Genomic DNA, 143,479 nt, shown 5'->3' with positions numbered 1-143,479 from the left:
TATGAACTACACATGATATAATCCGTAGATTTTTTCGCTAAGACTTGCTGCATTTGACTGCATATTCCAAAAACAGAAGACATGATGCAATCCTCCAATATGCAGATTTAATATTGCTTGTACTTGTTGGCTTTGTCATATTTCAAAACACACCTGGAGTCACTTATTTGAAATCACATACATGTGATGCAATTAAGAGTAATCTAGCAATAATTTCTATGTTGCTTACGGCTTCGTTGTTGTTGTTGTAGCAACAATTTCTATGGCCTAAATAATATCAAGTCCAGATTGGAAGCAGCATGATTAAGCATAAATACAAAAAGAAAAGACAGAATCTATTTTTCTTACTTGGTCTAAATAGCAATCATTACAACTCAGAACCTCAACAGGTAGTTTATCTACCTTGTCCAATCCACCATGCATCAACTTTAGCCTTTGGTTGTTTGAGTGGACTCAAAAAAATTAGTGACTTAAAATAGACATAGAGTGCTTTGCGTTTGCTTCTCACCTCTTTGTATACCTTTAAAATGTTAACATCCTTGTTCCACAGAATATGCAGTCTCATATTAATTTGAGCCATTTTTACTCCATGTCTAAGGCATAAAATTAAAACCAACTAGTGGTTTCAATATGATGATTATTAACTTGAAATTGACAAGTACTTAAGAACATTTCATTCCCTAAATGATAAAACTTCCGTAAGTTAATAAATGTAAAATCAATAACTTTTTTTTGTCTCGGCATCTAAAGCTAAGCATTTCTTGTTGTAGTTAACTAATTGGCATTTCTGGTATCAATTAAACAGCACTACAAAAATTAATCTAGTTTACTAGATTGCTCACCACTAGATCCAAATGTTCATCAACCATGGGAATCATAAACCTTCTAAGTTATGTAATGACAAATTCAATCTGCTCCATAAGAGTAGTATCAGTACTCCTAGGAAGTCCTAAACAAGCTAGTATAGTAGTTTGGGATATTCAAAAAAGATAGGGAGATAATGGAGGTTATGGAACCAAATCTGAATCAAGAAACAGGTTCTAAAACAAACTCCTAATCAAAATACAACTTTTCTGAGCTTGAATATGCCCATCCATATGGACTGGGTCGACACCATATGGACAATCCAAGTGGACGACATGAGAAGCCCTTGTTTGGGGCCTATTTAGTTTTGTGGGGGAACAAAGACTCCAAGTACACCAGGCAACTGCAACAATGGTTATTTTCACTCCTGGAAAAGATTTGCACTAACTTGCAATGTATTTTTATACATTTAAAGACTTCCGTACTAGTTTAGAATTCTAATTATATTAAAAGATCTCAGCACTGGTAGCCCTGCAGATCTAAGCCCTCAAACACTCATCCTTGAAGAACTATCATTTCTTCGCTTTTATGCTAGGTAAAGTTAGATTAGTTAGTAGTAAACTTAGTTGACAATTTGTGGGAAGCTTCTTTTCCACCTTCAATTGGAGAAGCACACATTGTGGAGTCAATACTCTTCGAAATTTTAAAGTCTTTGTTACTTTATGCTCAATACCTACTTGATTTAACACTAACTAACACTGACTATCCAATGTCAGATTTTGACATACATAAGCAAGGTCATGTTTAACAATCACAATTTGACATAAGTTTACGTGCATATGAAATAATGAAAAATAAATTACTTAATAATTTGAAGAAATGGTGACAATGTGTAATTCAACAAACTAACGATAAGATCAAGAGATTTAGCAATATAAAGCAGTTGTCTCGAAATAATCAAAAGAAAACCAACAGGGTTATTTATGGAAACAACAAAATCATCAACCAAAAAGTAAGAGAAAGAATTTACTTCAAGCAGTGCTCTGATGGCTAATTTCACTGTCTCCTGCCCGGAAGTCTCCTTGTAATTCTTCTCCAGAAACTCCCGCATCGAGTTGGAGTTCCTCCCGGTGGCGTTGGCCTTCCAGGCTGAGAAGGTCCCCGAAGGGTCGGTCTGGTAGAGCGCGGGCACGCCGCTGTAGGGGTCGAAGCCGACGATGAGCGTGGAGAGGCCGAAGGGCCGAACACCACCGCTCTGGGTGTACTTCTGCTGCAGGCCGGCGATGTAGCGGGTGATGTACTCGACCGTGACCGGGTCCTCCACGGTAAGGCGGTGGCTCTGGCACTCGATGCGGGCGCGGTTGATGAGGACGCGGGCGTCGGCCTTGAGGCCCGCGCACGCCAACGCGATGTGCGTGTCCAGGCTCACGATCTTGCGCACCGATCTGAAACAAAGATCAAGAAGGAAATGATCACAGGAGCCCTAACAAAATCGGGGATCACGTGGAGGATACCAAAAGGAAGACGGAGTACCGGGAGTCCTGGAGCTTGGGGGTGGACTTCTTCTCGACGCCGAGGACGATAGTGTCGGTGCCGCGAACGCCGACGGCAGCGTTGCCCTTGCGGACGGCCTCGAGGGCGTACTCCACCTGGAAGAGGTGGCCGTCGGGGGAGAAGACGGTGATCGCGCGGTCATAGCGGGCCATCTGTTTGGTACCGTGCTTTGTTGCGACAACAAAGAGCAGAAAAAAGGATCAGAAGACACAGAGGGTTTACTTGGGGAAGAAGAAGGGGCACCAGGGCTCTCGGCCCAGTAATATAATTATAATCTCACGGAAGCAATAAACGAGCATATAACATAACGGATGCTTATAACAAACTACAATAATAATTGCTGTGAAATATATGAATAAAAGAAGGATAAAAAAAGTAAATTTCTAAAAAAATATTATTTATAACCCTTTACTATTTATAATTTTATTTTATTTTTTTAATATTTCAATACTCTTTTTATAAATAAATATAAATACGTACTGGGTCAAATAACATTGAGCAACGTAAAAACTAGGGGAGCATAATCGATAGTAGAGAAAGTGGGCTAAGAGAGCCTTAACAATAAGGAGTGCGAGCTTGGAAGCGACGATCAACAAGGAGCAGTAAAATCAAAACTAATGGAGCTATAAATAGTAAATTATTATTATTATTAAGGGGTTATAAATAGTAAATGGTTGTCAATGGTAAAAATAATTTTAAATATTAAACTCTAAAAATATCTCTTATTTTTATTTTTCTTTTTTAGGTTAGCGTTTCTTTTTCTATTTATTTTCACAAAGCACTCCTTATTTCCTAAAAGATAAGACTACTCCTTGCCTTTGCATCGTTCATAGTTATCATTGTCTTTGTCACACTACTCGCTACCTTCGCTACCACCCCATTGTCCCACCTCTGCTCTCTTGCTCTACCATCTCTATCCCTTATTCGTTGCTATTATGGATTCAATGGCGTATAGATGCTCGTAGACCTCCTTCTCGAGGGAGTTAAAGACATGGGATTGATCAGTGGGATGGGGAGCCAGTTAGGGTGGTGGTAATCGAGGCTGCAAGTAGGCCTTGCATTGGGACCGTCAAGGTGGATAGAGAAGGTTACCTATGCCAAGTGCCAACGCAAGTCATGGTGGCGATCACGAACATCATAGACTACTATAGCAATAACGGGAGGGACATCAATCGATCGATGGTGCACTCGGACTAACGGGTGTAGGTGAGGGGCTTGTTGTCGGTGGCACAATAGGTGATAATAAAAATTCTTGAATCTTAGATTTTGATAATAAAATTAATTAATAAATTTAATATATAAAATGCTTCAATTATGAACTTAAACCACCAATGGACAATGTTAAGCCAGAGAATCGAAGATTGTCTTATTAAAAATTAGATGTCCGATGGGAGGATTGGTCGACGTATTGAAGGATTAAACGATGTGTCGAACAATATACCAAAAGAGTAGATATCTTGTTGGAAGAAGTGGTTGCTGATTTAAAACCTTTTTTGAAGATAATTTGAGTTGCATTTGTGCTTTAATTGAACTAAATTTATCATATATCAAGTTAAGATCAAATTGGGTTGAATTCAAACGGAGTTATAAGGTTCTCTTATGAGCCTTAACAAGTATTGTAAAAGGTTCGAAGAAAGATTAATAATGAAAATCAATAGAATTACTATAAATAGATTTGGTCTCTTATTCATACTTATTTCTTGATTTGTAATTTCTTGAAGTTTACAATAATATTAATTCATGCCTTTCGTCTCTTATTCATACTTATTTCTTGATTTATAATTTTTTGAAGTTTACGATAACATTAATTCACGGCTTTCGTCTCTTGGTCTCTTATTCATACTTATTTCTTGATTTGTAATTTCTTGAAGTTTACAATAACATTCATGCCTCTCTTAGTGTTATATCATTCTAAACAAAGATCTCACGCCTCTCTTAGTGTTATATCTGATGAGGGTGATAATTATGGTAAGACTCGTGTGACATCAGCTGACGCCCCACGTCCCTGTCGAGCTGACAGCACCTGGCAAACATGGGCCGAAACGCCAATCGAGGCTCATTAACGACTTCTCAGGCTCTATCCCTCACGCCACGCCAACGACGATGTCAGACGCCATCCGAGGTACGATCCTGCTCCCTACGGGCAGGCACATCAGGTAACACTAAACTCCCCTATAAATACCCTCGCGTTCTAAATAAACAGGGGGCGAAGAACAACAGAAAACACCGACAAACACCCTTGCCGGAGGAAACGACGACCCACCTCCACGACCGAACTAACCGAGCTAGTGACCTCAGCAGTCCCGAGGAACCCCCTTTGGAGATCCCCCGTCATCCGGACCCGAACCGAGCCATGTTAGCCCCGAGGCCACGGCTCAAGGTAGTTTACACAAACATTTTGGCGCTAGAGGAAGGGCCCTGAATGTCGAGGGATCGCCAGACCAACTCAGTCGAACCCGTAGCCGAGGGGTCGCACCCAGTCGGGGCTCCGGGGGAACATTCCCCGCGGGCGGGTCTTTGCAACGAACACCCCGCCACAACTTCAGAGCGTTACTGGCGGATATTCAACGACCCGGGTTTGTCGCCGCCCGACGCCCCCTCTACCGAACCGTCGCCAGTCTCGTCCGAGGCCTTTCTCGACCTCACCCATCAAGTCCAAGCTCTGACCGGTATGGTGCAGTCCATCATTCCACTCGTCTCTCGAATGCTGCACCCGTCGGCCGCTGAACCGGTGTTACAACAGGAGCCACTCGTTAAGGCTCATGCGTAGCCCCTGGAGCTTCCCGCTTTGCCTCGGGTCCCGTCGTCCCCACTCGGGGATCGAGTGACGGCAGACCAAAGAGGCCATGCGGAACCCGAGGCCCTTTCTTCGGCCTCGACGGGCTCCCTGCGAGCCCAGTTGCTCCTCGTCAGTCAGCGGCTTGACGAGGTGCAGAAGGAGGTCTGCAGGTCAAGAGGTGAGCTTGGAGAGGACGTACATCAGGGATCCTCATTCGTCCCTGAAATATGAGATTAGATAGTCCCACAGAACTTTCGTTTCCCCTCTCTGGACACATACGATGGCTCCACCAACCCAGCGGACTATGTAGCCACCTTCCACGCCCAAATGGCGCTGTATGGAACCTCTGACGCTCTGATGTGCAGGGCATTCCCCACAACTCTGAGAGGACCAGCCCGCACGTGTTACAGCGGCCTGAGGACCGGGACGATCGCCTCATTCGACCAGCTTGCCAGAGACTTTGAGCTCAACTTCCTGGCCAGCGCACGGCCGAAACCGTCCGTTGCATTGCTTCTCGAACTACACCAAAAGGAGGACGAGTCCCTCTCCCACGAGTCCCTCTCCCACAGTACCTGAGATACTTCAGCGGGCGAACCAGTTCGTCGCGGCTGAGGCTTGGATGGCCAAAAAGCGGGAAGAGCACACGAGGGTCAGGCCGGTGCCGGCTCGCGGGCAGTAGCCTGCCGCGACTAGGCGCAGGCTGGACCGATCTGACCCGCCAGCTCTGAGGCCTCCTCTGCCCCCTCTGGGCGCGTCCCGAACGGAGATATTTCTCCAAATAAAGGAGAGAGGGTTGCTCAGGTTCCCGTCCCGATGAAAAACCCGCGAGAGCTCGCCGACCAGTCCAAGTATTGTCGCTTTCACAGGCAAAGTGGGCATGACACCGAAGACTGCCGCGAACTGAAACGGCAGATCAAGGAGCTTGTCTGCAGGGGTCACCTTAGTCGGTACATACGACAGAACAGGGAGCCCTCACCTCGCCCGGAGGGCCCCGTGGAGCGCCACATCGATGTCATCACTGGAGGACCGGCGACTGGGGGAACCAGTATGTCCGGGAGGAAGGCATACGCCCGTTCTGCCAGGACCGACGCTCCCCAACGCGGCCCCGACCCCAAGGTCGCATTCCCTCCCGAGGACGTCAAGCGACCGGAGCATGACGATGCGCTGGTAATAATGGCTCGAATCGCTAACGCCCAGGTGAGGAGAATCATGATCGACACGGGGAGCTCAACCGACGTGCTCTATCTGGATGCCTTCTAGAAGTTGGGGTTAACCAAAGAATCCCTGAAGCCTATCTGCTCGGCGCTCACGGGATTCACCGACGATTCGATCTTACCATTGGGGACTGTTACCTTGCCCCTGACTTTGGGAGCGCCGCCCAAAACAAAGACGGTGATGTCCGCCTTCTTGGTAGTGGACCTTCCTACTGCCTACAACGCCATCCTTGGCCGCCCCACCCTCAACAAAATCAGAGCTGTAGTCTCCACCTATCATCAGACGGTGAAGTTTCCTACCCACGCCGGGACAAGGGAAGTTTGGGGAAGCCCCCAAGAGTCCAGACGATGCTACCTGACGGCGGTTTTGCTGCACAAAAGGGCGAATATCGACCAACCTCTAGAGGACCCGAGAGAAAAGAAGCGGTCGACGCCACACCCGGAGCCGACGGTGCCCACTTGTGAAGTGCCATTGATGAAGGATCGCCCGGATCGGATGGTCCAGGTCGGGTCGGAACTCCCCGAGCAAGAACGGGAGCAGCTCGTCGGTTTCTTGCAGGAGAACGCCGATGTCTTCGCCTGGTCGTCATCCGACATGACGGGTGTCGACCCAAAGACCGCCCAGCATCACCTGAATATATCACCCGATGCCCGGCTAGTAAAACAGAAACCATGACGCCAAGCCCCTGATTGGCAACTCGCCGTCCGCGAAGAGATGGAGCGACTCTTAGCGGCTGGCTTCATCGAGGAAGTCAAGTACCCGCGATGGCTGTCTAATGTAGTGCTGGTAAAAAAATCTAATGGGAGCTGGAGGATGTGCGTTGACTATACCAGTCTCAATCGTGCATGCCCAAAAGACTGCTATCCCCTCCCAAGGATCGATCAGCTGGTCGACGCAACTGCCGGGCACGCCCGCTTGTCGTTCATGGATGCCTTCTTCGGCTACAACCAGATCAGAATGACGCCCGAGAACCAAGAGCACACGGCTTTCATCATCGATCTAGGGGTGTATTTCTATAAAGTCATGCCGTTCGGGCTCAAAAACACAGGCACTACCTATCAGAGTGCCGTGAACAAAATGTTTGCCACATAAATCGGGCGAAACGTCGAAGTCTATGTTGACAACATGATCGTGAAAAGTCGCATGGCAGCAGACCACTTGACCGACTTGGCCGAGACATTCTCTACACTCCGGAGGTATGGTCTACGACTAAACCCGGCGAAGTGCATTTTTGGCGTCAGCTCGGGTAGGTTCCTCGGATTCATCGTGCATGAAAGAGTCGACGTGAATCCGGAAAAAGTTCAGGAGGTCATCAACATGCAGGCCCCTCGGACAGTCAAGGACTTGCAGCGACTAAACGGAAGGCTTGCTGCCTTATCCCAATTTCTATCCTGGTCTGGTGATCGTTGCCTCCCCTTCTTCCGGGCGTTGAAGAACCCAAAGGACTTCCGGTGGACGGTGCAGTGTGAAGAGACTTTTGGACAAGTCAAGCGGCACTTGGCCAACCTCCCCCACCTTGCCTCAATTACTCTCAAGGAAAAGCTTAGCATTTACTTAGCCGCCTGCCAGCACGCGGTCAACTCCGTCCTAACCAAAGAGGCTTATGGGGAACAACTACCGGTCTACTACATCAGCCATGTCCTAAACGGGCCCGAGGAGCGGTATCCGCTAATCGAGAAGCTCGCTTTGGCGCTCGTGCTAGCGTCCCGAAAGCTACGACCTTACTTTCAGGCTCACCCGATCGAGGTAATCACTGACCAGTCGCTCCGGCAGGTTCTATCTAAGTTTGATGTAGCAGGACGGCTCCTCAAGTGGTCGGTAGAACTCAGAGAATTCGACATACATTATGTACCGAGGACTGCTATCAAAGCCCAGTCCGTGGCCGACTTCATCGCGGAACTAGTTCAAGACGAAATTGGAAGCTCCGAACAGTCAGAGGAGGCATGAGACCTGCACGTGGACGGCTCGGCTACCTCCAGCAGCGCGGGCACAGGGTTGGTACTCTCGACCCCCGACGGACGCTCGTTCGAACGCTCCTTCTGCTTCGGGTTCCGGGCAACCAACAATGAAGCCGAGTACGAGGCGCTCCTGGCAGGACTCAAGCTGGCCCTTGGAATGCAGGTGGACGCCATCCACGTCTTCACTGACTCACAGCTCGTGGCCGAGCCACTCAGCGGCGGATACGAGGCCAGGGAACCGACCATGGCAAAGTACTTAGCGGAGGTAAAAAGCTTAGCCTCCAATTTCTCCCACTTTACGATATCCAGGGTGTCGAGGAGCCAAAATGAACGAGCCGACGAGTTGGCGAAGATGGCCTCAGGACCATACCACGGAAACCACTCCGAGGTTAAAGAGCTCCCATTCCGTGCCATCTCGATTTCGGCTATAACTCCTACCGAGGCGCGCGCCACGTGGGTACAGGAGATGCTGCTCTTCAAACGCGACGGGATTCTTCCCGACGACGAGGCCGCAGCGCGGCGCATTCGCCGAACGCAGGCATGGTATTCCGAGGTGAACAGACGGCTCTACAAGCGATCCTTCTAACAACCTCTGCTGTGGTGCCTCGAGCCTGATGAAGCGCAGGCGGTCCTGACCGAGGTCCACGAGGGGATCTGCGGGGAGCATATTGCTAGTCGGACCTTGGCCTACAAAATCCTTCGTCAATGATACTACTAGCCCACCATGTCCCGAGATGCAAGAACCTACGTGCAGCGGTGTGGCCCCTGCCAGAGGCACGCCCGAACGCCCCAGCAGCCTGCGGTCCCCCTATCCCCCATCGACTGTGCGTGGCCGTTCGTGCAATGGGGATTGGACTTCCTCGGTCCTTTCCCACCGGCCTCGGGGCAACGGTGATACATCGTCGTGGGCGTAGATTACTTCACCAAATGGGCAGAAGCCGAGCCACTAATAATGATCACGGAGCGGCAAGTGGAGAAATTCTTCTGGAAAAACAACGTGACTCGGTTCGGCTTGCCCGAAGCCATCATCACGGACAACGGATCCCAGTTCACCAATGCTCGGTTCCAGGAGTTCTGTGCGAACTATGGGATTCAGCTGAGGTTCAGCTCTGTGGCCCATCCCCAGACGAATGGGTTGGCCGAAGTAACTAACCGATCTATTCTGGACGGACTCAGGAGGAGAGTATCATCGGCACAATCAGCTTGGGCGGATGAGCTCCCCAGTATCCTATGGTCCCTGCAGACCACCCCCAAGACCGCACTCGGAGAGTCCCCTTACAGCCTCTCGTTTGGGACCGGGGCTATCTTGCACCCCGAGATGGTTTTCCCTACCCTGAGGACGGCAAGTTACAATGAACGGGTATCGGCCCAGGGACTGCGAGCCGGTCTCGATCTACTCGAGGAGCGGCGTACTAACGCACACCTGAAAGACCTCTCTTATAAAAGGGTCGTTGCTAGAATCTATAACCGCAGGGTACGGCCTCGACCAATTAAGCTGGGTGACTTGGTCTTACGCAAGGCCGAAGTTAGCAACCCGACCCGAGCACGTGGTAAGTTAGCACCCAATTGGGAAGGCCCTTATCGGGTGATCGAAGTTGTTAGGGTCGGCACGTACCGACTCGCGACGATGTAGGGCCACGCTTTGCCAAGGACTTGGAACTCGCAAAATCTCAAAAAGTTCTTTCCGTACTGCGATGAACAGAGACTTAGCAAAAGTCAGAATTGTATTACGACATTAGATGACACATCACATCAGTGATCAACAAACAACAAGCTAGGAAAAAAGACTACTGATGAGGGTGAAAATAGCTATATTATTTTTCGGCAAGCGCATTACATCAGTGATCAACACCCGAACAACAAAACAAAAAAGAAAAATAAAAAAATGCCTACATTCATTCCTTAGGAGCGTCGGGACTGTCGTCAAATGGGACTTCATCCGGCATATCGACGCTCATGTCCTTGGGAAAGGAGTCGAAAGGATCCTTCGCGACCTCCAGGCCAGGGTGCCGCGCCTTGAAGCGGGCAAGGGCACTCCGATACCCGTATTCGTTCGAGACTCGCCCAGTCCGAACAAGGCCAAGCTGAAAGGCCGAGGAATCTTTGTAGTTCTCGATCAATTTCTTGTCCTTCTCCAGCCTTTGACGGATCTCGATGGCAAGGTCCTCGAAAGCCCCCCGCACCTCGGCGCGCGCCTCCTCCAGCCGTCGGATCAGCTCGACCGACTCCCCCCTTGCAGAATGGGCTTCGGCCACATACGCCTTCAGATGTGTCTGAAGCTCCTTATTTCTCTTCTCGGACGCCTTGAGCTCGGATCGGAGGCGCGTCGCCTCCGCATCCAGGTCCGAGGCGCGTTACTCAGCTGCCACGACCGCCTCAGGAGCCGCCCCGACGTGGACCTCCTCCACCTGCTTCTGGAGCTCGGCGTTGTAGTCACTCAGGATATCAATGACCTGCCCCACGTCGCGAACGCGGTCTATCAGCGCCATGGCATAATGATTGCCCTGCAGATAAACAAGTTAAGACAAAAACTATCCGAGCACATGAAATCGAACCGGTGGAATGACACTTACCCACAGCAGCGACTTGGCAGACCTGCCAAGAAGGACTCGGAGGGCAGAGTATACAGGTCCCGAGCTATGTCGGGATGGAGCCCTTTGTGGACAAACCCGGCCGCAGAATCCCCATCGGCCCACACCCGGCTGCCTCGGGTGAGGCCTCCCAACGGGCCATCAGCAGGTCGGAGGTCTCGCCCTGCGGGAGGTCACCCATCGCCCGCATCTGGTAGGGCTCATCCTCCCCCCCCCGGTCGGAAGGCGGCAAAGTTCGCGGATGGAGGGCTCTCGAGGAGCCTTCCCTGCCGCCTCCCTACTGGAGCCGGCTTCTCCTCGCCCGAGGCTCCTCCCGTCGCGGCCGGTCAGTGCGGCGACGGCCCCCACTGGCTGAGCCGCAGCTTCCCCAGAGGCTTGGTTAGCTGACTAGATAATCCCTAAAAGAAACCCTAAAACTACCCCTTAGGGCATACCTCGAGGCATCGGGCTAAGACCCACCTCGACCAACCACTACTTAGACATACTCCGGATGGCTCTTGAGGCTAGAAGGATTTCTTTAAGCCTCCAGAGCTCTCGGCGCTCCACGTCGTCCAAAGCCGGGGCGGTGTTGTCTATCACATGCGTCGCCCACTGGAGCCCAAACCCCTAGTCCTCCGAACGACTGACGAAAAAGAAGTGCCCCTTCCATCCCTTATTACTGGAAGGAGCCCCGCTCACTCGGAAGCCCGCTCGGGTGGACAGATAGTAGCCCCCCGACCCCTTAGAAAGATGAAAGCAAGAAAGGAAGAGGGATCAGGTTGGGGTGATGTTGGCATAGTGGTACTCTCCCAAGAGCGCCAAGAGTTGGGTGCCATCTGAGACGGGGAGATGCGCCACCATGAGATGCAAGAGGGTATGATGGGGTGCAAGGGGAGGCGTAGCCCGGCCTCAAAAGCATCAAGGGTGAGGGCGAAACCCTTGGGAATCGGATCGTACGCCCGTTGGCTGGGCTCAAGAGCAAGAAGGACAAATTCCTCCGGGATGCCGTAGAGATCCCAGAGCCGACTGAGCGACGACTCGCTCACGGTGGAGTCGAGGTCGTGTGGCCATATCAGGGACTCAAGGGCCCAAGCCACCTTTTTGTCGGATGACGAGTTAGGACTCGATCCAGTCGCCTTTTTCCCGACTTTGTTGAATCTCGGATTTTGATGATGAAGTCAATTGTCATTTGTTATCTAATCTATATGTTGAGATAAGTGTGCAGGATTAACTACGATGAAAGTGAGACATGCAGCAGGAGTTGCGCCGGAGTCAAGACATTGATCATGTTGGGAGTTCGAGAGTTCGACGGAAGCTCGGACAGTCGTCGGAGGTTCTGCAGGAACAAATCCGAGAAGTCCATAAGCTTGCCAAAGAAGCTCGTCGGAACTCGCCAAGTGAATCGTCGCAAGTCCAGGAGTTTGCCGGAAGTCCGCAGGAGCATCATCGAGGGTTCATCGGATGATCGACGGAAGTTCGCCGAAAGCTCGTCGGAAGAAGCGATTGACGCACCGGAGCAAGCTGCAGTAAATGTCTTAGGAAAAATCGTAGTTAGCACATTGATTAAGTTGGAAATGGGAGGTGATCCCATTAACTTAATCTTGGGGCAATTGGGCCCCTGAAAAACCCAAATCGGGCCGAATGGATCAACCCATTCGGACCCTGATTTCTGCCAGGCGGTTGAACCGCCCAAGGCAGGAGGTTGCACCGCCTGGGCTTAGTCTCCGAGCGAGACTGGGAGGTGCAACTGCCCCAGCTAGGCGGTGGCACCGCCTGGGGCTCAGTCTCCGAGCGAGATTGGGCGGTGCAACCTCCCTTGACAGGAGGTAGCACCGCCTGAGCTCAGTCTTCGAGCTCTGCCAGGCGGTGCAACCGCCTCAGTCAGGAGGTGCAACCGCCTGAGCTCGATCTTCGAGCTCTGTCAGGAGGTGCAACCGCCCCTGACAGGAGGTAGCACTGCCCAGAGGCTCAGTCTTCGAGCTCTGCCAAGCGGTGCAACTGCTCCATTCAGGAGGTGCAACCGCCTGATCCCGGAATTCCGGGAATTGACAGTTTTGAGCTCCAAATTTGAACTGGGTTGGGGCCTATAAATACCCCACCCATTCAGCACTGAAAGGCAGTAACTTAACACCGAAATCTTGATTCTTTTCTATGATTCTTAGAGCTCAAAATTGTTGTAAAGGCCAAAAGTTCTTCTCCCTCTGTTCTTCCAAGTTCTAAGTTGTAAAGAGAGGAGAGAAAATTTCTGTAAGGGTTGTCTCCTAAGCCCGTCAAAAGGAGTGAAACTGTAAAAGGGTGGTTGGCTTTCGCCTATTGAAGGAAGGCCTCTAGTTGACGTCGGTGACCTCGTCGGTGGAGGAAGCCAAAAGTGGAGTAGGTCAAGATTGACCGAACCACTCTAAATCTCGGTTTGCATTTACTTTGAGCATATTATCTTTACTGCAAACCTCCTCTGAAGCTTACTGCTTTCTGCGCATATACAATCGGGTTTCAAGCCTTTCACTTTCCAAATCAGCATTTAGACGTAAATCTACTTTTTCGTATGATCATCATATTTCAGATTGCGTTTGCGTTTTTAGCTCTACCATAACTGCAAACTGCCTTTATACTCTTGCTTAAACTGCATCTTGCCTAATCAAGTGATTTATGAATCAACATTTAGACGTAAATCAGTTTCTTTGTACGAACGTCGTATTTCAGTTTGCGCCTATATTCTGGTTTTCATCATAGCTGCAAACTGCCTTCATAGATTGACTTTAACATTATCTTGCTTAAAATCGGCTTTCACACAGAAATCATTTTTATCGTTCGAACGCAGTTTCGTTTTAATCGCAGAAAGTTTTCCGCTGCACTAATTCACCCCCCCCCCCCTCTTAGTGCTCTTGATCCTAACAATTGGTATCAGAGCGGGGTTAACTCTCTAACGGATTAAAACCCAAGAGAGATTGCATACGCCGGAAACCAAGAGGGTCATTCTATTACACGTCCACCCATGTTCAATGGGACGGACTACACCTATTGGAAGACCCGAATGAGGATCTTTCTTATTTCTATGGATTTTGAACTTTGGAATCTTGTCGAAAACGGATTTTCGAAGTCTTCTCTTCCAATGATCGATTGGAATGAATTGGAGAAGAAGGCTTTCGCTCTTAATGCAAAGGCTATGAATGCCTTATTTTATGCACTTGATAAAAACGAGTTTAACCGTGTTTCAAATTGTGAAACTGCATTTGATATTTGGCACACACTCGAAGTGACTCACGAAGGCACAAGTAGAGTGAAAGAGTCAAAAATCAATCTTCTGTTACATTCTTTCGAACTTTTTCGGATGAAACCGAGTGAAACCATTGGCGACATGTTTACCCGTTTCACGGATGTCGTCAACGGTCTAAAAGGACTCGGAAAAAGTTTTTCGGATTTTGAGCTCATAAATAAGATTCTAAGATCCCTTCCTAAGAGTTGGGATCCTAAAGTCACTGCTATTCAAGAGGCAAAAGATCTACGCAATTTCCCTCTTGAAGAACTAATCGGGTCATTAATGACCTACGAGATGACTTGTAAAGCTCATGAAAAGCAAGAAGACATCCTTCCAAAGAACAGGAAGGATATGACACTTAAAACTTCAGAAGGCCACTTGAGAGAAAACTCAAGTGATGAGGACTGTGATGATGACTTGGCACTTCTAACAAGAAAATTTAAAAAATTCTTTAAAAGAAACAAGTTTAAGAATGACGCAAAAAATAAACTTGAACCCAAGAAGGACCAAGTTATTTGCTATGAATGCAAAAAGCCGGAACACTACAAGAGTGATTGTCCCCAAGTCAAAAAGAGAACTTCAAAGAAGAAGGCGCTCAAAGCAACACGGGATGACTCGAGCGCGTCCGAAGAAGGAGTCCAACACCGAGCAAGTTGCTCATTACGCCATAATGGCCATCGGAGATGAGGTAACAAATTTAATAGATGTAGATTTATCATTTGATGAATTATTAAATGCATTCCATGACTTATTTGATGAATGCAAGATTATTAATAGAAAATACAAATTGCTTAAAAAGGAGCATGATAGTCTTACTTATAATTTTGATAAGTTAAAAACTAAATATCATGATAGTTTAAATTCATACATCAAATGCCATGATCTAGAAACTCTCCAAAAGGAAAACTTGCTACTTAAGGACACCTTGAAGAAATTCGAGGTTGGTAGCAAGTCATTGAACATGATCCTTGCAAACAAGGGTCACGTTCCCAAAAGAAGTGGAATTGGATTTGTAAGAAGTTCTCACCAAAATCCAACCACCTTCATAAAAGGCCTCATCTTATATGTTCGACACCAAAACAAATGCAACTTTTGTTGTAAATTTGGACACAAGACGCATTATTGTCCATTCAAGAAAATTAGTCCAAACAAATTGATTTGGGTTCCTAAAGGAACCATGATAAATTCTATGCAACATGATAGACAATGTAGATCTATTTGTGAGGCACCCAAAAGCAAATGTGTACCTAAATATCATCCTTTCTTGTAGAAAACTAAACCATCGTAAGCTATGAGCAAGAGATGGTACCTTGATAGTGGATGCTTAAGGCATATGACCGGAGATCCATCTCAATTCTCTAAGCTCACTAGCATAGACGAAGGCTATGTCACCTTCGGAGACAACAACAAGGGTAAAATCATTGGCAAAGGAACCATAGGTAACAAATCCAACTTCTTAATTGAAGATGTTTTGTTAGTTGAAGGTTTAAAACATAACCTCTTGAGCATTAGTCAATTATGTGATAAAGGATATATTGTCAGATTTGAATCTAATGCTTGCATCATTGAAAAACCACACAAAAACATATCTATGATTGCATTGAAACAAAATAACATATACACTATTGACATCAATGATTTGTGTAATGAAATGTATTTTTCTGTTTTGAATGAGGATGCTTGGATATGGCATAGAAGATTAGGTCATGCTAGCATGAAACTAATCACTCAAATATCATCTAAAGAACTTGTAAGAGGAATTCCTCATATCAAGTTCATCAAAGATAATGTATGTGATGCTTGCCAATTAGGTAAACAAATTAAGGGTAGTTTCAAATCTAAGAATCAAATAAGCACCTCTAGGCCCTTACAATTGATCCATATGGACTTGTTCGGACCAATCTCCACATCAAGCCTAGGAGGTAACAAATACGCCTTCATCATTGTGGATGACTATAGCAGATATACATGGACTTACTTCTTAAAACAGAAAAGTGAATGCCTTAGATATTTTACCAAGTTTTGTAAACTTGTTCGGAATGAGAAAGGTTCTATGATTTCGTCAATTAGAAGTGATCATGGTGGTGAATTTCAAAACCATGATTTCCAGGAATTTTGTGAACTCAATGGATACAACCACAATTTCTCTACTCCTAGAAATCCTCAACAAAATGGAGTAGTAGAAAGAAAAAATCAAAATTTACAAGAAATGGCAAGAACCATGTTAAATGAACACAATCTACCCAAATATTTTTGGGTCGAAGCCGTAAATACTGCATGCTATATTTTGAATAGAGTTCTAGTAAGACCCCTACTAACCAAAACTCCCTATGAGTTATGGAACAACAAAAAACCCAATGTTTCATATTTTAAAGTCTTTGGGTGTAAGTGTTTTTATCTTGAATGAAAAGGATAACTTAGGAAAATTTGATGCTAAATCCGATGAAGGAATCTTTCTTGGTTATTCTTCGGTTTCTAAAGCCTTTCGTATCTTCAATAAAAGAACTTTAATTATCGAAGAATCCATTCATGTTATTTTCAATAAGATTTCTGAAATTAGGAAAAATGATTTTGATGATGATGTTAATTTTGATTCCTTGAATTTAAATGAAACCCCTTCTCCAACTAGCAACTTGGATGCATCCACTTCCGAAACAACCTTACCCAAGGATTGGAAGTATGTAGATGCTCATCCCAAGGAGCTAATCTTAGGAGACACGTCAAAGGGGGTTCAAACACGATCTTCTCTTAAAAATTTTTGTGTGAACGCCGCCTTTCTCTCCCAAATTGAACCCAAATGTGTTGACGAAGCCATGAAAGATGATTCATGGATTATCGCAATGCAAGATGAATTGAATCAATTTGAGAGAAATGAGGTGTGGAAGCTTGTTCCTAGGCCAAATGACCATTTAGTTATTGGTACTAAATGGGTCTTCAGAAACAAGCAAGATGAAAATGGTATTGTGGTTAGAAACAAGGCTAGATTAGTGGCCAAAGGTTTCAACCAAGAAGAAGGTATCGATTACGAAGAAACCTTCGCTCCTGTGGCTCGATTGGAAGCCATAAGGATGCTCCTTGCCTACGCTAGTAGTAATAATTTTAAGTTGTTTCAAATGGATGTTAAAAGCACTTTTCTAAATGGCTTTATTTCCGAAGAAGTTTATGTTGAACAACCTCCTGGATTTAAAAATAATAGCCTCCCTAATCATATGTTTAGATTAACTAAAGCTCTCTATGGTTTAAAACAAGCCCCAAGGGCTTGGTATGAGAGTCTTAGTTCTTTTCTTATCGAAAATAATTTCACAAAAGGCAAGGTTGATACTACATTGTTCATCAAGAATTTTGAAAATAATTTTCTCATTGTTCAGATTTATGTTGATGATATTATCTTTGGCTCTACGAATGAATCTCTTTGTGAATCTTTTGCTAAAACTATGAGTCTTGAATTCGAAATAAGCTTAATGGGAGAATTAACATTCTTCTTAGGCTTACAAATCAAACAACTAAGCAATAGCATCTTTATTAGTCAAACTAAATATGCTATGAATTTATTAAAAAGGTTTAATATGAACAACTCAAAGGCTATTAACACTCCTATGAGCATCTCCACTAAGTTAGAAATTGATGAAAGTGGAGAAAACTTCGATCAAAAAACTTATAGGGGTATGATAGGAAGTTTACTTCACCTCACTACAACCAAACCAGACATCATGTTCAGTGTAGAACTTTGTGCTAGATTTCAATCAAACCCTAAGATATCTCATCTCAAAGCAGTTAAAAGAATACTTAGATATCTTAATGGTACCACAAATCTAGGATTATGGTACCCAAAATCAGAGAATTTTGAGTTAATTGCTTATGCTGATGCGGACTTTGCTGGCTGTAGACTAGATAGAAAAAGCACATCAGGATCATGTCAATTTTTAGGACATGCCCTTGTTTCTTGGTCATCTAGGAAACAAAACTTGGTTGCACTATCAACAACTGAAGCTGAATATATTGCAGCAAGTGCATGCTGTGCACAAGTTGTATGGATGAAAAACACCTTAAAAGATTACAAAGTTAATCTTAAAAATATTCCCATTAAATGTGATAACACAAGTGCAATATGCTTAACTAAGAATCCTATACAACACTCAAGAACAAAACATATTGATATTAGACATCACTTTATACGAGATCATGTTACTAATCATGACGTAACCATAGAGTTCATTGATACTAAACATCAACTAGCTGACATTTTTACAAAACCTCTAAGTGAAGAACAATTTGATTTCATAAGAAGAGAATTAGGAATGTTGATGTATCCGAATAGATAAACTAGTTAAAATTATTTTTCGGACTTTATTGAACGATCAAAACACTTGATTGCCATTACATAACATGTGTTGAAATGTTTTGTCTTCATGATTGTATTTGAAAATCTGTAGCATAGTCTTGTCTGAATGCATGAAAGTATTCATCTCATTTTCGGATTCGCTTAACAGTTGGAATGCTAAAAATCAAACTTTCTCATACACTCTTAAGAAAAATATTTTTTTTGAAATGGATTTGATGAAATAATTCCTGCTTATGAATTCCATCTTGAAATATGGATGATAGTATTTTTACTTGCAAAAAGCTGTTTCAAACACATATCTTGACTCAAAGTGAACTCACAAATAGCTGGAATCACAAATGGCTTTCCTCCTTCATGCACAAACGATTATAACAAGAGAAAAGGAAGAAGTATTCAAAGCAATCTACGTATCATGTCTTCCTTTATATGCTTGATAACTTGCTTATATTGTTCTCCTGGTATCACATCTACCATGCTTTTTGTTGATGACAAAGGGGGAGAAATATATGAATTGATGCTATAAACACTGATGCTATGATTATGCCATGCTTGCATCACCAAGAGATATATGAACTGATACCATGCATTAAATTGCATTTTGCCTTGAGTTGATATCTTACCATGTGAAGAAATGCAACACTTGCTAAAATATTTGAAATGAGTACATCATGTAATGATATCAAAATCTTACTTCACAGCTTTACATGTTGATATCTTACAATATGATGAATTGCTACAATTACCATCATTCAAAATTGTTATGTAAAACTTGAAAATGAATATCAAGCCTTGACATCATCTTCAGAGAGATACATCATGATGGGAATCATGATGGGAGTATTGATAAGTTCAAATGAGAGATCCATTATCAATTGATTGTCATCATCAAAAAAGGGGAGATTGTTGAATCTCGGATTTTGATAATGAAGTCAATTGTCATTTGTTATCTAATCTATATGTTGAGATAAGTGTGCAGGATTAACTACGATGAAAGTGAGACATGCAGCAGGAGTTGCGCCGGAGTCAAGACATTGATCATGTTGGGAGTTCGAGAGTTCGACGGAAGCTCGGACAGTCGTCGAAGGTTCTGCAGGAACAAATTCGAGAAGTCCATAAGCTTGCCAAAGAAGCTCGTCGGAACTCGCCAAGTGAATCGTCGCAAGTCCAGGAGTTTGCCGGAAGTCCGCAGGAGCATCACCGAGGGTTCTTCGGATGTTCGACGGAAGCTCGCCGGAAGAAGCGATTGACGCACCGAAGCAAGCTGCAGTAAATGTCTTAGGAAAAATCGTAGTTAGCACATTGATTAAGTTGGAAATGGGAGGTGATCCCATTAACTTAATCTTGGGGCAATTGGGCCCCTAAAAAACCCAAATCGGGCCGAATGGATCAACCCATTCGGACCCTGATTTCTGCCAGGCGGTTGAACCGCCCAAGGCAGGAGGTTGCACCGCTTGGGCTCAGTCTCCGAGCGAGACTGGGAGGTGCAACCGCCCCAACCAGGCGGTGGCACCGCCTGGGGCTCAGTCTCCGAGCGAGACTGGGCGGTGCAACCTCCCCTGACAGGAGGTGGCACCGCCTGAACTCAGTCTTCGAGCTCTGCCAGGCGGTGCAACCGCCTCAGTCAGGAGGTGCAACCGCTTGAGCTCGGTCTTCGAGCTCTGTCAGGAGGTGCAACCGCCCCTGACAGGAGGTAGCACCGCCCAGAGGCTCAGTCTTCGAGCTCTGCCAGGCGGTGCAACCGCTCCAGTCAGGAGGTGCAACCGCCTGATCCCGGAATTCCGGAAATTCACATTTTTGAGCTCCAAATTTGAACTGGGTTGGGGCCTATAAATACCCTACCCATTCAGCACTGAAAGGCAGTAACTTAACACCGAAATCTTGATTCTTTTCTGTGATTCTTAGAGCTCAAAATTGTTGTAAAGGCCAAAAGTTCTTCTCCCTCTGTTCTTCCAAGTTCTAAGTTGTAAAGAGAGGAGAGAAAATTTCTGTAAGGGTTGTCTCCTAAGCCCGTCAAAAGGAGTGAAACTGTAAAAGGGTGGTTGGCATTCACCTATTGAAGGAAGGCCTCTAATTGACGTCGGTAACCTCGTCGGTGGAGGAAGCCAAAAGTGGAGTAGGTCAAGATTGACCGAACCACTCTAAATCTCAGTTTGCATTTACTTTGAGCATATTATCTTTATTGCAAACCTCCTCTGAAGCTTACTGCTTTCTGCGCATATACGATCGGGTTTCAAGCCTTTCACTTTCCAAATCAGCGTTTAAACGTAAATCTGCTTTTTCGTACGATCATCATATTTCATATTGCGTTTGCGTTTTTAGCTCTACCATAACTGCAAACTGCCTTTATACTCTTGCTTAAACTGCATCTTGCCTAATCAAGTGATTTATGAATCAGCATTTAGACGTAAATCAGTTTCTTCGTACGAATGTCGTATTTCAGTTTGCGCCTATATTATGGTTTTCATCATAGCTGCAAACTGCTTTCATAGATTGACTTTAACATCATCTTGCTTAGAATCGGCTTTCACACAGAAATCGTTTTTATCGTTCGAACGCAGTTTCGTTTTAATCGCAGAAAGTTTTCCGCTACACTAATTCACCCCCCCTCCCCTCTTAGTGCTCTTGATCCTAACAGACTTTAACCAAAGAAGAAGATGAAGAGGAAGAGGAAGAAGACACCATCTTTACTGACCTTTAGTGAGAGAAGAGGAACGATCGACGCGAAACGATGTAGTCCGAAGCAGCAGAATAGAAACGAGTGAGGAGACCTTCTGGGGACTAACTACACACTACTTATAAACAAAATCCCGCCAAAAACAGCGACCTTTCCTGAAGCATGTCGCGTCGGGATGACCAAACGTCATTCCACCATAAATGTGGCTTGACAGGGCGGCCAACGGGTGCGCTACGCGTGGCAAACAGCGGGCTTGAAGCGCCGATCTTCTCGAAAACTGGCGATTCGCGAAAAGGTTCGTCCTTTGGACTCCCAGGCAGACCAAAGGCCACCCGGCCACCCTCGCCTCCCGCAGCACACCCTGCAGATCCGATCAAAGTAGCTCCTCGGCCGCAGCCGCCTGCGTCGTGCTCCTCGGTTTCATACCGCCCGAGACCACACCTGCGTGGCTTGCCCGCCTGCGTCGTGCTCCTCAGCCTCATGCTGCCCGGGACCACACCTGCATGGCTTGCCCGCTTGCGTTGTGCTCCTCGGCCTCATGTTGCCCGGGACCGCACCTGCGCGGCTTGCCCGCTTGCATCATGCTTCTCGGCCTCATGCTGCCCGGGACCACACCTACGCGGCTTGTCCTGCCTCCGTCGTGCTCCTCGGCCTCATGCTGCCCGAAGACCACACTCGCGCAGCCTGCTCCTGCACGGCCTGCCCGCCTGAGGGGCCTACCACCCCTACGACCGAGCCCAACTTGACCTACGAGTCATACTTCGGGGTTCCTCGGACCACCCACTACTCAGTGCCACCACTACGCATCCAACCCTCATCAATTGCCAAGCTCCACGATTCCCACGCCCTTGGCGACGAACCGGCCTCCGCCCGACAGAGATAGTTCCTTAAAACCGAAGCCATGCCTCAGACCCCCCTTACGGCAACCGACGCATAGCTTCCTTTGGGGGGGAGTATGATGAGGGTGATAATTATGGTAAGACTCGCGTGACATCAGCTGATGCCCCACGTCCCTGTCGAGCTTATAGCACCTGGCAAACATGGGCCGAAACGTCAACCGAGGCCCATTAACGACTGCTCAGGCTCTATCCCTCACGCCATGCTAACGGCGATGTCAGACGCCATCCGAGGTACGATCCTGCTCCCTGCGGGCAGACACATCAGGTAACACTAAACTCCCCTATAAATACCCTCGCGTTCTAAATAAGCAGGGGGCGGAGAACAACAGAAAACACCGACAAACACCCTACGACCTTGAACTAACTTGATCATCGGAGGGGTCGAGTCAAGCACCCCGACCCGACCTGTGTGTAGGAACAAAGACGAGGTGATTCTCTCCGGACGCACCAGGCGAGGAGCTCCTTCCCGGAGGAAACAACGACCCACCTCCACGACCGAACTGACCGAGCCGACGACCTCAGCAGTCCCGAGGAACCCCCTTTGGAGATCCCCCGTCATCCGGACCCGAACCGAGCTGCGTCGACCCCGAGGCCACGGCTCAAGGTAGTTTACACAAACAGAGGGTATGTCGATAACGATAGTGAGAAAGAGGAAGAGATGAGGGGAGATAAGAGGAGGGAAGCAAAAGGCAATAGAGCCTTCAGTAATTTTATTTTTTACGAAATAAAAAATATTACGTGCGAATAAACGATAAATGAAAAGCTGAAAGGGCAAAAAGCGAATAATTTTTTTTAGAATTTACCCATAAAAATATCAAACAAAAAAGTACGGAATGGTGAAGAGATTCAACTGGCATATCTTTAGGGTAATACATTTCGTCAAACACTTGGGCGTAATTCCGTCTTCACCCGCACTGGCAAGCCTCCCTTCATCCTCATCGTCATCGCCAGCTGGTGTCTCCCCCTCTCGGCCGCCAACTCCACATCGAACCTCTCTAAGATGCAGGCTGCCAACGCCTTCATCTGGATGTAGGCCATGTCCTTCCCCAAGCACGTCCTCGGCCCCGTGTGGAACACCGGGTATAATGCTGGGCTTTTTGGCTGGAACACCCCCTCATCTAGCCATCGCTCAGGCCTGAACTGCCCGCCGTCCGGTCCCCATATCGCCTCCCTTCTCCCCATAGCATACGCGTTGTACATCACCAACCATCCCCTTCCCACTCGTACGCCGTCCGGCAGCTCGTCCGCCTCTCGGCACTCCCTCACCACAAGCGGCACCGGCGGGTACAGTCGCAGCGACTCGGATATGGCCGCATGCAGGTAGTTCATGTCCCTCAGTTCCTCCAGCGTGAACGACTCCTCGCCGATGTTTCCTTCTCGTTGTCGAGATCGGATCTGTTTGACTTCATCCCTTATCTTGTCCACCACGTCGGGCCGTGAGGAGAGGGCCCAGAAGAACCAGGTGAGCGCCGAGGGCGTGGTGTCGCGCCCGGCTAGCACGAAGCTGATGAGGATGTCGCGAAGGTACTCGTCGGAATTGGCGCTTCCCAATGCAAATCGAGAGAGGAAGTCATGGCCGCCACTCTGCCGGTCTCTACTCGACCGCACGCATCGGTCAACAAATCCGTGGACGATCTCCATCGACTCCCGCAGCTGCCGCTCAGTTCCGATGTCGAGCCACTTCTTGATCCTCCAAACGAGCGTGAACGGCTGCATCGCCCGATCAACGCTGAGGCGCGTGGCCTCGTCGAACGCGTGGAAGAACCGCTCCCCCTCCTCGCTTCCACCCCCGAGGCATCTGGGGTCCTCCCCGAACACCAGACTGCAGATGTTGTCGAACGCGAAGCGTTCAAGCACGTCCTGGAGGTCCAACACCTCGCCGCCACGACTGGCTTCCGCCAAACAAGGAAGCAGCCGGCCGAGGAGCTCGTGGCGCACCTTGTCGAGTACGAAGGCGCGGAGGGACCTGGTGTTGAACTCGTAGCTGGCGGCCTTGCGCTGGAGGCGCCACTCCTCGCCGTTGGTGTTGAGGATGCCACCGCCGAGGCAATCGCGGATCGTCGAGATGATGGCCTCGCTCTTAGGGTAGTTGGCGAAGCGAGTCTTGGCGACGTGCTCCACGTTGGCGGGGTTGGCGGTGAAGACGAAGGGGGCGACGGTGACCGTGGGGGTGGGAGAGGCCAGGATGAGCTCCGTGGACCAGTCCAGCATGCGGCGGCTGTTCTTGACGAGATGGGGAATATTACCTACGACGGGGTAGCTCCCGAGGGGGGTGAACTTGCCCGGATTACTACTGTGTCGGGAGCATCGGGGCTTGAAGAAGAGAAGAAGGGCGGAGAAAAGGAGCGAGAAGAAGAGGACAAGGGACAAAAAACAGAGCTCCATTTTGCCAACTGCGTTGCCCACCCTCCTCAGTCCTTACCGAGGAGATTGTTGGCGTGTTGGCGACGGTGTTCAAGCTGCCGCCCTAAAACAATGAGAGAATTGTTGAGGCGGGGAGAGGACAGAACTGGAAAACCAAAAACTTTGTAATTGATATGTGATTTGGACTTTTTTGGATGTTCCTGTATGTCTTGGAAAACAAATCATAGAGGATGTGTGTGCAACGGATTTTTTACACTTCAGTTAGATCATATGTTACGTTATTATCAAATCATACAGAAATCATAATATGTTATTTTCAAACTTTTTTTAAAGAAAAATAAAAACGATCTACAACCAATACGGGTTCCCACCTCACCTGTGGGTTTCAGATCCGATCATGTGCGCTTCAGTCTGTAGATGCAGTCAACACAGAACGGATCAAAGTTGGAATGCATGATGCGCATGCTGAATTTATTATGTGATGTTTGGTTGGCACTGTCGGTAACTTCTTCTAATGGTCGGACGCAGGGAGCGACATGGTTTAGGGATCCATCACTTGTCATCGCACTTCCCATCCCAAGCGGCTACATGCACTGTTCTTTAAGCTTCTAAGATGCAAGAAGAAAATTTGTTGACATAATCTCAGTTGAAGTTCTACTGAACCCTGCGCTGCGCATCGTAGAAAGCGAACACCAGTAGGTCTAACCAGTCATTTCATCAAACACCCTCAATCGCCTTCACCCTCACGGGCAGGCCTCCCTCCATTCTCATGGTGAACGTCAGCAGGTGACGCGGCTGCCTCCTCTCCTCCGCCACCTCCACGTCAAACCTCTCCAAGATGCCGGCCACCAGCGCCTTCATCTGGATGTAGGCCATGTCCTTGCCCAGGCACATCCGCGGCCCCGCGTGGAACACCGGGAACACGAACGGGCTCTTCGGCCGGAACACTCCCTCCTCGTCCAGCCACCTCTCTGGCCTGAACTCACCGCAGTCCGCTCCCCACACTCCTTCCCGCCTCGCTATGGCGTAGGCGTTGTACATCACCGTCCATCCCTTCCGCACCCGCGCCCCGTCCGGCGTCTCGTCCTCCTCCGCGCTCACGCGCGGGAGCAGCGGCACCGGCGGGTACAGCCGCAGCGACTCCGATATTGCAGCGTGGACGTAGGCCATCTCCCTCAGCTCCTCCAGAGTGAACGCCGCTGCCTCATCACCGTCGTTTCCCGGTTGCCGCCGAGACCGGATGCGCTTGACCTCTTCCCTTATTCTGTTCACCACGTCGGGTCGCGAGGAGAGGAGCCAGAAGAACCAAGTGAGCGCCGAGGGCGTCGTGTCGCGCCCGGCGAGCACGAAGCTGATGAGGATGTCGCGGACGTACTCGTCCGAGTTGGCGCCGTCAGCCGCGAACCGGTAGAGGAAGTCGCTTCCCATGTCGCTCTTGATCGGTGTTGATCTTCTCGCTTTCACGGCCTTCTCGATGACGTCGTGGACGATCGACATCGATTCGCGGAGACACCTCTCCGCACCGACGCCCAGCCATTTCTGCAGCTTCCACATCCAGGCAAATGGCCAGTTCATCCTCTCGATGCTGAGGTGCGCGGCCCGGTCGAACGCGTGGAAGAACCGCTCCCCCTCCTCGCTGCCGCCTCCGAGGCACTTGGGGTCCATCCCGAACACCAAACTGCATATGTTGTCGAAGGCGAACCGCTCGAGCACGTCCTGAAGGTCGACGACGTCGCCGCTCCGGCTAGCCCTGTTCAGGAGGGGGAGCAGCCGGCCAACGAGCTCGCGGCGGGCCTTGTCGAGGACGAAGGCGCGGAGGGACCTGGTGTTGAACTCAAAGCTGGCAGTCTTGCGCTGCGACTTCCAATCGGCGCCGTTGGAGTTGAAGATGCCGCGGCCGAGGAAGTCGTGCAGGGTGGCGACGTCAGCGTCGCCCTTGGGGTAGTTGCCGAAGTTGGCCTTGGTGACGTGCTCGACGTTGGCGGAGCTGGCGGTGAAGACGAAGGGGGCAACGGTGACGGTGGCGGTGGGGGAGGCGGCGACGAGCTCCGTCACCCATTCCAGGAGGCGGTGCCGGTTCTTGACGAAGTGAGGGAGGTTCCCGACGAGGGGGTAGCTCCGTAAGAGGGTCAAGTCCGCGGGCTCGGGAGGACGCAAGCGTCGCCTGCAGAAGAAGAGGAGGGAAGAAAAGAAGAGAACGAAGAGGGCGGCCACGGAGCAGACGTCCATTTCCAGCACCATAATTGAGTCGCCTTTGGTTGTCATCGCAGGCCTTACTAGAAAGAAGAGAAGCGCGCAGGATAACACAGAAGTCGCGTGACTACGGCTTCGGCAAGTGCGCCAATTTAGTGCACAGCCGGAATCCACCGTCTCCAGTCACATGCGTCAGTTCAGGGTTCTATTTAATGATAGAGTCGCCTTTGGTTGTCACCGCTCGCCATACTCCAGAGAAGATAAGCGCATCGGATAACTCAGACGTCACGTGACTACAGCTTGTGCGCACTAAGCTATTGTACCGTGTTCGCGGGAATCCACCGTCTCCGGAGACATTGGTGATGATGCGTCAGTTAACGGTTCTATTTAATGGTGTCTCGATCTGAGGGCAACAACTCCCTCAAACCCTTCAAACAAGTCCGTCTATGAACTGCACGTTAGCAGTGGGCAAAGCCGCAAAGGTACTTCGTTAACTAGGCGTAAAAGGTGTCTCAATTGCAAACCCAATCTTAGTCTTCGAGTGAAAGACGTTTTACAGTTATACACATCGAGGAAAGTAGTGTTGTCGTTCAATCATATTTATGGATATAAAAAATTATTTCTGAATTAAGAATTGATGAGACGTTAAAAATATAATGTTTCAAGATCGATCATTTTGCCCGATTTGGTAGTTTTCATGATTCTTTATTATTGTTATCAATAATTTTTTTATCATGCTAACGTAAAATTGTGCTGCCATCACGGATGATAAGGTAGAAGCGGTGCATTTGGAACATCATACAAACTAAGTGATTTTGTAAGAAAGTCTATAAGTTGATTAAAAATATAGACATGAGATACATATAATTATTTCTGATAACTTGATTTTTGACGAAGTGAAATTAGATTATTATATTTTATATGAAAGTAAAATATCAAATTTGAGTATAAATAGGTGGTATGGATATTGTCGTAATATATTATCGGAATAGGTTGAAAAGTGATATCAGGTTGATAATCTAGTTGAACTCTAGGGACAATGACATAATACTCAATTTTCATAGTGACTATTTTTTGTTTGTTGGATCTTTTGATAGAGTTTGCTTTGATAAAGATAATGTATACCAATATGAATATTTTATCGTTAGTATTGTCTATCCGATCATAATAAATGTATGAAGATGAAAGGATAATTATTTTTAAAAATAAAAATCAAGAGTCCCTTTAAGATATTATACAATATACCTGGTATAAACGAGTAGTGAAAGGATCAATGCATGGACTATAATAATTTATTGACTATAAATAAAATGTTTAGACTAATAAGAGGTAAGTAGGAACCAAGTACTTATTGATACTATATGAAATTCATTGTAGGACTAATATCTTATAATTTAAATGACTTAGTGGAGGAGAGTATGGTAGCTCTCTTTCTTATTTTACATGTTGGTTCTTGGTAATACATCTAAAATGTACTTATTTTGAGAGAGAAAAAGGTAATGAATGTGAATACAACCTCTACATCAAGAAAATAACTTAGTAGCCATAGATCCTTAATATAGAATTTATTTATCAGTTGCTTAAGGAATTATTTGATCTCAATAGAGTTATCTGTCATTGAGTTAATCCATATAAACCAATAAGTATATAATATCTCTCTTGTCATCATAGCTATTAGATTTAAAATTGACAAAATCGATAGACATTAAAAATGTACCAAGTTCATTGTACCAAGCTCTTGCAGCTTGATTAAGTCTATAAATAATTTTTAAGAGTTTGTATACATAACTAAGACATTGAGGATGAATGAAGCCAAATATTGTTGTATAAAAACATCATCCGTCAAGATTTTTTGTAAGAAAATATTATTAACATTTAACAATCATAAGTGTCAACCTTTAGTCGTAACCAAACATAGGATAAATCGAATTATCGTTGGTGAAACTTTTTATTTACCAAATGTGCTTAGTATCTGGTAATAGATTCATCAGTGTTTTACTTTATATGAAAGATCTACTTATATCTAATAATATTTTGTATGGATTAAATGACACAAAATTTTATGCAACATTACGAAGTTAGACATCATGTTCTTTATACATGGCCTAACGTCAATAAGAGGATTTTTAAACTTGAGTGATTTTTGTGGGTTTGGTAGGCTAGTATTTATGGTAGTGTAGAGATCAAAGATCTATTATAGTTTAATAATATTATTTTTAAAGCATATTAATATGTGATGTTCATGATTAGGTTATGTTTGTGACATGAGAGTCGGTGATAAGTTAGTGATACAAACTTGCTGACACATGATGGTGTTACTTAATTAAGAAGAAGACAAATAACATATCTTATTATATTGAGGGTGTAACTATAAATATTGGTGATGCATAATGATCGAGTGAAGGCATGTGATAATGTGAAATCAGAACAATAATAGAATAGGGATTTGGAGGAGTGCTAATAATTGAGTCATGGGACATAGAATTGACAAGATATTATCTCGAGAGAGTTTGTTTTATTCCCCTTTGAACTTAGTGATGGATGGCAATGGTGGCTCTCACCATGTAAGGAGTAAGATTTTAGAAGGAAAAATTAGATTCAATGAATATGACATGATGTGATATAAAGATCTTATTAATTTAAGGATCACAATATTAAAAAGCATGATACTCAAGAGAATACCCAATGAAGACAACCTAGATCTCAATTCTAACTTATGTGAAGTATAGGATAGAATCAAGGTTGCACAAATAATCAAATACTCTTAGTCTATAAAAACTATAAGATTTGTGAGACAATCCTTTAAATGGTGATCGGAGTTATATGTTCATGGTCATACATGATAGGATAGATTGAAAAGATGTTAACCATAAGACGAGTGTCATTTATACTTGATGGAGGAGAGTGAGATTAGTTTTAACCAAGTATCGGTGTTTTTGTTGATGAAACTAACAAGTTGGGGCATGTTTGATGATGACTTGATATATTATATACTGCATATTAAAAGGTAAGATATTAAAGTTTGATATTTACCTCTTCCATCAGGGTGGACTATTTTAACTTCATATTTATGTTTATATTTATATTTGAGATAGTATAATTATATACATTTGATGAAATAATCCATAAAAATAACATAAATTTAAAGTTGTCAAAGGAAAGTATTAAGGTAGAATCTTAGATATTAGTGTAAATAACCTAAAGTGGTTCGAAGTAAGATATAGAAGATATTTCAAAAGGTAATTTGTGGCTTTTATTACTACGATACGAGTCACAATGAGCAAATTTTATAGAATATAACAAGATGTTAACGCATTAAATGGAGGATAATGGATGGCCAAATTGATGATGCTATACATCAATTGGGGTAGAAATTGAAACAATGACAATTGGTTGGACAATTTATGAAGCTGTTAACGATAATCACTTGTAGATATTGTTTTTATTCTAAGAAAGGATACCCCCATGCTTATCACAAGAAACAAGTTAGGAATAAACCTAATAAAAGTATTATTTTGTTTAGAAATTTGAGAGACAAATATAAGAATCTTTTTTAATGTGGGGTGGATATAAAATATCATCAAGTTTAAAAGCAACCGGGTGTAAATTAGTGTGTGTGAAGAATTTTATTGCTATCTCTATCGATGATATCTTTATTACCACCATAGTTAGCATGGATGAATAAATTTTATAAATTAAAGATAATACGATGTGAAGTGCGATGATCCAATTGCCATGATGAGTAGTCAGATTGTTCGTGATCTTTGCTTGATATTAGTTGGGTGTGATGTTGAGCTTTTGTCGAGATTAATATAATTTTATTATAAGTCTAATTTTATTAGACAGTTGACATATAATTCTTTGTAAATTATTGTTGTTAGGATATCATGACTCACGATAGTTGTCTTGAATTGTTTGGGTTAAAGTTGTCATTGGTAGTATATCATAGGATGGTGACTCTATGAGTTACTACAGGAGATGTCTTGTTTGGCTCTATGAAAAATTCTTATATCTTGATTGTCTTTATCTTTAAAATTTTAGTTGAGCAGTCCTTAAAATATATATTAATGATATGTTAAAAATAAATCCATCATTTCTTATCTGATATGCTGCTTCCAATGATTTTCTATTACTGCTGTCAATGATTCTCTATCATTGGAAAGCATGTGCTTAGTTGATATGATTATGAATTTGATGTTGTGATAAACGTGCAATCGATCTGCTTTGTATTAAGAACAGTAAATCTCTGCTTTGTATTAAGAACAGTAAATCTCTGGTTCAATCAATCAGAGAAAGCTCAAGTTTTTGTGAAGCTCAAATTTCTATAGGCAACCAAGTGAAGCGAAAGGGTTAAGACCGGATTTGGTTAAGTGATGACTTCAAAGGCACATTAACAAGGTTTACACGAGCAATGTGGTGGTGTAGCCTTAGCCCTCAAGAACCACAAACTCCTACTTCTCTTGCAGCAACAGCATGGGGTGGCAAGGAAGCAAAAGCGGCTGATTTCTTCATCCCATCGGTGCTTTGGTATCTCTCCTGTGTCGACGATGACAACCTTCTTCCTCGGCTTCCCATTGTATGTATGTTCCTGCTCCTCCATCAGTTGCAAAGAACGTATCCGTACCTTGAATAACCCTTCCAAAGGCAACATGCTCCCCATCTAGCACAAATGAAACTTTAGATATTTGAACTTAAACCACTCAATATTGGCACTATTACATGATGTGAAATTGAAGTGGTCCTTACCAGCTAGCCTTAACTGTGGTGATGAAGAACGGGGATCCATTGGTATCAGGCCCCCCTGTTCACCATTGAAACAATTCCTGGAAGGGCAAAACAAGCTAGTAAGATGTCTTGCATGTGCCGAACAGTACCATTAGATAATTAATCACTATAGTTAACTGTGTAAATGAATCAATAAGTTTTGTACAAGAACAAACTTCTTTTCCGAACATATTCTAACAATAAGTTGTCTACATTGATTCTTTCCCATATTAACAATTAGCTTTTGTAAGGGAAAATCCAAGGGGTATTGTCCAGTTAATTTTGCATTAAATAGAAACTTCAAGAACATTACAATCATGTATATGGAAAACCTAAATTTCACTTATTGCCAGCCCCCAGGTCACTAGAATTTAGAAATATAACTTAGGACAACATATGAAATGGAAATCCAAACCTGCACGTGAATGCTTTATGGTGAAGTTCTCATCAGGAAAGGTGCCACCATGATAGATTCACTGCTCCTGCCATTACTGTTAGTGATATCGCCACCTTGTATCATAAAACCGGAAACTACGCGATGAAATTTTGTACCCTTGTAGTGATAATTTCTTACACCAATTCTGTTGCCCTTTTTACCTGCTACCAAATCATACGTGCTATACAATTGTTAGAATGTACATGTTTGATAAAAGATGAACAAAATCAAATAACAACACAGGAATAGCTACTGATGCAAGTGCAAATACCTCTGTGCAGAGAGCTTTAAAATTTTCTGCACTATCCACTAGAAAAAAAGAAATGTGTTAGCTGACATATCGGGAACAAGATATGGTAAAAATACCAAACTGGAGGACATGTTCATATCCAAAGTTCTCTTTTCGTGTGTAATTAAGAACATTATAGTCCATACTCAAAAAAATAATTATAACACTTCCAGTAACAATCAACATTAACAGGTATATCCAAAATTTGGGAATTTCAACCAATCCTCCATATATTCAAAAAGTTGGAAAGGTATAGTTCTCAAAACCTTCCCACAGCATCTCTTGAAAGTTCCACACTATTCTTGTACTGTACACTTGTTTCCACCCAACTGGTGCATATATGCTAAGTGGTTGCATTTGTAGCTTACTAAAAGACTCAAAACAACATCTAGGGAGCAGACAAATACATGTTCATGTACCAATCACTTTAAGCAAACAATCAGCCATAGTATACCGATGTCCCATATACAATTTTCCAAAGTTCAAAAGAATGGCAGCTTTGTGTCTAAAGTGAAAAGCCCAAGAATCATGACAAACTAGGAGTTAAACATACCAACAATTTTTGGCGCTACTTCTCCATAGAGTCCAATAACAATCCTACCTGCATAAGATCACAATAAGTTCTGAACATAATGATACTATTTTTATCTTCAGCTGGAATTTATAAATTCAAAAAAGTTAACTATGATTGTGTATCATTGGATTAGGCAGCAAAAATGTCACATAATTTTAACAACCAAAATTGAAGAAGTCCGTGCACATGGCATCGTTGATATTTTCATGATGTCTAAAAAGAACAGGATATGTTCTATCAAAAAAAAAAAAAAAAACAAAAACAAAACTTAGTTACTTCAATACAAACTACTTCATAAAACTAAGCAAAAAAAGGAATCATCATTCACCAGAGGTTTACCCCATCTTCAGCTAAATAAAGTGGTTATCTCAAACCCAATCTCTAATTTTAATACTATCTGTGTAATCACCGATGATTATATCTCCCTTAACATAATTAATTACCATAAATAATGTGTTGCTATATTTAAATTATTAACTTCCTTGTTTATGTAGTATGTTAAAGAAATGATTAAAATTGATTTTTTTAATCATATGGACAAGTTAAAAATTTTGTCAATCAATTAAATTATTAATTTATTTATTTTCTAACGAGAGATGTGATTTTTAGAAAGTAAATAGTTCAAATTCCATTATTGTGTGTGAACATAAGAAATAAATATTACAATTCTATCTTTGTGTGTGAAAGTAAAATAAAAATAAAAAAAATAAATTATTTTTACCTTTAGGGGAGAGCTCATATTCTCCAATAAAAAGGGAGTTCCCTCAAAATTAAATTATAATAATATTTTAATTTTAAAATATTATTAATAAATAATGATCATTAAATTGTATGTTAGAATGATTATTTAATTTAATAATAGTTCTAATTCATTTAATTAGACATATTTATGTTTCAAGAACTTATATATAAATTGTTATTATTTAATTAGTTTTAAATTTTAGAATCATGAAAATGATTATTGATTTTCTCCTATTTTTAGATTAAATTGATGATATTAATGTGATTGTTACCACGTAGTATATATGATTATGCTATGTGGTCCACGTTGGAAGTACAACATGTGAAGGGAGCTATGGATCCATCACAATGCAGAGCCACTAATAGATATAGTTTAGTAAGTCATACATCAAGCATGGTCCCTCAGAATATTTTATCAAACTACTTCTTGAATGCATGCATGAATGAATAGATAAATATAAATGAATAATCATAGTTGACTATGTATCTCTATTGAGGGCAAATAAGGTGATTTCCTAAGGAGACTACCAGGTCGTCAAACATGACAGTTAGACGGTTCCTCCATCCACTGTTGGGATAAATATGTCCTCAGTTGGGTAGATGAAAGATACCACTTCATCTATCGTTGGGAGTGCGAGATAAGTTCTCTCTATCTGTTGTTGAGAGGAATCTATCCAGTAGAGTACACCTCTCTATCGCTGTTGGGAGAGTGCACTATTGGCTGTGATGTACGCCTTTGTTATATAACTGTTATGTATGTCATCGAGATGTGTTGTATATGACCGATACATGATTTTGTTTACTGCATAAGAATTATCATTGTTTTTCTGACACATGAGTTTTATAATAAACTGATATGTTATCATTTCATATTAAATTATTAACATTTGTATATGTTTCACGACTATTGAAGATTATTTTTATGATTTTTCAAAAGTTTTTACTATGTGTGATTGTTGATGTGTTTTTATCCAATATTTATTTTCAAAATACCCTACTACTTTGTAATAGATCTGAAACTTAAATGAAGATACTTTTTCGTCACTTGTGCCCCTACTAAGAAAATATAGTTTTTTTTTAATTAAAAAATATTTAGTGTTGTAAAAATAAAGATTTGAATTCAAAGGAAAAAAAGAATTGTAAATTATGAACTATGAAATGATAGTTTATTTTTTATAAATATGGGATGTGACAGTTTGACATCCAGTACATAAAAAATCCTAAAACATTCACGCTAAGATGCAAATGAATTTATTGTTCAATTAGAAGGAAGATTTCACAAAGCCTTACATAATAGAATCACAAAATTTTCATGTCATAGCAGCTTTATTTTACTTACAATAAGAACTCTCTTCAGAAGTTCTATTAGCACCAAAACAGAACTCAAATAAACTAATTAGTCAAAAACTTAAAGTTCATTAATAAGAACCACCATTTTAATAGAATGCAAAAAAACTAATTAGAATGCCATAATATAATTTCAGTAATTTATACTTATATAGGTCTGTTTAGAGGATAAAGTAAACTGTGATTTATAAACTTCAAAATCACAAAAAAGATGAGAAATACTGTCTACTTATCAAACATAACCCAAGTTCTTATATCCTGCATCATATTTCTGAAAATATTGATAACTACATGGAACATTTAGTTGACACTATTGGGTGCTTAAATGAACCTGATACTTGCATCACATGCAGCACCATAATATTCACCACAAATCCATGAAAATAATAGTAACTCAGGCAATCATATCAATTGACACTAGTACTAAGCCATTTAAAACATTTAATGTATATTTTAACAAAAGGACAAAAGCAAAGGTCTTTCTCAAAAAGTTTTACCATACCTAAGACATGAAATCAAGATGCATAACTTAGATTTTGGCATATAATTACACAGACTTAAAACAAGTGAGCTTTAATTCTTTCAGCACAGCAGAATTATCATCTAATGACAACACTATATTTGATGCTAATGAACCTTTTCCCAGGCTACAAGGCTACCAGCACCGATATTTGACTAATACAATTGGACAATAGGTTTGAACCAGAAGAGTTGACATTATTATTCCATCCACCAAGTCAAAAAGTTAAAAGATGGATGGTTCATTCCAGAGCAAAGAATATAATAGCAGTACTACATTTGATACTATTTTCTACAATAATAGTAACAATTATTATATAGTCAACTATACGGAATGCCTCTCACGCTCCTTATAACCAATATACTGAATTTAAAGTCTGTTGTTGTAAAGTCTTACAATGATCACGCCAATTTAGGTTGGAAATCCAACTCGATATGCAACCTCTCACACTCCTTATAACCAATATACTGAATTTCAAGTCTGTTGTTGTAAAGTCTTACAATGATCACGCCAATTTAGGTTGGAAATCCAACTTGATATGCAATGCAAAGGTGAAGGCAAAGTTGGCCACATGATTGGCATTCTATCAAATTTTTCCATGTTTCCACTTTCAGTTTGTTCTATCAATGGTGGACATGGCCAAATATTCCATGACAGATCCCAATATGACCATGTCTAATTAGAATTATAAATATTCTAGACATAAGGCCTTCAACTAATCCACTTCATCTTCATCTTTCTATGTTGCACTTGTCATTACATATATTATGCTTGTCACCATAGACTAACAAACCCAAAAATGTCGACAAAGAAGAAAAGCAAGAGAACACACAAAAGGTCCATCTGCATAGGCCAGTGGAAATTGCTTAAATCAAAGGGACAAGAAAGTGAAGAAGGATAATTTGTTCAATTGTCAAGTTCAAACAAACGTTTTAAATAACCACAGAACAGTGTCATGTCTGTTTTATGTCAATCCGCTAAAACTGAAATGTGCTAGTGATCTCACCAACTTTTAAGCAGTGTTTGAAAACAGCACCGTGTAAATTAGATCAAATAAAAGGAATTACTGAAGTGAAAAGACTACTGTCAGGTGATGCCAAAAGGATATTAGGTCGCGTTAGACGTCAGGCTTCCAGTTATAATCTCATAGCAATTTTCCTTTTTTCTGATAAGATTCACTAAGTATATTAGAAATTAAGCAGCAATCTTCACGATAACCCAAATCATTGGTCAAATTCACCACCAAGATCAAGAATTATGACAGAGCGCATGTCCAGGTATCAAGTTCAAGTGAAATCGAAAACAAAACTTAGCAGAGAAAACACATAATTCAAGATCCTAAAGGGGAATAAAAGGCAAGGAGGGCAGTGGAGCCGAAAGAGACGGAGGAACGGCTTAGACCTCCTTGTGAACGACGGAGAAGACGAGAAGAACGACGGCGAGGGCGAGGAGCGCGACGAGGACCCTCCGCTTCATCTTGCACGGCCTCGAATAGTGTGCGCGGATCCACCTGCCGTCTCTGTAACCCTCGTTGCTTCCAGTTATTTCCTCGATCCCTCACTTGCCGCCGCCACCACTGCGCCAAGTCTCCGTTGGTAGCTCTCCTTGTTCTTCGTGAGCTCGAGAGGCATAAAAAATGAAATGTACCCAAAATTTGTGCTTTTTTGTGGGTGAACTTACAATAATATCCCTTTGAGATCAATTATATTTCAAATGTCCATCTAAATCTAAGTTAGACATGTCATTTAGATTTAATTATCTTGACCATTAGAATAGAGATATGAAAATTCTACTTAGCATTAGTATCTTAAAATGATACACTTAAGAAACTCTAGTTGATATAAGTGTGTCTGAAGCTTCCTGCCATCAACTTTCTCATCCCTTAGATTCTAGGGACATTTTTTCATTTTCTATATTAAGGTTCATATTTTTATTCTTTTTAGTCTCACATATTAATGATACTATTTTTCTTTTTTAATCAAAACATCAGCCAAAATGATCTCAGATACTTTTTACTCTCTCTCTCTCTCTCTCTCTACGGCATCATAATCCCCTTGCCGCTGCTCTCAGCCTCTCGACTTAGAATTTTCTTACTCCTCGGTTCTTCAAGAAGAAATTAAGCAGATCTGCTTGTGAATTGCGGTCAATTTTCTTCAAGTTTTTAATGTGAAAGAGATTCTACGTTGGGCGCGGAATCCCTGTTAGAGTCTGCGGTTGCTTTTCCGAGATTCTTGTCGCAACATGAATGGAAATCGACAAGATATCATCCAGTCGTAAGAGTCAATACTAGATTTAAGATACGTATCGTATCTAATATATCTTAAAAATTCTAAATATTTACATTTTACAAAGAGGAAAAAAAATCAGCATAAAACATATTATCCAACTATGGAGATCGGATATCTCATACTTATTCTATCCAATCCGCTTCTGCCAAGCTACCAGCACTGGTCTGTCTCCCACATCCGACGTGGACTTGAGGAGTAGAACGGCCCCGGGGGCCGCCGCCCCACGGTCGCGGACGCCATCGACGACGCGGCCGCTGCCATTACCCTGCGGTCGTACTCTGCGCGCTTCTCCGGGTCGGTGAGCGTGGCGTAGGCGGCATGGACCCGAATGAACTCGTCCGCGGGCGCGGCCCTGCTAGCCGCGGCCACGTCTGGGTGGCACACCCGCGCAAGCCGCCGGTACGCCGCCTTGACCTCCCCGACCGTGGCGCTCGCAGGGATCCCGAGCACGTCGTAGAGCGTCGCTGCAGCTGCCGGCGGTGGCACCGCAGTCGTTGCGCAGCGGGGCCAGAGTAGGCGACGGCTAGGACGGGAAGATGAGGAGGACGACGACGAAGACGGGAGGGAGGGGCTCCGGATGCGAAGCGTGGGGAAAGCGAGGGTGGACGACGATATCATGGGCACACAAGGCGAGAATAAGTTGTTCGAGGTGAGGTTAAGTGGGATGTCAATCGAAAACTTCCGAACGAATTGATATATAGAGGTGTTGAAAACCATGGGAATCCGAATTGAAGTGGAGAGCTTATCCGCATTTACGGCGAGCTGAGTCAGCGACAGCGTGGGATTGGGTACGGCTGTCGGCAGTTCGAAGGCTGACACGGCTACAGCCAAAGGTGTGGAAGTCACGGGACGTGGGGAAGAAACGGTGAAGCGGGTGGACCTGCGAGGGATGGACAACGTAGGAATGGATAACGTTGACGGGGTGGCGTTGTTGAGGGTTGACGACCATTTGGTGGCGACAACGGAAGGAGGGCCAGCGAAGCAGAAGAGGATCGTGTCGTCATGTCCCTCGTCATGGTTACGGGGACGAAACGTAGCATTGATCAGTGCTCATAAACTATATTATTGAACGGAAACCGAATAAGCTATTTATATAAAAGGGCTGTAGAGGCACATTGGTTTGATAATTATATTCAAAACATCAAGTCCTATCAAGAAACAGTAATGTGCGCAATGCTTCGCAATGTTTCTTTTCAGACCAACGGCATAGTACAACAGGAAAAAGCTAACTAACAATCTAACAATCGGATGTTTCAAAAAGGAAAGTCCAACCCAAGATCCACCATTATGTATCCCATAGGCGCTCACATTAACAATCCATCTCTAACCACTTTAAAGAAAGAAAATCTTGCTACGCATGAAAATGACTACTTCATAACTTAGGATGCCACAAAGCAGGCCTCTCATGAGAGAAGAGGCATTGAAGTATTGAGAAGACGATAGATTCGTCGTGTGTTAATTCAAACTGATATGTGCAGAGGGTCACACTACGCCAGAAGGAAGCCGTAGCACAAGTTGACCACCAACAAGACTGCAGGAGAAATATAAGATGATGCAAAAGCAGAATTAGAGACTGAAAATTAAATCGCATACAAAAATCTACAACGAGAAAAGCTGTATTACCTCTTCACATAATAGTAACAAAAATCAGCTAGGATGAAAGTTTGCACAATTTCAGCAAGGAGAACCATTGATGGCCACAAACCATAGCCCAAAGCTGTCAACAAGCGTCCTTGAGTATCTAGGACCTGTAAATGAATCATTTGTTTGCTTTAAGACATGTTAACTGTTAGAGTACAACTGGCAAAGAAGCTAGCTTTTTTTTTTCTTTTTTTTTTAATGGAACTAATTGTCAAAGGCTTCTTTTGCCTGACTCATCAAACGGCCTATCCCTTTCATCTCATACTAGATTTTAAATAACTAAGCAAATCTACATGGTAACATATGCAAGGGTCTCCAGATAATTCATCTTTGAGATGTTTACATCTACATAAATCCCTCCAAAATAGTTATTCATGTTCTTGTTGTTTATTTCACAAACTTAAGTTTTTTTCCCAGTTGCTTAAAGAACATTTATGTTCTTCCTTTTTTTCATCAAAACCCTTTGAATTTTAGGAGAGAGATTCCAAGTGAAAATTGTCTAAGCAACTCGAAGGCAACACTAATGAAACTTATTTCAGACTACATTAACTATAAACCTGAAAATAGCAGATAACTCAAACAATATACACATAGATCTAGGCATTTTAGGACATATATATGGAAAAAAAGGCCCATATTTAACTCATACCAACTTAGCTGCATGAGAAACAAGGCACAAATGGCACATGGATCATCGTAATCACGATTTCATGAGAAACAGAACAGCATATCAAACTTGACTAAAGTTAACTGTATGAACAAAATGTTGTATAGATTTTTATTAATTAATATTGCCCTTTAGCTGAAAGTCTAAATACTGATAGTATAATTAGAAACAGGACCAGCACATCAAACTTGACCAAAGTAAACTGTCTGAGCATGATGTTGTATGGATTTTCATTTATTAAATATTTCCCTTTAGCTGAAAGTGTAAATACTGATAGTTTTATGGAAAAAAGACTAGGGTTACACAGAGAGAATAACACAATAATAACAAAAGTGTTCTTACTATTTCATTATATGATTATTTGATCTGATTCAGTTACAAGTAGGGATAAATTATATAACAAAAATAATAAATAAAAGAAATGTGATGTTCACACAATGTTTTGCCTAGTCGAGTATGACAATTTGTTGCTGAGGCAACACTAGTAAACAAGAGGGAGAAGAGACGATGGGGAGAACCAATGATCCTCTTGCTTGTTCTTTCTATTTTCAGCTACATCTACCACCAGATTGACACATCCAAAAACCACGAAAACCATGTCTCACCTCCAACCAGTTACAAATTCCGAGCACAACCTCCATCCAAGTTGCCTTGACAACCCATTTTATCAAGACTGAGATGTTCAACAAGGTCCCTAGACTTCTTGTTACCTTCTTTCATAACCAGATACACATGGTAGAATGTTGTATGAAGGCAAACCTTGTAACCACAATATGGCACTAAGGTCTCAAAGAGCAACAAGACTTTACTATCTTATGAATTTAAGCAACATAATAAGAGGACAACAAAAGAGACAATTTATTAGTGTATGAATCCATGTTTCCCAATAAATAAATAGTCTTGCAAGCTAGGAGTTCCTTCCCTTCATTTTTTTTTACCTCTATAATGCTAAACAAATAGTATATTATCATCCTATGATCATGATTATGTTTAAGAAAATTACTGTTGAACATACATGGGTGATAATTAGTAACATGAATCACATGAAGCCTGTCAGAATTTAAGTATGAATAACATTACTGTAAAACAAGTTTCACAACAAACCAAACCTGAAGGACCCAGTGAGCACAACTCAGAAATCTTGCAACCCCAAGAGCAAAAACATAGTGAGCTGTGAATGGTTCTACAATCTGCAAAGCATGTTTTCTGATACAGTAAGAATATATCGATTCAAAGATGTACAAGGTTCTCAGATCTCAAGTTGTACCTTTGTGTTTTGCATCAAACGTAGCTGTGGCAACACTGAAACAGCTTCCAAATAAACACAAAAGGCCCAACAAATCCTATTGAAGATATTATGTGAGGTTGAAGGATGAACTGCAAGGGCTAACAAAGCACAAGGCACCACCTATAATCACATAATGGAAGCAGAACTCAATCAAGTTATAATCTTATAAATCAAAACCATACCGACAGCTGGTCAGTACACCAATACGGACAAGTAAGGCGAACCATGGTATTTTAAACCCAACCTTTTTACATAGCATTTAGCTTAAAAGATGTTAGGAAGAAAAGCCACATGTATAATTTTCGCTTAAGATGAATCTTCTGAATTTTGATCACATGTCATGATTTAACATTCTACTAACAAGTGACTCCATTAATCAAAAGGCTCTACAGAAGACAGTTCCTTGCAACCTAAATAGGCTAGCCTAGATCTTTAATTTGACCACTCAACACGTGGGTGAGTCTACTAATGTCACCATACTAAAGTAGCCCATGTTAAATCACATCCAAATCAAACCTACGGAGATTGAACCCAAGTCAAGACCAAACTGAGTGCTGAAGAGAAGTACTAGTTCCACTTGGACTAAAGAGGAGTCCTATTAGGAGTGTTTTATGTCTTTAAAATTCCTAATATGTTTTAGTATAGGTATGGCTAGATATTTTTATAGTTAAACAGTCAATTTCTGAGAGTACTAAGATCCTCTTTGAGAAGATATGAGACTGAATTTTCTTGTGTGCATGTAAGCTCTAGTTTAGTCTCATATTGCATAAACATAAGAAAGAGCAAAGGTCAAAAGTTATAAATAAAGGTTTTGTAGGGTCTCTAGGCATCAAAATTTAGCTTATCAAATTTCTCTCTCCATTGTTCTTTTCTAGCCCTTCTCATTACTTCTTTATCCTCTATATTCTCTCAGAAATGTCCTTATTTCATCAAAGAAAGAATGCACTCAATAGAAGGTATGAAATTATAACACCATATAATAGTGTTCATATTTACCCGAAGAAAATATTATAGTGCTTATAAGCATGTTTTCTTATACAAACCAATTGAAATTGAAGAAAAAGCAATTGAAGAACAAATTCATCAATCATATACAAACTATCCAAGTAAAATAAAATTATAGCTTTAATTTAGAGTACTTATTGGACACAAAAGAGATATCTTACCACATAATATATAGCAAAGTTGTCCTTATCCTCCATGTAACTTGACTTCAGTTTAAATCTAATCATGTAAATGACCCAAAGGGTAGTAGCAAGTGTGGCGGTATCTAGCACAGTGTGTATATCATATTCCATAACAAAGCTGCAATACATTCTGACAGCTAAAAACAAAGCTGTTAAGTCCTGGGACTTCAACGAAAGGCCTGCAATGTAGTCATTGTAGTAAATAACGTGAAATATAAAGCCACAAAAAAGAAAGTGATAATTTAATCCATTTAAGTACAGTAAGAAGAAATAAGAAACAGCTTCACATTTACATAATACATATATATCTTGATTAACCTTAAAACAATCAACTATTTGAAGATGCATGTGAATAAACTACAAAGTTAGAAAGTTCTGTTTTTCAGACAGTATTTGATGCCCTGAAAGAGGATCTTCCAAATTCCAAGAAAAAAAAAATCAAAGTTAATTTACTTTGAAATGCACAACGGACTCCCAAGACACAAGCAACACAATTTCCTATACAATTAAAGGCAAAGAACCAAAATAATATAGAGCACTTGCATCAGACAACTCAGTTCGACTTCTTATAAATATTTCACAATTCTGTCTTCTCATATGCCCTTTAAATGATGGAATAACAACAATGATAGAACAAGAGTCCATGGGAAAACATAAATCTTACAATAAAAGATTGATAAACTCAAATCATATAAATCAAAAGTAGGCTTTTTAAAATCAGTCATAGGCAGATATGTTTTTACTCATATTCCCATGCTTCAGTTAGACCGAGAAAAGTTGCTCTAGACTCATCATCAACCACCCACAGTCTTTCTTTCATCTTCTTACTAAATTAGGTTAGTCCTTATGCAATATACGCAATAAGATTATGAGTCATCATAGAACACAAGCACCTAAACATTACACAAGGTGCCTGTTTACTCAAACTTTATATCCTGAAGGAAAAGGCACCAGCACAAGCAAATAAATCTGGTACCTATAGTTTGACTCTGATAGTTGTAATTTCATTAGTCTGAATCAGATCTTTATAATACAAAAAACCATGACTCTTTAGATGTCATCTCTGAAGTTCCCACCTACTGTTTGTTGACATTTTACAAACTTAGCTACTTTGATCCAGAAATTATTAACTGGAATTACCTTGTTATTTAGATGCATATCTGTAGTCGAATTCATTTGATTCTCACGGATTTCAGTTGGTGATCAGCGAAGAAATCATCTGTTACCTCACGAACCATATTCTGTATGTTTAGTAATTTCTGCCCCCAAAACTTTTCAACTTTGCAATCAACTAATAGTTCTGTGCTATCGACAGTGTCAAAAAAGTCTCCCTTGAACTTCCATATCAAAACCCAAATGTTAACAATCAATCTAAATAAGATGAACTCTTAACTAAATCAGAACCCTCAACGAAAAATCAAATCCTCCCTCAGCCCATATGTTCCATCAGAAGGGAAGGGCAAATATCTTTCTGTTCATCATATATAGGGCATCTGTAACTTGAATCTAAAAATTTTCAGAATCCGCCTTCTCACTGCTCCATCCAAAAACAAATCAAGCACACAATAGCAAAACAAGATACGAATTTATCAGATTCAATGACTTGAAAGCCAATTTCTTGCATCCATAACAGATCAAAATAAAACAACAAAAGAAATGGGAAGACAAGGCAGGCACCGGCACAGGTCCTCTCCTTGGTAAGCTTGTAGATGAGGACGGAGATTCCAATGGCGTGAACAGCCTCAGCCGCAACGAAGAGGTTGTCGTGGTCGTGGACGATGAATCGGAGGAATACGAGGGCTGCCATGCCCGCCACCACGCCCAGGAACGCCTTCACCTTTGACGGCTGCCGCCTCACCCATGCCGCCACCGCGTAGATCGGCCGTCTGCCCCCTCTCATCCCGACGCTTCGCTCACGGCGATCCTTCCCTTCTCCGAATCCAAGAAGCGAAGAGCGTAGAGAAAAAGAAGACCTTAAACTTCGTTTTGGTTCCCAAGCACTGCTGGGTGGCTAAAACACGTTACGGTATTTATAAGACCAAAAAGCACACTCTTCATACACGTTGAGGTCGCACTTGCGTGTCGTAAGCGGGTCCCGCAGACCCCTTGGTAGCCCTATCACAAGGACGGTAGTTATTCGAGTAAAGGGAACAGGTAAGAAAACAAATTCATATTACACTCCGACCATCGATATCGGATTCTATTTATAGACTCCGAATCCGAACTTGGTCTACGATGCAATAGCAGTAGGAACATGGAAAGTGATGCGTTGCTTTCATCGATATCGACTCTGTTTTGGTGGCATTTGTGAGTGCCTACAGCACTGCTGTCATCTGTCGACTTAAAAGTACTCCTCAAAGCTATCTATCTTTTTGTTTCTCTTGGCCATGGAGACAGATCAGTGCATTCTTCTTTGAAGAGTGGATCCAAGGTTGAAGAAGATCTCACAGCTAATCTTTATCAATGGTTGGTCCCAAAACTTGAGCTGCGGAGAGACTCCACATGAAGAAGAAGGAAGTCTCTGGATCATTTTGTATCAACATGCCGTCAGATTTATCAACTCAAAATTGAGCCTGATGTCACTCTTAACACTTCCTTTGTCAGGATTAACTTCTCAAAACTGAGTTGACTTTAAGATTTTTCTGTTCATTTGTCTACAGTACCATTTTATACAAGTCCAATTACATTTTAGATGAGCAATATGGCAGTGGATAACATTTAATCATTTTAAATACAATGCTCCCAATGTAGCAAAGGAATTAATGCATCCAACATTTCAACTGCAAAGGAATTAATTTATCCATTAAAGATCAAGGTGGAAGACAGAAGAAGAGACAAATGCTTATAAAGGATTTTATGCTTGAATAAGAATGCCTTTCTTGGAGTTTCCTTTGTCTGGAAATTCCCTTTTCTCTGAACGCCTATGCAGAAGCAAACAGAAACATAAATGATATAAAATAACAAAAAAAATTATAATTAAAATCAAATAATAAATATTTTAATCCAGCTTATATATATATATATATATATATATATATATATATATATATATATACTTGATGCCCTATGATCCTTGATTATGATTGCCAAATATAATGTCAAATATATTTTCTAAAAATAATTTCTTTCTAAAGGTAATTAAAAATATATATAGATAAGATTTTGAATTTTTTAACTTTTTGATACATAAGTATGCCATCATTAGATTGATATTTTAGGTTAAAAAAGTATTAAATGAAATCTTAAACTTTCAATCTTTTGATAAATGGGTCTAATAAACAATCACCATAACAATATTTTATATATAAATATGTTGAATAAAATTTTAAACCCTCAATCTTTTGATAAATGAGTCTGATTTATTATCACCTGACCAATATCTTAATTATCAGCTAGCTACAAAGAGCATATATTGAGTTATAAGAGTTGCAATGAGTGTCTGTAGGATTCATTATAACGGGTAATTGAAAACCTTGATTTTAATAAATCAAATCATTAAATCATCGATATATGTTTAGAGCGATTTAAAAAAATCTCTATTTTTAGATTTTTTTTTTTTGTGGGTATCACTCTCTATTTTCAAGTTTTGGAAACAACACTCCCTTTTCATAATACCCTTTTTAGGGATTGATGCATAAGGTGGCCAGGTCCAGTTATAATGTTTTTATAATATGTTACAGTCATTTTAGTAATATAAAAATATTTTTATAATATATTATAAAAAATACTATAATATAATATTTTTAGACAAATTATATAAAAACTTTATATTTATAATGCTTTTACACTACATTGCAGTATTTCCTACACTAGGAAAATACTATAACACAATAATATAATAATACTAAAAAATATATAATATTTACTGTAACAAAATATAAAAATATTAAAAAATATATATAATATTTGTGTACTATGTTATAATATTTTTAATAATTATATTTTTTATTATATTATAGTATTTTTCATGTATTGTTGAAGACATTGTAATATAGTGTCAAACACTCTAATTGGATCGGTTCACCCTAATCGATTGGAAAATGAAGGAAAGGGAGGTAAAAAAAAAAATTATTGGGGGGATTTCAAGTGTCAAGTAAAAAAAAATATATTATTTTAAAATTATGAATATAGGGAACTTTTTTGATAAAGGACCACTTGGCCGGTCTTGGTGCAGCCCGTAGGCGAGGAATTATCCGCTTTGGGCGATGGGGATTGAGCTCTTTCGGAGCTTGTGAGCTCCAAAAAACACCTTTGAGGATAAAGCGGACTTATGAGCCCTTGGTTCCCATACTCCTCAATCAATATGAAACTAAATGGTTTTATCACTTTTAAGAAAAAACTCATTACTTTTCAATTACCATTCGTTCATAATCTGAATAGTCATGTAAAGACCTAAAAGTATCTTTGCGATTGACCTAAAAAATCATGTTCCAAGCTATTATAAATATACATTATCTTCTACCTCATTTCTCACAAATATTAAATTGATCTAATAAATATAAAAAGTCATTTTCCACCTCCTCTTTAATCTTCAAATTATCCTATTTGATTATCTATATTATTTTTCATCATTTTTTGTCATCAATAATAAAAGATGATTTAGCAATTAGAAGAACAGAACGGAATGAAGGGGGAAGAAAAAGAGGTTATATGGAAGGAGCTAGAAGACTTCTTTTAGAATCAAGTGCACACGTATTTACATCCATTTATAGAGATGTGTCATAGGAGTATTAAAAATAAGATTATAAATAACAAAAACTGATTTCTATTGATAATTCCATTTTGCTATGAATCTTGCTATTGATAATCCTCTTACTATTGATAATCCCTTTATATATATATATATATATATATATATATATATATATATATATATATATATATATATATATATAATTTTACTATTTATAGTTCATCAATTACCAATCTTACTTTTTATTTTTACAATCTCTTATTTTATTCGTCAGAACTTTAGCTGCGTTGCTCAAGAAGAATATAGCAGTAGTAGAATGAGAAAAAAAACAAAAAGAGAAAAAAAATAAAATAAAAATGATTAGAAGAAGAAGAAAAGGATATTTATATCTATTTGTAGAGAGATATCTTAGAAATATTAAAATTTTATAAAATAAAATTATAAATAATAAAATGGATTATTAATAAAATTATTTTTACTATTTACTATTGTTGGTGTAAACAACTTCAAGCCGTGGCCTCGGGGCCGTCGCGGTTTAGTTCGGGTCCGAATGATAGGGGATCTCCCTGGGACGTTTCTCGGGATCGCTGAGGCGGCCGATTGTGTTGGTCCGATCGGGACGGGGTCATCGTTTCCACCTGGAGAGAACCCCCGCCTGCGCCTTTGGTGGACGACCTCCGCCTTCGCACCTGCACAAAGGTTGGGTCGGGGAGCTCGACCCAACCCCTCCAACGATCAAGTTAGTGGATGGTCATATGGGGTTTCTTTGGCTAAGTTCTCTGTGTCTCCTCCTCTCTTTTCCTCGGAGCGCGAGGGTTTTTATAGTGAGAATTACCGTTGCCTGATGTGTTGGCCCGCAGGGAGCAGGACCGTACTTCTAGTAGCATCTGACGTTACCGTTGGCGTGGCGTGAGGGATCGAACCTGAACAGGGCGTTAATGCACCTTGGTAGGCATTCCGGTCCACGTTGACCAGGTGCCTCATCAGGTCAACAGAGGCATGACACGTCACCTGGGGCAGCTGATATCACACGAGTCTTATCGCAATTATTACCCTCATCATATTCCCCCCCGGAAGGAAGCTATGCATCAGTTGTTGTAATGGGAGTCCGATGCATGGCTTTGACTTTGAGAAACTGTCCTTGCCCGGCGTTTGCCGGTCTGTTACCAAGGGTGCGGGGGTCGTGGAGTTTAATAATTAAGGAGGGTTGCAACGATGGCCTTGGGGTAGTGTGCGGCCGAGGAGCGCAACTCAGTTGATTAGGCCGAGCGGAGGCTACGGTCACGTAACCGAGGGGCATGACTTAGGCGGGCGAGCCGCGCAGAGGCGGTGGTCTCGGGCAGCATGGAGCCAAGGAGCACGACGCAGGTGGGTAGGCCGTGCAAACGTGGTCTCGGGCAACACGCAGCCGAGGAGCACGGCGCAGGCGGGCAGGCCGTGTAGGCGTGGTCTCGGGCAACATGCAGCCGAGGAGCATGGCGCAGGCGGGCAGGCCGCGCAAGCATGGTCTCAGGCAGCATGGAGCCGAGGAGCACAACGCAGGAGGGCTGGCCGCGCAGGCGTGGTCTCGGGTAGCATGGAGCCGAGGAGCACGACGCAGGCGGGTTGGCCACACAGGCGTGGTCTCAGGCAACATGTAGCCAAGGAGCACGGCATAGGCGGGCAGGCCGCGCAAGCGTGGTCTCGGGCAACATGTAGCCGAGGAGCACGACACAGGCGGGCTGGCCACGTAGGCGTGGTCTCGGGCAGCATGGAGCCGAGGAGCATGACACAGGCGGGCTGGCCGCGCAGGCGTGGTCTCGGGCAACATGCGACCGAGGAGCACAGCGCAGGCGGGCAGGCCGTGCAAGCATGGTCTCGGGCAACATGCAGCCGAGGAGCACGGCGCAGGCGGGCAGGCCGTGCAGGCATGGTCTCGGACAACATGTAACCGAGGAGCACGGCGCAGGCGGGCAGGCCACGTAGGCGTGGTCTCGGGCAGCATGGAGCCGAGGAGCATGACACAGGCGGGCTGGCCGCGCAGGCGTGGTCTCGGGCAACATGCGACCGAGGAGCACAGCGCAGGCGGGCAGGCCGTGCAAGCATGGTCTCGGGCAACATGCAGCCGAGGAGCACGGCGCAGGCGGGCAGGCCGTGCAGGCATGGTCTCGGACAACATGTAACCGAGGAGCACGGCGCAGGCGGGCAGGCCGCGCAGGGAGAGAACCCCCGCCTCCTTCTAGCGTTAAAAATGTTTGTGTAAACAACTTCAAGCCGTGGCCTCGGGGCTGTCGCGGCTTAGTTCGGGTCTGGATGATAGGGGATCTCCCTGGGACGTTTCCCGGGATCGCTGAGGCGGCCGATTGCGTTGGTCCAATCAAGACGGGGTCGTCGTTTCCACTGGGAGAGAACCCCCACCTACGCCTTTAGTGGACGACCTACGCCTTTAGTGGACGACCTCCGCCTTCGCACCTGCACAAAGGTCGGGTCGGGGAGCTCGACCCGACCCCTCCGACGATCAAGTTAGTGGATGGTCATAGGGGGTTTCTTTGGCTAAGTTCTCTGTGTCTCCTCCTCTCTTTTCCTCAGAGCGCGAGGGTTTTTTTAGTGAGAATTACCGTTGCTTGATGTGCTGGCCCGCAAGGAGCAGGACCGTACTTCTGGTAGCATCTGACGTTGCCGTTGGCATGGCATGAGGGATCGAACCTGAACAGGGTGTTAATGCGCCTTGATAGACGTTCCGATCCACATTGACCAGGTGCCTCATCAGGTCAACAGAGGCGTGACGCATCACTTAAGGCAGTTGATGTCATGCGAGTCTTATCGTAATTATTACCCTCATCAACTATCTATCTCGAGAACTTCTAATATTCTTAAGATGCCTCCATGCAAACGAAGGTAAATGCCTTCAACTCATAACTTAATTCTAATAAACTCCTCCAACTTCTTCCATTCAACTTATATTTCTTCCTTTTTCTTCTTATTCTTTTTCCTCTTTTTCTTGTTCTCGTAATCACATAAGGATCTTTTATCATCGATAATATAAACTGATAAAAAAGTAGATAATTAAATGAAACGATTTGAAAATCGAAGAAGAAGAGATAAAAAATATTTTTTAATATTTATTAGATTGATTTAATATTTTTAAGGTTTAAGACGTTGATGATATTTTAAACTTTTTCATAATAACCTAGAAAATATCATCGTTTGAGAAAGTATGAATCCAAAAAATATCATATTCATATGATTGGTAATTAAGGGATTACGAGATAATGATATGATTGATAATCGAGGATTATATTTAATAAAATTATATTTTATTTATTATTATTTTTGAGATGGTATAATAATATTTCTCTTGACCACGCAGATATATGATTTATACGCCGAATGAATCACACTTAAAAATGGGCATGCGGACAGATGACGTACCGTCTTAAAAAATCACCCATATGATTTATATATCGAGTGAATTACACTTTAAAAATAATAAAATTTATATGATTTATAAAAACACTTACCCATTGATCACGGTTTATATGAATCAGTGGGATTTATAAGAATAGTGAGATTTATATGAATCACACTTAAAAATCGCCCATATGATTTATATGCCAAGTGATCACGAACCGTCTTTCAAAAATCGCCTATATGCTCATATAATTTATATGCGGATATAGCACATGCCATCTCTCAAAAATCCCTCCAAAATTACCCATATAATTTATATGCCGAGTGACCACTTAAAAACAGATATGCGGACAGATCACGTACCGTCTCTCAGAGTTGCAATGAATTTTGACAAGCTCTATCGACCAATCGATCGAGATCGGACGGTGAACACTGTTCGGGGACTTCCTTTCCATTAATTCGAGTGACAATTCGCGGGCTACCGTTAGTAGTCATTCGCAGGCATCGGTGTCGTCCCCCCTCCCCGACGGGACAAGAATCACGGTGTTCTTTCAAGAAAATTGGTGGGTCCCAAGCCGTGTGCTGGGGATCGTGAATCAAAAATGGTGTTCCCTGCATTGTGCGAGACAGGTGACCATCGCTTGTTGTCGGAGCGGGGAGCACCGTGTAAACCGGTGCGCGACTCCAAAATGTAGATGCTCCACATGAAACAGCGAGACAGAGATTTTGACCAGTGGAAAAACGGGGGACTAGAGAGACACGACTTAACAACGACGTGGATGCCGCTTTAACGGCCACGGTGTCGGAAGCATAATGAGACCTCTGTGGCGAACGCGCCCTGCTCAGCGCACGCGACGCGCCTTTCGTACGAGCGGCCTAGGAACCTTATCCGCTCATCGGACGGCTGTGGGGGCTCGGTAGAGGCGGGGCCCAATGGGACGGCGACCCCACGGGCACTGGGCCACGGGCCCTCCCGGTCACTCTCTATATCTGCCCTGCCCGAGATAACGACTGAGCGCTGACCTCTCCTCTCTCTCTCTCCCCGTTCCCCGCTCCCCGCAAAACCAAAAACCTTCACCTTGTGTTCTTCTCCTTCCGTGTCTAAGAAGATGGTAGAATTGGCGGAGCTGCCGAGTCGCCTAGCGATCCTGCCCTTCAGGAACAAGGTCCTCTTGCCTGGGGCCATCATCCGTATCCGCTGTACTTCGCCGAGCAGGTAATCGACGATCGAAAGATCAATCTGATTGATCTCTGCTTTTCTCACCGAAATATAGTTTTAGTGGAATTCTACTGATAATTGGTTGGATTCGTTGTGAAAAAAAAAAAACTTTTTTAAGGAAGAGAAGTAGACGATTAGGTTAAAAGGACGCGTTAGTGGGATACCCTTGGTTTATGTTAATGAAGACGGGAAGTTTTTGAAAACGGTGTGCTTGGTTGAATTGCGATGCTTTAGTTACCAATTACGTGTGAGCGATAGTTTTAATACATTTTTTCTTTTAGCAATGTTTTGATTAATCGTATGGGATTGTGGTGCTAATGTGTTGTTTTGCAGTGTGAAATTGGTGGAGCAAGAGCTGTGGCATAAGGAAGAGAAGGGTTTGATTGGCGTACTTCCAGTTAGGGATACTGAGGCTGCCGCCGTGGGGTCAATGATAGCTCCAGGTAATTTGGTTCTGTGTCTATCTCCTTAGCTGATTAAGGAGAATATTTGGTTTCATGTTCGGCTATCTGAAGGTATGGGGAGCGATTCAGGGGAGCGAAGTCTGAAAGCAAAAGCAGATGTGGGAGAATTTCAGAATCAGGATGCAAAGAACGAGCAGGAACTTATGCACTGGCACCACAGGTGGGTATTGTAAATATCCATTTCCAAGAATTTCTATTATGTTTCAATAAATTGCAGGTGCAAATTTTACTTTCAACTTCAAAATATAGCAAATTAAGGTTTCTTGATGGTTGGCTTCTTTTTGTTCCTATGCTAATAGCTACTCAAAACTTATTATCTTAATTCAAGTGTTTAAAATTTGTAGCCAGCTGAGTGTTACTTTATTGTTGCAGTTACTACCATGTGTTCTTCAGAAAAAACCAATATAAGTCATCCATGTTGAACTTAAAAAGATCTATCTGTTGGATGTGTTTGAAACTTTGAGTCGCATTACAATGGATGACCAGAGAGACGGATATCTCATTTTTGTAATTATCTTATTTTACATTTGTAAGGATGGATTCCTAATTAGATCTTTATAAGATGTATATTGCAATTGAGAATTCCAGAGTGGAAAGCAAAGAGAGTTGGCAATTTTGGTTATGTTAATCCTTTGGACATGAGGATGTTCCTTTGGCTATTCCAAATGGATCTGTAGTTATGGAAAATGCTGTGAGGACAAAAAGAGCGAGATATATCCCTTGGCCAACATATTGATGATGTACACAATTAGTTATCTAAGTCTTATATCAAGCTGATAGGGTCTGAGGTACCTACGTTGACACCAAAGTTGTGAAGTAATATTAATCACACAACTCGATTGAGGTGCTTAAGCTTTCTTATACAGTTGAAAAACCTCAGTAGAAGTTGTCTACTTGGTTAATCTAGGGGTTCTCGGACTTTTCAATTTCTACCAGATCAATGTAATTGTTTTGAGGCTAAATAGAAATAGATTATGCATCTTTTGTTATTTAGAAAAACATCAGTGGAACTTGTTATCCTAAGTATTTGATTCATCTATACAAATCCTTTCTGACTTTTAGGTGCTTAAGCTTTCTTATACAGTTGAAAAACTTCAGTAGAAGTTGTCTACTTGGTTAATCTAAGGGTTTTCGGACTTTTCAGTTTCTGCTGATCAATGTAATTGTTTTGAGCCTAAATAAGACATTATGCATCTTTTGTTATGTAGAAAAACATCAGTGGAACCTGTTATCTTAACTATTTGATTCAGCTATACAAATCCTTTCTGGCTATCCTGTATTATTTCTGCAACCATCATGTGCACATTGTATCTCCTTTCCACACCCATTCTTAGGCCAGGAAAAGAGCGTGGAGCACATAACGTTTGCTAGAATGAGTAAGCTCCTTTCCTATGGAGAGTTAGTAGTTTTAATCAAGGGATTGATATCAACTTTGAACTGGTTTCTCGACAATAGATATTATTTCTCAAATACTTATTTGTCCACCAGCCATGGGGTGAAATTGAGATATTGAGTAATATATCTTAGACCATTGTCATTTCTACTGATGGCAAACAAACTATTTCCTAGGCTTGTTCACTTTGTATAAGAGCTCTTATGACACAAATACACTTCTGAATATTTATGTTAGCTATAAAATTTCATTAACAAGACTTTGATTTTCAGAGGAGTTGCTGCTAGAGCTTTGCACCTCTCCCGAGGAGTTGAAAAACCAAGTGGGAGGGTTACCTACATTGTTGTTCTTGAAGGGTTGTGCAGGATCAGTGTTCAGGAACTCAGTACAAGAGGAACATATTATGTTGCACGTATCAGCCGTCTTGATTGGACAAAGTCTGGTAAGGTGCTCTATTGTGCTCCATTGTTCATTTGCCTGTTACATATGTTCTGTTCCAGTGCCAAATTTCCTTCATATACATGCAGTTTTTCTTGGAAGAGATTAATTTTCTTCTCATATGTGTTCTTGTGGGACTACATATGGTGGAATTTAGTGCCTTTTAGTCGAAGGTTAAATGAATATAGTGATGTGGAGTTACAATAATTCATATGGCATTTACGTATACTGTTGTTAGTTGTTACCATATGTTTTCTCTATAAACTTTCCAATAACAAGCACAAGTTTCGGTCGGTAGCCCAGGTTCCCAACAAATTGGGGTGTAATTGTGACATTGCAGCTTGTTATGTGTTTGTCATTGTTACTGGATGGGCAAAGGCCTAGAGAGCTCAGTCATTTTCAATGACCATGTAAATTCCGTTCCACTAACATCGGTTTCAATAATGGAGACATCCTTGCCTCTGGGCCTTTTGGTGTTCAATGCGTATGGTAAATGATAAAAAAAGGTTCTTATATGTCAAGTCACATGAAAATTTTGCTTCATTTCTAATACTGCAATGCAATTCAGTAAATGAGTACTATAGCACAGTTTAATATAACAATTACTGGAGAAACTTACTACATTAAAAATGATAACTAGATTTTTCTAAACAGAAATGCTGAATGATGCAACATATTTATGTCTATAGAGGACTCTTGTACATCATGTAGTCTGCAAGTAAAAAGGGATAATTTGAAAAAGAAAGGAGGTCCTGGCAAGCGGAAGTCGGAAAATAATGTCTTAAGATTCTGATTATAATTTAGCGTCATGCTGTCCTTGTTTATCTATTTTGTTCTCTAAGGCCTGTTCTGTAGATTGTTTCTAGAATTTACTCTGTTTGTGATAAAAATGAATGGAAAAGTTTGATTCCTTTTCACAGGTTATAATTTGATATTGATTTATTTAATTAGGATTCAATTGAGAATAAGGAAAAGCTGACCTATACTTGCTTCCAAAATCCAATAGCAAGAACAATATAATATCATAAAGTTGACCTTTTGGTTTTTATAAACTGTTAAATTCACGATATTGTCAAGTCTGAATTGAAAACTTTCAGCAACAAGTACTACCCAACTTAATGAAACCAGATGTGGATCTCTTTGGTTTTATAATTCTTATAGATGTATCTTCTAATATTTCATGTTTCCACAGCAACTTATGATTCTCTCTTATATACCAATATCATTTTTTTGTTGTGTATTCTGTTTACACACTTGGACATGAGGCTAAGTTTAAGGAATGTTGGTTGTCTTTTACCGTGATGTTTGATCGAAGTTTTCTTCTTCCCTTTTTAAGTGTTTGGGTGAATAACCTTGAGATTTGTTATCTCTTTGTGCACATATATCAATAGTAAAACTTGTAGTGATAACTACAATTCTTTTTGCAGAAATCCTTGGACAGTTTCTTGCATGTGAGGCATTAACACATTGTTATGTTTTTTTTTTTGGGGTTGCTTAGAGCTGGAGCAAGCAGAACAAGATCCAGATCTTGTTCTGCTATCTCGCCAGTTTAAAGCTACTGCCATGGAGCTAATTTCTGTTCTTGAGCAGGTAAAATGTTTTATTTTGAACATTTCTATTAACATAAAATTGTGCTTATTGGCTTAAAACAGTAGGGTTTGGTCAAACAATATAACAACACTAACGAAAATATAGACCATCTCGCTTGTATTTAAACCCCAAGTATCTTATAAGATGACATTTTTATAAAAAACCTGAGTTATATTTTTGCACATCTTTTCCATGAGTCTTAGCTTATGGTATGTAACTGTATTATTATGCTCTGTGATTTCCATTTTTTTTAAAAAGGATTTTGAAGTATTTATGGTTAATTGTTTGTGTTTAAATTGTGTGTTTGTAACATTGGCTGGAAGTCGTTCTCTGTTAGTTTATGTTAGGTTATCTGATAGGGTTGCTCACATTTCTTATGCCACTCTCAGAAGCAGAAAACTGTTGGTAGGACAAAAGTTCTTCTTGAGACAGTTCCTGTGCATAGGCTGGCGGACATATTTGTTGCTAGCTTTGAGATAAGCTTTGAGGAGCAGTTATCAATGCTAGATTCAATTGATTTAAAGGTTCGACTCTCAAAGGCAACTGAATTAGTGGAGAGACACTTGCAGGTCAGGTTTGCTGTTCCTTTATTTTATTAATTATCATGTCTCTTCATCTTAATGTAATTTTGTGGACTGGTATGCAAGGAAGGTAACTAAGTAGGCTTTTCTAAAATATGTAATATTTTGTCATTGATATCTAGACAAGTGTTTATAATATAAACTTAACATCTACTTGTTTTCTCAACAGTCGATTCGTGTGGCAGAAAAAATAACTCAAAAGGTTGAGGGTCAGTTATCAAAATCACAGAAAGAATTTCTTCTCAGACTGCAGGTTCGTTACTCCAGCTGCCCACTTTTTGAGTATTTGGTGCCTTAAATCTCTTATGCTCAAATCTTCTCTAGATGAGGGCTATAAAGGAAGAACTTGGTGATAATGATGATGATGATGAGGATGATTTGGCTGCCTTGGAGAGAAAGATGCAGAGTGCAGGAATGCCTCCTAATATATGGAAGCATGCTCAAAGAGAACTTAGGTGCATTAATTACCTATTTAATACGTAATATGACATTTGACCATGTGTCATATTTGGTAGGGTGGCTGCGATATATGTTTTCATCAGGAAGTACAAGCTGGTTATATAACTGGAATCACAAGGTTATTGAAATAATCACTTTCCACCTATGTATATATGTATGTATATACATATATATATATATATATATATATAATTTCATGTTTAGGCCACACTTGTCTGATGTCTCTTGTGAATGACTTTTATTTCTCAATCTTTTCCTGTATCATGCTCTGTCTCTCTTAATTATGTAGAGAGGCATGTTTTTTGTGTGATTCTTTTAATAATTGTAAGAAGCATGTTCCCATGGTTGAATGATTTTGTTACTGAGGCAAGTTACATATATATATATATATATATATATATATATATATATATATATATATATATAATTTATTGCATGTTTAGGCAAAACTTGTATGATGTCTTTTTTGAACGACTTTTATTTCTCAATCTTTTCCTGTATCATGCTGTCTTTCTTAATTATGTAGTGTGAGGCATGTTTTCCATGTGATTCTTTTAATAATTGTGAGAAGCATGTTCCTGTGGTTGAATGATTTTGTTACCACGGCTCAGAAGAGTACGTTAACTACCTACATCAGAATTTGAAAATCATTCTCAATCCTCATTCCTAAACCTTTTCCCATCATGCATTTTTTATGCACTCTCTTGTTTTTCCATGCTATCCTTAAAAACCTGAAACTTTGTAGTATTGTTTTAACTACTGTGTCTAAAGTTGCTCACTAATAGAAAGCAGGTTTGTTCAATACTTAATGAGAATCAAAGTAGATTATTAAAGACTTTGGAGAAAATATGTTTAGGTAAAAAGGGTAGGACTAACTGTCTAAGTTTCCTTTATAATGATGTGCTCCAAGCTGGAAAAGATTATTTGATTGAACCTTATGTTCTTATAATATCTATTGTTGACGCATTGAGATTTGACTAATCGAGGACCAGGATACAAAGCCTCCTTTCATCAGAAAGAAATCATTCAGTTATTTATTACTAAAGAATAAATAGATGTATGTCTCACTAGTGTGTTTGATAAAAAAATCAGTTATACTTTTCTGTGGTTTTCTTTTCTTTTTCCCTTTCCGGGTGTTATTGATGGAGGCATGGGACCATTGAGTTTCATTATGTATAAGATTCTAAATATAGAAGTGTGCCTAATTATTGGAGCTCTCAAAATGCATTAAACATGATGCTTTGATGCTGCTAGTTGTCGTTTACTCTTAAAACGTTACCACGTTTATTCTTTATAGTGTCAATGCACTATACCTGTAGAGCACCAAAAGAGAAAAAAACCTGAACCATGGTTCTATACTGCTCTGCGGTGTCTGGCTTCCAATTAACTTCGTGCAAGTGTCAGATAATTAAATAAATAGATCTGACCTTGTGATCTTGCTTGCAGGCAACTGAAAAAGATGCAGCCTCAACAGCCTGGATATGGCAGTTCACATGGATACTTAGAGATTCTTGTGGATCTTCCATGGCAGAAAGTCAGTGATGAACCTGAACTTGATCTTAAAGCTGCCAAAGAAAGTCTCGATCGTGATCACTATGGGCTGGTCAAAGTTAAACAACGGATCATTGAATATCTAGCTGTTCGAAAGGTTAAAATTTTATCTTTATATTGTGACTTTATTTTTTTGTACTTTTAATAACATTGCATCTAATTAGAATTAACACCACTGTTTACAAATGCACTGTATTGCAGCTTAAACCAGATGTCCGAGGTCCTGTGCTTTGTTTTGTTGGTCCACCTGGAGTTGGAAAGACATCATTGGCATCATCAATTGCAGCTGCTCTGAATAGAAAATTTGTACGTATATCTCTAGGTGGTGTCAAGGATGAGGCTGATATAAGAGGACACCGAAGGACGTACATCGGAAGCATGCCAGGACATTTAATTGATGGATTAAAGGTTTGCATTTGTACTTTTCTACTGCAAGATATTGTTTGGTGAAGTAATCTTCTTTTCTTGTGTATTCTTTTTTTTGCCTGGTTGAGGTTAGTTGTTATTTTTTTCATTTACACTTCTAATATGTCCAGATCATGGGGCTTAGTTTTAGTTTTACATTTTACTTATCCTTCCTCTAGAGTTTGTCATTAGAAGTTCTCTTTTGTTCTTGTGTCATGGGCTAGAATTAATTTAAAATTCAGAATGTTAGTTATAGACACAAGCTTAAGCAAGAATTGCTAAACAAAAAATTATGATATTGATATCTAGTTATAACATGTGCTTATGCTAAGAAGTTATAGAATCTAGCATCTATGTTATGCTTTACAATATTGATATACTAATGTAGAAGAGTTAATTCCAGGCTTGACAACAAAATTGGACTATATTATCATTCAATAGATTAAGCATGATCAGAGATTGTTAAGTTAATTGGCACATGTTGGCACAAGTTGAAACATGCAGTGCCTGAAGAAGTTTGGCACATGCCATGTCAATTCATACCATATCGGAGATACATGTGGCTAGACCAACTGTTGACCAGCGCTGGCCGGCCATAGGGTTGTGTTGAACAGCATGGCACAGAATTTTGCTGGGCTGGAAATATGTCAACATGCCCCTATGATATGAAAATCCTTCATCATGACGATGATAACATTACATAAAGCTAAGGATGTAGAAATTGAGAATCTTGAGAACACAGCATGATTTTCCCATACAAACAATATGACAGAAAGACAAACAATAATGAGTAATAGGCCAAACAAATACCATTTTGTTTTGCTAATAAAACAGAAATGAAAACTTTTAAACTTTATGAAACATTTTCTTTGTTGTTATTTCTTTCTTTTGCTATTTGTCTCCGGAAAAATCTATTACTATAGACATCCCAATCAAGGATTGTCAAGCCATTCGGCATGTGTTGGCATGGTTGAGATGTATTGTGCCAAAAATAATATCAGTGGCCATGCCAATCCTTACTCAAGTTGCTAACATATGGTGAGGCCAAATTTTTGGCCTATGCTAGTTAGTACAGGGGTATGCTGATCAACATAGCAAGGAATCCTACTATGCCATAAAGCTATCAGCACGCTTCAGTGCTTCTATGACAATTCTTACCTCGATTGTTTTTGCACTTAAATAACAATGATACATAAGATTAGGGCAGAACTGAATATTTGTTTAACATTTTGGCAATTTGTGGAACCTTATGATTCCTGTTATATTCTTAAGTGTACAAAAATGGCTTCAATACTCATAGGAAACATCTTTAAAGAGCCACTTTCGACATGAAGGCTTGCTCAATCATGCCTCGAGGCTTTAAAATCTATAATAATGCCTCTAGTATCTAGCGTGTAATTATTTTGAATCTGATCTTTTCCAGAGCAAGTTGACTTAGGTTCAGCAGTCATGGCTTCATTTCTTGTCAGCCTGATCATTAGTAGTTTTCACTTAGTAATCAATTACCACTATTAAGTCTTTTATGTTACTTATAGAGTATTGCAGACTAAGCCTAATATTTCTTTCATTTTAGTATCTTGTCTGGTTATCTGTGGAGGTTGCTTTGTTTTAATGGCTATATGAAAATTGTTTCAGTTGTCAACATCTACAATTCATATCACTTACAACTGCAGAGAGTGGCTGTTAGCAATCCAGTTATGCTGCTTGATGAAATTGACAAGACAGGTTCTGATGTTCGTGGGGATCCTGCATCAGCATTATTGGAAGTCCTTGACCCAGAGCAGAACAAGACTTTTAATGATCAGTATCCTGGATTATGAAATTATAGTGTGTGATCTTTTACACTTACACTACTGCATTAGTTCTTCTCTTTAAATATATGAAAATTTCATTAATATTGTTTGCTTGCATAGGTTGCCCTTGCACATGTTTATTTCAAGATGTACTGTTTTGTTTCCTTATTTACTAATTAAATAGCTTCATTCTGAAATTGCCCTTTAATTTTTATTTTTATGGTTGGTTTCTCTTTCCATTTTTTTTTATTACTCAAGGAATTTCTGTTACAAACCATAAGCCCAATAGGTGCTGTGCTGCCTTTGGAGTATTGAGGGCAACTGAAAGTACAATTGATTTTTCAACAAACTAGAATTAATTTGTCTGTTGTTTCATATGCCTTTTGTCCCAAATTGATGTACTCTGAGAGGGTTCATTTGTTGATGTGGTGGTACTAGTTTTTTTCCGTTGATGGTGGTCAATTCCTTCTCATTAGATTATCAGTATTATTTAGATGGTATGGAGATGGATAAAGTTTTATAAGATGCTTTCTGAGGAATTTATCTTTTACATAACCTCAATATATGTTTTGTATCTTATTTCTTAGTTCAAGTAAATTACTTAACTTGTCTTTTCAGTTATTTGAACGTCCCCTTTGACCTGTCAAAGGTAATTTTTGTTGCGACTGCAAATAGAATTCAACCTATTCCTCCGCCACTCTTGGATCGAATGGAAGTCATTGAGCTTCCTGGATATACACCTGATGAAAAGCTGAATATAGCCATGAAGCATCTTATACCACGAGTCTTAGACCAGCATGGTTTAAGCTCTGAGCTCCTCCAAATTCCTGAGGTAGAACTTTATCTCATGTCAGTTCATTAGTAATGGAACAACCTTCATGAGCCAGTGAAAAATTTTCTATTTGCAAGATATTGATATTAATTATTTCATAATAATCTCCTCCAAAATGATGAATTTTTATGATATTGATATAAATTTCATCACAATCTTCTGCAAAATGATGTATTTTTATGGCTTTGCGCTAATAATGTTATTACTGTCTGCTCAGTAGTTTGTTGAAATTTTCAAGTGTTGTATTTTTTTCTGTAATAGGAATTCTAACGTATCTTCTTGGCTAGTCTACTAGGAGTTTAGTCAGTCCTCTTAATGTTTCGGACATGCTTGTGTGTGACATCTCTATATTCTTTTTTTTAGATGGATTTTAGCCTCAGTTACGCATGGAAGAAAAGTTATCTATTTCTGATTTGCTCCAAATCTGCAATCCAAATACATTTTTATCAAAGATCATCAATCTAAGTGCAACAAAATTATTTTTAAGGTTCAATGAACATGGTTGGGATCAACGTTTACCCGCACTGTCAAGACTGAGCTTATGATCATCATTATTTTTCTGTTAAGATTAGGTGAAACCGAAGTGCCTGGATGCTGACTTTCCAGGTAACCAGGAACTGATCTGGATATCGAAAGCAACCTGATACTACTAACTTTTAGGCACTTACTCTGCTATCAGGCAATAATATGTTGTTCATTAAATAAATAACATGTTAATGATATTATTTGATTGAATAAAATAGTATGTTTTCTGGTTTTTTTTGGATGAATATTAGAGAACAGGAATTCTTTATTCTTTCTCAATCTAGTGTTCAATTAACATGACTAAACCCAGTTTAATTAATTTTTGCATTATAGTTTGTTAATGAGGTTAAGGAAGGTGTTCAATGAGTAGATCTTTTAAGGTTGAGCATTTTTTTTAAATTTTGTTTCCCATTCTGGTTTTCATTGAACCAAAAAGCAGAATGCTTTGAAGATATAACCTATTTAATGGAGTGGTAGTTATATCATGGGTAGATATATCATGGTTTTAGAAACTAGTATGATAACAATTTCGACAAGTTGTCAGACTATTGGAGTACTGAGACATCGATAACAGTGAACTTGTGGTCCAACCATTCTTTTAAACCATGGTAACTCTGGTTGTATGCAAGCATTTTACTATTATCTTTTGACGAACAACTTATATCCTATGTTATGGAGGATAAATGCACTAATTTCCATTTATTCCATGATTTGAACCATGTACTCAGTGAAATTTCATGGCCCTAAGCTGGGGAACAATGGCAGCCATAATCATCCTGCTTATTAGTGTCCATGCTATGCACGTAGTTGGCTACTTTGATGTAAAGTATTCTGCTAATATAATTGTAAATATGGAAAATAGATAATATTTAGTCATATGAAAGTACATTGCAGCTTCATAACATATACATTTTTGGAAGTGTCTATGTAAGTAATTGGATGTAGGTAGACATTCATGGTTAGTTCATTCATGTAGACACAAAAAAAAAAAGATGCCCCCTATATGCAATTGTTATGTAGTTAAAGATCATCCACATTCTAGCCTTTTTCAAGCATATTATAAGTGCAATTGATAGGTGGGAATAATCATGGAATATATATCAAAAGTTTATAATTGGTTAATATCTTAGATCAATTCCATAAAGCTGATATAAAGTGCCATCAGGGGAAGTTATGGAAGATAAGTATTTTCCAAAAAGTCATGCTAGTTGGTGGATACAAATTTCTAACTTCTTGGTGGCAGTTAAAGCTCATGCAAATCATAGAGAGCAATTACATGTTTTTTCTTAGACCTGGGGAGGGTTCAGGAGAAGCAGAAATGAAAAGCTTTTCTAGTCAGTGATTCATCTTGAAGCTACAAATGAGCCAATGTGCTAACAAACAACATAGATGTTATTTTAACTGACAAAACTAAAAGTCATACTTAGACGTGTATCCATGTCTATGAGCCTATGAAGAATACAGAGATGCTGTATTTTTACCTGTCTAGATGTGTACATTAGATTTGAAAGTAATCACATTACTAAACATATAGAGGATCAAATGGCACCACAAATTAGATTGTGTTCCTTGGGGCTAGCATTCTCAAACTTTTTATGGCTCGCTGTCTCTTTTCCTGAATGTTGGTGTTGAAAGATACATGAATAAGTCAAATAATCGTTTCTTCATGCCCAGAGGTCCTAATCAACAGTGATGGCAAGCATGATTCTTTTCTTTCGCATACCATTTTGCTGATCATGATCCAGCACTCTTTACCAATGAGTGGCTAGGCATCATTTTTATTTGTAGGGTGACTCTCCATGTCGGCAGTTATGTTTTCCTTGTCATGGATGTATAACAATGTCCTGTCAGTGATTAGTCCTTCCTAATGCCTGAATAGGGTATGGTGACGCTAATAATTCAGAGATATACTAGAGAAGCTGGTGTACGTAATCTGGAGAGGAACTTAGCTACTTTGGCTCGTGCTGCTGCTGTCAAGGTTGCTGAGCAAGATTCCACCATGCAACTTAGCAAAGATGTACACCCAATGACAACTTCCTTTTTGGACACACGATTTGCTGATGGTGCTGACATTGAAATGGAAGTTATTCCTATGAGCGTCAGTAGACAGGAGATATCAAATTCTTTCACAAGTGCCTTGGTGATGCTTGTAGATGAGGCTATGGTGGAAAAAGTGCTTGGGGTACTCACTCATCCATTATCTTTAGTTCAGTGCAACTATTCTTATCATGTTTTGTACTCAACTGTAACTTGTCATAAAAAATTACTAAGATATAGCCAACATGGAAACTGCAGCCTCCTAGATTTGATGATAGTGAGACTGCAGATCAGTTAGCAACTCCAGGAGTATCTGTTGGGCTTGTCTGGACATCCTTTGGTGGAGAGGTTCAATTTGTTGAAGCCACAGCAATGATGGGCAAGGGTGATTTGCATCTTACTGGACAACTTGGTGATGTTATTAAAGAATCAGCACAAATAGCTCTTACATGGGTATTTTCTATCTGCTTTGTTTCATCTGCTTCTTCTCATGTTGAGTGTTGTGCTCTTGGTACACAAAATATTTTTGGCAATACATGCATATTTTATTTTCTCATCTGCACCACAAGTTGAAAGATTTTAATTTCTTGAACTTCTTTTTCTTTGTGCATTTTTCAGTTCTTTTAATTGGATCATCTTATATGTCCTATATATAAATTTCAAACAGAGATTATTATTACTGGTATTCTGTGAGATGAAACATGCAAGGTAGATGTACCCTTACCCACCAGCCTGATAGCAAAGGTGGGGATGACTTCATAAGAGATTGCTTATAGGTCTCAAGTTCATCCAAACATATATTTCCTTCGGACAAACCAAAATTATTCATTTACCCAAATTTAAATGCACTAGGAATATGCTCAACAAAACAGTCCATACATATACTCTAAAACTAGCATATGTTGTGTAGAGTTTGGCCAAGAACTGGTGTCAGATCATATAGTTTGGTACCAGTTAGTATGCATTTTTTTACTTTTCTGTTAACGCCGGCTGGGTCAATATACTGCTTGGTATAGTGGTATCATATCAACCTGATCGGATATCGTAGTCAATAAAATAGTGAGATTTAAATTCTTGCATGCAATTGAAGAGGATAATCAATCCCAAGCTGAAATCCATGCATGAGTATAAGAATTGATAAACCTTCAAAGAGTTCCTCTGTGCTAGGATACAAAATTTAGGTATTACTAAACTGTCTTTTGAAATTTATTGATCTGCATCGTGTGTGAGTAACGTATGCCTGTGTACCAGCTGTCATTTGCGAGCTTTCCCAGTTTCTGTTTGAACTTATGTTTCCTTTTTCAAACAAGTAAATTATACTAGCTTCCAGAGTTAGAGTTATCACCTTTAGTTTTCTATATGTCATATATTTGATTTTAGCTTGTTTCTACATGGCAGGTGAGGACAAGAGCAGCAGATCTTAAGCTGTCAGCAACTGGTGAAATTAATTTGCTCGAGAATCAAGATATTCATATACATTTTCCTGCTGGCGCTGTGCCGAAGGATGGACCATCAGCGGGAGTAACTTTAGTGACATCATTAGTATCACTGTTCAGTCAACGAAAAGTTAGGGCAGATACTGCAATGACTGGGGAGATGACTCTCAGAGGCCTTGTATTGCCTGTCGGTGGTATCGAGGATAAGGTATCTGATACTAAGTTTTATGCCCCTCTTATATCTGGTATACTCTAAAAAAATGTTAAAAGCCCTATTTTTTGTATGATTATGTTGTTAAAAGTAGTTTTACAGTCTGTTCTTTTTAATTAAGGTATTGGCGGCTCATCGATATGGCATCAAACGAGTTATATTGCCTGAACAAAATTTGAAGGACTTAACTGAAGTTCCATCAGCAGTTCTTGATGGCATGGAGGTACATTGATTTCAATGGTTATATTTTGCTTGGCCCTTTTGGATGCATATTATATTGTCTGGAAGATATATGATTCACTTAGTTGCTGGATTTTGAAATTGTATATGCAAATATTATTCATATTGTGATGCATTTTGAGGTTATCAACTGATTATTTTCTTTTAAAAAATAACCTGGAAATTAGATAGAAGTTTATTTAGCAATGCAATTCAAGCAGAAGGATTTAAGCGAGCAATTACAAAGTTGATGGCGATTATGAAATGAAAACAAGATCTTGCAGGTCCTTTTTAGATTGATGCAATTATTATAATTAAAAAATGTTATTTTTTAATTTTATACACATATATTAGTTTCTTTTCAAAACCCATCCAGGAATCTTTTATCCTCTTTGTTCTCTTTCTTGCTGCTTGGAGAACTGTAGGCATCCATCTTGACTTTTCATTAAAAATACCAGCATGGCTGATTTTCCATTACTTTCATTCCTGTTGCTATATTACCAATCTAACATTCTTGACTAAATTCCAGCCACTAAACATGATTGTTGTCGCATATTTCTTTCACTAAACATTTTTATACTTCCTGTGTTCATTAGTCTGTGACTTATCTTGGCAATTCCTTTGTGGGGTGGAGCTTTTTATAAAAATGCAAGAGAATTTTGTAATGTAACATCATTAAATTCTTAACCATAAAAACTGCAACAGATAACTCCGTCATTCAGAATAGGCAACAATCGGTCTCGATGTTTGAGGAATTGTAACTGGAATTTGGGATCGACACTAAAAATCTTGACTGGGTGAATCTGGTCCATGTTGCTGAATCAGATTGGTATTGGTCATATTCAGTCTTTAGCTGTTTCCTTTTTTATTTTTATTTCTTGATTTTTGGGACTTCAAAGTTCAAACCCATCTGGAAGAACCAATAAATGATTGTTTTTGTTTTGTTAGTCATTCTTGGACATGTAAATAAGAGGCATAACATTGATGAGTATTATCTTTAGATCTCTATTATCTTTGCAATATGATTTAAATTTTTTGAATTGGTTACACCATGTCAAATCCATTATTTTCCTAAGATGCTACTTGTTGATTCACTAAATGTTTTGCATAGTTGACAACTTAGGCTTTCATCATTACATGTGCTTTTCTACAGCTCATTTTCTGGGTGATATAATGGTTAAAGAAATTTCTGGAGTATGTCTGTTGGCATGCATATTCTGTAGGACGTGCACTGGGCTGTCTTTTTATAATCTTCTTGATCAGATGATTCTTTTACCTTCCTGCTAAAGCAGTAAACTACTTCTAGATAATATTCAATTTCAAACACTGACCGGTTCTACTAAGTATATTCATGTCCAACCTGGAAAGTGTAGCATGCCTTAGATTCATATCCCATCAATCCTAAATACCAACTCGTTACTCGCTGTATGGACTAAGAATTTGTTACTGATTTCTGATGCTTATGTGCCAGGAGAATCACTTTTCGGCAGCACTTGAAAAGAGATTCTGACTAAGATTCTTGCTAATACTTTTTTGACAGATGCTACTTGTGAAGCGCATTGAGGATGTGCTGGAGCAAGCATTTGAAGGTGGATTTCCCTGGAAACAGCATTCCAAGTTATAGCATCCATGTATCTCCCCTTGATAACAAGAAGATGGATCCACTTCTCAGACCTGCAGTCGCAAACTTACGTGAATGATCACCACCAATCACTTGGAATCCTGCAATGCACAAAATGTCACTTACACGAATCAATGCCCAATCGCAGTACGTCCTATGCTGCATCGGTGTTATTTATATTCCAGTTCAGTGACTGTATTCTGAGGGAGATCAGTGAAGCAGGAAGCGATGGCATGTGCTGTTTTGCATGTACACCTACATCAAGCTGATGACTGTTGATGGATATACAGAATCAACCCCATTCTCTCCTGCCAATCAAAATCTGAACATTTGATATCTCTTCAACTTTACGTTCGTCTTAGTGACTCTTTTCTGTGAATGGAGCATTGTTGATTGTTCTTATGGAGTTCCTTCAACGCTTGCTCTCAGGTTTCTTATCACGGCACTGAAGCCTGTCAGGATTGGTATGAGCATTGATAGGAAAATAGGCACCTAAATCGGATTTTGGATGATAGGATATTTGGGTGGATGATAAATCGAGTTGGGGTGGGTGGAATTCGGATGGATGGATGGATGATAACTTTTACATAAATGTTCTATAAAGTGAAAGTAAGTACTTAACATATCCGAACTTAATTGCTATGGTGTGTGTATCCAAGCGATTTCTCCTCGTGGCATGCTTCTTATTTTGACTTTGTGGCTTGTCGTCCGACATCTTAGAACTTGATTGTCGTTGTGTCTCCAAAAGATTTCTCGTCAGAGTTGACTCATCTCACAGACAATGTGTTTCTTATCTAAATTATGTTTGGCAGAGAAAAAAATTGGACATCAATGACGTTGACATTCGAACACAATCTTTTGAGACAAATGCAATATAATTGTCGTCCCAATCACTTAGAAAATTAGGTTCCCATATTTATGGTGGAAAAGTTTGAAAAGGAAGCACGGATGGGTTTAGTCAACTTTCTCCGTCAAACCTAAGAAAATGAACTATCCAATAGGATAGAGTAACTCATCGACTCGAGTCATCTTTGTAATCATGGTATACTAATTTTTCGTGACTACAGGGTATTATTATTGTGAAGAAAGAAAGAGATCATAAGGTACTATTAGTTTAAGATTAAACCAAATAGAAAAAAAATATATATATATTGAACCTTTAAAAAAGAAAAATACTTATAACATGTTGAACCTCTTTCAAAAAATAATATTAACAATTATATCATCTCCAAGGACCAAAAAGGTTCAATAATTTATCATATCATGATCCGGTTCAATGAGCTATCTGATCCATAGCACCAATTATCTCAAAATGCATAGCACCAATTTAACGTGCATCTTGTCCTTATAACTCATTCAATTCATCTTTTTACTTTTGTTGTCGGAGTAAATGGGATATTACATGGATGACCAACAACAATATGATCCTTTTTTTTTCTTTCCAAAAGTAGAAGAAATTAGAGATTTCAGTCAGCATGTCATCAACTGTTGATACCATCAAATGATGATAAAAATACTCGACACTCTCAAACTTTGGTTTAGAACTTCAAAATAAGATTTACATTCCATAATTAACATCCTAAACCTTTCCAACAAGCAACAGATTTATGTACTCCTCAAGCAAAGGGAGCTTCTGCTCGCCATCATAACTATACATCACTTTCACCATCCGTGCCAAGTTTAGGCATGCCATGACGAAATCTTGAGAGAAGGAGCTTGAAGAGAAGAAGCACTCCTTATTGAGCTCCTCCCATGCTTTAGATATCATTAGCATCACATGATCCCGAGCACCTTGCCCCGAGAAATAAGGGTTCTCCTTCATGAAGCATTCCAAGTACGACCCATCGAATCCATCTTGGTTCTCATCCTGTAACATGATAATTAAATCCTATATTAGTGCAAGGTTAATTACACTTAAGTTTAGTGGAAATTGGAAATCATTTATTTATAGTTTTATACCTTGGCACTTCCTAGATCATCCCAAAGTCGAAGAATTTTCGCAGGAGAAGATATTAGCTTCGGATAACTCTCTATAAGATTCACGTTGTCATGTGTTAAACCTTGTCCTAAAAGAAAGAATATGTGTATCAAAACCACCGGCACACCGCAGCTAATCGTGCCGTTTCTCATGTAGTCATCAGCCATCGGAACACGGCTATATGCAAACCATTTCGCTTCCACCATAAATGCATTGCATAACGCTATCCACTGCAAATTCAAAGAAGCTGTATGTTATCCTTTTTTAGAGAGAGAGAGAGAGAGACGCATATTTATTTTGAGGCAAAGTAATTTGATGTACAAAAGAAATGTGAAATTTACCGATTTTGTCAAAGAGTTGATTGGATTCCATCCATGCTCCTTGAACACCATTTGTGTGATCTCATCGGTGGTGTTGTACAGTGCCATGTAGCATATTCTCATGTAGAAAGGAAGTGAATCAATGGCAGAAATCTCCCATCTGCAATCCATTAAGTTTGGTATAAACATATAGTCCTCAAGTAATTTTGTGGCATAAGAAATGATGATTCATTCTTACTCATCGATGGCCTTTGTGAAGAGGTGGAGTTCATCCAGTGATCCATGTACATCATATATGTCGTCGAGAAGATAAATAAACGAAATTACTTTCGTCAATGCTATTCGATACTTTGAGAATTTGGGATTCGGAAGGATTGTCATCGACCATGTGTACCATTTCAACGATTGATCTCGGGCAAATCTTAGTTCTTGTGCTAATCCCAAGTTCTTCCACCAGCTATAACACCACCAAAGCATGTCAATGAACTACATAAACACATACATTTCACAAAGAAAATTAAACAAGTTGGAAAATTGACGCTTAATCGGGTCTTCATAATGACAAAAATAATCTTATTTTCTTCAATTTTCTCTTATCACTTTTTGTAGAATTTGTAGGGACTATTTAGTTCAAACTTTAGAAAATGTTTCTTTTTTAGTTCGACAATTATTTTATGTCGATCATGTACTTGTTTTCGATTTTGATCTCTCATGGAAACTAATAGACATAAAAAACTAATAAGAATTAGAGACTTCCAAAGTAAAACTTTTTTTTGGTGTCGAATGAGTATTTCTTTCTTGCATAAAAAAGAAAATGTACCATGTAATCTCGTTCAATTCCTTTAGATGCAATGACTGAATCAAAACGAAATCGGTCCTCGCGAGCTCTTGGATAACCCCTTTCCTTCCTTCTTCTCCGCGCTGATGGTTAAGATATTGTCTTGCTTTATATTTCTGCAAACTCATATGGTATGGATGATCTAATGTCTGTTGAATGCATTTGACAGAATCAGGTTCCATGTATGCCATTGAGGACTTAAGGTAATCAGTAGCAAATATGTTGGCTTTATGAAGTATGTTTTCGCCAGTATTCAAATTTGATGCTTCGAATAAACTTATCATTCCATCAATCTTTTCGGTAAGAGATGCCATGAATTCTCCATCGTCATCCAAGAACCTGTGGAAGACATCTAAAAAGACAAAGGTTTCAGTACAATTAAATTTACTAAATTGAAATGATTTATCTTAAGAAACACAAATAAAAATGCATGTAGCCATATGCTTTTCAATTCAACAATAGAAAATTAGATCGATAGCTATCGATATTACTACTATTGTGAAATGTACATATTGAGTTGGATTTATGGCTTCTATCAGCATGAGAATGGAGGAACTCAAATATTACTACTATTATGAATTTGTGATGGTGACTACTAATATCAATTTTGCATTAGATTTCTTGGTGAGAGTTACGTTTCTTTGCCTCTTCAGAACGGCTTGTGAGTTACTATGAACTAATTTGAATCTTCAAATAGGTAAGAGCTATTTATCATTAATAAATCATGATAAAATGATAAATAAGATTAGAAGAACTTACCGGAGGATATAGGATATCGAGCTTGTCTTAGTAGTCGAAATAAAAGAGCAACGTTGACAAAATTATTTGTTTCTCCACCAAGTATATTAGATCGCTTGTTGTATAAGGATTCAATAGCCGCATCAATCTCATCAGTAAAATGATAGTCAATGTCTAGTTTTTGTAGCAAATCGATTGCTAACATCACATCTAATTGGGTTTTCGACTCATAAAATAAGCTTCTAGCTTCCATTAAGTTCTTCTTGTGTTGAAGATATAAAAGTTCCTGTAACATAAAATAAGTTTCGAAGTTGAGAAACGTAACAAGTATATATATTTTTTCAATTATAGCAATTTAAATACAATTTACAATGATAAAGTTATTCCAATCCTTGCATTAAGGTACACACTAGTATTAAGATGATGATGTAAATATGAAATGCGAAATACATAATATTTGGCTATCTCCTTTGTGTCGAACGATATGTCGTATGAGTGATTGAAATACATAATATGTCGTATGAGTGATTGAAGCTGAAATATTAAGACTATTTTGAGCACAATAAGAAAATATTTCATTGCAAAGTAAATGATTCATAAGTAATTTACTTGGTGCATTTCACCAAATCAAACATACTCTTCGGATTCAAGAACAATAATAGATATGACATATCTCAACGTAATGAGAGTCACATTACATTATGAATCAAATATTTCGTAAGCTAATTTTTAGAAGAATCAACTCAGCACATTGATGATAAATGAAAAAAAAAAAAAAAGATAGCATATTAGATAGTATCCTCTTGACCTTGTTTGCACCGGTATTATTTACCGAGTGGCAAATTTTACCACTTAGTGAAAATCATTTTTCAAGAAAGAATAAAAGGACCTGTCAAATAATTTCTCATACATGAGGGCCAATTGATGTTAACATAATTTGCTTGGTGCATTTCACCAACTCGAACATACTCTTCCAATTTAAGAATAAATATAGATATGACATATTTCGGGTACAAAATGCGATGAGAGTCACATTGCATTGTGAATCAAATATTTCTTAAGCTAAAATCTTAAAGAATCAACTCAACGCATTGATGATAAACGAAGAAGATGGTATATTTGATAGTATCCTCATGACCTTGTTTGCACCAATATCATTTGTCTGAGTGACAAGTTTTGCCACTTAGTCAATATCATTTTTCAGGAAAGAATAAAAGGACATGTCAAATACTTTCTCATACATGTGATGAGGGCCAAGTGATGTTGACATGATTTGCTTGCTGCATTTCATCAACACAAACATACTCTTCCAATTTAAGAATAAACATAGATATGACATATTTCGAGTATAAAATACGATGAGAGTCACATTGTATTATGAATCAAATATTTCTTAAACTAAAATTTGAAAGAATCAACTCAACATATTAATGATAAACGAACAAGTATATTAGATAGTACTCTTGTGATCTCGTTCGCACCAATATCATTTATCAATTGGCAAGTTTTACCACTTAGCAAAAATTATTTTTCAAGAAAGAATAAAAGGACCTGCCAAATAATTTCTCATACATGTGACGAGGGCCAAGTGATGTTGACGTGATTTGCTTGGTACATTTCACCAACTCAAACATACTCTTTCAATTTAAGAATAAACATAGATATGACATATTTCGAGTACAAAATGCGATGAGAGTCACGTTGTATTATGAATCAAATATTTCTTAAACTAAAATTTGGAAGAATCAACTCAACATATTAATGATAAATGAACAAGTATATTAGATAGTATCCTCGTGACCTCGTTTGCACCAATATCATTTGTCTGAGTGATAAGTTTTGCCACTTAGTGAAAATCATTTTTCAAGAAAAAATAAAAGGGCATGTCAAATAATTTCTCATACATGTGATGAGGGCCAAGTGATGTTGACATGATTTGCTTGGTGCATTTCATCAACTCAAATATACTCTTCCAATTTAAGAATAAACATAGATATGACATCTTTCGGGTATAAAATACGATGAGAGTCATATTGCATTATGAATCAAATAATTCTTAAGTTAAAATATGAAAGAATCAACTCAACGCATTGATGATAAACGAAGAAGAAGATAGTATATTAGATAGTATCCTCGTGACCTCGTTTGCACCAATATCATTTGTTTGAGTGATAAGTTTTGTCACTTAGTGAAAATCATTTTCCAAGAAAGAATAAAAGGACATGTCAAATAATTTCTCATACATGTGATGAGGGCCAAGTGATGTTGACATGATTTGCTTGGTGCATTTCATCAACTCAAACATGCTCTTCCAATTTAAGAATAAACATAGATACGACATATTTCGGGTACAAAATGCGATGAGAGTCACATTGTATTATGAATCAAATATTTCTTAAACTAAAATTTGGAAGAATCAACTCAACATATTAATGATAAACGAACAAGTATATTAGATAGTATCCTCATGATCTCGTTCACACTAATATCATTTATCAATTGGCAAGTTTTACCACTTAGCAAAATTTATTTTTCAAGAAAGAATAAAAGGACCTGCCAAATAATTTCTCATACATGTGATGAGGGCCAAGTGATGTTGACGTGATTTGCTTGGTGCATTTCACCAACTCAAACATACTCTTTCAATTTAAGAATAAACATAGATATGACATATTTCGGGTACAAAATGCGATGAGAGTCATATTGCATTATGAATCAAATATTTCTTAAGCTAAAATATGAAAGAATCAACTCAACGCATTGATGATAAACGAAGAAGAAGATAGTATATTAGATAGTATCCTCGTGACCTTGTTTGCACCAATATCATTTGTCTGAGTGATAAGTTTTGCCACTTAGTGAAAATCATTTTTCAAGAAAAAATAAAAGGACATGTCAAATAATTTCTCATACATGTGATGAGGGCCAAGTGATGTTGACATGATTTGCTTGGTGCATTTCATCAACTCAAACATACTCTTCCAATTTAAGAATAAACATAGATATGACATATTTCAGGTGCGATGAGAGTCACATTGTATTATGAATCAAGTATTTCTTAAACTAAAATTTGGAAGAATCAACTCAACATATTAATGATAAACGAACAAGTATATTAGATAGTATCCTCATGACCTTGTTTGCACCAATTTCATTTGTCTGAGTGACAAGTTTTGCCACTTAGTCAATATCATTTTCTAAGGAAAGACTAAAAGGACTTGTCAAATACTTTCTCATGCATGTGACGAGTCAAGTGATATTGATATGTTTTAATTTTTGAGTGTCACCAGTGATTTAATCAATAATATATATATATATATATATATATAGTTAATATACATCTATACAATTTATTTCTGTTAAATAAACAAGTATATAAAACATAAAACACTTAACTTAAATGACCCTAAATACTTTCAAAGGATACCAATGTAAGCAAGAATTTCAACAATTATATAAATTAAATTAACTAGTGGAGATTGATGTCACATGCAAGTTTTTAGATATTGGAGAGATTTACATGTTAAACTTGAAAATAAAAAAGTGATAAATATGAAAATTTCTAAATTTGAAGGCATATATATATATATATATATATATATTCAAAATATTATTAATATCTAGATAAATATGTCGGACGAGCAAGAGTTAAGATGTGTGTTTTCGTTCCTACTAATGCAAACAAAATATGCAGCGACCAGACGAGGAACTCGTGGAGGCGAAATAAGAAAGCAAAGTTAGATGCGTAAGTATATATCAATCTTGTCAGCAAGGATATGTAGTTGTGACCAAGCTTATATACGGTACTCACTTCATGATCATTGGGCACCAACAGCTGCTTTGGATATTGGATCGTAGAGCTGAAACTTGTGGTGCTCATCACTCCACCATTGTTGGGCACCAACAGCTGCTGCTGCTTTGGGTACTGGAGCTTAGAGGTGAAGCTTATGGGAGTAATGCTGCCATGGTTGGTCTCCAGAGAGCAGCACCACTTGTGTCGGAGAAGGGAGATGGTGTGACCAAGCATTGTGGAGATGAGAAGGTCGATGACCCCATTGTGTGCACTCTTGCAGTGCATTTATAGTGGAGCTGCAGATTCTCGTCCTAATCCTGTCGGGCCATCGTGTCAACTTTATATCCACAAAAAAGAGAAAAACAAAGGAAATGAAACTAAAGATCCAATAGTCAGATTCCAATGCGCAATATTGTTAGTTTAGTATGTTCTAATTATATTCAATTTATTTAGAGAAATTTTAATTAAATTTAAATTTTTTGATGGATTATGATCCGATTAGATATTCAAGTAACAAAAATAGTCTTAAAAAATTAAGATTTATTTTTATTTTTATAAATACATCTTGATTCTTAATATTAGGATTTACTGTGATAAAGAAAGAGATATTCTTTAATGTATTTAGAGAAGATCGATAAATAAGTTTTTTCAATTTATACGAGGGAATATACAAAAGGTTTGAAGTTTGTCGGAAGAACGATTCCTTATATTAATTTTTTTTTAAAAATAATTTTTATAGATATAGATAAAAAATTATTGAATCTTACATTAACTTTTTAATATTTTTAGTTTTTTAATATTATTCTCTCTCCTCTAAAATCAAATGCGTGACTCTCAATAGTCATGTAAGTCAATTAAAAGGAGTGTCCCTCAGAAAGTTGAACAACAAGAATAGTCTTAAAAAATAAGGATTTAATTTTTATAAATATATCTTGATTCTTAATAGTTTTCTTGCTCTTATTATATATTTATAATATAATTACAACAATCATCAAAATTTTGTTTTTATATATATTTATAATTTTCAATGCACTGCCTAGTCACGGATCGCATGATACACACTGCACGTCACTGTCCCGTAAATTTATACGATACAAAACATAAGTGGAAAATGACATGTCTTATCAGGTTGGAAAATACATGTCCTAATGTTTTGGGTCCCATACAAAAACGCAAGTGGAATATGGCATCTCTTATCAAGTCGGCAAGCACGTGTCCATGTTTTTCATTTTTCGGGAAAAACATGAGAAACAAGAGAATTGTCGGTTTGTCATTATTAGTAAGGCTAATTATATATTTTTATATAATTAATTATTTTTAATATTTTTAAAAATTATATCGAAATCTTTATATTTAAGAAAGTAAAATATTTAATCTCATTTCTCATCGATTCTGTTAATGAAAATACTACACGAATCAACATATGCTCACTAGTAAAAAACATTATAGTATTTTCATTAGTAAAGTCTCGAGAAAAATTAAAGCTAAATATTTTATTTTTTTATAAATATAAAATGTTAATATATTTTTTAAATATAAAAATTAAAATATTAAAAATAACTCATTATAAAGAATAATATATAATTAACTCTTATTAGCATGAGAAATGATAAATGATCGATTAAAAATGTCAAAATATATATAACCCCATAACTTAGCTACACTTTCATAGGATTATTCTAAAGTGGAATAGTTTGTGTGTCATTATTAGTGAGACTAATTATATATTTTTTATATAATTAATTTTTTAATATTTTATTTTTTTATATTTTAAAAATTATATCGAAATATTTATATTTAATGAAGTAAAATATTTAATCACATTTCTCATACACCATCGATGAAAATACTATACGAATCAACATATGATCACCGATAACGTTATAGTATTTTCATTAGTAAAGTCCGATAAAATAAAGCTAAATATTTTACTTTCATAAATATAGAAATCTTAATATATTTTTTAAAATATAAAATTAAAATATTAAAGATAACTAATTATAAGGAATAATATATAATTAACTCTTATTAGCATGAGAAATGATAAATGATAAATCGATTAAAAATGTCGAAACATTTTTAATCGATTTGGTAGGAGTATTATACAGTGGAATCGATGTGACTATATAAGGTGGGTCGGTTGGTAATCCGGCACGTCCAAGTCACTTGCCGTCGTTACGTTGACATGCCCAAGTGTATCGTACTTGATGTTTTTGTCAGTTCGCTAATGTCCTTCTCCATTATTAATGCCATGGCAACAACTATACCTAACCTGCATGAGATTAACGTCGAGTGGAAGAGCAAGTTGCTACCGTTGCTACATAATGCATACAATTAATTTACCGCATTAGAGACTATAACGTAACCTAAATCGATCCGATGAAATCTGGTCTCAAGTTAATCTTGGAACTAATTTCGGAGTCGGGTTTATGTATGGCTCGTACGGCTACTTATGAGTTGATTGCCCAAAGTTTCTGTGTAATAAATAACGTCGTAGTTTAATCTAAAAAATCAATTTTTTTTTAGACTAATTCGATGATCAATTGACATCAAAGTTATTGAGATTTAGACATGTGTGCAGACCATAGGTATCCATTGGATGTACCCAAAGGGACAAACCTCTTTCTGGAGCCTCTATATATATATATATATATATATATTAAATGCACATCACATCATCATGAATAAGAATAGTAAGTTTCTATAGAAAAATAGGTTGGGAGAAAAATCGTTTACACGTTCCAAACTGATCGTTTGGTAGACTCATTATAGATATCAATTGAGTGTATTATTAATTATTTATTTATTAATAATAATAATAATAATAATAATAATAATAATAATAATAATAATTTATACCTAATTTAACCCAATTCACTCAACTTACATCCTAACTTATGGTACTACTGGCATCAACCAAGGATCATTTATAGGCTTCTTTTAAATATACTTTTATCATTTAAAATAATTTTTTATTTTATCGATCTAATAATTTTACATATTCATCTCAATATTTTTATATTGATTATATTAATATTCTTAATACTTTCAATCAGATTCAAGATACCAATTCTAAAAGCATAATTAATCATATTATTTATAAATATATGATGGGTTAAACCATCATATATTAAACCATGATGGGTAAAATTAATATATATTAAATTTAATATCAATTCAACATAAAAACTTAAATTTATTAAGTTATGGGTAAAATTAGAATATATAATCCGACTCCTTCATTTTTTAGTGATGTGATAATATTTTCTAACCCCATGTTTTTCATCCTATATTTTCTAATACTATAAAATAGTTGTAGTTGTAGTTTATTTTCATTCAATCAAACTATAGTTTAACTATATTTATTAAGCTCATCTTAGCTTAATCTCTTTTAGAAGAAAATTAATTCATTCAGATCAATTTTGTCTACTTGGTTCTGCTACCATGTCAATAATCAAAATTGATACCATACTAATTTCATTTAAAAGATTAAACTCATTATATTGTAGGCAAAACTAATATATGTAACTCAAATTTTCTATTCCTTAATAGTCTTGTACTATCCTCTAATTCCATCTTCTCGTATCATAATCATATGAATTTTCGAAAAACCCTCCTCTACTTGTCTCAAGAATCTGATTTGAATAAGGTTTTATATATATCTCATAAGCGGCATATACTTACATTATTCTAATCTTAATGGATGAGAAGTCATGTGCTGGAAGAAGAAGGCAACCGTGGATAGAGGTTGAAGAAGTCATGTAATGAGGTAGAAGAGGTACAACACCTACGGTATTTTGTTGGCTTAATGATATCGAGTTGTAGGAAAGGTAAACAAATGTATTCCTACTGTTCCCCTTTTGTTAGTATTATATTTCTTCGAGCCATTGGTTTCATGCTAACCTTGATGATCTACTTAATGAAACTTTCAATTTTGATCTAACTAATCATCAGGTTCATCATATACTTATATTCTATCAAGACTTCTCAATATGAGAGAAGAACTCCTCACGCGTTATTAGATAGATAGAGAAAAGAAACAAATAAAAGAACAGAAATTCATTTGATTCCCTGTAAATATAATCTTACATAAAAGAGTTGGACATATTAATCCTTATAATGTTTCAAAATAAAGTATTTGCCCATATAAAACTGAATAAGACACATACATTCCATCTATTATTTAGATGTAATAGCATTAGAAGAAACTATCTTTTGTTCTATGTTCATGGGAGAGAAATAGGTGTTTTGAGAATGCATCACGTGTTGAAATAAGTTTAAATACTTTGAACCGAAAAGCAAGTGGGAGCTAAATGTTTGTTGGAGTGTCGACGTCATTATGTCACTGAATAGTAATCGACTACGTAGGAGAGAGATATTTATGCCTTGTGGTATGGTATTTTTTTTGCAGGTGAGTAATCGATTATTTATTATTTTATAAGCGAAAAATAGAGCTCGGGTCGGCCTTTTCTCACGCAAGTGACTCCGTTCACAAAGTTGACCGGTGGACTCCACGATGGTCGGTCACGCGTACGTCATCGTCGGTGGGCTCCACGGAGAGCCGCCTCCTGACAGAGTAGAGAAATTGGCGGTGGAACTTTGCACGCGATACCAACCGCTGGTGGACTTGTCTGGGAAATTTGCAGGGAGCAAGTTGGACCCAATTGATACAATTGGGCGGGCCACCACATGTTCGTGCACGCAATCCTCGTTTTACGAATAATTCCTGATCACAATAAACCTATTTCATGGGATGTGAATATTTTGACTTGCTAACTCTGATTCATTTTTCTTTTCCTTGGATTTCTTTTTCTTTTCTTCCCTTCTTCATCATCACTGACTGCAAAGATTTGTGGGCCCACGCTATATGTATTCGATTATATGGCATCCAATTAGTCTCCTTCGATGATTATTAATTAATTCATTTCACAGGTTAAACGTACGCTAAATGATCTTATACTGAAAGATATTTATATGTTTGTCGCGTAGAAATGAAACTTAAATGCTTAGACACTGTTCCTGAGAACTCAAATTAGTAGATATGCCGTTAATTATTTTAGTAGTATTTCCAATCATGGAGACGATGATACGGCACGTATATTGACCGATGCAGAGATGGCGATCATAAACCCACGTGGTTCTCCTGAAACTTTTGATACATTCACTTTGACCCCATGAAATTTCAATTCAAATGTTTTTTGAGGAGGAGAAAATCCATTTGGAAACGTGGAGATCGACTCGAATAGGATGAAAAACCAAGACCGGTCCAATTCAAGCAGGTGAATTAGACCGGACGGCAGTTCTAATTTATTGAAGAACGTGAAACCATGCACTCGCTGTAGAGCAAGTCGCTCGTACTGTTGCGTGTCATACTTAGCAAATCGTGGGAGACACTATTTATATATGAAATTTTAATTAATTTATTTTAATAAGACAATAATAGCATGGCGATCACATAGAACACTTTTGGGTTAACAGATGGTTGATCTTTTCCGGATCATGGGAAATTGCCTCGAACGTGTCCATCGGGTATACGAGAGACGTGTTGGCAAGATTCAATTGCCGTTCCCGCACGCCTCCTGCTGCCAAGCGCTCGACAGCGAGAGATCGCTTGTCCTCCAGTTAAATATTTCCTATAAGACGCATAGAGAGTTCGACTCAATCCCCCAAGTAACGCAAGAAAGAGCCGCAACTCTATCGATTCTGTTCCCATATCTTCTCCAAAACTCTCCGAACTCTCGAAGGAAGTCTTCCTAATTTCCTTCTGCAGAGGTTGGAGGAGGCTAACCGATCCATCCCCTGCCACTTCACGACCTTGCTCCTTGTTGAGTATGGGTTCTGCAGCTGCTACGTTTCTGCTGCCTGTTCAACTGAAGCAGCACAGCCTTTGTGTTGATCTGAAAAGGAGTCCCTTGTTATTCTTCAGCAAACCAAAGAGAAGAAGGCAGTCCACAGCTCCGGTATACTCTCAACTAGTGAATGGTCTTGAAGTATAGATTTCGAGATTCCTTCTGCTACATGGCTTTCAAATAAGAGAATCCATCTATTACAGCAACCGACATGTTTGGTACTTGCCCTCAGGTTGCGAGGCTATTTGGGCCATCAATATTCGAGGCGTCGAAGCTGAAGGTACAGTTCTTAGGGGTGGATGAGGAGAACCACCCAGGGAAACTCCCCAGGACGTACACCCTCACCCACAGCGACATCACCGCCAAGATCACTCTCGCCATCTCCCACACCATAAACCTTGCTCAGGTACCCGATTCAGCTATCTGTCTTCGTCTCGTCTGATATCCAAATCTGTGACACAGCTAAACCTCCCTGTTTCGTTGAGCAGCTACAGGGCTGGTACAACCGGCTGCAGAGGGACGAGGTGGTGGCGGAGTGGAAGAAGGTCCAAGGAAAGATGTCCCTGCACGTCCACTGCCACATTAGCGGCGGCCACTTCCTCCTCGACCTCATCGCCAACCTCCGTTACTACATCTTCAACAAGGAACTCCCGGTGGTACGTACGCGCGCATGCACTCGTCTTACTCACGCTTGCACCTCTTTGTTTTGCTGATGGGAACTTTTGCGTTGGGTATGGTGAAGGTACTGAAGGCGTTCGTTCATGGGGATGAGACCTTGTTCAACAACTATCCGGAGCTGGAGGAGGCCATGGTGTGGGTCTACTTCCACTCCAACCTCCCCGAGTTCAACCAAGTGGAGTGTTGGGGGCCGCTCAGGGACGCGGCCTCGACGGGCCCGCGCAAGGCCGGGGAGGCGCCCTCGTCGTCCTGGCTATGCCGTCCGCTGCGGTGCAAAGCGGACTGCGACTGCTGCTTCCCTGCACGGAGCTTGATCCCCTGGCAGCATGACTTCCAAGAAGTGTGCCGGGAATCCGCCGGCCAACCGCAGCAGTAAGAATTCGCCGGTGGCCTTATCATACAAAATCCGGTGAACGAGATGGAGATTCCATCCTTAATTCTTTGAATTGATGATTGTTTGTGTGAGCCTGCACAAACTACAGCTCCACAGCATGGTGTAATTGGCAGGTGTATCAATGGTTTGTAAAAAGATGATAGTAAGGAAAGCGTGTTCAATTAAACCAGCCTTTTCATTTGATTTGTTGCAGTACATCAGGTTTCAAAGCCGGCGGATCATTAGAACAGACTTTTATATGTTCAATTATTGATCATTCAACCTCAAGCTTATACGCAAAATAAGATTTAGGTGGCCAAAATCGGATCAAGCACAAATGAAAATTCATTTCCTGCTTTAAGCTTTTGTTCCAAATCATTTGATTTTTTGATCTTGTTGAAATATTAAATTAAATTTTATGTTAGAAACGTTGATTATGAAAGCCTTTGTCAAATTAGGACGATTTGGTCTTTTGAATGACCAGTGAGGTTGACATGTTTTGGTATGAAAAATGATCACAATCTCTCATATTTTTTGCTATTGCGGAATGGCTTGTGAGGTTGATAACTCCACCCCACCGTTTTCTGTCCACACAAAACGTTGATTTGTTTGCTCTTTGCGTGTCTATACTCTCATAATGTGGAAAGAAAACAAAATTGAAGATGACTTATCGAACCTCATTATTTTCCACGCCAACAAGCACTCAATTCATCTATCGTACGGTGTTAACACATGAAAATCGTGAGCTGATTGGTCGGTTGGATTGGTTCACTATCGAAAGTATAGTTCATTTGTGATGATTTTTCCGAGCTAATAAGGAGAGCTGGGTGATCTTGTATGGGGAGCCCACCGGGAGAGATGGTTCGTCGAGTGCGATCCAACCCTCATACGGTGAAGTCAGGTTGATGAGCTGAGTCATCCTTATTATTAGGTTGCCTCCTAGTCGTGTCTTCGTATGATGTCGGGGTCTTGCACAACAGGTCTGTATTGGGAGCATTCCGGTTTAATCCCTTTGATGCTTAAATAAAAGAGTTAAAGAGGGAGGTTAACCATATAAGTAAAAGAGTAAAAAGCTTTTGCCCGTTTATCGGTGCTTGGCTCGGGACTCGACTTTTATACTTGAGCGTCTCGTGGCATAGACTGATACTCGTGAAGGCCCCACTCCTTACCTCACATGGTGAAAGCATTTACTGAGGGTGACTTATCGGTATGTGCCCTAGGGACATCGTTTGGGGTGGACTGTGAGGATGGCTCCTTCGATCTAATCCTCTTGCTCTTTGGGTTATGCAGGATGAGATCCCTTTGTCGATCATACGAAGGGAAAAGCTTATGAAACTAGGTCATGCCATCGGTTATTAACGAGGGGTCATGGTCCCTTCTCAACTATTGTGTTAGTGACGAGAGAATGTTACGGATCCAACAGGTCAGGATAGGCATAGTAACCTCTTATTGGATCTCTATTGGCGATTGTGAGGAATAGTTGACTCTTGATGCTGGTGATTAGACGTTGCTTCCATAACCTACGTGACTCGACGAGGAGAGCTGATAGTGTTAGAATTATACTTACCATACTGACACGGACTTAGCTGGTTTTGCCTAAGTCGTGCGGCACCCTTGCGTGTCCGTCCGTAAAGGTCAACCTCCCCGAAGCCTCCCATTGTCCCTTAGGACCACCAAAAGAGAGAACAGATTAGAGAGAACGCCTCAATCGGGATCCACAAGCAAACATGTCCGAAAAACACTTCATAGACAATGCAAATTACAAACAGACTTTACAAGCTCTGAACAGTGGCACAACAAAGGGTAAAATAGTCCATTACAGACCGAAAATCTCTCGCACGTGTCCACATGACACAACCTTTATTTACAAGCCTAAAGAGGCCACCAACCCAACTAAAATGGGACTATTAAGCCTTCGGCCGCCCCTCTACATGTTGTACAAGGCATGAACATGCCAAAAGACACGGACATGTATAAGCATTACATCGAACACTTTGTTTAGAAGTTTGTCTGTGACATTCTCCCCCACTTATTCCTTCAACGTCCTCGTCGAAGCCTTTGTGAACACTGCAACTCTTCGCCTTTGCTGAGTCTTCAATCTTCTGCTCCAGCTGCAATGCGCCTCCTGGCTCCCAACTGCTCTCCGCTGCTGTTTCTGAGTAGTCGAACCTTTGATCTGCCATGCTGCTTCAACTCGCCAATGACTCTGACTCTGGTGTGGGGTTGGCTGAGTTGTGTTGATCCTCATTGATTCCTGCGGATCTCCCAGATGAAGGAAAAGACCATCCTTACTGCGCCGGTCTCTCAGAAATTCCACATGCTGCTCGAACTGGGTGGATGCTTGTTGGAGCTTTAACGAGCATCGTCTCGTAAACTTCTAAAGTTTTGGGTCCTTCCTCCACAAAATCTGCTCATTGACTCTTCTTTCAGTTAGTTGTCACATCCAAGTAGGTTCGCATCACTTCCGCTTTCGATTGGCATTTCGTTGGGAAATGAAGCGGACAATCTACTCTCAGTAGCACTGATCACCGTTGGTGAGGATTTGACAACTATTGTCTTCCGTTATCTTCGAATGGTCTTTGAACTTGTGCAGAGCTCCTCTGCTGGATAGATAAGAGAATTGGGGTACTCGGTTTCGCCCATTCTCTTAAGAGTTGAGAAGGCAAAGGTTACTTGACTTCGCCCGCCTCCTCGAGGTTGTACTTCATGCATCGAACTGGTTACTGGCCTTCGCCTGCTCTTTGCTCACACTTCTGAAGCACTTGAAGTGTTTGCACTCCTTGCGTTGAGTTAGCTACTATGATTCACCTTCTCAATGCCATCAAACTTCTAGAATGCAGGAAGTTTTCACCCCAACTTGGAGTAATTCTCTGATAGATGAGGTCGCCTCTGGGATTGTACCGTCTTCTCCATCAACCCTGCCGCCTACTCCACTGAGTAGCAAAGGTACAGCACCGCATACTGCCTGCTTCGTTCCTTGGTCGTGCACTCTTGCATGACCCGAAGTCCTTCACTTACGGCTATCTTGATGAGAAACTTGTTGACACCGGTCTTACGAAGTTTCTTGGCCTCTGCCCTTCAGCCTTGTCTCGGTACTTGGATATTGCCTCTACATTCTCCACCTCCTCGGCCCCTTTCACGACCAAGCGCTCTCCCTCCGTGAGAGCAAGGGATCAATGACTTTCACGGAAGTCCCGCCTCTGCGGTACCATGGCGCTGCCATGCCCATGGCGCTACTATCCGTCGCCTCGCCTCTGAATCCCTTTTCTTCACAATCAGTAGATATGTCTCTGTGGTACTCCTCTGAGTCCACCTCCATTCTAACTGATGCTTGATTTTGGGTAGCTAAGTCCCTCTGGACTCGTCGTCGCTTCCTCGCCCCTTTCGACCCCCTGCTTCAACACCTCTGTGTTTTCCAAGCAGTCCGTTTTGTCGATGGAAAGACAGACTGCAACTCCCATGCATGGCCTCTGCCATCACGTTGTAGAGTTTGCATCGATTCTGTTCTCCTTAGCTTCCTTGGTAGCAACGTTCGCTTACTCAACCTTGTCCTCTGACTTGTCGGGCTCCCTTAAGCGAATATGAGCTCTGGAGCAGTCCAACTCTCCAGCTGCTTCGATCATACCTCTACATGATCAAGTCCCTCCCATGGAACTCACTGGTACTTGCAATCGAACTTTTCCCTTAGTGGAACACAGCCCCCATATGCTGATGACCAAGGTTTTCGTCCGATGCAAAATTCGATGCACGCACGGAAGACCCGCCTCTGCGGTACCATGGCCTTCACTCCTTGAATCCATAGCCCTTCTTGCCGTCGTGTTGTTCACCAAAGCGGAGCTCCCAGTAGCTCCCGATCATACCTCCATATGATCTCATCCCTCACGGGACTCAGTCGTGTGTATCACATTGCCACGAACTGTTCCACCACGATCCACTGCACCATGTCGCCTCCTGGTGACATCTCCATTGCATTCTGATCCTTGTGGAATAAACTTGAATTATGAACCCTCCATGTGTGGCCTCTACCATCACATCACAGGGTCTCCTCCACCTTCGATTTTGTTCGCTCCTTTGGCAATCGACCTTCATCCACCCACTCTTGGGTCACACCTAGATGAAGCACCGCTCTAGGACAGTCCGTCACCTAGAAGCTCCCGAAGTCCACCGACTTCCCTGTAATTTGTGCACCATTGTCTGGATCCTGGGCCTCTGCCCCTACCAGCACAATCTCCGCTGCGCACCGCTTTCATCATAGCAACTCGAATGGCAACACTGTGGCATATTCTTTAAGAGTACCCGCCTCTGCGTCCTCTTGCCCCGTGCTAAGGCCTTCTGTACCCAACTTCGCCTCCGCAAATTGAGTCGCCTTAGTTCCTCCATCAAATGCTTCTCCGAGATAAGGTGCATGTGCCCCGAAGCTCCCTTCGTCTTTGGCACCATGCAAGATGAGTCCGCTCCGTCAGAATGAAGGACCCATGGAACAACATGATCCTACTCTTGCCTCTGCAAGAGTTCATGTCCTTGACCCCTGTCTAAGGAAAGCACTGTGCCTCTGCTCCACGTTCCAACTTCTACGCTGGCTCCCTTCATGCGGCTTGAGTACTTCGCCAAGTTACACCCAAGTTGCTCCACTCCTCGTTTTTGCATTGAGTCGATGGTGGACCTCGCGCCCACCATTCCACGGGTCAGCCCTCCCTTGAGTCCGATCTCCATATCGACTCTAAGTGTGCCTTCATTTAAGTTGCTTCAGGTCGCTCCCCCACTTGATCTCGCAATGCATCCACCAATGCATTCTCTCGAGCGAGATCATGCGATAACTCCTCGCTGCTTGTTCGGTCCATTGAGCTTCGTGGAGTTGTTGTTTGTGAGGTATTCCTCCTCAACATGTGAAGTCCGTCTCACATGATTCTCCCTCTAGAGAGCCGAGACTTATCCCTCCTGGATAACTGTCCCATGGGAGCAACATCTCTCTTCGTTTCGGAGACCACCATCCCCTTGGACTACTCCGATCTGCTGAACAAACTGTGTATTGTTCTGCCTCTTGCAAACGCACTTGCTAGATTGCGCCTCCACGTCAATACAGCCACCGCTGCACCCCTCAAGGCCTAGCAACATGCTGAACTCGTTGCACACTTCAGCCTCCTCCGGACGTATCCTTCGCATGCCGAAGAGAAAGTTTCAATGCTCCATGGCGCCGAGTCTCGACCGCCTTGGGATGGCCACGAACAATCCATCGTCCGCATACAAGCCCATGCATGAGTACCGAATTCTTCGAGTTAGCAATTCCCCTCACCTCTGTGAGCTTTGCACAACTCTTTCGGTCGCCGAGCAACTCATTCCACTTTGCATGGTCTCGTCCTTTGCCAAGCGCCTCGCTTGCCTTGAGCACCATCAAGTAAAGTTGTCAACGTTGAGTCGTAGCTCAAACTCAGCCATCCCAACCTTTGTGCGCTCCGCATTCTTCCAAGCTTGCCTGTTCTCGTGGTGCCTCTTGCGCGAAGGGTTGGCCATTCCTCTGAATGCCAATGTCAGATGCCCGCTCCTCTGAGCGACTCTTTTCCCTACATCTCCATGCCCGTTTTCCCTCAAACGGTCGCGCGTGTGCTGACTGCCCTCAACGCAGCCCCGCTAGGTCCCCCACGTTTGCATGTCAAGTGTTTCTATGAGTGCTTGTCCCGCTCTGATACCATATGACACGGACTTAGTTGGTTTTGCCTAAGTCGTGCGGCACCCTTGCGTGTCCGTCCGCAAAGGTCAGCCTCCCCAAAGCCTCCCATTGTCCCTTAGGACCACCAAAAGAGAGAACGGATTAGAGAGAACACCTCAATCGGGATCCACAAGCAAACATGTCCGAAAAACACTTTATAGACAATGCAAATTACAAACAGACTTTACAAGCTCTGAACAATGGCACAACAAAGGGTAAAATGGTCCATTACAGACCGAAAATCTCCCGTACGTGTCCACATGACACAACCTTTATTTACAAGCCTAAAGATGCCACCAACCCAACTAAAATGGGACTATTAAGCCTTCGGCCGCCCCTCTACATGTTGTACAATGCATGAACATGCCAAAAGACACGGACATGTATAAGCATTACATCGAACACCTTGTTTAGAAGTTTGTCCGTGACAATACGGCAAAGACCCATTGGTCATGTGCAGCATTAAAATTTGGTAGGAGAAAGTTGGATAGGCTTCCATCTCGATTATACAGAGACATTCAAATGCGAGCTTATACGATATCAGAAAATTTTATATTTTTATAAATAATAAAATAAAAATAATTTTACTTTAGCACATTATTATTGAGGGTATTATGACTTGCCAGTTATGTGATTTTTCTTTCTTGACTTTGTCGTTGACATTTTTCAAGTAAAGCCATAATTTTCTTTTTCTCATCTTTTCCACATGTATTCTCAAACATGTAATAACAATTAGTTAACATGAGATAGGCATGAAAGAGTCATGGAAAAATAGGCTACACCTTGTTCCTTACCATTGAACCTTACCTTCTATTTTATATATATAGTGATTAGTTAGATGTCTTTTAAAGATATTCAAAAATTCTAATCATTTAGGATTAGATATACAGATTCTCATAAGCAATTCAGTCTTTTGATGGCATTGGTTATATATAAGATATTGGTGAAATCTGAATATTTAGGATATGATGATATGTATGAAGAAATTAACAATTGTATAAAATTTGAGATCGAATGAGCGACCTCAATATTATCAGTGCTACGCTCTGACCAACTGAGCTATATTGTCATATTAATTAAAAGATTTGTGTTATTAGTGCTATGCTCTTATATTTGGTTAATCAAATTATATCTACCTAATATCTAGTTAAACTTATATAAATGTTTAAATGCTAAACATATTTAAGTTTGTATTTATTTATATTTGTGTTTAAATATCAAATGTATTTAGAGGCAAATAGGGTAAGGATTATCTTTTCTACTATTCATCTAATTAATATTATCTTATATCATTAGAAATCATAATTTTAAATATAAATAAATTCTTTATAAAAAATCACATATTTATAATATTAAAGCCTCCAAAGTCTTCCAAAATAAACATTTATGTATCATTATCTTCTATATAAATTATTTGTATAGTTAATCAATATAAATATAAAGATAAGTCTTTTAATATATATTTTTATATTGCATGATTAATGTAGTTATCAAAATACTTTTATGGATAATTAAATTAGCTGATGGATACAATTGCAAAACTTATTTAAATACCATTCTCCAAAATTCATAGGCTCAATGCTTTCAGATTTCTTTAATTATTTATTTTCTTTTTGTAATTATTTGTCAACTATGCTCACATCCTATGTTGATGCAAAAAGTTGTCATGGATAATGCATCATATATTTGCCCAGATCAGAAAATTCAGCAATTCATGAATTTAAATGATGCTTGTCACTACTTAAAGTCATTATTTAGGTGAACAAAAGATGAACATAGAGCACAATATGATTTATATAACTATGAAATGTAATACACTTAATTCATGTGGAAAAAACCAAAACCAAAACAAAACAAAATAAAGCTTGACTTGCAATACATCTCCCTCAAGAAAACCTTCGGGTTGTATGCACCGAAAACGATCCTCACTCTTCGGTTAGGTAAACATATGGTGGTATATTTAGGGTGTTCAATCAGATCTCTGAGACACTCTCTCTTCTATTTGTTTTCTTTCTTCTTCTTGTTTTCATTTATGTACATACGAATTCTTCATTCATGCCTAAGTCAGCACGAGGCCGGCATTAGGGTTTGCCACAAAGTATGCCAGGACTCCAACTAATGGAGCATTGATGTAGGTAGTCGGCTCGGATTTCCGGAAATCGGCACGATCATCCTCGTAAACGTCATCTTCGCCCGGCCCGCCGACCACGGCGCCGACGAGGGGATTAGGGTTAGGGTTAGCAGACTTGTAGTAGTCTGAGCCATCCTTGCATGCAATAAACTGAGGGTGGCTCGACACTGACGGCAACGAAGAACCCCGGTGGTGAATTCTCTGCGGGTATCGATCGCCATATCCGACCATATATGACATGTTCATGGGGTTGTCGCCTAACAAATAATCGACCTGACAAGAACAAAATGCATCCAATTTAGAACTCGTGAAAGCTTCTTCTCTTCTTTTTTCTTCCAGTAATTAATGCACCTGTTTCTTTGCTTGAAGCTGAAGGGATGATGGGTCAACTTGGATGCTGCCGCAATTCGCGGTCTGCGATGACTTGGAGAGGTACTTGGCATAGGTTAGGAGAAGGAAGGAGATGGAGGTCACATGCTGCATATTGCTGCCTCCGGGCCTGTAGATGAGCCCACCAGGAGTGAACTGGATGTGTGAGGATGAAGACTCTGGAATGAGTGTACACATAAAGCTGTCGGCAAACTCTTTGTAGGATTCCAGAGAGAGAGCTTGTCCTTCCATGAACTCCTGTAGGCATCAAGAACAGAGACAGGGAGACACGATGAGTTCAAGGAGCTTCAAAAGTAGATGTGCAGTATGTGGCATTAGTTAACCTTGGAGACAAGAACATTGAGGCCGGCATGCTTGTTGTCCCACCCAAACTCATTGATGTTGTCATCTGCTCCAAGAGTTTTACCATTGTTTTGGATGTAGTCGAGGAAAGAGTCATTTTGTGAGGCCCTTCTTAGCCATGCTGCTCCCCATAGTAACTCATCCTGAGTCAATTGACCACCGCTTTAGATGTGGAAAGAATTCAAGGCCAAGGAATGAAGTCAACCCCAAAAATTTGAGGTCCTATGAGGAGGGTTCAGTGACGATACATCATGCAGAATGCCTACATAATGTCTGAAACTATGACAACACTCTTCTGAGATGTGTGCTGCACTAAAATTTGGGAGTTGCACTATACTTGAAGCTAGGAAAAGGGTTGATCTTTTCCACTCACACTAGAATCTGACACCAAGAACATGTAGGTGCCACAATCCAGGTTGACTATGGGGTGGCTCTGCTGCAGACAGGATTGCACACCAGACAACATTGGCATGACTCTTGAGATCAGATCAATCAATAAGCCTTGTGGTCCTATGGTGCCAAGATAATGATGATTTTGGGTTCCTCATGACCGTAACAATGCCTTGGGTTGCACAGAACTTGTTCTGTTTGGCAGACAGAGCAGAGCTAAAACCTCACTTCTCATACTGGTGCATTGAAGCAAGAACATGTTCCAGAAAAATAGCAGCTCACTGTGGGAATTTTGAACCATGGGTTCTCAGCAAGGCCAAATGTGCATAACTTTACCCTGTTTGATAGACAAACTACAAATGCATGCATTAATGTCACCTCACAAATTTTATTCTTATTCGAGTGTAGGAATTCCTCAAGATGCTCTTTAATCATGTAGATCGGACCACTTTGGATCCACAATTCACCTTAAGCAGCCCTTCGCATGAAGCTTTACGATCGTATATGTGGTAAGTGAGAATCCATCACCTCCCCCTCTCTATGAATTGACAGCCAAAAAGACGGAGGCAAGGACAACAGACAAGGTTGTACATGTGGCTGTGCAAATAGCCCTACTCCAAGTGATGACAATTAGTGGCCTAATATGCTAAGAATTTGCCTAATATCACACACTGCAATCAACTCACAGTATGCCTAAACAGATGAGAACGAAGAGAGCAGAGTGACTTGCCTGATACCCATCGAAGTCACAATAGAAGGGGCACACTCCAGCTTTGAGCTGCGGGTCATCGCTGTAAGCCCCCTTGTAGGTGTCGGCGAACTCGAACGCCCTCATGGCGTTCTCCAACAGCGTCTGGGAGTAGCCTGGATCAATGTCACGGAACACCATGGACGCTGCCGCCAATGCGGCCGCCGTCTCGCCCGCCACCTCCGACCCCGGTCTGTCGGCGCTCACGTTGTACACCGTCCGCGCCGTGTCCATGTCCTCCGGCCGCTCCCAGCAGTTGTGGTCGCTTATAGGATTCCCCACCTAAATGCAGAGCTTGGCCAAGTTTATTTGCTACTACGGTTTGCTGCTACTGATACCAGTGAAGCTGTGCTAGTGAGTTGTGACCTGAACGAAAACAAGGCCGGGGTGGGAGATGGTCTTCAGCAGGTAATCCGTGGCCCATCGGATGGCCACCGCGGCGTTGCGGAGCTCGTCGGCCGGCATCAGTTCGCCGAACTCGATAACGCTCCATGACAGCATCGTGGTGGTGAAGGCCATAGGGAAGCCAAACTTGACGTTGTCGCCGGCGTCGTAGTAGCCTCCGGTGAGGTCGACCCCGGCCTCCGAGCCGTCGGACAGCGCGGAGTCTCCACGCCATCCGGCTCTCTGGTCCGGGGGGAGCTTCCCGGACCTCTGGCCTTCAAAGAAGAGAATAGATTTGCTCAAAGCCTCATGGTAGTCATGACTACTTGCCAATGTCAGCGACACAGAAAGCAGTAGTTGAAGAAGAAAGAAGGGTGTCATGACTACTATTAGCTCGGAGGGGAGTATACTTAAAAAGGCTAATGCACTGATAAGCTGAGTCTTACATGCATGTTGTCGCCTAGGGAAGATGACTCCAATATTTATACAATGGGGTAAAGTAAGACACAGGACGATCACGGGAATATGGGAGAGAGGACAAAGGGAGGGGGAGGTCAGGGAGGGAGGTGGTAACCGACAGGAATGGTGCTGTCAGCTGATCACAAGCATCCTTTGGCACGAGAGGCCACAAACTCGGTGGGGAGTGGGGTCATCGCCCATGGTGGAGCTAAAAGTGAGCTAAAGCCACAAGGTTGGAAGCACATTTGGCTTTGTTGCACAGCGGATTGGCTTATCGGCCTGTGTTCTGCAGAAGCATGTTGGGTTCACAGGATCACTGCTATGGTTCAGAGAGAGGCTCTTTCTTCTACATCGTTGGATATGATACATGTTAAGATCGGTGAAAAGAAAAGGTAGATTTGTCCCCTTTTCCAACATGATCAGCTGATTAAAATTGGGGGAAGGAATCATCAGACATGTACTGACACATGGATGATGCTGGCCCACTGTGTGATTAGTGTTTTTGGATGTATATAGCTGATATAGCGACTGTTCCACCGTTAAATTATATTGGGGTGCTGTTGCCTAAATCAAGATTGGTGAATCCATAAACTTTCAGAACATGAACTTTAGTACTGCACAAGTGATCCCATAAGCTTTTGCAGATAAGCCAATAGCTTCTCCCTTTTGCATCGGACACAGTAACAGCAGATCAGGCCACAGCAAAAGATATAAGGGAATCATATGATGGCGCTTCATCAGCTCCTCCCTTTTGTTTCAGACGAAGTCAAAATAGATCGATCGAGCATTCCTTCCTCGTCCATTCGATATGACCCAAACCTTCCTTAATCGCAAATGGAAATCTAAAAGATAGATTATAATAAGAAAGGAAAAGATTTCTGTGCACTCATTAATTGCAACGAAAAGGCTAATAATGTTAGGGAGTGTGGAAACAAGAAGGTCGACATATATGTTGTGGCATTTTCCGTTGCCTAAGCTTGGAGGAATGGCGGCAGAAGGAAGGTGAAAGAATTCAAAGCAAACACGGAGGCGTGAGAAGGAAGAAGGGGGCCACTGCCTCTCACCTTTCGTCCGCCCTTTAAGCCTCCTATGGCTTTACGAGGTATTGACGGGCTTTGCTTGAGTGAGCCAAAAGCATGAGATGCTGCTTCCCGCGCCTCTCTTTGATGTGTGACAACGTTAGCTAGACACAGAAAAGACGGAGAGACAACTGCATTCAACTTTTATTCATGAAGAAGCAAGCATATCGTGCTTTTAGTTAAACTCTTTTGACCGCTGATCCGAGAAATCTCACAAGAATAATGACTACATGTCAATCGATGAATGTTATTGGCCAAGCAGGGGTTTCGAGTTGGAATTTTCCAATTCCTTTACGTGGATATTGTTGGTGAATAAATGTATTATGACTGATGAGTCAACACGACTTGGTCCACGAGTTGATGTCGGAAGTCTTTTGTCGGCTGAGCAGGATGCCGAGAGAGGTTGGGCCCTCTCGATAGGGTGTTGATCGACATTCCTTAGTCCGAGCGTTGTCTGTGTTGGGCAACGTCTTCTCCATCTCCAGGCTGGTCTGCAGCTCGCCTTCATATACTGGATGGAAATTCCCAAGTTGAGACGCTCGCAGCTCGATGGTGGCCGCTTTCCTGCACGAATGGCCTTCGTCGGGTGATTCCCGACTTTGACTCCTCCGACGAGTAAGTCAGGTGTGGGTTGAATTATTTTTGCCTCCCTCCTGGCCGAATGCCGGCCATGAGCTTTTATATTATTATACGAGGGTCGGTCGCACGCGAGTTCGACGTGGCGGCTAATCCTCATGGCATGAGACAGTACTGTGCGGCTGTTGTCCCGGGACGCGTGGGATGACGTCAGACGACACCGCCCCGAGCCTCCAAGACGGGACATGCCAAACAGTGCCTCGGTACGAATTCTGACTTAGCGTGTGGGGGTGCTCCCCTTACTGACCCAGTTGTGACACAGCGTGGTGTCGGTTGTAACGTGTCTTGGACCCAAAATATATTTTATCAGATATAATAATATATTTTAGATTTTCAGGTATATATAAGCCAAATTTTGACGTCCAATTAGCTCGAGTTACGTTTTGGTCAATTTAGAGTGAGATTGGGAGCTAATTAATGGATCGAGTTCGAGAAATATGGATATAACTTGAAGGTAATATGACATTAATAAGGTATATCGAGAATCATTTATACGTGAGTGATGTCCCAATTATTGGCGTAGTGCATTAGCCCTGACTTAAATCGGGTTGGTTGAAAAATAATCCCCAAAGTCGATATAATTTCCAAAGGTGTAGTTTCACTCTCGACAGGCTTTTCGTTGTATAAGTGAATCACATTGTCGGAAATAAAATTTCGATCAAACCTGAAAATATGTATTAAGACAACGATTCGTGTCTTAGAATTTTTTATGATTTTTTTTCTCAATTTTGATCACACAATCTCTTAATTAGAATTAGAATTAAATCAGATTGTATCTCTTGTTAGTTTGAGTCGTTACCTAATTGAATAGTTAATAGTTTGGACATAGTTTTAATAAAAAAAATGTAATATGTATATATAATTTAGGAAAACATTAGATAATAAGATTTATGATATGATTTCAAGGTTCAAAACCTCTTTAGATTTATTCTTATTAACACTCTGAAGAACAGAAATACTTGCCATCAATATCTTTTGCTCAAAAAAAATATATTTACTTTAAAAAGCTATAGGATGGTGGATATTAGAATTATTAATGATAAACCTCATATATGCATAAATATATAAGAAATTATTTTGAAATTTATGTAGGCAAACGTTTTACAGCATAAACAAACAATTGAGGTAGTATGCATGCACTCTCCAAAACTAAAAAAAATCATAAAGTGTTCACTAGTTGATTTGGTAAAAGCTTATTAGTTTATTATTGCCATATCATGAAAAAAAAATTTATAGGAGTAAAACATCCTTCCATAAGTACATAGAGTTAAATAAATGAATATCACTTTATTAATATGCATAACTTATAAATATTTATTATAATTATTTATTTATCAAATTACAAGTCAAAAGTAATCCTAGATTATTTTTTTAAAATATAGTGATATTAACTCGAAGATAAATCCAACTAGTTTGGATCAAATTAGATTAGATTCAATTTAGTTTAAAAGATCTACTCTTCAGTAGAATTCGATCTAGAATCATCCATATAATTTGGATCAGATTAGATTTAATTTAGTTTAAACAAATTTAAATAAGTCAAACTAATTTAGAACCACTTTGAATCAATCTTAACTAATTAAATTTGATTTATTTCGATTAATTTTTTAGCTCAAATTCAACAAAATAAGACCAATAGACTAGACTATATAATACTAAGCAAGATTAAATCAACTTATGTACATAGGCACTATACATGACTATCTATGCACCACATCAAGTTAGGCCATCAATCCAAAGCTCATGTGCATCACACATGACTATTCATGTTGGGTTGGGCTAAGCTAACTTATAGGCTAGGGTCTTACTTATGGGCTAAAGTCTAACTTATGGGTTTAACCTAACTTATTGATTGGGCTTAGTCTATAGGCTATGACTTAACCTGTGGGTTGGGCTTAGCCTGTGGGTTATGGCCTGATCTACGATTTGAGCTTATTGGTTTATTTCAATTCAAATCTAACAAATTTCCTTAATTTTGAATTACACCATTATAATATAATAAAGCATATATTCATTAATAATAAGTCATTAAAATATAATAAATAATAATAGATTGAAATGATAAACTCTATAAGAGGAAATAGCATTCTAAATCAAGTATTGTATAAATCTAAAAATTAAATATCATGCATTCAAGATTAAAATTTTAGAAATATATATGACATAAATAATTTCAACATATTCTAATTCAAAAATACAAATTTTAAACCTCAAAAGGGATAAAAAAAATCTTAAAAAATTTATATAATATGTTTTTAATTTAATAATAAAAAATTAACATTTAAAGGAATAAAAATACTTTAAAACTACATATAACATATTTTAATTTAAAAATAAAATTTTAAAATTTAAAGGAATCAAAGAAAATTATTTTTTTTAAGAAAGACAAGAAAACTACCTCTCTTCAGATGCAACTCAATGTTTCTCTTATTGATAGACTTAACTTAGTGAGAAATAAAGGAGATGAATCACTCCCATTAAATAGGAGGAGGTGAGCCATCTATTTAAGGTTTTTTTTTCTTATTTATTTTAATATTTATTTTTATTTTAACTAACAAAAATAACATCACCCTATTTGAAATGTTGAATAGTTATTTTCTAAATTTTATTAGCAACCAAGAAAATAAAAAAAAGTGCTTAATTTGAATATTTGATTACAATTAATGTCCTAAATCAAACACTATCTTTATTGTTTATCTTTGCTAGAAAAAAAAACTCTAATTTTAAAGAACTAATATAAGAATAAAATTTATAATCCAAAAATATACGCATTAAACCCATCTTTAGTTTTTCATGTTAATATAGACCTAATGGAATTTTTTTTTATTCTAAAAATCAACCATTTGTTAATAAAATATATATTTTTTAATCATAATCCTTTACAAAATGTGATATTCATTGCATCTCTTAGATATTTTCAAAGGCATGTGTAAATAAGCGGAAGGGATCTCCCTCGAAGGAAGGAAGGAAGGGGTTTGAGAGGGGTCGGTGACATTAGAGAGTTAAGTAGGGCGAATGGATTAGATAAGGAAAAAAGGAAGAAGGAGAGATTTTATTAGAGCTCTCAAAAGAAACAAAAGGGTAAAGAAGCACCAGATTAATCTACTCCCAAGTACACGTAACATGTTGAGAGGCTTGGGAGGCCGACGACATTAATGTCATAGTCTAGTCTCCAACAAGCATCAAGCTCACCAACAGCACAGAGGCAAGCTTTGACAAAGAGAAAACAAGCAAAGGGACAAATAGGATAGTAGCATTAAAAACTTATCTAAAGGAGATGCAAATATTTGAACTAGATTCATCGCCAGGCCAAGGAACGGTCTTGTGAAGACCTGATCGATCTAGACTTCTTAGACCTGATAGATCTAAGTACGATCTAGATTCACCTAGTTATATAATAAGGTGAGGCACTAGACCAAGAGTAAAACTGAGCTTCCGAGAAAGGGGATGGGAGATCTCTCTCTAAAACATAATGTTATATTTATTGTCCATTGTTATTTAGATATGAATTGGATTTACACGGATGTCAGATTTAATGTCGTGAGTCATTTGATGGCCGGATCCAATTTCAAATCCGGCTCTCCCTTGACTTGGGCTTTAGATTTAGATGACTAGCTTGCAATCTACCAGGCTGTTTTCGCCCTCAGGCTCGAGCCTACTTTTCATATAATTCAGGTTGCTTCCAATCAATATCAAGTACGAAACGGAGTAATCAACCCAAATATTACGTCAATCATGGGTGGCACTGATACAGATGGAGCATATTGGATTCAGCCGATACCACAAACCATGCACCATGCCAGGAGGAGAAGAACATCTGCATGCCGTGATGCGGTCATGAAAGCTACAGCTGCAGTTGACGAGCGTGAATGCCTGATGCCATCCCCTACCACCCAATCACCCATGAGCGCAATCCATCTCGTTTCTCCCTACCTGGTATCTTTTTTCTTCGACGCATGCAGTCTATGGATGATGAAGTCACGTCCTTTTCCTGGGTGCCATGGAGGAGTCGGAGGAACTTATTTTGGGATCTCTTATGTTCATGCCAGCCTTTGGAGAAAGGCCAAGAGACTGTCCGGTCTATAGATAGAGAGAGTGCTTCGCTTGCAGCGCCAGCTACGTTTCAGCGGCTCTCATTTTGTCCCGGCGATCTGTGCGGACAATTCTGTCGCTTTGCAGCCCTCTCCCTCTCCCTCTCTCTCGGTTCTCTTTTGCTGTCAAGATCTGCAACAAAGTATATATTGGAGCACGTACCTTATGATCCCTTCTTTAGAAGGTCATTCGTCTATTCTCTCTCCCCTTCCACCTCCTCTCAGTTCTGGCGTAGCAGATATTTGGAGATCCCACAGGTTTGCCATTCTCTCTCTCTCTCTCTCTTCTCTAGGAAGATCCCACGTGGAACGATCGGTGATGGTGTTTGATTAAATGTATCAGTCAGCAATTAAGGAACTGCATCCACTAAGCACAAAGAAATCTCTGAATTGGTATTGGCATTGAACAGGGGAGGGATGGGAACAATCGGCCATGACGAGGTTGCGCCATGGGAGAAGGCAGAGGGGAGAAGGAAGGAGGAGAGGATACTGGTCTCGGTGAGGGTAAGGCCCCTCAATGCGAAGGAGATTGGGAGGAATGACCCCTCGGATTGGGAGTGCAGGAACAACACCACCATCGTCTTCAAGAACGCCCATTCCGAGCGAACAATGTATCCAACAGCCTACACATTTGGTGAGTGCTCCACATTGATTAGCTTTTCTCTTCCTATTCTGAACACAATTACGCATGTTTTGCACTAGTCTCGGAAGCATATTGGTGCACCTTCAGCATTTCGGTGAATGTGCATGATGATTCTCCCTGGCGAATGATTCTTTTGTCTTCATATTCTGGAATCAGACTGGGGGGCAGATCCCATGGTCTTGCCTTCATATTTAGGACTCTATGAAGGAATTCTTTTGTGATTCTTAGTTTCTGCTCTCCTATGACAAAGCCAAGAAAATTCATTTCTTGGATTATGCAGTTTAACATCCTGAGAATTCGCACAACACTCTATGCACTGCAGTTTTGCAGTTTTTCGCAATCCTCATCTCCCTCTTGTTCATGATGATTAGACAAAGTATTTGGGTGCGAGTGCGACACGAGACATGTTTATGATGAAGGAGCTAAGGAAGTCGCTCTCTCTGTCGTCGATGGAATCAATGGTGAGCGGAACATTCTCTGAATTTTTTTGCCTGTATCAGTCTATTAACCTTTGTCCGAGTACTCCTCTTGATCAAGAAAGAGAACACTGTAAACTGAGTGTAGAACATGTTCATCGCAGCAAGTATATTTGCATATGGACAAACAAGCAGTGGAAAGACATACACAATGACCGGGATAACCGAATATGCCATGGAAGACATATATGACTACATAAAGAGGGTACAAATACCTGCACTTGCCTTCCAGAAACAATGCAGAGGACTTGTGCTTTCTGTAGTTATTCGTTCATTACTTCTTTCCTCTTTTGCAGCACGAGGAAAGAGATTTTGTTCTAAAATTCTCGGCAATGGAGATATACAACGAAGTGGTAAGAGATCTCCTGAGCACTGACACCTCTCCTCTCAGGCTTCTCGATGATGCAGAGGTAAAGCATTGCACTTATGGCTGTTGTATCATTGAATTCTTCTTGATGAAACAACAAGCATTGTTAGTGAACTTGCTTCCTATCCTTCTCAGAGAGGGACTGTTGTGGAGAAACTTACAGAGGAAACTCTAAGGGACCAGTGGCATCTCAAGGAACTCCTTTGTGTGTGTGAAGGTACTAACCGAACATGTCTTGTTCATATCTTTCTACATTCGCATCTCCCACACTTTAATCTCCGTACATATGTATTCATCGCAGCACAACGACAGGTCGGAGAGACGTCCTTAAACGAAATGAGCTCTCGATCGCATCAGATACTGAGACTGGTTTGCCTTTGATCAGATGTTTGAATGATTTCTACTAGCTTAACGGGCGGAATTCAGTTCTTTTCTCTATCTCAATCTGCAGACAATCCAGAGTACCGCTCACGAATTCACGGGAAGAGGAAGTTCAACTACTCTTCTAGCTGCTGTGGTATGTGAATTCCCCTCGATGACTAACTTTCTTCTTCCTTCCCCCTTGAACTTTCAGATGAAAAGGCAGCAAACAGGAGGCTAAGTTTCTTTCTTGTGGATACAGAATTTTATTGATTTAGCAGGAAGTGAACGGGCATCTCAATCACCATCTGCTGGTACTCGGCTCAAAGAGGGTTGCCATATCAATCGGAGCTTGCTTACCCTTGGAACTGTCATCCGCAAGCTAAGGTCATCGAAATGCTGTTATCCTATATCTTTCTTTCATTGAAAAGAAGCTAAGGTCTGTGTCTCTCTTTAAATGTTTGTCATTTACTGTGGATTCCACTTTCTTTATGCAGCAAAGGGAGAACTGGACACATTCCATATCGAGATTCCAAGTTGACACGCATATTACAACCCTTCTTGGGAGGTAATGGAAGAACTGCCATCATCTGCACAATGAGCCCTGCCCGAAGCCATATCGAGCAATCCAGGAACACTCTCTCGTTTGCAAGCTGTGCTAAGCAAATAGTTACCAATGCTCACGTCAATGTATTGATGTCTGATAAGGCACTGATAAAGCATCTACAGAAAGAACTTGCAAGATTGGAGAATGAACTGAGATACCGTGGAGCTGCCTCCATCACGTATCATCCTGATGCCCTGAGCGAAAAAGATGCCCAGATCAAAAAGGTCGAGATAGAATCGATTTCTTATCACATGGACTAGTTTCTTACACATAGATACATGTTTGTGATGATTGTAGCTTAAATTTTGATCTCGATCACTTACCATGATTTCCTAGTAGCTTATTCATGATGAGTGTAATGCAAATCATGAAATCCGCAAAAGTTCCTCGACAATTCTCAATAGATTGCCTTTTTCTTCTTCCTGTTCTTTGTTTAGATGGAGCGAGAAATCAAGGAGCTGATGCAGCAGAGAGATCTTGCTCAGTCCCGACTTGAGCATTTGCTCCGACCTATGGCAGATGACCAATTTTCTAGGCAATGGGTATGTATCCTTTCGAGCTGGAATTTGCACTTACGAGTTTTTTCCTTGTTTTCTCCAACCTCTGCTTCTTTTCCTTTTGCACAGGAAGAATCCAGTCAATCTGAGCTATCCTATTTACACAGTGCATGTGAAGATGCACTGTCGATCTCCGATGTATCTGGTGTTACGTATCAAATTCCAGATTTTGACTCTTCTATGTTTGGTAGGCCGGAAGAAGGCAACAACTACAACATCTGCCTAGAGTTTTCGGATACCATGAATCCACCTAGCAAACACATCCCTCAGCAGGGAAGGGATGAAATCATTGGAGCTGCGTATGCAGATTCCGAAGACCAATGCAAGGAGGTTCAGTGTATTGAGATACATGCCTTGAGCACAAACAGAAGCGATGAGTTCAATCTCTTGTTGAATGATGAAGATGATAGTCTGCTACATTTGACAGATGAAAAGATGCTTGGGGATCCTACAGCAGAATCTTTAGGAAATGCACACTGGATACCTGCAAAGGAGCAATCGATGAAGATCGCGACAAGAACGATCGAGAATTTTGTCAAGCTTCGTACTGATGGATTATCATCTACATTGCCTTCGATGCAAACACTGATGAATTCCAGGGAGTTGGGACTAACCAGAAGTAAAAGCTGCAACGCAAGCATGATGAGCAGTTCAATCGTGTCTTGGCTCCAAAATGTTGAGCGAGATAAAAGCACACAACCTGACATCTTAAAAGAGTTTGCTGAAAAGCCTAGTGAGGATCAAAGAAGACTAGAAAATGAGACTCCCTCAATCGGAGAATCGGAGGACTTGGAAAAATCCACTTCCTTTGAAGTGCTAAAAACTGAGGATATCAAAGCTGTTCATGAAGAGGTTGATACCGGTGCTCATGATTCTTATTCAGGAAAGATTGAGACAGAGGAAACTACTGATCAGGTGTGATTCCAAATGTATTCATGGATTTATTTTTGTTCTATTTGCTATGGTACTACAGATTATTCATATGTTAAAATGCCAGTAGATGACTTTTGTATCATATATAACCTTCTCGTTCTGCAACTCCCTGCAGCTTACCGAGGATATGATTCCGGAGACTCAAGCAACTCGATTACAAACCATTGAAGCTGTGAAGACTGTTGAGGATGCAGCCATGGACGCGCTGGAGTTCCAGAGAGAGCAACAGGAGATAATCCAGCTTTGGCATGCGTGCGAAGTCCCCTTGGTCCACCGATCTTGCTTTTTCCTACTCTTCAAAGGCGACCCAGCCGACTCCTTCTACATGGAAGTCGAACGAAGAAGGCTTTCCTTTCTAAGGAACAGCTTCGCTCTTGGAAACGTTGGCGGCGTAGCGGCAGAAGATGGTCACATATTTAGTCTTGCGTCAAGGTAGGATCATTGTTCTAATGCTCATCTTTTTCCATCTTTTCTCCATGGAAGATCATGCATGTTCATGCTGTTGGCAGCTCGAGATATATCCGCCGGGAGAGGGAGATGCTGTGTCGGGAGATGCATAAGAAACTGTCGTCGGCTGAGAGAGAGGCGCTCTACGCCAAGTGGGGAATTGCGTTGAACTCCAGGCAGAGGAGTCTGCAGCTGGCTCAACTCCTCTGGACTCAGACCGACCTGCAACATGTGAGAGAGAGCGCATCGCTTGTGGCCGAGCTGATCGGATTTGAGGAGCACGGGCAGGCCATGAAGGAGATGTTTGGGCTCAGCTTCACACCACAGAAAACTCACAAGAGATCCTCCAGCTGGTGGCACGGCAAGTTCCCCCTCCTGTGAACGAAATGGGAGCTGTCCACCAGGGCTTAAAACATCAACTGATGACAGTCTTTTCTTGCCCTTTTTGTGACTCTTTCAGCAAGTAATTGATCAAATGAGAGCAAACACCGTCTTCCCCAACTCCTCTCCTCTTTCTCGATCCCCTCTGCATCTATTCCTTGTACAATTCATGCCCATATCCTACACATCCATATCTGTGTTGTTGAAAGATTGTCTTCAACTTGCATTGGCAAAATGGAAAATTGATAATAGAGAAGAATAAGATCTGCATTCATCGAGGGACAATGAGAATTAGAAACCATTTGTGCATGCATGAGATGTTGCCTATCCATCTTATCGATGGAGAGCCCACACTACATGATGATTAAAGCTGTCATCGTCAACAAGATGTTGGTCTCGTACACCCCTCATAATAGTTTTAGAACAATGTTTGATATCTGCAATTACTTTGATACTGGAGGAGCCGTCTTTTGGCTTATCACTACAAGATCTGCTAGTTCACTGTAAAACCGTGATTAGAGTCTATATTGATCAGATGGACGGTTGAAATACGACCATACTATAGGGGAGAATAGGAACCGTAAATGAGTTTGAATCAAAGTATTGAAAGTAAATATACATATGATCTAATGCCAATTTGTTTTGAAAACTTAAAGTCATGATAATAATTAGGTTTATTACAATACATCGATTTAGTGATGGATATGAGAGCAGCAACAGAAGGAAGGATGAAGAATGTAACATGAGTTACATTGGCTGAGAATGTTGTAAGAAACTTTTGTGCCACCACCTCCTAACATCTGATCTACAGTTGGAGCATTTAGGTAATCAATAGCACATGTAATAATGTTGATCTACAGTTCATTCACCGCATTTTTTTCACTTCGGTCTGTGTGTGAGGAGAAATCGAAAATTTCTTTTCAACGAAAAGCTTTTGTGGCTTTTTGAGAGATCTGATGACATTTATTATGATCATAGTATGGTGGATTCGAAACACCCGCGATGAAATGTGTTCGATGATAGAATTGAATCCTAATTTTTTGATGATTGATCCAGTCCTTCTAATCGAGTATACTTCGTATCCTTTTCGAGAGCTAGAGGAAATGCGTTTGTAGATACAACAAACAGTTGGTATGAGAGGATTAATGCTGGATTCTCGAGGACAAATTATTGATCTACTCGACCAATTTATATGACACATAGATTGCTCTTTATAAAATTATTTTTGATATGCAAATGATTTCTTTGTTGCTTTCTTCGAGGGATTGAGGGAGGTGTAACACTCCTCAGTTAATCCTAACGTCATGGATCCATAGATAAAATGACTCGAGTGTTCTTTTGTCTTAAGAGACAATAACGAGTGTTTTTTTTTAATTAATTTACCTTAGGATCCCTATAATTTTAAAAATAAAATAAATAATCTCATTTATGCTAACATCGTCAACTGTATTGATGAAAAATACAACATGTGAGATCGATGCGAAAGTGATAAGCAAAAAGATAATTTCAACATTCATTCCGTTATTAGTGATTTTATCGATAAAAAGATAATTTTAATATCTCACACGTTAGAAACAGAAAAGATATTAAAATTATATTTTTGTTCATTATTTTTGCATCGATCCAATATGTGATATCACATGTTGTACTTTTCATTAATTTATAGGGATCATAATATAATTTTTTTAAATACAAAGATTATAATACTAATAGTATCTAAGTATAGAGGGTAATATGTAATTAGTCCTATCTTAAACGTTTCTAATATGTAGATACTTCCTCCTTATAGATTTTTGAATGTACTAAATAGATTCATGCTCTCTCGCGATCTTTCGGTGAGATTATAATTAGTCATGTATATGAGAAATGGGAGAATGAATGCACTTCATTTACTTAATTTAATATAGTTTCTTTTATTAAAAATATCTTTGGGAAAGATCTGCTTCGATTAACCAATTAAATTTGAGTTAATTTTGTGGGCAATAAAACAATCAATTATGTGGAACTACTTGGAATAAAGTATGCAAATTATAACTGGTAAATCAAAATGTCCTCTTTACTATTTTTTAAAATTAGTTATTTGTATTTAAAAGAGAGTAAAATACATTTTCATAAAAGAATAATCAACAAAAATAAAAGATTGGACAATTCTTCCTTATAACGACATCGTGACGTTGAATGTGACAACGCATTCGATGCCGGCGTCGACGTGGTCAACCAGAAACAATCGAACGGTGGTTGTATTTATGTATGCCGATTTGACTGACACAACCAGCTGACGTCTGGACTTACTTCTCTGACTTGCAGATTCGGGTCAACGTTGACTTAAAACAAATAAAAAGACTTGTCTTTTAAATATCTGTGTTCTCATATATATATATATTTTCTCCAATTTCACATCGATCCATATTAGTTCACGTCGCCCTTTAAGACCTGCCGTATCAGTTCACATTGATCCACTGGATGTTCAAAACATTTGTATCCCGTTCAAAGGTCAAACATCTAAGCAGGCATCGCGTGCGTCGTCAACGCAATATTTTGACAGGGAAGGAACCTCCGAGATGGCTACCAGCAAAAAAAGTACATGCTTGTCATTTAGTGCCAGTACAAATATATGATACAATAGTAAACGCTGTCCATCGCAAGATATGATACCGAGTCATCCAACAGTATGGTGGTCTGTAACGTTAGTATCGGAGATGTAATAAAAGCGAATGAAACAAAAATATGACAAGTTTCCAAATTTGGTAAAACGCGGAGACTCCTGACGTCAGAAGTGACGTCATATGCAATCCATACTGCTTGCGTGTGAGTCGAGACCAACAAATCAGCCACCGATGATGTCCCCACGAATCCAATCGCAGCCACCAAAGTCTTTTCGACTGGTTCATCCGACGTCTGCGTGTTCTGCCACCTCAGCGCTAAGTATTCTATTCCGGCTATTGAGCATTATTTATTTTTTTTTTTTAGCTTCTCTAGTAATATTTTATATTCAAAAAAGACGTGTTGAACGCGCGCTCACCGACGCGCCGTGTTGCCGGAGAGAAGTCTACGTAGCCTGCCAACCCATCTCCTTCCTCATGCACCATACAACGATGTTCTCCACTCGCCGTATTCCACGTGTCTGATAGTCAGAATGACGACGCAAAAGACGTGGCCTCTCGCCCGAGCACATGTTGTTTCCTGCACGCTGCAGCGACAGGAGATCCTGAACCCTCCTATTTTACAGATCGCCCCCTCGGCGTTTCCATATTATCTTTGGAGTACGGTTGGAGACCCCTATTTAATAAGTCCCTCGTCGTTCCCTCTTCTTCCGCTCCTCCTCTTCCTCCAACCGCCCCATTGCCGCGTCTTTGACCTCGTCCGCGTTCTCCTCGCGAATTAAACCCTCGAAACCTAGCGATCCGATAGAGAAGAAGGCGAAGAAGAGAAGGGGAAGAGGCGGCGGCGGCGTCGCGCGGCGGACGTGGAAGAGGAATGGGCCAGTGCCACGGCAAGAACATCTCCATCGGCGGGGGCAGAGGACGCCATCGACGCCGGAATCCGAGGCACCCTGACGATGGTGGGGAAGTCGGAGATGGCAATACCGCCACCGCCACCAACACCCCTCAGCCCGGGGACAGTGGCCATGTAACCCCCATCTACTCGTCCTCCTGCTGGCCCAGCCCATACACCCAGGGCTCCGCCAGCCCATTCCCGGCCGGAGTCTCCCCCTCGCCGGCCAGTTCTACCCCGCGGCGATTCTTCCGCCGCCCCTTCCCGCCACCGTCGCCCGCGAAGCACATTAAGGCGGCGCTCGCCAAGCGCCTGGACCCGGGGAGGCTCAAGGAGGGGACCACCGCCGAGGACGGTACGGGGAATGCCGAGAAGCCTACGCTAAATAAGAACTTCGGGTATGGAAAGAACTTCGGGTCCAAGTATGAGCTCGGGAAGGAGGTGGGGCGGGGGCATTTCGGGAATACGTGTTTGGCTAAGGCGAAGAAGGGGGACATCAAGGGCCAAACCGTTGCCGTCAAGATCGTCTCCAAAGCTAAGGTGCGGCTTCATGTGTGGCGTAAATATTCTCTTTTACCTTTCTTTTCAGTTTTGATTGCGTCACTACCTAGTACTTCTTCCTGAAAGAATAAGGAAGTGCACTGTGCAGAGCAATTGGATTCGTCGGAGGAATTCCTATCCGTCTTAGCGTTTGATCCGTTCTTGTGTCATGTTGTTTGCATCCCTGTATGATTGATGTTTGTATTATATTTATTGACATTCTTGTTGGATATTTAAGTACGGGTTTGATTGGGTTTTTCCTCAACTCTGCAAATATCTTTGTGTTATGAACTTAGAAACGGCATGTTAATTTAATTGACATTTATTAAAATTGTTATCTTTTTCTCTCCTACGAGACTGATTTTTCTAAAATCAGAGAATATCAAGGTTCATAATGTTGCTAAAATGAGGATGTTGAGATGGATATCTGTGTTGATACTAGAAATATTTATATTCCTGTACATTTAGACATGGTTTTGTTAGAAGATAAGATATTGAAAACCCTTTAAGATGGCATGGATCCCAAAAAAACCTAATAAAACCCTGGTTAGAGATGAGGGAAGTTGAGACCTAAGAAAACTTATTTAGAAATGATAAAATAATATTTAACTGCTCTTAGTTTGACCAATTTTATTACCTTAAACAATGGTCAGTAGAGACCAATATAGCTGATCTCAGATAGTTGGAACATTACATCTTGTTGTTGTTGTCATTGTATCTTGTGCTCGTTATATATTGACATTATGTGGCATGCACATGAAGTGATAAAATAAATATGCTTGCAGCAGTGTCATGTCAGTAGGACACAGCATACCGAAACTTCTGAAAACTTTGTGAAATAAAAGAATGCTGTGTATGACCCTTCTAAGCCTTAACATATACCTGTTAGCTGACTAAATTTATACCAATTTGCTTAAAACTGAATCTAAAACACGACAAGATGAAAGCTCATTCCATGTCGAACTAACTTAACCTGATACCAAACTGTACCCAATTCATGATGACTTCAGTTGATATTTGGATGTTGATTCATGTGAAAAAAGAGCGTACCCGGTGCTCTAGGCTCCCGCCAATGCGGGGTCTTTTGATGTTGTATTCTTAATAGGTCTTTTGTTTCCTTTTGTGGTTTTTTCGTTTTAACTTCTTTGCCCTTTTATGTGCTACACATGGTTTGTTTTTTATTAACTACAATGTCGAATTTCAACAATTCTTTTACATAATCGTATGCTTAACATCATTTTTATGGCAGATGACAACACCAATATCAATTGAAGATGTTAGTAGGGAGGTGAAAATTCTGAAGGCTTTGTCTGGGCACAAAAATCTTGTTAAATTTTATGAAGCATGTGAGGATGCCCATAATGTCTACATAATCATGGAGTATGTCTTATTTATTTCCTTTTCAGTTTTCCTGTAATGTGGTATGATGAATTGGAAATATCTTATTCCTGAATTGTGCTTGCCATGATATTTCTGACCAGATAAGATTAAATAAATTTCCTTTGACTTTTGATTCCCATACTTCAAAACAAAAATATCCAGTAAACATTCTTTTCTAAATATATGAAAGTTGTAATTCCTTGGATCTGTCGAAAAATGCAGTATTTTAACAAACCCATGAAATTGAGGTTTTACGTGAGATTTTTTCACCATACCTTTAACTTGATTTCTTTTTCATATCTTTTACATGATTCTGAATTTATATTATTATGTGTGCTTTTCAAGCCTGTTAATGAAATTTGCTCATGTTGTTCGGTATTCACCATCTTTCCCTGCTTTTCTTTCTCAGATTTTGTGAAGGTGGAGAATTATTAGATAGAATCTTAGCCAGGTAATTTAAATTTTAATTTTAGTCAATTTGTTAGCAAGAGAAGGTCCATATCTTGTTTTAATTGACTCGTGGACTTATGAAATTTTCTATTTCTGTATTTCCAAAGAGGTGGAAGGTACACAGAGGAAGATGCCAAAGCAATTATTGTGCAGATGCTGGGTGTGGTAGCCTTTTGTCATCTTCAAGGTGTTGTGCATCGTGATCTAAAGCCAGAGGTCTACCTTGGATTTTATGCTTGATGCTCTGTAGTTTGCATATTAGTGGAAATTAGTTGTGCTCTGTCTTCTACTAATTCCCTTTTCTATTTAACTTGTATTTGTTGCTGATGTTTTCTTCTCTTCTCTATGTTGTGACAGAATTTTCTCTTCACCAGTAAAGATGAAAATGCTGTTATGAAGTTAATTGATTTTGGTCTTTCTGATTTTATCAGACCAGGTAACAAGTGGCTGTGAATGTTGGCAATTTATTGTAATATATTGATGCATTCATGTGTCTTTTATACTGAATTGGGACAGCGACAAACATGAAGATAGAGTCTTACTGGAATCGTCTAGCTGAAAATGATTTTTCTTGTGTATGTCAAATCATATGATAAAAGTGATGTTCGATAAAATATTTCCTGAAGTTGATTTCAAAGTGTTTGGCTTCTATAGTTCTTAGGGGCTGAAGAAGTTCTTCAGTGTGATTGATTTAAATCTGAAACATATCTGCTAGCCATTGGTACCTGCATCTTTATATTCATTGTGTGATTTTGATGAAGGTTAACTTCCATAGGCGTTCGGAAGCAAAGAAGTTAATCAATTAGTTCTTTGCTAGCAATTGATGCCCTCATCTATTTCCAAGTTCTTCTGGATGCAACTTCTTCTTGTGTACAGCTTGTTTTCATGGTTAAATTTAAACCTGAATGGCAAGTGTTTTCCTTTTGTAATAAACATGGACAAATAATAAGTTAAACTAATGATACTTTTAATCTTGTATTCTGAAACCCTTACATAAGTATGTGGAGCAGCTTGTTGTACAGAGATGCTATTTCTCAGCTTTATGTTGGAAATTTATAGAATTTATCATAACATCATTAATTTTTGTTCTGGAAATTTAATTATCAAAAGTTTGAACTACACATCTAACAAGTATCAAGACTTCTAAGAATCAGTCTTCATAAACAATAATTGGTATTGTACCATAGTATCAATATATTTTTCATGCTTCATACTTCAAATGCTTAGATATCAATGGCAAAACAAGTTGGCCAAAAGATGATAATGTAGTTAAAAGCTGCTGCCCAAATCTTTTTGCCAACTTTCCAGCTTTACATTAACTGCATGTTCAGTATGCTTTGGTAAATTAGTGTGCAACCTCAGCACAATGATTGTGTAATCTCTACTATTGTTCATAAATTTTTACCTGATTTGCCTACTCCAGTTCCAAAAGTTTTCTCTATATACTTGATTATGGTATATCAGCTACTATCATCACCATTGTTGTACTTGATTTATGTGTCGCCATATTATATTTGATGCTCAACAGAAGTTTCCAATCTATGGTCATGCAGATGAAAGATTAAATGACATTGTTGGAAGTGCATACTATGTTGCACCTGAAGTCCTACATAAATCATACAGTACAGAAGCAGATATGTGGAGCATTGGTGTTATAGTTTATATTCTATTATGTGGAAGTAGACCTTTCTGGGCACGAACTGAATCAGGAATCTTCCGTTCTGTTTTGAGAGCCGATCCTAATTTGGATGACACCCCTTGGCCTGCTGTATCCCCAGAAGCTAAAGATTTTGTGACAAGGCTTTTGAATAAGGACTACAGGAAAAGATTGACAGCTGCTCAGGCCTTGAGTAAGTTGCTTGTTCCATCAAATGATAACCTGGTGGGCATTCGTTGAATGTTAAACTAAAATATGATATGATTTTCTTCATATCTTTTCTTCTGCAACATTAATGCCTTTGCACTTAATTTGTTTTGTCATAATTCTCCAGCTGAAAACAGATATATGCTTTTTTATGTGGCAGCTCACCCTTGGTTGCGAAGCGAACAAACACAAATTCCTTTAGATATGCTTATATATAAGTTAATCAAATCATACCTTCGTGCCACACCTCTAAAGCAGGCTGCACTAAAGGTACATAGTGCTCAGATTTAGATGCTCACTTTTATACTTGACTTGCTAGTTTCAGTTTGTTACAAAGGCATATTGTTGCATCAGTCATTCCTCATCTGTATGCTTCACATTTTCAACACAGACTGTAACTTGTAAAGAGGTTATACATTTAATGTTAAGGTAGAATGCTTGTCGTAAGCCACTGGTAAGGCGTGGCGGCAGCTTGATCTTTTTATTACAATTGTGTTCTAAGCTGAACTCAAGTCCAAGAAAGCTGTTTAGTTTGGAAATAGTCTGTAATGCAAAAAAGCAGATTAACTTTTTCATTGAACTCATGAAATATAAATTATAAAAAATTGCTTAAAAATAAAAATTTTGTGAATGATTAAATGGGGTCACATACAGAAGATAAGTTGTTGATAAAATGGAGTTTCAGACTCGTGTACACTCATGCTTTTTTGAGCTAAGATACGGGTGGCACGAACAGAGGTCGTATGGCTTGTGGGCACTCGTATAGTGATATTTATTTTAAGACAGTAAATCAAATCTATAAAAAAACAAAACCAAGTAACTAAATTAGCATCCAAGCAATGTTATTACTGGCATGCATTTTAATGCTGCTTAAAAAACTTGCTAGCAATCTAAACTTGTTCTAGTTTATACTTTTTTTTCTTTCTGTATAGGCACTATCTAAAGCTCTAACTGAGGATGGGCTCTTCTATCTACGATCACAGTTTGAGCTACTAGAACCGAACAAAGATGGGTTCATCTCCTTTCAAAACTTTCAGAAGGTAAATTTGCCTTTTAACCTCATTGGCATTTCAATCAGATTAATTATGACTTAGAAGGCTAGATCTTCATATTTCATGTTATTTTTCATATGTTTTTTTTGTAGTGTTCCGTTAATTTTGTAGTGTTCATATTTTTCAGGCACTCATGGAAAAGACAACTGAAGCCATGAAGTTGTCCGGGGTTACTGACATTCTGAATGTGGTAATGCATCTAGTCTTATGCTATTTAGTAGTATTAGATTAATCTTCTGGTGATGTTATCATTTATGATGTTAAGACTTAAGATCATAACGGGAGGTGCATTCTGTTTTGCTTCTCCAAACTGTTGATACTTTTGCTGCTAGTGATAAATCTTTCTACATTGAAAACGCAAAGGACACTGAATTTTGTATGATTCAACACTCAGTTGGAGGCACTATCATCCAGAAGCATGGATTTCGATGAGTTTTGTGCTGCTGCTATCAGCCCTTATCAGCTTGAGGCTTTGGGACAATGGGAGCAGATAGCCACCGCAGCATTTTCATACTTCGAAGAGGAGGGAAATCAGGTTCTCTCAGTCGAAGAGCTTGCGCAGGTACTGATCATTATTCCACAATACAACTATACATGTATATGTAATTATGTTAGAACCTGATAGAACTGCTCTGTCCAGGAATTGAACATCACCACAACTTCTCACTCCTTTCTGCAAGACTGGATTAGACAAGAAGATGGCAAGCTCAGCTTTCTTGGATACACCAAATATCTACATGGCGTAACCATCCGCAGCACAAACGTGAGACATAACTAAATCCTGCGATCCCCTGATGTAATTCTTTGTTCATTATCTACCCCATCTCTTCGTTTGTTATTGTTGCAATTCTTTCGATCCTGGCTTTGTAGAGAATGCCTGCAGAGAATAATCTGTAATGAGACCCCAATGATTGATGGAAGCTCTGCTTTCGAAGGGATCAATACAACTGACGTTGCTTTGTGCATTGAAGTACCTGAAATGTATGCCATTGATGCCTTGATAGCATGTATTATGCTGTTTTCCTGTACAACGAAGTCTCTTTGATTGAACGAACTACAAGTATGTTTTCAGATTCCTACACAAGGAGTTAATTATTTCTCGTAAGGCTAAAGAACAAGAATAGAATCAACCTCTCATAACTCAAGTAATCAAAGTTTCAATCATAAAATAATTTCTTTAGTTGACAAGATCTTTGAAAGCCCTCTTTTGCACTGCCCTTTAATTCTCGTTAAATAATCTTATGATTCACTAGTTTTTCTTCTTTATTTTGGGAAAATCTTGCTGGAGATGATGTTCGAGAGTATATAACTTTGGTGTTTTTCTGATATTAATAGGTTCTTATTGTTTGGAATATCTAAGATACAAGATAATATGACCCATATAAATATACTATATTATATATATATATATATATATATATATATATATATATATATATTTTCCTTTGAGATGATTATATTCATATATTATTCGAGACATAAAGACTAAAAGACCTAAAAAAAAGCAAAAAAAAAAAAAAGTTCTTCAACTTGATCACAAAAAGAAAAAAACATAAAAAATTAAATTACCGAAGCTTTTACAAAAGCCTCAGCTACGTAGGGTTTGAACTTTTCAAGCCCTGAAGCACAGGTGAAGGTGGTGGTGGCGGTGGCCTCCGGCTCCGGCGGTGGTGGAGGAGGTGTCGCGGTCGATGATGCCCTGGACGTGGCGGAATTGCTCGACGTGGCAGGGGATGGTGATGGCGCCGGTGTGGTGGAATCCGTACTCCTCCTCCGCCGCCCGGAGCAGGGCCACGAAGAGCGGGTGGTTGAGGTACCCCACCGGCACCACGAACCGCTGCTGCTCCTCCCCCGCGCCTCCGACCCGTATCGCCATCCATCCTTTGGGTGGTGCCGGCCCGCGTCTCCCCCCTCCACCGGTCATCCCCCGAGGCGACAAGTGCAGGTACACCCCCGGCATATCTATATCTCACAGTTCTCCAAGAGCTACAGAAAGAAGCAAAGCAATAGAGATCAAAGCACGTAGAAAGAAGGGATCAGGGACTAGATGATGAGGATGATGGGGAGGGCCATGGATCGGAGCTGTAGACGGCGAGGTGGAAGATATTCAAAGAGGAATCGCAGAGAGAGGCAGGAAAGTTCGACATCTTCGAGGGGAAGGGATATGTAGTGGCAGCAGTAGTAGTAACAGGAACATTAAATGGTGTAGCTTGGAAGACGACTGAAGCCAACTGAAGCCCGACAGAGAAAGCTCGCAATAAATGTGCGAGACAAGAAGAGGGCGTCTCTGTATGCACGAGATAAATAGAGAGAGAGAGAGAGAGAGAGCACAACGGCTAAAGGGGTGAACACACTACAGTGGCGGCCATAATAAATAATAGTACAGAATCTTACACGTTAATTAATTCAATATAGTTAGAGTTGGAGGATCCTCTCGTTTTGTACATTCATTCTCCCAAGTTGCAGCTATGTATTTCGTATAATATCCGTGAAATGCAATGCAATGCAATGATTGAAGAGCATCTCATCAAATCAAAAACAAAGAAAGAAAAAAAATTCCCGTGATCAACTTAGCTTTGGTGGATATTTGTTGAGAGCAGTCTTTGAATAGTCTTCATGTAACACATGTTTAAATTTGGATCATTCCCACTTTGACTAAAAGGTTTTTTTTCCCTTTATTTTCTTTTTCATCTTACACATGTAGGTGACTTTATTCATTTATTTATTTTTTTTAATATTTTATAAAATTATATATCAATATTTTTTATATTTTAAACCTCAATCTAATAGTGATGTATCATATTAATTTATCAAATTTATATATTTAAAATATATTTTTTGAATTAATTTAATTGATAAAAATTTTGGTGATGTCACGGATGACGCGTCCCTCGCTAGCGTCGACGTGTCACTTCTGGACTTGTGCTGACATTTCCATGCAATCTATGTTGGATTTGCGAAATATTTTTCTACTACTTTTGTTTCGTATCTTTTGTTTCTTTTGACTTGCGACAGACCCCAAATGATAACAATTTTACTATAAATCCTTCGAAATGCCGCAAGGAACATGAAAGAAGACGAGGACTGCAATTACCAAGGGGCTTTAGTAGTGCAAAGATTTGATGTTGACTCGTGAAGAGGGAAGCCCCAAGGATCGAAGGCATAGAAGAAGACCACAAAGCAGTCTTTTCATCGAGAGAGCGACAACATATAACGTTGCATCCTTTTGTGTCGCTGGAAATTTTTAGTGGATTGGCAAAGAGGTACCATATTGATGGTATATGTCTCACATTGATTAGTTGGGTGTCATATAACATCAACCCTTTTTAGGCTATATATATATATATATATGTATATATATATATATAATATATACGGATGTAAATGGATATCTCTACAAAACTTACATATACGACGACTTCATAATTAATCTATTTCAGCTTATCATTAGAACAGAGATGTTGTCATTCGATTGGTATCACTGCCCTTATAGACATTCTAAAATTTTTAACTCAAACTTGCTATTAATAAAAGTGATTAAGTTAGTAGTGATGACTTGAGATTTTGGATGAATATAAAAATATAAGCGAATTATTTGAAAGCCATATATGCTATTTAGAATTTATCAAAGTATATTACTGTATTTTCAGATTTTAAAAGAATAAATGTAAACAAAATCCCTAAATAGAATATGTGGACTAAAGCAAAGTGAACTAGTAATTGCTGTTAAAAAAATTATAGAGTTTTTGGTCACATATTTTATGTACATGATATTGTCATTTTGTGGGTAGTAATGTTGTCTATGCCTAGTTTGAAAAGGAATCTCAACCACCATTCTACCAAATACCTAAAATATTTTATGCATTCATGACATTTTTTATTTTGGAGTGAAACAATGTGTTAATCTTGAAATTTTATTATGAAGTACAAATGGTACTGTCATGGTCTAATTACCTGACATTATGTTGTGCCCAATCAGAACCATCAAGAAAAAAACATTATGCAAATGAAATATATATATATATTTATATATATACTACTAATTAGATTCAAATAAATAGATTTGCATTTTATCTAAATCAGTATGTGCATCTAATTCTCATCTCATAGTTCAATTGACTTATAATTAAATGTAATAACTCAAGCAGTTTATCAAAGAAAAAGAACTCAACTTTTATTCAAGCATTAATCATGTGCAATAGGTCCTAAAATAAGAAATTGATGTCTTCACCAAAAGCCAATTCGGTAAGCATAACCTATTAGTCTAACCATTTGCCGAAATTTTGTTTGGTGCTAAAGAAGTCAACATCTCTGCACTCCTTTTGCTGTAGAGAAATATGAATCACATAACATGCACTCATATTTCAAGAGTGCATGCAGGAACCTATTCTCTCTCAAAAGAAAAAGAAAAGAAAGGCTAAGATCCACAAGTTTTATTTTCTCCCATCTAAGAGCATACTTTCAATGGTTGTTGGCCTATCAAACTTGAATGATTGCACAAAGACTCTCTCTCTCTCTACCTACAGCAATTCTTTTGTTGTCACCATCATCAAACTTGACTTTGTGATTCTTCCTAAATCTCAAATTACTTTAAAGCTGACCAACCAACAAACACAGTGGTGTGGAGTTCTCTATTAAAAGTGTACTACTACTACTACTAGTGGATGTGTGCCCTTACAATCATGACATTGACTTGGTTTTCACATGGAAAATTTGAGTCACTGTTTAAATGAATGGTAACCACTTAAGTTTGAGAAATCTTTATCCTCCATGGACATAAAAGCTGCACCGGCTTCACTAGCAACACATGATGTGGTGGGTTTCATGCTCCACTTGCAACAACCCTAGTGTGTGGGATTTCTAAACCCTAGAGGAAAGAGAGACAAGACTAGTTGGTGGTGTGGATCATGGCCAAGCAGTCGACCCCATTAAAAGATTTGTACACCATCAAATGAGAGAGAAAGAGAGAGAGAGAGAGGGGGGAATGGATTCCTAAAGAGACATGAGACTTTATAGAGAGAAGCTTTTTAGGATAGGAGGTCCAGCATTAGAGACGGGGAAAGAGAGAGAGGAAATTCAAAGTCAAGGAGGAATAAGAGGCATATGTGAAGGGCGAGTGGTCGCTGAGCTTTCACCAAAAGCAAAAGCAATGGCATTGCCTCCGTTGTTGGATGGAGTTGGCCATCATGCCATGCCACAATCTCACAGAGAATAGCAGGTCAAGTCCAAATCCACCGCTCCAAGGAAACTGGCTATTTAGGTGTCTAAGTGCGAGGTTAATTATCCTTCCACATCTCAGTGGATTGTCCGTGCCTTTCAAGAGATCTTATCCTGTGGAAGCTCCTCGGTAGGTTCCCAGTTGTCGTGCATGAACATGTGGCTGCAGGTTAAAGAAGACGAAGGTTTTCCTTTTTTCCCTTTTTCCTTTTTCTTTTATGGATTCGATGCTTGAGATGTTATGATCTTGAACATGAAAGTATTGTAGAGAACTTTGGAGTCCTTATCTGCTTCCACAGGGAACATATAAGATCTCATTTCTTGAGATGTTACACATATCTTAATTATTTCTTGTAATTACATTCTAATATAGTATCAGTGTAAAGCTCCATGTGCTGATGTGGCACTTCATAATTCAGATCTCGCTTTCCCTATACCAATAACAAAATGGAGTATGATACTTGGATTTCCAAATAGATTTCCTGCCAAATTAATCGAGTTCGAATGTGAGTGATATAAAATCTACAGGCAACAGATTTGCTTTTCTCGGATACTCTCTCTTACAAAATCTAATCAAGTCAAATTAGCTTACCTACTAATTGTATTTGAAAAGACATTGATAGAATATATATTCCAATTAGAGGTTTCAATCCCTTTTTGATATTATTCATTTATCAGATCGGATCTATATTTCGAATCTAAACTTGCTTCATCCCTTCCTCAAGCATTCAATTTGATAGTTCATGCTAATGATTCGATCGAATGCATAGTCTAGTTGACATATGTTTCGTCTAAGTTCATTTAAATTTCAAATTTGATTTGATTCGATTTAAATTTTGATCGTCCGACATATCAAGGATCAAAACCTATCTCAGGTTTGATATCGAAGATGAAGAAACTAGCAAGAGATCCTATAAAAATTACATCGTACACTTAATTTGGGAATAGAAAAGACATCGTTTTCTTAAATAATCTCATATGCATGGAGTAGTCTCGAACATTATGTTTACAACATGATGGTCTATTCTTGCATGTCAAATGGTATCCTAACGTGTCATTTTTTTTTTATCACGTAGATTATTTTATTATTATTATTATTATTGTTATTATTATATATATATATATATATATATATTATTCAAGATTTAAATCATAAATTTTGGGTATCAAACTAAAGACCCAATCAGTGGGCCGATGCCAACGGATTAATTCTGGGCCAATTTGAGGCCCACAATTCCATGTGAAATAAGCCTCTTTTGACCCCCAAAACCCTAAATAGAATTATTTATCGGGCTCATGATCATTATTAGTTTTTAATAAATCATGATGTTTGTGCCACGCTTATAATGATGATATCTTATATAAATATTTATATATAATTTTAGCTTGCATTATTGATCAAAATACTATACTTAAATTAATGATATTACTCCGCTAGAATCTTTATACACATCAATCATACTGTTACACTACCTTCTCCCACGTATCTAAAGACTCGAGAGAGAAAGAGTCCTACCTCATTCCAGACTCTTGGACTAATGAACACAACACAACATTAAATAGAGAGGCATTGTGTTCATTAAACATAACACCGAGAGCACATGCCGTAGAGAATTAATTCCAGAGGCTTCGACAAAAAAATCAGCTAACATCCCCTCTCATCTGTTAGCTTCGGCCAGCAAAAAATATATTTGCTTATTTTCTTAATAGCTATATCTCCAAGAAACTAAGCATGGATTTCATTTTGAAGACTGAACTATCAGCAACTAAGGATGCTTCTGCCAGGCAAGACTCATATAGAACAAACTTTGATTTGCATATTTACAGACCTGCAAGGGGTGTAATACTCGAGCGGATTCAGACAGTCCCATTGACTTTAACCCATCTGACATGTCAGCATCTGGCACGATCTCCGTACACATCAAATCCCAAGATCTTTTGTCTATCAGTACACTCTTTTTGCAGGAAGCACCTTCAATCTCTTGTGCTCTAATTTCAACTCAACCCCACGCTCCTCTCACATCTTTGACGTCTGGTGTTCCCTTCTAGACCCATTGCAATCTCCTAGTGATATCCCTTTCATTGTTGGCAGCCACTGGAATCTCCTATTGATATCCCTTTGGCGTTGGATCAGTGATATCCCTTTCATTGTCAACTAATGAAGACCCAAAAAAAAAAAAAAAAACAGTGTTTGAAAATATCTTCATCCTTGTATGATAAAGGATAGTGCATCTAATTATTTTTTTAATCTAATTTTATTATGTTAAGTCAGTATTTTAACGTTTAATTTGGATCCTAATTTATTTTTATTTATTTAAATATTTTATCTCGATACTAATCTAGAGTCAATCGCGATCTCTTTTTCAAATATATTAAAGTTTAATCTCAAATGACACAATACTCGTTCAAAATATTGAATTCTATAAAATTATATCGAAGGTATTTTCGATAAATATCTCTTTTATGCTTTAGTTAATTTTCGGGTTCAAAATATTCAATCAATATTTTGAAAAGTATTGAAAAAAATATTCTCATAATTAATTATAGGAGCGATTGCTAAAGGATCGATCATATACTCATCATATATCTCGATCATCTAGTATCGAGACATCGATTATATGATATATATAAGTATTGATCATATGACATTGATTTGTTGACTTTATCATTATTCCCTTATCATACCTTAAATCCAATTAAAAAATATTCATAAATATTAAAAGATTTAATAATAGAATAATATCAAAGAGTAGGTTACCTACCCATTTATTCCTGTTCCCATTTTAACCTAGCTAAGTAGCTAGATCGATGAATCTGACTCGATAAATCTTATTAACACTCAACATAATTTAAGTGAGTCATCAAATAGGCTCGAAAAGACTTCATCGGTTATCATTTGTCCTCTGTCCTCTCTCATTTAGATGATAAAATAAATAGATTGTGAAGCTAGAAAGATTTTATATTTGATGTGTTGATAGCATACATCTCAAAAAGAGTTCATGCACACCACAAGATCTTTGAGCTCATAGGAGCACAAGGATCCTGGCACGTAGGTAAATTAAAATAGGAGTTCGGATACACATATCAAGGCCTATCCAATAGCATTTCCACTACGGTCGCTCTCATATGGCCACACCAATATGGCCTGTCCAATACACAAACGGTCTGATTGGTCGTTTTTGTGTGGGAGAATCCGTGAGATTATAGAAGATATTGGAAGGGAACAAAGCGTTGTTGTTGATGAAAACATTCAGATTTGAAAAGGATTGCAGTCATAAGATCCTAAGATCTTCTTAACAAGACAAGTCTTGTGTTCTCTCCCTCTCTCTCTCTCTCTCTCTCTCTCTCTCTCTCTCTCTCTCTCTCTATATCCTTTTCATGAAGATAGCAAACTAAAGAGATCTTGAAGAAAATCTATAGATATGTTGTGTCTTCAGGTGTCCGAATGTTGGCAAATCTCATAGTATCTCGGCATCTACTTTTGCGTGAAATAAATAGATTTTAGAGGGAGTAGTTAGATATGTTGTGTCTTTTGGGTGTCCAAATGGGCTCCGTTTTCCACATCATCCAAAAAACTGAAATGAAATGTTTTCTCATATGCACCCTTCTCTTTTGAAATCACATGTAAAGTACCGACGCCCCCAAATCACAAAATCTTTTACTACCTTGCGATTAGGTACCGAAAGACTGAACTCAGGTATGTATCAATAATCATGTCTCATCGATGTGGCCATATGTAGAACATAAGAGGTTATCTAACTAAAGCAAATAAATTCTTGGATGACTCCATTATGAGTTCTCTTTCCCACTACCTTATCTTGATCTCTTATGTGTCATATGTCTCCTTGGCTGAAGTCTTCTCAGATATAGTTAGGCTAAGTGGTTAATTCTTGCTGGGATCTATCAAGAACATTATAGAAAACTGAATGACTTCACTCTTGACTTAGGGGAGCAAAATTATTCTCAGGTCCAGTTTGAGAAAGCTCGAGTTCCTACTTGATGATCGAGTAAACCTGTTGTTTTGGTACACAAACTAAGCATAAAATAAGATATATTATTGTCAATCTATTTAACCAAGTTTGGATAGAAAATAGCCACAGAATATAACATAACGATGGAGTTCTGTTACTTAAGGTCATTCGCTTATAATAACAATGGAAATATATGCACTAAAATAGGAGTCTAATTATGAGTGTTCCTTGTGATTTTGAATGTGTGTGTGTGCGTGTGAGAGAGAGAGAGAGAGAGAGAGAGAAGCTGAATGAAATAACTTAGTAGAACTGAGTTTTCCGTCTTTACAATTTAAGATTGCCCATGAGGAGAGTAAGATCAACTTCATTGTACATAATCTATGACATGTAGAGTTTAAAATTGATACAAAAACAAAATATTGTAGTAACATAAAGTACATCATGATTCAACAATGAAGTGATGAACATATCTAAGAACACATATATCAAAGTTAAGTTATAGGAATCATATTTGGATTGACATAAAAAATTAACAAGACCCGACCTGATGGGATAATAAGCGTATTAATTTTGTTGAGCTTGAATTATTGATCTAAAATATTTAGGTTGAAGTTGACGGTAGCGTAATCATCAAACCATTATAAACTAATCTTGATACCTACTCTTTTAATTTAGTGATTCTTGAAAAATATTTGGAGCCTATTTAATTATATTAAAATTTAATCATGGTAATATGAACCTGACAAACATTATTATGATATGTTAACATTATTGTTTCTTAGAAGAATTGATTAAATTATCATTAGATAGAGATTGAATTTATTATTGGTTTAATACCTGGTATTGGATTCACAATGAAGACTCCTGATATAATGACATTAATTGAACTGGAAGAAATAATGAAACAACTATAATAATTGTTTGCTAATTTTTTTTAGATTCAATTGTTCTTATTTTAATACCTTAAACCTATTTGTGAATAAAAATTGATACAAAATATTTTGTGTAAACATATTTGTGAAAAAAAATTGATACAAAATGTTGTGTGTGCGCGCGCGCATGTGTGTGCGTCCGCACGTGTGCACGCGCATGTGTGTGTGTGTGCACGCGTGTGTGCCTGTGCGTGCGTGCGTGTGTTCGTGTATGCGCGCGCATGCATGCGTGCGTATGTGCGTGCATGTGTGTAGACCCCAATGTTGAGATTTCTATTGAAATTTATTTTGATGTCAAATTGTCATATTGTGAGTTATGATTGAATTTCAGATCCTAATATAGCAAGAGGTAGTTTTACTTTGAAAATGTAGATATTAATAGCATGATTATGAATGCAAGATATCTATCTATGTACCTATACTTGCAATGAATTAAGATTTGAGGTGAAGACGATGATTTAAATTATTGAAAGATTATGAACATCATCACTGAAATGTTATCGTTGATACATTTAGTTGAAAGAGTCGAAATGACTTTAACAGTTTTGATCATCATTAAATTATGTGTCTTATAAGAATTGAGGAAGTTAAGCATAATATCATATTGGTGTGAATTAGAGATTCATGTGGTTAATCTTAACATTTGGATTACTTTGATCGAAAGAAAGAGAAAATTTCAGAATATATTTATTTGTATGTCTTATTTGTCTATCAATTAAATTGGAATATCAAAATCCATTTGAAAAGGAAATTTAGTCTTTATGGATTTTTTTGATAGGGTTCGAAGAATTTATAAGAATAATGATATTAGACAAAGAAAATCTTTGAGGTTTAACATATAGAAGATTAATTTGATTAAGATAATACACGCAGCTCAAAGCACACAAAGCATTTACGTTAATATTCGAAGATATGAATTGAAGTATCAGATCATAAATAATTATTTTTAAGATTTTTAAAGCAATATCACGATGACATTTGGAGTAGGTGGCAATTTTAGCTATAGATGTATTAAATCGTTTGAGGTAAAAAAAAGAAAAGAAAAGATTATAGTGCTTCTCATTTGTGAATGATGAGGAAATATATTCAAGATTCAAATCATCTAATCGAAGTTAGATAAATTCACTTTGAAAAAGATTTGTTATATCGTGACGACACACATATAAGGCCGAGTTTAAAGGACTAAGTTTTTTCTTATGAAAATAATATAATACCAACCAAATTTATTTGAGACTTAGATGTAATTATTACTTTAAAAGAAAGTATATTGAGAAAAAAAAAGTATTATGGTGTTTTGATTTGTGTTTTTTCATAACTTCGTCTTCTTTTTTTTTCTCACAGTGGGAAGAAATTCTTCCTGAGGATCTTTAGATTAAAATGAGATTTTTATCTTAGGATAGACAGAAAGGGATCAAAATTATAGGGAGGATGTGTTGGAAAAAACTCAAAATTATTTACAATTTATCCTATTTTATCTTATCCTATAACCTTTTTTGCTGGGTTATAATGTTCCTTGCGTTATTTCTAGGATCTGCTAAAGCTTTATTGCGCATCTCTTTCAAGAGCAATTCCTAGGGGCCACTTTATGGTTTGAGGCTATTAAAGCCTTGTTTTCTATGACAATTGGTGTAGAGATTTTGGAAGAATATTTTGTTATTATTTTCTACTTTTCTTTTTCTCAATTTTACGTTTCCCTTCTTGATTTTGTTGGTGTTGGAAGATCTTCCTCCCTTCCCACGTTCATGCACGTAGGTGAATAATTTCGATTATATCTTGGGGTGATATTTCGATCATATTTGCGCAACAAGAGGTTCTTTTAGATCATTTAATTTAATTTTATTTACATATTTACATATTACATTTGGTTCTTGATCAATTTAAATCTTCTATGTTTTATATTCTTAATTATAAATAAACTCTTTTGATATAAAAACAAGACCACTTTTTTTTCTTCTTCTTCGATTTCTCCTAACCTCACGTTTCCTTCCTTCCTTTCTCCTTTATCACTTGCCGACAGCAAGCCCCCCTTATTATTATTATTATTATTATTTTGTCTTTTATCTCTCGGTTTTCCTTTTACTCTTCTCATCCTCTTTGCCAAAATTCCCACACGCACGCCATTCTCTTCCTCTCTGGCAACGTCCACGTACACACACGTCACCTGTTATCTTCCCCCGTCCCGAGCACAATCAACCGAGCAATCCACGTCGGGTCGGAAGTCGTGGGACCCACAGCCATTCACGAGTGCTCGGCCGACATAAGAGGCGTTGATGCGGAAAATATACCCATATGAATGCAGCGGTTACGATGGACGGGTCGTTTAACACGTCACGACACGTTACGTCTGGGGTGGGAGGACGTGTGACGAGGGATGGGGAGGGGAACGGCGTGCCGCTGTTGTGGCGTGACGTCGGCATGGCCCGGTCTTTGTCGGGTGGTGTTGGGTTAGTGGCTACCTTAACGGCGGAATGGAACGATCCGCGTCGCGGTCCCCATTACTAGCATGAAACGATCGACGTGGAGAGGAATAGAGAAAAGTGCAGTTAATGCGGCTGCGCCTCTCCAACGGCAATCCCATCTTTATCCCACGCCGTTACAGTAGATGCCTCCGACCCGACGTTTTATGACCACGGCTTGCCGCGGTTCTCAGCAACCCGTCGTGGTTCGTTCGGTGCGGCAGGGCACCATGGTTCGCTCGGTTGATTGTGCACGGGAAAGAGAAGATAAGAGGTGACGTGTGCGTACGTGGAAGTTGCCAGACAGAGCAAGAGGAGTGGCGTGCGTGCGTGCGTGCGAATTTGGGGGAAAAAAGGCGAAAAAAAAAATAAAAAGAAGAAAGAGAAAAGGGAGGGGAAGGGGGATGTGTTTAATCGAAAAAGGTCTATTTTTTAATCAAAAAAGTTAATTTAAAATTTAAAAAATAAAATATATATTTAAACTGATCAAGAATCAAATATAATATGTAAATAAAATTGAAGTGAATAGTATAAAAGAATCTGAAAGCGTGAATCATTATCCTAAGTTTTGGTTTAAATTTATTTGTGATTTTTAGATATGTTTTGATTTAAAACAATAATAACTGTATGCTTTAATCTCATATTAAGATGATACGAGAGGTCTTAGAATTTTAAGAGAATGAAAATTATAGATAAATTCGAAGTCTAGGTTATACAAATTGAAACCCTAGATATAACAAGGAAGATGATATTTTTTATCTAAACTGATTATTCGTATCTAATAACACTCATCTTTGATTTGAAATTAGATTTAAAAGCTTAGTTATAGAATTATGGTTAGCTAATGGTACTTTTTGCAATTAAAATAATTTCTATCCGTTTATGTTTTGTCATGCAAATGTGTTCGAAGATTATGTTGAAACTTATCTTATGTTTTCTAAAATACATATATAATATGTGTTTTAGGTGCTTACTAAGCTGTGATTGCTCGTATCTCTATCGTTAAAATTTTTCAGATCTCGAGAAAGTAGATTGGTTTTGGTTTCACCTCAAGGAAATAAATTATATTGTTATGATTTGAACTCTTGATATTTGTGATGCAATAATACTTTGACGGGATATTTCTGATGAACTTATTTGTATTTGAGGGTTCAACATGTCACTGATGTTATTTGCGATCATTTTGGATATATCTTTTTCGTGTTGTGTAAGTGTATGGATTTGATTTTAAGTTGTAAACAAGTTTAGGCCTTAAAATTCTTACGGTAAATTTATAGAAACTACAGCAAGCGCTATGCATTACGAAAATAATTAGGACTTCGATGATACGAAGCTGGAGGTCGGGATCGAAGAAGCTTCAACTAGGGAGGATGTCGTCTCCCAGGAGGATGTTGGTTTAAGCGCCATGCACGTTGCCTGTCAGTGTGCAACTCCAAGGCAGTGGTTGGAGTTGAGATGATGCAGTTCCTTAAACACGTTTCTGGGCTCATGCAAGAAGCAAGAGAAAGAAGGGAAGGATGAACATGCATAAAGTACCAAGTAGGCTTAAGATCAAAGACAAGTGGGGGAAGGGAGCTCAGTTGCAACCATGGTTTTGGAGCTAGAGCTGACTCCAATCTACACCAGAAGTCGAATGTAACCCTACCTCTCAGTAGGCTTCGAAAGTAGCCTTGCATCCTTTTCACAGGTTTATACGTGCCACGTTCTCGTCGCCCTCGCAGATCAATTCCATCGTCAAGCCTGGAGCACCAGAGCTCTTGTGTGTTGGAATTATGTGCCGCTCCTGCTGTTGCTTCGTCATATCCCGATACTGTGCACTAATAGCTGATATTAATTAGACCACGATACGGTACCGATCTCCTGCCAGGTACCGCACGGCGTACGTCGGCCAGGTGGGGGCCACGTCGCGTGGGGGCTCCCGTGCGCGCCGTCTCCGTCCTCGTCGGTCCTCGTCCCGGTCCCCTGTGGCCCCGAGACCGCACCGCCAAGAAATTCCCGCGTGGCTCGCATCTCCACGCGCCCCCGCTGTTGTTGTCCATCTCGTTATCCTTCTTTGTTGTTGCACCCACCGATCTCGTTCTGACCCTTCATGGCGGCGGCGCTTCTGCCACTAACGTAATTACCTCCGGTGAGGAAACCTTTCTTTGGATTTACTCCAGCGATTTGTTTATTATTAGACTTCGGTTTTCTCTGCCTTTACCGGTGCTATATAAGACGCCTGAGACCTTCTCTGATGACACACGGAGCTTCTCTTCTGTAAACGCTGGAGAGTGCTGCTCATATATACATTGCTCATGGGATCCTCCGTAGAAAACGGGTGGCTCGTGTCGCTTTCCCTGGCCGCCAAATGTAGTGAGCTTTCCGCCTACCCCATCCGCCTCCTCTCCCTTGCCATCATTGTTGCAGTTTGCTGGCTTGCGACTACCCTCCTCCACTGGGCCTACCCTGGAGGCCCTGCCTGGGGAAGGTACTGGTGGAGCAGGAGGAAGCCATGGGGCCTCGGCAAAGCCATCCCCGGGCCCCGCGGCCTCCCCCTTGTCGGCAGCATGGGCCTCATGTCCGGGCTCGCCCACCGGAAGCTCGCGGCTGTCGCGGACGCCATCCCCGGAGCCCGACGGCTCATGGCGCTCAGCCTCGGTGACACCCGGGTGGTCGTCACCTGCGATCCGGGCGTGGCCAGGGACATCCTCAACAGCCCCGACTTCGCGGACCGCCCGGTCAAGGAATCGGCCTACGGCCTCATGTTTCACCGTGCCATCGGCTTCGCGCCCTACGGCGCGTACTGGCGAACCCTGCGGAGGATCGCGGCCACCCACCTCTTCTCCCCTAAGCAGGTATCCGCTTTGGGGTGTTACCGTGCTGAGATAGCTGCCCAGATGGTGCGCGCCCTTGACGGCCTCGCAGCCGAGCCCGTCCAGGTCCGAAGGATCCTGAAGCAAGCCTCCCTCAACCACGTCATGCGGTTCGTCTTCGGGAGGAAGTACGAGCTCCAGGGGGGGAGCGAGGAGACGAAGGAGCTAACGAGCATGGTAGAAGAAGGCTACGAGGTCCTAGGGAAGCTCAACTGGTCGGACCATCTGCCAGTGCTCACCGGTATCGACCTGCAACGAGTCCGGTGGTGCTGCTCCGTGCTCGTCCCCCGAGTCAAGCGATTCGTAACCCGCATCATCAAGGAGCACCGGGTCGAGCGCGCGCGCGACTCGGAGGCGGCCCCCCGAGACTTCGTGGACGTTTTGCTGTCCTTGCAGGCCCCAGATAGGCTATCCGATCCCGACATGGTCGCCGTCCTCTGGGTAAAGCTTACCTCATATGATCATTATTACGTATATATATATATATATATATATATATATATATATATATATATATAGTTTAATTAGATGAGTTAACGATGTTGATTACTTTCGTTGGTTTTGTTTAAGATCTGGGAAATAATTACATGCAGGAGATGATATTTCGGGGTACGGACACCGTGGCAGTGCTGATAGAGTGGGTGTTGGCGAGGCTGGTGATGCACAGGGAGGTGCAGGCGAGGTTGCAGGCGGAGCTGGACGCGGCTGTCGGGACGGACCGTTTGGTGACGGGTTCCGAGGCGTTCGCAGCGCCGCCATACGTGCAGGCGGTGATCAAGGAGACGCTGCGGGTGCACCCGCCGGGCCCGCTGCTGTCGTGGGCGCGCATGGCGACGTCGGACGCGCGCGTCGGCGGCGGGGCCCATGTGGTGCCGGCGGGCACCACAGCCATGGTCAACATGTGGGCCATCGCGCGCGACCCTGTCACCTGGCCAGACCCGCTCCGGTTCGAGCCGGCCCGGTTCTTGGGCCCCTCGGCCGAGTTCCCGGTCACGGGTTCGGACCTGCGGCTGGCGCCGTTCGGGGCCGGGCGGCGAAGCTGCCCCGGGAAGGGGCTGGCAATGGCGACGGTCGAGATGTGGGTGGCGGCACTGGCGCACGAGTTCGAGTGGCAGCCGGCATCGGCGGCTGGCGTTGACCTCTCGGAGGTGCTGCGTCTGTCCTGCGAGATGGCGGCGCCACTGACGGTCAGGCTGCGGCGTCGCCGGCTGTCCACCTGATGGAACGTGGTGTTAGCTGTTCAGTTGTAATCTATACGAATAGTTGGACGTGAATAGAGTGGCTTCTAATAGTGGCTTCCTTATAACTTCACGTCGTTTGTAATCTTCTGCCTCTCTTTCTTTTTCTTCCTTTTTCTTATAACGAAGGCTTGTGTATGTTTTACTATGACGAGGGTCTTTTCTGGCTGGTGTGAACTTTCCAACCATGCTGTGTATGCTTCATGAAAATGAAAAAAAAAAAAACTATATAAAAAGCTATTGAAATTTGCAACGAAAGTATCTCATCGCTTGATTTATCAAACTTGTTCTTAAGATAACCTCATCTGAAAACAGTAGTAGTCAAGAAAAAAAGAGAGATCAATAATACACCTCATTCTTATCACCCAATGCACAGAACAAAAGGGTTCATGGAACTCAAAGCAGAGAGAGTGAGTTCAAGATGAAACAGCTCGGAGGTGGCACACAGCGTTGCCCGGAGGTAAAAGCTTTGCGTAGGATGTGACGTGAGACGATATCACATCCCCTTTCCAGAACCTACCACTGACCGTCATGAATAGGATGTTGACGTTGAGCAAATCCACTTGAATCTCATCTGCAGCTTGGAGCCAGTAGCGATGGTCAACCTTACGCCTTCGATACTCGTGCACATCTAAATACATACGGATAATATAGTCATGTTATGGAACCGAGTATGTTGAGAGTGTTGATGTTTCTTTATCTGGGTTTACCATCAAATATCTAATTAGATCTAATCCAATCCAACGGCGTGAGCTGACCAGCTTGTATACCGTCAAGATTCATAATAATCTTTAATATCTCTATCATAATATTTTTAAAAATTATATTGAGATTCATTTAACTTAATTTCTTTTGGTAATCTTTTACTTTTTTTTTTCTTTTCTTTATAACGAAGGCTTGTGTATTTTTTACTATGAAGAGAGTTTTTTCTGGCTGATGTGAACTTTGCAACTACACTGTATGTGTTTCATGAAACTGAAAGAAATAAATGATATAAAAAGCTAGTGAAATTTGCAAGGAAAGTATCTCATCACTTGATATATCAAACTTGTTATTAAGATAACATCATCTGAAAAGAGTAGCAGTAAAGAAAAAAGAGAGGTCAATAATACACCTCATTCTTATCATCCAATGCACAGAATAAAAGGGTTCATGCAAATCAAAGCAGAGAGAGTTCAAGATGAGACAGTGGCTCACAGCAAATTCATTTCAAGTTCGCATAGCTCGGAAGCTATTACTGAACGCAGTAACAAAACAATTTATATCTGCAAATTCCACACGCATATCACACACCAAACATTGAAAGAAGAACAGAAACATCACAGTGTTTATGGATGGTTTTGTTTTCTTTTCCTATGCTTCGTAGTACTGTGACACGCGAAGAAGTAGGATTTGCTGACCGTACGTCGTGATTCGCCTGAACAGTGAGCATCCAATTCTCCTCCTCTAATCACATCTCAGACATCAATAATCTAATGTCGACAAGATTGAAGGCATGATATAAGTAGATGGAGCCCACAGTGACAAGTGCCACCTGTCATTATAAATGTCTGATATTTGAGAATGAAACGATAGATGGTGATGATATAAATTGGATGGTCCTAATGGTTCACAGAGAATTGGAAGAACAGAGAGCCACATAAATAGTTTAATTCCTGATCCCACCATATTAAACCTTTCTTTTTAATGCCAACCATATCATGTTTGTGGACTGAGAACTCAGTGACCTTTCTGAAAATTTCCATTCAGCTTATGCATATATTAGCAGGGAAAGCACTCTTACCATTTACTAATTGGCTCTGTACATAATATAATAATAGATCAGCAAAACTATACACACTGTTCAATTTGTTTGAATTAGATGTTTCACAAGTTAACACAAAAGGACTAAAATCTAATTTTGAGGCACCTTAAACCAATTAAATAATGCTTAATGGTGTTTCTCATCTGATCTAATTTCAAATACTCTGCTACATCTTAATAAGACAAAGAAAAACTTAAAAGTATTACCTCTTATGAAGAAACAACAACAGTGATGTTTAACTTCATGCATAGTTTTTATTTCAAAGAAGAAAAAAAATCTAGAAAGTTGGTGTTCTCACTTCAATCACAAAAGTTTCGGTCATTTTCAGGAGCCATCAATCTAAGATCAACAAACTCACACCATTCAAGAAAAGTAAAAGAAAATTAAGGCAGGAGCAGCAATTATTGTAAGTAACATCACTAAAGTTTAATGCATTTTGGTACAGTTATCTTTCCTTCCCTTTCATGTGGAGAGCAAGACATTCAAGAACCTAAATTCTTTATCAAGCCAAGACTTAATCTTGACTAACTATTGTTAGTAACATCGTTGCAGTTAAACAAAACTCGCTTTCATGTGGATCGAAAGAAAAATAAATTAATAATCTTCTCAGAAAGAAGTCAAATATCTGTTTGCTTTGTAGGACCAAACCAGACCAAGAACTGCTTTGCGGAACTGCTGTGTGATTTGTAAGGTACCATTTGAGCCTTGCGTATAAAAGTCCTCACAGTGTTTTCTAATGGCAGAGAATATTGATCGAAAATAATTGCACTGAGTACATTAAAAAGGTATTACTTCTGAAGCATGGGCAAGGTATGCATACCACAGCTTTTAGCTCTCTAGTGCTCGAGACATCACACCTTGCCAAGCATTTCAACAGAGTCATTGTCCAAAAGCTACCGATGATAGTACTGGCACTTTGGATCTTGGGAGCTGTAGCCTTGTTCTGATTTCTTCTGGAGATATCCCCATATCCAACACCGATGGAAGCATATCATCATTACATCAAATTATAGTATAGTAGGTTTCTTCCTCAACACATGATTTCCTTGAATAAATAGAGTAGATGATGGTGCAAGTTGCAGCATCAAAGTATAAAACTACTGAATACAGCAAGAAAACTTACTGGAACTGATAACACACCAATTAGTACTCAAGACATCTCATATCCCTTAGATGCTTGTATACTTCCAACTTATATACACAAAGAAAGATTATCCAATATAATAATTAAATAATTTTTATTTAATAATAAAAATAAATTATTTATTTAAATTATTTCATAATATATAATATCAAGTTGAGGTCATGATCCTTATTATTGATAGAATCATGATAATATATTATCATAATTTTTATGATTTAGAATCATAATAATATATTATCAAAATATTTGTAGGATCATATAATATTATTATGATTTTTTTAATAATATTTTTTTAATATACCCCCACAAGATGATTTTCTGATCGGAGACATCGAACTTGAACTAAAGTAGAATGAATTATTGACGAGATAAAGATTTGATAATAATATTTGTAAGTTGATCAGAAGATATGAAAGACACGTAGCTCACCATTTTAAATTTTATCATGCACAAAATGAAAATCGATAGCTATATGTTTCATTTAAGAGTGAGATACTCGATTAGCACATAAACATGTGGCACTGATATTATCACAATATATAGATGGAGGATTAGAGAATGTGATAAATAGTTTATATAGTAATGATTGAATCTAAAAAAGTTCAGTAGTCATAAAAGCAATCATTCAATATTCAACCTCCGTAAAAGATCTTGCAACATACCGTTATTTCTCAAACTCCAAAAGATTAGATTGTGATCGAGAAATATGACATAAGCACTAGTAGATGTATTGTTTATCCTTATTACTTACCCAATCAGTATAAAAAAAATATACGAAGCAAGAGAAAAGTCTTTTTGGAAAAATAAATAATAATTAATAGAATCCTTTAAGTACCAAAGAAGGCATTTAAATGTTGTCCAATAGTTGAAAGTGATAATTTATTCATTGTATATGCAATGTCAGGACGAGTGAATACCAAATATTACTGTAAATAACTTGATGATACTCTATGAGGTCACTAAGATTAGCACTATCAGATAAGGTAAGAGGAATATTTATAGAGATTGACATGATAATAGTATTGCCTTTAAGTATTTTTGCACAATCAAGAATGTCTTGAATATACTTCTATCGAGGAAAAAATAAATCATTTGTCATGTGGATGACTTGAACACGAAAAAAATAGTTGGACTTAAGATTTTTTGATAGAAAACTTATTTTTAAGCTATTAAATAAATAAATTATTATTGATTTATTATCGGTAATAATTAAGTCATCAACATAAACTAGCAAAAGCATTATTATGATCTCATGAGAATAAATAAATAATAAATTATCAAATTAAGAATTATAAAAATCTAACTTGGACTAAATGTGTTTAAAGTTTATGATACCAATCATGAGGCGTCAGTTTAAAATCATAAAAAGTCAAAAATCCTATGCAACTTATAGACATGTTGAGAAAGATTGTCATCAATAAACCCAGAATATTACCTTATAAATACATCATCGAAAATATAACCATAAAGAAATCTATTATTCACATCTAGCTATCAAAGTCCCAAATTATTAAATAAGATAAGACATAAAATAATATAAATTATTTTTGACTTCATAGTTAGGCTAAAGGTGTCATGGTACTTAAGCCCTAGATGTTGATAAAGTCCCCTTATAATAAGTCTTGTTTTACACTTATTAATGGACTTATAAGGATTTCATTTCATATTAAAAATTTATTTATTATTTTAAAATAAAACATTATATTCTTCAGATATTACTGTTCATCATTCAGGATTTTTTAAGGCTTGGTTGATGGTAAAAAGCTCAAGAATGATAATATGACGTGACTCATGAATGTGAGAGGTTCAATCAATAAAGTTATTAAAAGTTTGCCTAGATAAAAGAGTGTTAAATGATTTATAAGAAAAAATAAATTCCATGGAACCAATATTCGAGAAATAAAAATTATTTTGGTTGATGGATTAAAATATCTAAAGGTACTTATTTATTAGAATATCCAATAAATGTTGGAAAACCAAGATAAAGTATCACATGCGCAGCGAAAATAACAGAAAAACAAAACCCAAGATTTCCCAAAAGAAAAATGTTCTTATCGCTGTGCGAAGATTTGTGTGTAAAACAAAATGCAAAACCGAAAATCATGTATGTTAAGCAGATTTGTTACCTAGGGAGATCGTATATCCCTGTAAAATCTTATATCTGTAGGAGTGGATGAAGGATGTCAACTATCATCCTTTCTAGTAGTAATCCACATGGTAGATGCGGTAAAAATGTTTCTCAAATCGCTACATTATCTTCCTCTCCATGTGATAAAAAAAGGGTCGACCCTTCTTGTTGTCCACATGCCTCAAACTAGGGCTGTCAAGTGAGGAGGAGAGGGAGAGATGAGAATAGGAGATGACAACAAAAAAAAGATATGACATATGCCCCTTTAGTTCCCTCATATTTATAGAGGTCCATATCAACTTAATTATAATGGATCCTATCCCATTAGGTACTAGATCTTCATCCAACTATCCAAGTCTCTTAGATTAGTGGATCTCTACCCAATAATCTATCATTAACTCTTATTAGATCTTATCCACAAGATCAAATAATTCATGTACTTATTGAATATCTAATACAATAGGGGCTCTAGTAGATATCTCATATCTGAACCTTTATTTATCGCAACACCTGCCATATATGTGTAACCATTTAGACCCAATATCGAGCTGGTCATGAGTCATAAATATTAGAACTCCTTCTAACTTAGTGAATTATTATCTCTATAATAATTCACTCGACTCGTCGACTACGGACGTACTAGGCCATTACACCATAGTCCTTAGACGATATAGGGGAATTTAATCCATTGGACTTGTTTGTCCTCTAATATCCCTCATCCATCTAATATCCCAAAGACTATATACCGGACATGATACTATTAGGCCCATATGAAATCTACTTGAGTCTCTCTCTAATCAAATTCCTCCGGAGAATTCTTTCTCTCTCAATTCGAATGACTCTGGCTAAGGATTTTCTTGAGCAAAAATACATAGGATATTCTTCTCATGACACCGAGAGCGAATATCCTCTATTGATACTCAGTTGCCTTCGTAAGGTTGACTATCATTTTCGATGACCGATTGTGCAAGATCTGGAACCTCCAGACCTATAAGTCTAATATCAAAGAGCGGAGTACTCATACAGGATATTCTTAGTGTCTCAAGTCTAAGGACCAGACACACAATTGGGACCACAGAACCATTGTCAGATGATGAGGTATCATTAACTATTCAGTATTCCGTAAGCGGATCAATCAATGAGCTCATTTTCCAATAAGCACTTGTATTGTACCCATAATGTCCCCACACGAGCAACTATAAGACAAGCCACCTCTATCATATGGACGGGTATGTAACATACTAGTTTGTTCGGTTATCTCGATGTCTCTCTCGAGTAATTTATGACTAGGATTATTTAGGGTCTATGTTTAAAGACGAATCAGTCTCATTATCATGATCTCATCACGTTCCGATTCTCATTGCACATATCTATAGATATCACAATATATACAATATGTAATATAAAGTGAGAAAATGCCAATAATAAAAAGAAGAAAAAAAAAATTACGTAGCATGTCATACGTGTCATCACTCACGTGATTGGCTTACAAGGCACCTATGACTAGCAATAAAAACATATGATTTTGCTCAAGCTTTGAATTTGTTATGAGCCTAAGGTTTTAATCATGAATAACATAGATACCCAAAAACATATAATTTATTATAGTTAAGAATGGATCCAAATAGTTTTTCATGAAATCATGTTGATAACTGGAGTGAGTATGTAATTAATGAGATAAGTTAATATTTAAATAAGGAAGCTTGAGTAAAGAGTATGAGATTGTGTGTGACCCTTTAGGCCCAATATCGAGCTGGCTGTAAATCATATATATTATAACTCCTTCTAACTCAGTTAATTATTATCTCCATAATAATTCACTCGACTCATCGATTGCGGACGTACTAGGCTACTACGCCATAGTCCCGAGATGATACAGTGAAATTCAATCCATTTGATATATCTATCCTTAATTATCGTATACCTATAGTCCCTCATCCATCTAATATCCTAGAGACTGTATATCGGGTATGATGCTATCAGACCCATGCGGTTTCTACTCCAGTCTCACTATAATCAGATTCTCCCAAAGAACTTTTTTTCTCTCAGTCCGAATGCCTGGCTAGGGATTTGTCTAAGCAAGAACATATGAGATATTTCTCTCATGACATCGAGGGCAAATGATCCTTTATCGACACTCAATAGCCCTCATAAGATTGACTATCACTCCCGACGATCGATTGTGCTAGATCTGAAACTTTCAAACCTTTAAATCTGATATTAAAGAGTAGAAAACTCATACAGGACATTATTGGTGTCTCAAGTCTAAGGATCAGATATACCACTATGATTACAAAATTATCGTCTGATAATAAGACATCATCAACCATCTAGCATTCCGTTAGCGGATCAATTAATGAACTCATTCTCCAATGAGCACCTGCACTGTATCCCTAGTATCCTCACACGAGCAGCTATGAGATCAGTTGCTTCCATCATATGTACGAGTATATAGTACATAAGTCTGACCAGTTACCTCGATGTCCTTCTCGAGTAACCTATGAGTAGGATTATTTAGAATATGTGTTTAAAGGTGAATCAGTCTCATTATCGTGATCTCATCATGATCTGATTCCCATTATATAGATCCATGAAAATCACAATATATTCATACAATAAGTAATATAAAGTAATAAAATGTCAAATAATATTATAAGCAGAAATAATGCATATCATGTCACACATGCCATCACTCATGTGATTGGCTTATAGGGCACATGTGACAGTCAAAGACAATATGAGACAATAGCTTTATTAGTAAATCTGTAATGTTATCTTCAGATGGAACTCTTTCCACTGTTATATCTTCTCGGGCCATGATCTCTCTAATAAGTTGAAACATTCTTAGAACACTTCTGATGAGACCTGAGTTTTCTCATTTAAGCAATCGCCTCATTGTTGTCACAATATAAGAGAATCAACTCCTCGCTGCTTGGCATGAGTTCCAAAATCTATGATGAATTTCTTCATTCAAACTCCCTCCTTTGCTGCATCTACTGTAGCAATGTACTCCATCTCTATAGTCGACTCAGCATTAGTATCTTGCTTGGAACTCTTCCAGCACATTGCTCCTACATTCAGGGTGAACACATACCTCGAATTAGACTTACTATCATTAACATCAGATTGAAAACTCGAGTTTGTGTAGCCTTCAATCCTGAGGCTGCTACCTCTATATACCAGTAAAAGATCCTTAGTCATTCTCAAGTACTTAAGGATATACTTTATTGCTTTCTAGTGCTTTAAGCTTGGATCTACCTGATACCTGCTCATGACACTCAGAGCATTCACTATATCAGGCCTAGTACATGGCATGACATACATGATGGACCCTATCATTGAGACATAGAGTATTATATCCATGTTCATCATTTCTTCAGGAGTCTTTAGGGACATACTCCTAGAAAGTGATATCCCATGTCTCATTAGTATAATACATCTCTTGAAATTTTTCATGTCAAACCTTTTGACAATGGTGTCTATGTACATGAATTGGGATAAACCAAGTATCTTCTTGAATCTATATCTATATATCTGAATCCCCAAGATATAAGATGCTTCTCCTAAGTCCTTCATGAAGAAGTGTCTAGATAACCAAGCCTTTACTGTGGAAAGTATTCCTACATCATTCCCAATGATCAGGATGTCATCTACATATAACACCAAAAAGGTGATAGCGCTCTCATGTACCTTCCTATACACACAAGGCTCATCTTCGTTCTTAACAAAGTCATAAGATCTTATGTACCAACTTCGAGAAGCTTGCTTCAGTCCATAAATGGACCTAAGCAACCTACACACTTTATTTGGTCAGTCTTTGGATAGGAATCCCTCATGTTGTATCATATACACATCCTTCTCGAGGTTATCATTGAGGAATACAGTTTTTACGTCTATTTGCTAGATCTCATAATTATAGTGTGCTGCAATAGCCAACAGATTTCAGATGAATTTCAGTATGGCTATGAGTGAGAAGGTTTTATCATAATCAACACATTGTCTTTGACGATACCCCTTAGCCACTAGTCTTGCTTTATAGGTCTCTACCTTTCTATTTACTCCGATCTTCTTCTTGAAGATCTACTTACAACGAATAGGTATAATACTCTTGGGTGCATCAACTAGGTTCCAAACCTAGTTGGAGTACATGAAATTCATCTCAGAATTCATGACTTTTTGCCACTTCCCGGAGTCTATACTCGTAATAGCCTTCTCGTAGGTATGAGGATCAATATTCTCAACATCCTCTCCTCTAATATCCTACATATCTCTCAGGAGAATGAGATACTCTACCGGACCTATGTAAAGTCGGAATTTGTGTGCTAAGTACTTGAATAGACTCGGGCTATGGAGTGATCCTTGAGCTAGTTTCTCTAACATTGCTTAACTCTATCACACTCTCACTATCTCCGCCAAAAACATGTTCCTTCTCAAGGAACACCACTCTCTTGGCTACAAAGATCTTTTGGTTATCGGTGTGATGGAAATAATACCCACAAGTTTTTTTGGGGTATCCCAGAAACTTGCATCGCTCCGTCCTAGATTCTAACTTATCGGGGTTATGTCTTTTAACGTGGGCAGGGTAGCCCCAAATCTTGATAATCTTAAGATCGGATATTTTTCTTTTCCATATCTCATATGGTATATGTTAGGATCAAGTCGATACTAAGAGGGGGGGTGAATTAGTGCGTATGTAAAAATCACGTTAAGTAAAAAATCTTAGTACGATAAAAATCATTTCGATAATGTTTAACTTTATAAATATTCGTAAGAGTGTGCAGCTAAAGTAACGAGAAAGTAAAGTAATTGTAAAGTAAGTAAATGATAATAATAGAAATGCAAACCAAGTTTATAGTGGTTCGGTCATCGTGACCTGCGTTCACTCCCAATTTCTCTTTCGTCGAGGCCATCGACATCCACTAACGGTCTTCCTTCAATGGGCGAAAACCAACTACTCTTACAACTCTATTTTTCTTTTGACAAGCTCAGGAGAGAACCTTCACACCCGCACTTATTCCTCTCTTAAACAAGAATTAACACTTAGACTAAAGGAGGAGAACTCTCACAAGATTACAATATATATATATATCTTTTTTGTTTTCAGTTTTTATGTTATTTGGGCAAGGATGAGAGGAGTATTTATAGGCCCCAAATGGATTTAAACTTGGAGCATAAAAGTGTCTCATCCCTGATTTTTGGGATACTAGTGGTACCATCGCTTGTGTTGGGTAGTATTATCGCTTGCAGCATTGACAGTAGGCGGTACCACCACCTGACACAGTTTGGGAGACTGTATCTATGTAGTACCACCATCCAGACTAGCAGTACTACTACCTGACATAGTCTTGGAGACTGTGTCTCGGAGATTGAGCCACTAGTAGTGCCATCGCCTGGATCGGCGGTGCCACTACTTGACCCAACTTTTGGATCACTGAATGAGCCTTTCTCTTGGCCTAAAACAATCCTAATTCAACCCCAGTTGGCCCCCAATTATGACCTAAACTAACTTACTCTAGATAAATTATTACAAAGCACAAATCATATGTTGTCTGGCATGTCATTGGATCTTCCGATGCTTCATCTGATCCTTCGGCGCATCGTCCTCACATTCGACGTATTGCCCAATCGACATGTTGACACCTGCAACTTCTGATCTCCTTGATGCAATGTCCGATCCTTTGGCTTAATGCCCAAATTCACAACACGAAGCCTTTTGCCGAAACATCGACCGATCATCTAGCTCGACGTACAATCTTCTAACATGTTCAACTCCAACCTAATATCCGATTCCTCCTACTTTAATCAATTTGCCTCTCCTGATCGAAGCTAGTCCTGCATCACTCAAAACGCAGATTAGATCATACCATTATTAATTAGTTTCATCATCAAAATCTGAGATTCAACAATTCCCCATTTTTGATGATGACAACCAATCAATGATGGAGTTAACCTTAACTCCCCCATCAATATGCCATATTGATATAACCTTTAAATTCATAAAATCATGCAATGTTTCAAAATATAAAAATACATCATATCACACATAATTTAAATCATCATCATTACTTCTCCCCATTTGTCATCAATAGAAAGGAGAAGTGCATCTAGCAAGTTTTTGTGATATGCAAGTTTTATAACATATAAACTAGCAACAATTTTGTGATGTGAAAGTTTACAAATTTAGCTTCTTTTTTGAGATATACAAGTTTGCAAGTTTTACTTCTTGAGTTAGGCAAGATAGTACTTTTGCTTCTCTTAAGATTGTAAGCTAGGAATTCCTGGTGATGTTCAAGATAGCAAATTCTTTCTTCTCTTTTGAGAAGTACAAGTTAGTAATTTTGTTTCTTAGCAAGTTTTTCTCCTTGAAATGTGTAAGCTAGCAAATTTTTCTCCCCTTTTGTCATTGTTAAAAAGAAGGGAAGAATACAATGTTGTAATTCTTTTTCCTTTACATCAATTTTCAAACCATAACAAAGATAAATTATCAATTTTATTTCAATATGGTATATTGAAATAATGTATCATTTCAGAAAATGATAGTTGTTGACTTTCACATCATTTTATCAAAAAATCATAAGTATTGCATGCATTATTTCAAATTATAAATATTTTAATCATGATGGTATCAAAATGTCAAATTACATTACATCCTACCATGCATGATCATAACTTCTCATTTGTATTCATTAATATAATATCATAAGTATTTCATACATAATTTTATATCATCATATCAAAAAAATTAATTGGGTGATGAGATATACACTTCATGAATACAAAAGAGTCATGAACCAAATTTTAAATTGTAAATATAAAAAAATCAAGAGAAAAATTATGATTCTTTTTGGATGACTCAAATAGCAAAAAGAAGAATCATAGTAAATGATCTCGATTCATGAAAAATCTCATGTTATAATTTTAAGAATTCATAAGAAAAATCATGATTAATTTAAATAATTATTTTTTTAGTAAATAGCAAAAAGAACAATGGGAGTTCAAAAACAAGATCTTGATTGATAGAAAGATCTAAAGTATCAAATATCGAGAAGTCAATATCATGATTTGGATAAAAAAATAAATCTCAATCCATAAAATTTTCTTATAAGAAATGTCAAGTCATCATCGGTATCACTTTGGACATGATACCAAATTAATAAATTTTCAAATCAACATTAATTGATTATGCATAATACCAAAACATGATGTTAAGTTTTTAACATATAACATGCATAATTTCAAACCATTATAAACCATTATCAAGATCATAGTTTATTTACATAAGTCTCTTCTTTAGTAAATGATAAGAAGAAATCATCAAAGATACCAAACAAAAAAGGAACCATCAAAGATAGAAAATATTTTGATTCTCATAAAAGATAGCTCAAGTAGAGAAATCAAAAGAAAATTCATGATTCGGTTGAAAAATTTTCATTCAAATTCAATTTGTCAACTCCAAACTCATCATCAAAGTCACTTTTCTTAATTCAAGAGATAATATAAAATAGATTCATACTAAGAATTACTTGTTGAAAAATTAAAAAGCTTTAGAGATATTTTCAAGAAACATGCATTCTCCAATTTATGTTTCAATTTAAGTTATTTGATTTCATATAAGCAAGTCCAAGTTTTTTACGCCATATCAAAATATGTATATCGTTTAAAATCGAAAGAGAAAATCTCATCATAGAAATCATCAAGATCAATAAATCATAAAAATCATTATTACTTCAAATCATCATGTATAATTAAATCATCAAGCATGATTTCATTAATCATAAAGTATTTTCAATCAAAATGATTAAGTGAATCTAACTCTTCATGCTTAGTTTTTCATACAAAAACCATGCATCATCATTTATAATCGAAAAACAATATGAAAATCATCAAGATACACGTTATTACTTCTTAAAACATGTATAGAATTAATCTTATTTGGTGTACAAGCATTACATTTAATTTTAACTTTTTTATTCCTTTATTATAAAACATGTAATTATCATGATAAAAAATATATATATTTAAAACTAATTCATCAAAGCATGAAAGCACTAAATAATTTCATAGTAAAGTAAATACATTTCCGGTGAGTTACATACCTCATTGTGAAAGGCCACATCGTCTTTATTAGTTTGTTCCTCATCTTCTTTGGTAATTTTTTCTTTAGTTTTATATACTCATCTTTGGAGTGCCTCGGTTTTTTACATTCATAGCAAGTAGTTGTGTTCTTTTTAAGTTTATTTTTATTCTTTGATTTTTGTTTAATGAACTTTTTAAGCTTTATTATTAAGAGTTCAAAGTCATCATCACTTGAGCTTTCGCTCGAGTGGTCTTCTTGAGTTCTAAGTGTCAAATCCTTTCTATTTTTTGGAAGATAGTTCTCATATTCATTTTATGCCATACAACTCATTTCATAGGTCATTAAAGACCTGATAAGTTCTTCAAGTAGAAATTTGTTTAAGTCTTTTGCCTCTTGTATTGCAGTTACTTTCGAATCCCAATTTTTAGAAAGAGATCGTAAAACTTTATTAACAAGTTCAAGATAAAAATATTTGTCAAGAGCTTTTAAATCATTAATGATATCCGTAAAACAAGTGTACATGTCTCCAATGGTTTCGCTTGGTTTCATATGAAACAATTCAAAATCATGCATCAAAAGATTAATCTTCGAATATTTAACTCTACTAGTGCATTTGTGTATGATTCCAAGAGTGTGCCAAATCTCATAAGCCATTTCGCAAATATAAACTCGATTGAATTCATTTGTATCCAAAGCACAAAACAAAGCATTCATATCTTTGGCATTCATAGAGAAAGTCTTCTTCTCCAAATTAGACTTTTGAAATCTATTTTTAATGACATTCCATAAATCAAGGTTCAATGAAAGCAAAAAAACTCTCAACCGAGTTTTCTAATAAGTGTAGTCCGTCCCATTGAACATAGGAGGACGAATGATAGAGTGACCCTCTTGAAAGTCGAAAAGAGTCATTTCTCTTGGGTGTTAAACTAAATAAGAAAAATATAATTCTGATACCAACTGTTAGGATCAAGTCAGCACTAAGAGGAGGAGTGAATTAGTGTGTACGTAAAAATCACGTTAAGTCAGAAATTTTCGTATGATAAAAATTGTTTCACTATGTTTAACTTTAAAAATATTCATAAGAGTGTGCAACTAAAGTAATGAGGAAGTAAAGCAGTTGCAAAGTAAGTAAATGACAATAATAGAAATGCAAATCCAATTTATAGTGGTTTGGTCATCGTGACCTACGTCCATTCCCGATTCCTCTTTTGTCGAGGCCACCGACATCCACTAACGGTCTTCCTTCAATATGTAAAGACCAAGTACCCTTACAACTCTATTCTCCTTTTGACAGGCTCAGGAGAGAATCTTTACACCCGCACTTACTCCTCTCTTAAACAGAAATTAACATTTAGACTAGAGGAGGAGAACTCTCACAAGATTATAACAGAATTTTCCCTGTTTTTTTATTTTCAATTCTTGTGTTATCTAAGCAAAGATGAGAAGGATATTTATAGGCCCTAAATGGATTCAAACTTAGAGCCTAAAAATGTCTCATCCCTAGTTTTTGGGTACTGGTGGTACCACCGCCTATGCTGGGCCGTACTACCGCTTGCAACATTGACATTAGATGGTACCACCGCCCAGTCTGGCGGTACTATCGCCTGACATAGTTTTGGAGATCGTGTCTCAAAAACTGAGTCATATTATGTTATGATCCCACTTCACCATCTATGTGTTTGATATGATATCCGAAGCTTTGGTTATATGTTTCTATATGTGCTTTAGATAAGAATGAAATGAATACAACACTAAATATGACATTTGCGCTTCTGTTTCGTAATTGTTCTTTGATATGCTCCAAAATGGTTCATGTGTCGTTGATACGCTCCAAAACATTTCATATGCCATTGAACTGGGTGAACACTGTACTCAAATACTTACCTTTCCAGTTTGGTTCTCCACTTTATTCTTATACTCTTTGAATTTCTCAAATGCTTCAGATTTATATTTCATCAAGTACACATATTCATATCT

General features: G+C 39.3%; 13 protein-coding genes and 2 long non-coding RNA genes across 15 annotated transcripts in view; 6 read left to right on the top strand and 9 right to left on the bottom strand.

Moving 5' to 3' along the window:
• LOC135605361 (proteasome subunit alpha type-7) overlaps positions 1–2,640 on the bottom strand; it is a 3,860-nt gene extending 1,220 nt beyond the window's left edge. The window contains exons 1-2 of the mRNA XM_065095357.1: positions 2,338–2,640; positions 1,835–2,249 (exon numbers count right to left, since the gene is read on the bottom strand). Of these exons, the coding sequence (XP_064951429.1) occupies positions 1,835–2,249; positions 2,338–2,510 (588 nt within the window). The 5' untranslated portion in view covers positions 2,511–2,640. The remainder of the gene's footprint in view (positions 1–1,834; positions 2,250–2,337) is intronic.
• A 3,310-nt stretch (positions 2,641–5,950) lies between these two features.
• Positions 5,951–6,397, top strand: LOC135604799 (uncharacterized). The gene has a single exon (XM_065094449.1). The coding sequence runs from the start codon at positions 5,951–5,953 to the stop codon at positions 6,395–6,397; it is 447 nt and encodes a 148-aa protein (XP_064950521.1).
• Positions 6,398–22,729: 16,332 nt separating this feature from the next.
• LOC135605360 (cytochrome P450 CYP94D108-like) lies at positions 22,730–24,929 on the bottom strand. The gene is made up of 2 exons (XM_065095355.1): positions 24,792–24,929; positions 22,730–24,518 (listed from the first exon to the last, which is right to left on the bottom strand). Exon 2 carries the CDS (start codon positions 24,434–24,436, stop codon positions 22,931–22,933), a length of 1,506 nt encoding a protein of 501 aa, XP_064951427.1. The 5' UTR covers positions 24,437–24,518; positions 24,792–24,929; the 3' UTR covers positions 22,730–22,930.
• An 80-nt stretch (positions 24,930–25,009) lies between these two features.
• Positions 25,010–26,809, bottom strand: LOC135605359 (cytochrome P450 CYP94D108-like). Its single transcript, XM_065095354.1, has one exon. The coding sequence runs from the start codon at positions 26,678–26,680 to the stop codon at positions 25,133–25,135; it is 1,548 nt and encodes a 515-aa protein (XP_064951426.1). The 5' UTR covers positions 26,681–26,809; the 3' UTR covers positions 25,010–25,132.
• A 4,101-nt stretch (positions 26,810–30,910) lies between these two features.
• On the bottom strand, positions 30,911–37,234 carry LOC135605358 (uncharacterized). Its single transcript, XR_010484422.1, has 6 exons — positions 36,681–37,234; positions 32,651–32,698; positions 32,080–32,117; positions 31,788–31,969; positions 31,355–31,431; positions 30,911–31,268 (listed from the first exon to the last, which is right to left on the bottom strand). It is a non-coding gene; the product is annotated as an uncharacterized LOC135605358 (long non-coding RNA).
• Positions 37,235–37,717: 483 nt separating this feature from the next.
• On the bottom strand, positions 37,718–38,185 carry LOC135604798 (chaperone protein dnaJ 11, chloroplastic-like). The gene has a single exon (XM_065094447.1). It carries the CDS (start codon positions 38,183–38,185, stop codon positions 37,718–37,720), a length of 468 nt encoding a protein of 155 aa, XP_064950519.1.
• Positions 38,186–38,732: 547 nt separating this feature from the next.
• On the bottom strand, positions 38,733–44,353 carry LOC103971074 (uncharacterized). Its single transcript, XM_009385023.3, has 6 exons — positions 44,028–44,353; positions 42,330–42,529; positions 41,143–41,283; positions 40,985–41,065; positions 39,191–39,315; positions 38,733–39,098 (listed from the first exon to the last, which is right to left on the bottom strand). Exons 1-6 carry the CDS (start codon positions 44,248–44,250, stop codon positions 39,050–39,052), a joined length of 819 nt encoding a protein of 272 aa, XP_009383298.1. The 5' UTR covers positions 44,251–44,353; the 3' UTR covers positions 38,733–39,049.
• Positions 44,354–51,457: 7,104 nt separating this feature from the next.
• Positions 51,458–67,834, top strand: LOC135605357 (lon protease homolog 2, peroxisomal-like). The gene is made up of 17 exons (XM_065095353.1): positions 51,458–51,649; positions 51,986–52,095; positions 52,168–52,276; positions 53,782–53,951; positions 55,446–55,537; positions 55,927–56,106; positions 56,288–56,371; positions 56,443–56,573; positions 58,024–58,225; positions 58,330–58,536; positions 60,207–60,337; positions 60,945–61,158; positions 63,563–63,865; positions 63,979–64,173; positions 65,119–65,364; positions 65,489–65,590; positions 67,127–67,834. The coding sequence occupies exons 1-17, from the start codon at positions 51,543–51,545 to the stop codon at positions 67,208–67,210; spliced, it is 2,667 nt and encodes an 888-aa protein (XP_064951425.1). The 5' UTR covers positions 51,458–51,542; the 3' UTR covers positions 67,211–67,834.
• An 875-nt stretch (positions 67,835–68,709) lies between these two features.
• LOC103973658 ((3S,6E)-nerolidol synthase 1-like) lies at positions 68,710–75,114 on the bottom strand. The gene is made up of 7 exons (XM_065094585.1): positions 74,893–75,114; positions 71,103–71,367; positions 70,326–70,695; positions 69,744–69,962; positions 69,527–69,665; positions 69,167–69,415; positions 68,710–69,074 (listed from the first exon to the last, which is right to left on the bottom strand). The coding sequence occupies exons 1-7, from the start codon at positions 75,106–75,108 to the stop codon at positions 68,787–68,789; spliced, it is 1,746 nt and encodes a 581-aa protein (XP_064950657.1). The 5' UTR covers positions 75,109–75,114; the 3' UTR covers positions 68,710–68,786.
• A 5,427-nt stretch (positions 75,115–80,541) lies between these two features.
• LOC135604934 (protein STAY-GREEN homolog, chloroplastic-like) lies at positions 80,542–81,978 on the top strand. The gene is made up of 4 exons (XM_065094584.1): positions 80,542–80,834; positions 80,956–81,129; positions 81,212–81,379; positions 81,466–81,978. Exons 1-4 carry the CDS (start codon positions 80,706–80,708, stop codon positions 81,775–81,777), a joined length of 783 nt encoding a protein of 260 aa, XP_064950656.1. The 5' UTR covers positions 80,542–80,705; the 3' UTR covers positions 81,778–81,978.
• A 7,343-nt stretch (positions 81,979–89,321) lies between these two features.
• LOC135605356 (endoglucanase 23-like) lies at positions 89,322–92,323 on the bottom strand. Its single transcript, XM_065095352.1, has 5 exons — positions 91,849–92,323; positions 91,465–91,764; positions 90,326–90,487; positions 89,964–90,239; positions 89,322–89,885 (listed from the first exon to the last, which is right to left on the bottom strand). Exons 1-5 carry the CDS (start codon positions 92,245–92,247, stop codon positions 89,541–89,543), a joined length of 1,482 nt encoding a protein of 493 aa, XP_064951424.1. The 5' UTR covers positions 92,248–92,323; the 3' UTR covers positions 89,322–89,540.
• Positions 92,324–97,861: 5,538 nt separating this feature from the next.
• On the top strand, positions 97,862–103,147 carry LOC103973651 (kinesin-like protein KIN-7F). Its single transcript, XM_018820684.2, has 14 exons — positions 97,862–98,389; positions 98,542–98,765; positions 99,146–99,235; positions 99,355–99,455; positions 99,547–99,660; positions 99,753–99,834; positions 99,919–99,986; positions 100,069–100,134; positions 100,240–100,364; positions 100,475–100,808; positions 101,022–101,126; positions 101,211–102,056; positions 102,190–102,506; positions 102,584–103,147. The coding sequence occupies exons 1-14, from the start codon at positions 98,298–98,300 to the stop codon at positions 102,900–102,902; spliced, it is 2,883 nt and encodes a 960-aa protein (XP_018676229.2). The 5' UTR covers positions 97,862–98,297; the 3' UTR covers positions 102,903–103,147.
• A 3,070-nt stretch (positions 103,148–106,217) lies between these two features.
• LOC103971038 (CDPK-related kinase 3) lies at positions 106,218–112,461 on the top strand. The gene is made up of 11 exons (XM_009384975.3): positions 106,218–106,937; positions 108,187–108,317; positions 108,727–108,768; positions 108,875–108,983; positions 109,125–109,203; positions 110,321–110,617; positions 110,792–110,901; positions 111,564–111,671; positions 111,811–111,873; positions 112,078–112,245; positions 112,324–112,461. Exons 1-11 carry the CDS (start codon positions 106,380–106,382, stop codon positions 112,459–112,461), a joined length of 1,803 nt encoding a protein of 600 aa, XP_009383250.2. The 5' UTR covers positions 106,218–106,379.
• LOC103971028 (uncharacterized) lies at positions 112,426–114,046 on the bottom strand. Its single transcript, XR_010484421.1, has 3 exons — positions 113,253–114,046; positions 112,658–112,759; positions 112,426–112,560 (listed from the first exon to the last, which is right to left on the bottom strand). It is a non-coding gene; the product is annotated as an uncharacterized LOC103971028 (long non-coding RNA).
• Positions 114,047–126,182: 12,136 nt separating this feature from the next.
• Positions 126,183–128,497, top strand: LOC135605355 (cytochrome P450 78A6-like). Its single transcript, XM_065095350.1, has 2 exons — positions 126,183–127,552; positions 127,705–128,497. The coding sequence occupies exons 1-2, from the start codon at positions 126,554–126,556 to the stop codon at positions 128,329–128,331; spliced, it is 1,626 nt and encodes a 541-aa protein (XP_064951422.1). The 5' UTR covers positions 126,183–126,553; the 3' UTR covers positions 128,332–128,497.
• Positions 128,498–143,479: the final 14,982 nt, after the last annotated feature.

This window comes from Musa acuminata, chromosome BXJ2-2 (genome assembly GCF_036884655.1).
Source record: "Musa acuminata AAA Group cultivar baxijiao chromosome BXJ2-2, Cavendish_Baxijiao_AAA, whole genome shotgun sequence".
Classification (NCBI taxonomy): Eukaryota; Viridiplantae; Streptophyta; class Magnoliopsida; order Zingiberales; family Musaceae; genus Musa; species Musa acuminata.
The sequence above is the reverse complement of the archived record's forward strand: the minus strand, read 5'-3'. Positions and strand labels throughout refer to the sequence as shown.

Excerpts from the sequence above, each read along its gene's own strand:
- LOC135604799 (XM_065094449.1), top strand. The coding sequence starts at position 5,951 with ATGAAAAACCCGCGAGAGCTCGCCGACCAGTCCAAGTATTGTCGCTTT.
- LOC135605360 (XM_065095355.1), bottom strand. The coding sequence starts at position 24,436 with ATGGAGCTCTGTTTTTTGTCCCTTGTCCTCTTCTTCTCGCTCCTTTTC.
- LOC135605359 (XM_065095354.1), bottom strand. The coding sequence starts at position 26,680 with ATGACAACCAAAGGCGACTCAATTATGGTGCTGGAAATGGACGTCTGC.
- LOC135604798 (XM_065094447.1), bottom strand. The coding sequence starts at position 38,185 with ATGATATCGTCGTCCACCCTCGCTTTCCCCACGCTTCGCATCCGGAGC.
- LOC103971074 (XM_009385023.3), bottom strand. The coding sequence starts at position 44,250 with ATGAGAGGGGGCAGACGGCCGATCTACGCGGTGGCGGCATGGGTGAGG. Across the intron at positions 41,066-41,142 it reads GTTTGATGCAAAACACAAAG|ATTGTAGAACCATTCACAGC; the intron begins GTACAACTTGAG and ends CATGCTTTGCAG. Across the intron at positions 39,099-39,190 it reads TGTTACTATTATGTGAAGAG|TCTTGTTGGTGGTCAACTTG; the intron begins GTAATACAGCTT and ends TTTCTCCTGCAG.
- LOC135605357 (XM_065095353.1), top strand. The coding sequence starts at position 51,543 with ATGGTAGAATTGGCGGAGCTGCCGAGTCGCCTAGCGATCCTGCCCTTC. Across the intron at positions 52,277-53,781 it reads CTTATGCACTGGCACCACAG|AGGAGTTGCTGCTAGAGCTT; the intron begins GTGGGTATTGTA and ends TTTGATTTTCAG. Across the intron at positions 53,952-55,445 it reads TCTTGATTGGACAAAGTCTG|AGCTGGAGCAAGCAGAACAA; the intron begins GTAAGGTGCTCT and ends GGGGTTGCTTAG.
- LOC103973658 (XM_065094585.1), bottom strand. The coding sequence starts at position 75,108 with ATGCTTGGTCACACCATCTCCCTTCTCCGACACAAGTGGTGCTGCTCT. Across the intron at positions 70,696-71,102 it reads TCGATATCCTATATCCTCCG|ATGTCTTCCACAGGTTCTTG; the intron begins GTAAGTTCTTCT and ends TTGTCTTTTTAG. Across the intron at positions 69,416-69,526 it reads TCAACTCTTTGACAAAATCG|TGGATAGCGTTATGCAATGC; the intron begins GTAAATTTCACA and ends TTGAATTTGCAG.
- LOC135604934 (XM_065094584.1), top strand. The coding sequence starts at position 80,706 with ATGGGTTCTGCAGCTGCTACGTTTCTGCTGCCTGTTCAACTGAAGCAG. Across the intron at positions 81,130-81,211 it reads ACACCATAAACCTTGCTCAG|CTACAGGGCTGGTACAACCG; the intron begins GTACCCGATTCA and ends TTCGTTGAGCAG. Across the intron at positions 81,380-81,465 it reads TCAACAAGGAACTCCCGGTG|GTACTGAAGGCGTTCGTTCA; the intron begins GTACGTACGCGC and ends GGTATGGTGAAG.
- LOC135605356 (XM_065095352.1), bottom strand. The coding sequence starts at position 92,247 with ATGACACCCTTCTTTCTTCTTCAACTACTGCTTTCTGTGTCGCTGACA. Across the intron at positions 91,765-91,848 it reads CCGGCCTTGTTTTCGTTCAG|GTGGGGAATCCTATAAGCGA; the intron begins GTCACAACTCAC and ends CTCTGCATTTAG. Across the intron at positions 89,886-89,963 it reads AGCTTCAAGCAAAGAAACAG|GTCGATTATTTGTTAGGCGA; the intron begins GTGCATTAATTA and ends TGTTCTTGTCAG.
- LOC103973651 (XM_018820684.2), top strand. The coding sequence starts at position 98,298 with ATGATCCCTTCTTTAGAAGGTCATTCGTCTATTCTCTCTCCCCTTCCA. Across the intron at positions 99,987-100,068 it reads CGCATCAGATACTGAGACTG|ACAATCCAGAGTACCGCTCA; the intron begins GTTTGCCTTTGA and ends CTCAATCTGCAG. Across the intron at positions 100,135-100,239 it reads CTACTCTTCTAGCTGCTGTG|AATTTTATTGATTTAGCAGG; the intron begins GTATGTGAATTC and ends TTGTGGATACAG.
- LOC103971038 (XM_009384975.3), top strand. The coding sequence starts at position 106,380 with ATGGGCCAGTGCCACGGCAAGAACATCTCCATCGGCGGGGGCAGAGGA. Across the intron at positions 108,984-109,124 it reads ATCGTGATCTAAAGCCAGAG|AATTTTCTCTTCACCAGTAA; the intron begins GTCTACCTTGGA and ends ATGTTGTGACAG. Across the intron at positions 110,902-111,563 it reads TAAAGCAGGCTGCACTAAAG|GCACTATCTAAAGCTCTAAC; the intron begins GTACATAGTGCT and ends CTTTCTGTATAG.
- LOC135605355 (XM_065095350.1), top strand. The coding sequence starts at position 126,554 with ATGGGATCCTCCGTAGAAAACGGGTGGCTCGTGTCGCTTTCCCTGGCC. Across the intron at positions 127,553-127,704 it reads ACATGGTCGCCGTCCTCTGG|GAGATGATATTTCGGGGTAC; the intron begins GTAAAGCTTACC and ends AATTACATGCAG.